Here is a 144,179-nt window from a genome sequence, read left to right as displayed (position 1 = left end):
AGGAAAAGGTGTCTGTCAAGGTTGTATATTGTCACCCTGCTTATTTAACTTATATGCAGAGCACATCATGAGGAACGCTGGGCTGGAAGAAGCACAAGCTGGAATCAAGATTGCCGGGAGAAATATCAATAACCTCAGATATGCAGATGACACCACCCTTATGGCAGAAAGTGAAGAGGAACTCAAAAGCCTCTTGATGAAAGTGAAAGAGGAGAGTGAAAAGGTTGGCTTGAAGCTCAACATTCAGAAAACAAAGATCATGGCATCTGGTCCCATCACTTCATGGGAAATAGATGGAAAAACAGTGGAAACAGTGTCAGACTTTATTTTTTGGGCTCCAAAATCACTGCAGATGCTGATTGCAGCCATGAAATTAAAAGACGCTTGCTCCTTGGAAGGAAAGTTATGACCAACCTTGATAGTATATTGAAAAGCAGAGACATTACTTTGCCAACCAAGGTCTGTCTAGTCAAGGCTATGGTTTTTCCCATGGTCATGTATGGATGTGAGAGTTGGACTGTGAAGAAAGCTGATCGCCGAAGAATGGATGCTTTTGAACTGTGATGTTGGAGAAGACTCTTGAGAGTCCCTTATACTGCAAGGAGATCCAACCAGTCCATTCTAAAGGAGATCAATCCTGGGTGTTCATTGGAAGGACTGATGCTAAAGCTGAAACTGCAATACTTTGGCCACCTCATGCGACGAGTTGACTCACTGGAAAAGACTCTGATGCTGTGAAAGGTTGGGGGCGGGAGGAGAAGGGGACGACCGAGAATGAGATGGCTGGATGGCATCACCGACTCAATGGACATGAGTTTGAGTGTACTCCAGGAGTTGGTGATGGACAGGGAGGCCTGGCGTGCTGTGATTCATGGGGTCACAGAAAGTCGGACACGACTGAGCGACTGAACTGAACTGAACTGAATCAATGAATACAGTAAAGTTGCAGGATATAAAATCAACACACAGAAATCCCTTGCATTCCTATACACTAATAATGAGAAAATAGAAAGATAAATTAAAGAAACAATTCCATTCACCATTGCAACGAAAAGAATAAAATACTCTTAGGAGTATATCTACCTAAAGAAACAAAAGCCCTATATATAGAAAACTATAAAACACTGGTGCAAGAAATCAAAAAGGACACTAATAGATGGAGAAATATACCATGTTCATGGATCAGAAGAATCAATATAGTGAAAATGAGTATACTACCCAAAGTAATCTACAGATTCAATGCAATCCCTATCCAACTACCAACAGTATTTTTCACAGAGCTAGAACAAATAATTTCATAATTTGTATGGAAATACAAAAACTCTCGAATAGCCAAAGCAATCTTGAGAAAGAAGAATGGTACTGGAGGAATCAACATGCTGGACTTCAGGCTCTACTACAAAGCCGCAGTCATCAAGACAGTATGGTACTGGCACAAAGACAGAAATGTAGATCAATATAACAAAACAGAAAGCCCAGAGATAAATCCACGCACCTATGGACACCTTATCTTTGACAAAGGAGTCAAGAATATAAAATGGAGAAAAGACAATCTCTTTAACAAGTGGTGCTGGGGAAACTGGTCAACCACTTGTAAAAGAATGAAACTAGAACACTTTCTAACACCATACACAAAAATAAACTCAAAATGGATTAAAGATCTAAATGTAAGACCAGAAACTATAAAACTCCTAGAGGACAACATAGGCAAAACACCCTCTGACATAAGTCACAGCAGGATCCTCCATGACCCACCTCCCAGAATATTGGAAATAAAAGCAAAAATCAACAAATGGGACCTAATTAAAAGCATCTGCACAACAAAGGAAACTAAGCAAGGTGTAAAGACAGCCTTCAGAATGGGAGAAAATAACAGCAAACGAAGCAACTGACCAAGAATTAATCTCAAAAATATACAAGCAACTCCTGCAGCTCAATTCCAGAAAAATAAACAACCCAATCAAAAAATGGGCCAAAGAATTAAACCGACATTTCTCCAAAGAAGACATACAGATGGCTAACAAACACATGAAAACGTGTTCAACATCACTCATTATCAGAGAAATGCAAATCAAAACCACATTGAGGTACCATTTCACACCAGTCAGAATGGCTGCTTTCCAAAAGTCTACAAGCAATAAATGCTGGAGAGGGTGTGGAGAAAAGGGAACCCTCTTACACGGTTGGTGGGAATGCAAACTAGTACAGCCACTATGGAGAACAGTGTAGAAATTCCTTAAAAAACTGGAAATAGAATGGCCATACGACCCAGGAATCCCACTTCTGGGCATACACAGTGAGTAAACCAGAATTGAAAGAGAGACACATGTACCCCAATGTTCATCGCAGCATTGTTTATAATAGCCAGGACATAGCAGCAACCTAGATGTCCATCAGTAGACAAATGGATAAGAAAGCTTTGGTACATATACACAATGGAGTATTACTCAGCCATTAAAAAGAATACATTTGAATCAGTTCTAATGAGGTAGATTAAACTGCAGCCTATTATACAGAGTGAAGTCAGTCAGAAAGAAAAACACCAATACAGTATATTCATATATATGGAATTTAGAAAGATGGTAACGATAACCCTGTATATGAAACAGCAAAAGAGACACAGATGTACAGAACAGTCTTTTGGACTCTGTGGGAGAGGGTGAGGTTGGGATGATTTGGGAGAATGGCATTGAAACATGTATATTATCATATGTGAAATGAATCACCAGTCCAGGTTCGATGCATGATACAGGGTGCTCGGGGCTGGTGCACTGGGATGACCCAGAGGGATGATATGGGGAGGGAGTTGGGAGGCTGGCTCAAGATGGGGAACACGTGTACACTCGGGGCGGATTCATGTCAATGTATGGCAAAACCAATACAATAATGTAAAGTAAAAAAAAAAAAAAAAAAAATACCCTGGTGCCTGCTTAGGGAGATAGTTCCCAGATTTGGATTTCCTACCAGCATTGGATCGGACAATGGCCCGGCTTTCGTAGCTGATTTGGTATAACAAGTAAGCAAAACTTTGAACATCAAGTGGAAATTACATATAGCATATAGACCCCAGAGTTCTGGGATAGTGGAAGGAACCAACCAGACACTTAAAGAAACACTCTCCAAGTGGATATTAGAGAATGACTATTTCTGGGTGGACTGATTTCTGACGGCTCTGCTCAGATTCAGGATGACCCCACAGTCCCATGGCTCTTCTCCTTACAAAATTGTGTATGGGAGGCTCCCTCCCATAATTAAACAGGTCAACAAATTTGCCTCAGGTAAGGGGAGATGAGATTTCACAGCAGATGGAACAACTGGGTAAGGTAATAAATCAGGTAACTAAGTTTGTACAAGAAAGGGTGCTATTCCCCCTTGGGGAACAGATTCACAAATTTGTGCTTGCGGATCAGGTGTGGTCAAGGACTGGAAACACGACTCCTTGGCCCCACACTGGAAGGGTCCATGTACTGTTGTTCTAACCAGCCCTACTGCAGTTAGAGTTGCAGGTGTCACTCCCTGGATCCTCCACATGAGTGTGAAGAGAGCATACCATGCAGACCTGGAGGACGCCAAGTGGACTACACAAAAGGACCCTACTGATCCCCGTGAAACCAAGGTGATCTCAAAGAAGAAAAAGAGATGAAGCTCTACAATCAACTGCTGCTACAAGGACTTGCTGGTATCATCTTGAGACTAACCATAGTTTCAGTACAAAGAGGGACCTGTGCTATAATTAAAGTTGAATGTTGTGTACATATTTCTGATTTATCTGGCTATATATCAGCCACCCTAGATGACATGAAAGGTCAGGTGAAAGTTATGTCTGATGATAATCTTCCCTTTTGGACTTCAGTCCTATCTTGGGTGAAGGGTGACTGGTGGAAAACTATATTTACCATTCTTAGAGCCGCCTTGATAGTTCTGCTTTGTAGACCCTTTATTTTACGATGTATTATGAACTTTGTAACCCAAAGGTTGATGCCGATCTCCCAAATCGGAGGTCGGAGAGTCAGGGTGCAATATATCCCTATGAATGATACGCATACTACGAGTTAAGAGCATCAAGAGGGGGGACAGAACAGGCTCCATTTTGAAAGCAGGACTCCATCTTGGGCCGGACTGTGGACTTTGAGCTCTATGCCCAGTATCTATGGAAAGGACATATCAACTGGAAAACCAGGTCCCCTGGATGGAAGAGCCCTAGGGCTCGTACCTAGACTCTCTGTTGCCTAAAAGAATACCTTAATTATCTGTGTAACCGAATAGAAGCATAAATTTTATTATACTTATTGGGGTATGACCACAGGCCCACTGATAATTGTTCACTGTTAACTACCTAGGCTTAAGGCATATGAATCACAGGTTAACTTTGATTATATCTTTCTTTTCCTTTGAAAAGCTTAGTTTCAGGGAATCTGGGGAGGTGGGTTTGGGCCCATACACTTAGGGTATATATGGTTTTCAGAAAAACTGGTCAGGGTCCTTGGCTAAGAGGAGACTTTGTCTTGGGCCCACCAGTGTAATAAACTGCACTCCAGTATCTGCATTGTCCTTGTCAGTTTGTTTCCCAGAACACGTGGCTAAAGAACTTCTTGATGAAAGTGAAAGAGGAGAGTGAAAAAGTTGTCTTAAAGCTCAACATTCAGAAAACTAAGATCATGGTATCTGGTCCCACCACTTCATGGCAAATAGATGAGGAAACAGTGGCTGACTTTATTTTCTGGGCTCCAAAATCACTGCAGATGGTGACTGCAGCCAGGAAATTAAAAGACACTTACTCCTTGGAAGGAAAGTTATGACCAATCCAGACAGCATATTAAAAAGCAGAGACATTCCTTTGCCAACAAAGGTCCGTCTAGTCAAGGCTATGGTTCTTCCAGTGGTCATGTATGGATGTGGGGAGAAGGCAATGGCAACCCACTCCAGTACTCTTGCCTGGAAAATCCCATGGATGGAGGAGCCTGGTAGGCTGCAGTCCATGGAGTCGCTAAGAGTCGGACACGACTGAGCGACTGCACTTTCACTTTTCACTTTCAAGCACTGGAGAAGGAAACGGCAACCCACTCCAGTGCTCTTGCCTGGAGAATCCCAGGGATGGGGGAGCCTGATGGGCTGCCGTCTGTGGGGTCGTACAGAGTCGGACATGACCTAAGCCACTTAGCAGCAGCAGCAGCATGTATGGATGTGAGAGTTGGACTATAAAGAAAGCTGAGTGCAGAAGAATTGTTGCTTTTGAACTGTGGTGTTGGAGAAAACTCTTGGGAGTCCCTTGGACTGCAAGGACCTCCAAACCAGTCCATCCTAAAGGAGATCAGTCCTGGGTGTTCATTGGAAGGACCGATGTTGATGCTGAAACTCCAATACTTTGACCACCTGATGCGAAGAGCTGACTCATTTGAACAGACCCTGATGCTGGAAAGACTGAGGGCAGGTATGACAGAGGAAAAGATAGCTGATGGCATCACTGATTCAATGGACATGGGTGTAGGTGGACTCCGGGAGTTGGTGATGGACAGGGAGGCCTGTTGTGCTTCGGTTAATGGGGTTGCAAAGAGTCGGACACGACTGAGCAACTGAACTGAACTGAATGAACATTGGGGTGCATGTATCTTTTTAGATTAGTATTTTCTCCAAATATATGTCTAGGAGTGGGGTTGTTGGATCATATGGTAACTGTGCTGTGCTGTGCTTAGTCACTCAGTCATGTCCAACTCTTTCGACCCCATGGACTGTAGCTCACCAGGCTCCTCTGTCCACAGGGATTCTCCAGGCAAGAATACTGGAGTGGGTTGCCATGCCCTCCAGGGGATCTTCCCAACCCAAGGTTTAAACCCAGGTCTGCCACATTGCAGGCAGATTCTTTACCATCTGAGCCACCAGGGAAGGCTACGGTAACTCTACTTTAATTTTATAATGAGTCTCCATTAGAGAAGGAAATAGCAACCCACTCCAGTATTCTTGTGTGGGAAATCCAATGGACAGAGGAGCTTGGCGGGCTACAGTCCATGGAGTTGCAAAAGAATGTGACACAACTTAGCAACTAAGCAACAACAATGAACCTCCATACTGTTCTCCATAGTGGCTGCACCAATTCACATTCCCATTAGCACTATAGGTGCTAATATAGGGTTCCCTGGAAAAATTAATTTTAAGAAAAGACTGATCAACTCTATTGAATGTTGCTGAGGAAAGACCGTTGGTGAGATGAGCAGAACTACCGAGGAGCACTGAAGTTGGCAGCCAGAATGAGGGTTGAAAAGCCAGTATAGGTAAGGTCAAAGTGACATCTAGTGTGCTCAATTCTTTCAAGAAGTCAGGTTGTAAAAAGGAAGAGAAAGATAGGCCTGTGACTACACAGGGGAACATGGGGCTAAAGAATAGCTTAAATACTTGCATACTTAAATATTGATAAGAAGGAGCTGGTAAAGGTGAAGATGTTGAAACTACTAGTTAAATAAAGGAGGGATGAAATTCAGGTGGAGGATATGACATTTCATCAGAGTCAAATGTTTCATCTGGTGACAGGGGAGGAGAGAAAGGAAAGGATGAACATAGATGCAGGAAGATTTGTAAACTGGGTTGAAGTTGATGGAAATCCTGTATGATGGTTTCTCTTTTTATCTGTATAATACAGGGGTTAAGTTCATACACTGATAATAAAAAGGCGGAGGAGGAAGGGTTTGAAGATTTAAGGGCAGTGAAGAAAGTTTAGAATAGCTCTTGTGGGCAATAAGGAAGCCAATTGAGTGGGAAAACGTGGCAAGATTGCTGAGCACTGTGGAGAGCCAAGTGGAATGTGTGAGCATGAATTTACAGTCGTACAATTTGAGGTTAGATGCAGGGGAGAAGAATCATGGGCTTATTTAGAGTTGGAGGCTTTCCAGGTAAATGCAGCCAATAGGCAAAGGGTCAAGGGATCAGGATACTAGCATGATAGTAATGGAAATATAGAAGCAAGGAATCTAATCTAAGCAGGATGGAGCGGGGTGTGAAAATAGCTGGAGACTGATATATCAGGACAAAGAAGAGAGGTCAATGGCCTGGAGATCAAATAAGATGGAAGAACAGTCACGGCCCAGATAGGAGGAGGTGACAGACACTGGGGTGGTCCTCAAGACGCCCACCTCTTGGTGCGCATATCTTCTAAGTGATTTTCTTCCCTTGAGTACAGGCAGGACCTGTGGCTGGCTCCCAAATAGTAGAGTACAGCAAAGATGATGGGATGTATCTGATTGCATGTACCTGATTACAATACACAAGACTGTAACGGTCATTTGGGGAGGACATTCTCTCTCCATTGCTGGCTTTGAAGAAATGGCTGCCATGTTGTGAGCTGACCTATGTCAAGGGCCATGTGATAAACAACCAAAGAGGACCTCTGGCCAGCAGTCAACAAGAAACTGAGGCTTTCACTCCAACTGCCTGTAAGAAACTTAAAGTTGCCAGCAACTATATGTGCCACAAAGTGGCTCCTTCCCCAGTTTTCCCTTAGTTGGGACTGCAGCCCTGGTCAACACACCATAGTGGTGCTGAGAGACTCTGAAGCTGAGCCTGTATTCTTAACTCATAGAAACCATAAAACACATAAGTGTGTTTTAAGCTGCCCAGTTTGTGATGATACTGTTACAAAGCATGCGTAATTAATAGAGAAGATGTGGTCAGAGAACATCAAACCAGAAGTGATGACAAGCACAGGGAGCTATTTTAGGAGGAGGTGACAAGGGTGACGTGAAGGAAGGGGTCAGTGGAAGTAAGAACAATTTAGAGAAATGGGTTGTGTTTTCTTTTCCACAAGGACACACGCGTTGAACGTCAGACTTTAGAGAAACATGATAATAGCAGATGCTGCGAAGGAAACATGATAATAGCAGATACTGCGAAGCAGATACAACTTCAGTGCTCCTCGGTAGTTCTGCTCAACTCACCAATGGTCTTTCCTCAGCAACATTCAATAGAGTTGATCAGTCTTTTCTTAAAATTAATCTTTCCAGGGAACCCTCTCTGTTGCTGTTGTTTAGTCACTAAGTCGTGTCCAGCTCTTCTGCAACCCCATGGATTGTAGCCCACCAGACTCCTTTGTCCATGGGATTGTCCGGGCGAGAATACTGGAGTGGGTTGTCATTTCCTTCTCCAGGGGATCTTCCCGATTCTTCCCGACTTGTGATCGAACCTGAGTCTGCTGCATTGGCAGGAGGATTCTTTACCACTGAGCCACCAGGAAAGCCCATTGAGAACTCTTAGCAGAGTATACACAGAAAGATTCAGTCTCAGAAGATGAGCATAGCACTCAGACATCCGTGTTTAAGATACGACAATCATCACAGCCCAGCTCTTCTGGAATCATCATGGTGAACTGAATGAGCATCATCTTTGGATACATCTGTGTTTAGACCACAGCTCTGTGGTTGATCTTCTACAAGGCCATGAGAAATTTTCTTCGCCTCACTGTGTTTTTGTTTTTTCACATGTAAAATGTATTCATTGTAGAATTGCTGGGATGATGAAATGAGATGATAGATGCAAAACACTGATTGTTGCCCCTAGCATAAAGGGCGGGCTCAAATATAGCTCTTTCCTGTGTTTCACAGAAGAAACTTCCATTTCCCAAAAATAATTGATCAAATGGATTCAAAGACTGGAGGGAAATGTCACATAGGCAATCAAAGAGAGGAAGTTCTTAGAAGAATTTATACAAAAAAATAAAAATAGCCATTCATCTATATAATAAAAGAGCACCAAAGGGACTGAGAAATCCACTATGTTCCAGCAGAGATGAAGAAAGAGGAAAATCCTAGTTTTAAAAGAAATGAGATAAGGCTGAATTACAAACTTTTAGGACGTAACACTGAATTTCAGAAATATGATCTCATCCCTCCCCCGTCCCTCCCCGAGGAGACACTAAATCAATGTCCATGCCTCACAAGATCAGTACATTTTTGAAAGTTCCTTTTCCTGACTGTGAGTGAAGGCTTTATTTTAGGACTATCATCCGGTGTCATGCTGGCCTTTGGGTTGGTCTCACCCGCCAAGCCTTTCACTTTTTCTGGAGGAAAATAAGACATTCTTTCTCAGGTGCTTGCTTATTAATCATGTTAAGTCATTCTTTAAAAGCAATAAACAATGCACATGTGGTAATTAGGACAGAATTATTTTTCAAGGGAAAATAAAGTCTGGCTTAATATGTTTTGGATTCATGTTTCCAAGAATAAACCCACAATTCTCCTCCCCTTTACCAAAAAGGAAAAAAAAAAGTCATCTGTTTTAAAGGATATGGAATCTTGACATTGGAGTTCATTTACACTGGTAACTACCCAGATATATTTCAAGAACTAGTTGATATTTGAGAATACACTTTTCAGATATTTTAAATAGAAAAATCATATTTTATTTAAGGTAAACAAACCAAAACAGCAAAACTCTTTTGGAAACTAAAGTCTTATGAAATACAAATAGATTTTAAAATTAGAAATCTCTGTCTTACATCCAACATTCTAAATTTATACATGTAAAAATATCTGTAATATCTATAAATGTCCAGGTGTTTACAACTATTAATAAATGAAAATGTTTGCAGAATTTCATGCCCTTGAGCAGGGCATAAAATTTAGATGTATTTCTAATAAAGAACCGAAGAATTTCCTTACAAGTAAGCCACCCATTTTGAAAATAAAAGGATACATGCAATTCATGGAATTTTGAATAATGAAGAATTTGTGGTCTCAAACCACACCACACAAATAATTTTTTAACTATTTCACATTCTATCAAATCAGATATATTGTTGCCTTAGATGTAATGATTTCTTTGGCCCTAAAATTTAAATGCTAAGCTTTTGTTTTAGTCTGTCAGAACATTCTTTCACAAATATCAGTCCCCTTCCAGACCATAAGACTACTGCAAATTCACATTTTAAACTTCATGATAAAAGTTTTATAATGTAGTATTTTCTCCAGGACAATTATTTATAAGATAAAGTTTCAAATGTTTATTTGAAAATGTTTAAATATTCATACATTTAGGTTTGATCTAACTAAAATCATATTGTTCTCATCTCTCACATTTTCAAAGAAATGTTTGCCAGACTGTAAAATTGCCAAAATTGTAAACAGCTTAGTATCTTTGAAGATTAATTCTGCATCTTGATTAAGGTAACCTGTTTTGAATAAATAAGTCCTTGTATTTTTACGTTACTCAAATTAAGCACATTCAGAAATAGAGCATGGTTTCATTCAATCATTAGTAACATCCATTTGCATATGTTGTTTTGGTGGCTTAGTTGCCAAACATTCCGCTAAATGATAAATAGGTACTCACTGAGGAATTAAACTTTCCTACCGGGTGGTCTTGATTTGAGGCAAAGCCAGAAAATTAATTCTTAGTTTCCAAAACACCTAACGCACACAAAAGTAATTAATTCTATAGCTGTGTGGGCTTTCAATTCTGTGAATTTATAATGTCTTCCATATTTTATTAATTGTTTACATAGTTAAGGTATTATAATTTCTCACATCATTTATGTAGGGTTGAGATACAAGCAAGTTAATTTACTTGATGTAATCATTAATTACTGAATCATCTCGGTTGTGATCGTTCTGTTTCTGAGGTAATTTCATGATGCAGACTGTTTTCCATTATTTTATAATTAAGCACCATTTCTGCACACCCTTTGGTCCCATTAGCTCACCCTTCCAATTCCATCGAAAGAAAATATATCAGCAAATTACACCATGGCAGCTGATTCAGGTATTAGAAGAGATTGACATTTACTAATGAAAAAAGACCTAGCATGAACTATAAAAATAACAGTTTAAGTCACCACCATTAAACAAGGCTATTTTTTAAGAAGAAATCTGAATTGATGAGATTCAGTTTCATGGGACAGAACCCCCAGCATCATGAGAAACGAACACGTGATTCCTGCTGCAGGCACTCTGGGGATACCCACCTCAGTTCAGCCCTCTCACTGACACAGACTCCAGTCATTATGCAGATTGCAAATCAGGGTCGGGATACTCAGAGTGCTCGAGGTGAGAGACGGGGCTGGCTGCTCAAAAGAGGCTGGGTGACCGCAGCTAGGCACAGCCCCTGCAACTGTGGCTGGCACAATGAATATTGGAGACAGAATCCATCTGATCCAGACATGATTCCATCACTCCATTTATGATTCAGATATGATTAAGGACCAGTTGCAGATATTTAGTAAAGACCAACTATCTGTATGGAAACTCATGTAAATGCCACCAGCTAAACTGATGCTGCTGCATTTAGGAAATTTCTATCTAGCAATAAAATTTGATTCAGTTGAACTGAATAAGTAAATATAAAAATGTAAAGTATAATGAATATGGTATAATTAATATTTAGTCTTTAAAAATTATTTTATAATGAATTACATTTAGCTAAATAATCATAATGAATTAATCAAATATAAATGGAAGAGAATTCCAAGTAATTACAATCATAAGAGGAATTGAAACCCCAAAAGGTTGACTGGAAAGAGGAAATCAGAACAGGAAGTATGGGTGGAAGGGCTTTGTGTTTTTATTAGCCTTTCCATATTGCTTTATTTTAAAAGTTGTATGGATATTTCTTCTCTTTAAAAAGTAAAATGTTTCACTTAAGATGCTAGTAAATTTATTATGATGAGTAAGCTTATTAAGATGTTACTATATATTTCTTGGTAGATTTTTATTAAACATGAACCTAAATAAAACATATAGATGAGAATAAAAAATTAATTATAAAATTATAATTCAATTTCATATGAGTTAATGAATTAAATCATAGCTATTTCAGTCAGTTCAGTTCAGTCGCTCAGTCGTGTCCAACTCTTTGCAACCCCATGAATCGCAGCACGCCAGGCCTCCCTGTCCATCACCAACTCCAGGAGTTCACTCAAACTCACGTCCATCGAGTCGGTGATGCCATCCAGCCATCTCATCCTCTGTCGTCACCTTCTCCTCCTGTCCCCAATCCCTCCCAGCATCAGGGTCTTTTCCAGTGAGTCAACTCTTTGCATGAGGTGGCCAAAGTATTGGAGTTTCAGCTTTAGCATCAGTCCTTCCAATGAACACCTAGGACTGATCTCCTTTAGAATGGCCTGGTTGGATCTCCTTGCAGTCCAAGGGACTCTCAAGAGTCTTCTCCAACACCACAGTTCAAAAGCATCAATCTACATATACATAATTTGAAGAAAAATATTACAGGAAGGAAGCTTGAAACAACAACACAACCAAGGCAAACAATATACTTGTTTGGCAAATTTACAAACAATGCATTTTAAAATGTAACTTTTTTCATCATACCCAAAAAAAAGGCCACAAAGAGGTAACTGTGAGGAGATGAATGTGTTAACTTTATTGTAGCAATCACTTCACAGTGCACATATATTAATATATACATGAAACTATCACATCACACCATAATACCTACAGAATTTTTGTTAATTTCTACTTCAATAAAGCTGGGGAAAAAAATGTAACTTTGCTGTCTTCTAAAGTCACTGCCCCCTTATCCTATATTCCTTCCCTGGGTTTCTCGCCGTAAAGTCAATACTCTTGGGCATGGCCTTGAGATGCCATGTTGCCATTGTTGATGTGGTCAAAGTCACAGAGATTTTTCTTTATTTATAAATAGTCTGCCAGTTTTATTGAGATATAATTGACAGAGAGCACTGTATAAGTTTAAGGTATACAGTGTAATGATTTGATTTACATGTATTGTGAAATGTTAAGATGTTCTGTTTCTTAAAAGCTTAGGTGTTATTTCTATGAAAATAATCCTGCCATCTGCCTCGACATCAGCAACTCGTCCCTCATTTTCCCATAAGTGTTAAACCAACATCTTATAACTTTGTCTACCTCAAGATGACTTCTATTTTAGAAAGTTTCAAGCATTTATAAAGTGAAAGTGAAAGTCACTCAGTCATGTCTGACTCTTTGCAACCCTATGGACTATACAGTCCATGGAATTCTCTAGGCCAGAATACTGGAGTGGGTAGCCTTTCCCTTCTCCAGGGAATCTTCCCAACTCAGGGATTGAACCCAGGTCTCCTGCATTGAAAGTGGATTCTTCACCAACTAAGCTAAAATAGAAAGTAAATAACAGTCAGGTAAAGCAGAGACCAGATGATAAAGGTTCTTGTATATCTTTGCTCTAAAATTTGGAGTGTATTCTGAATTCACTAAGAATCCACTAAAGAATTTTAAGCAGGGAAATCACATAAAATGATTTGTGGTACACAAAAATCTATTTAATGGTAGTGCATATAGAAGGGTCAAGTTAAGGGAACAAAATTCAGTTCAGTTCAGTTCAGTCGCTCAGTCGTGTCCGACTCTCCGCGACCCCATGAATCACAGCACACCAGGCCTCCTGTCCATCACCAACTCCTGGAGCTCACTCAAACCCATGTCCACAGAGTCGGTGATGCCATCCAGCCATCTCATTCTCCGTCGTCCCCTTCTTCTCCCGCCCCCAACCTTTCCCAGCATCAGAGTCTTTTCCAGTGAGTCAACTCGTCGCATGAGGTGGCCAAAGTATTGCAGTTTCAGGAACAAAATTAAAGGCGTGGAAACCTTAAGAATTTGCTGCAATAAAGCTGGTAAGAAATATAAGTCCCTAATACTGGACCTAGGCAACAACTGTCCATAGCTCACTGACTGTCAAAACCACTAGGTGAGAGGTTACAGGGATTTGTTAATGCATAATTTGTATTATAACACACTAAGCCACTGAAAAATCTTATCATTACAAAAAGAGAAACAACCATATATTGTATGCCCCCAATACGGTAACACAGGAGCCATCTGTGGATCATTCTTACAAAGATTCTAATGAAGCTTCTACATCGAAATGTGAGTTTAGGGAAGTTCTGTTTATCAAGGCAGGAGGTACAAGTGGGTGGAAGAGATACAGGAGTGAAGAAGGCAAGTTTGGTTTGGAATATACCAAGATAAAGCTGAATATCCACATGCAAATGTTCAATAGGTGTAGTAAGCAGAGAAGAAGCTCAAGGATATAATCTGGAGTATAAAACCATGTAAAGAGACACAGAGAGAAAGTGAAGACTCAGGAGTAATATCCAGATAAATAAGGGAAAAGGCAGTTGAGGCTGGAATAACTGAAACAAGAAAAGACACAGTGTCGGAAAAGGGATTGGTCAATACTGTGAATTAAAGAATTAAATGTGGACTTCTCTGGTGGTCCAGTGGTTAAGAATCTACCTGCCAATGCAGGAGACACAGGCTTGATCCCTGGTCTGGGAAGATTCCACATGCTGTCGGGCAACTAAGCCCGTGTCTGCAACTAGTGAAGCCTGCATGCTCTTGACCCCATGCTCTGGAACAAGAGAAGCCATGGCAATGAGAAGCCCACCCACTGCAACTTGAGAATTGCACCCACTCTCTGCAACTAGAGAAAATCCATATGTAGCAACAAAGACCCAGCACAGCCAACAATAAATAAATAAATAACATTAAAAAAAAAAAATCCTGCAACCAATCCTTTAGTTCTCCCAAGACAGCTATCCTCACCAAAAAAAAAAAAAAGAAGAAATATAAGTTTTAAACAAAAAATAATCTTTAGCTTTAGCACTAAACAGCAACTGGTACCAGGTAAAGATTACAAACCGAGCATATGATTTTATCTTCTCTTGTTTCTTGGATCCTATTAAAAGAAGAATATACCGATTTAAAGAAGAAGGGTAAACAGAGAGCAGTGAAAAGAACAGCAGGAAGTTTATCAATGGATGAACTCTTTCAACGCAGTTCTAGGGGGTGGAAAGTGAGAGGAGGCATGGAGCTCAATAAATGAGCTAGGAAAAGACACAGCCCAGAATAAACATGGAGGGGCTTCAGCCAAGGAGGGAACCATTCTGCCTCTCAGTGGAGGGAGGGTTATAGACCCAGGATGACAGGTATGATAGGCAGTAGGGTACAACACAGGGCTGAAAACAGGAGCACTTATTAAAAGCCTGCTGCTGACTTCCCCATCCTTACATTCAGAATACCCAGCAGCCAGGTGTTACCCTCTAGGCTAAAAAAAGTAGGAGAAAGGGTTTGCTGTGTGTTTTCTAAATAAATTTAACACACTGCTGCTGCTGCTAAGTCGCTTCAGTTGTGTCCGACTCTGTGCGACCCCATAGACGGCAGCCCACAAGGCTCCCCCGTCCCTGGGATTCTCCAGGCAAGAACACTGGAGTGGGTTGCCATTTCCTTCTCCTAGCACACTGTCTAGTGTAAACAAAAGAAGGAACTGTTGCTGTTGGAGTACAAAGAGAAAAACATTCTGAGAGTCAGCGTTCCTCAAAGTAATAGCAGTGGGGGGAAGAAGGCCTGGGTATGGCTCTTGAAACAGAAGGTCGTGGACAGAGCTGAAAGAGCTTGATATAAGAGGAAACATGAATGTAATTTATTAACATCACTACTCACAACAAAGGGCAAAGATGGAAAAAAACCCTGAAATAAACACCTGCCAGTTACTTTGTGAGGGTATAGATTACATGAAGCAGTAGGTCTAGGGAGGTGGAGCAACGTGGTCACTGGCTGACCATAAGAAACTGAAAATAAATAAAAACAGTCACCAAGTATAGGTTGTTTTAAAGAAATTGAATTGGTTATAAAAAATCTCACCAAAAAAAAAAAAAGATAAGACTTCTTCTAGATCTTCTAACTAAGATGGAGTAGGAGAGACCATTAAGAACACCTTTCCTGAAACAACTAAACAGTTAATATTATATTACTATAACAATGAGGACCAAAAAGAAATAGACAAAAATTTTCAGGCACTGCATATCAACTTACTAAGCAGGGGACACTGGTCCCTGAGAGTAGGAAAACAAATATGAGCCCCATGACAGTTCCAGCTTACTGCCCAGACAGATTTTCCAGGCTGCGGTGGAAAGGAGAATCCAAACAGAGCCAGGAGTAACCTTGAACTGAAGAAAGACACATGGAGTCTGGAGAGGCCAGGAGCTGGAGTTCAAAAAGCAAAGTCCTGGGGAGGGACAGCTGCACAGAGAAACAGCTATGGAGATCCACACGGGATACCCCCTCGAGTTTTCATATTTAGCAGCATATGCCCACGGAGAAGTTACCTGAGGAAAAGGAAAGAACCACTTAAAAGGAACTGATACTCAGAACTCAGACAGGTCCAAGAATAGTTCATGTTCCAAGCAGCCAGAGGGAAAACATCATAACTCAAGGAAAATCAGGCAGGGTATTTACAATCGTATTACCTCAGTAGTGGAAGAAATTAGCCTTAGATTAAAGGTGGTTCTGGTTTCACCTAACAAGATTTAACAGGAGGCTTGAAAAGACCAAACTGTTACCAAGTGACTTAACCAAACTTCAGAGCAAAGTTCAAGAATTTTTATAAGGATGTAGTACTAAGCATCTAACAAGGTAAAAATCACAAGGTTTGGTATTTAACGACAACAACAAAAAAATTATCAGGCTTACAAAGAAATAGGATAATATAAGCCATAAGAAAGAGAAAAAATAATGAATAAACACAGTTTCAGAATTTGCATGGATGACAGAATTGTCAGATTAGGACATTAAAAAGTTACTATGATTATATTCCTTGTTCAAGAATATAGGGGAAAGATTAAGCAAGTAAAGTGCAGATTTGAAAGATTTTTCTTAAAGACCCAAATCAAACTTTTCAAGATGAAAAAGGGGGTGATTGAACTAGAAAATACCCAAGATAAGTCAGCAGCAGATTAGATACTGCAGAATTAAAGATTAGTGAACTTGAAGATGTAGAAACTAAAATTAAATATAGAGAAAGTAGAGACCGAAAAAAAATAAATAAGACAGTGTCAGTGGGCCATGGGACACTTTCAAGATGCCTGATAAGACAAATTTTTAGAGTCCCCAGAGGAGAGGAGATACTAAAGACATAATGGCCGGAAATGTTTCACATTTGATGAAATCTGTAAACTCACAAATCCAAGAAGCTCAACAAGTCCCAAGCACAAGAAACATGAAGAAAATTATACCAAGGTGTAACAGAATTAAGAGGATTATACTCACTGATAAGGGGAAAACCAGAGCATTAAAACAGATTATATACAAAAAAACAAAATAAGAATGATAACAAGTTCTATTTGGAAAAATATAGTTAAGGCAACAGAGCAACATCTTTAAAGTACTTAGGGAAAAAACAACAACCCTGTCAACTTAAAGTTCTATACCCAGCACAAATGTCTCTCCAAAAAACAAGGGCAAAATAAAGACTTTGTCAGACCAAAGCTGAGTCACCACGTTCAGACTCTAACTATAAGAACTGTCAACACATGCTCTTCAGTCAAAATGAAAATCATAGCACAGAGAAATATGGGATGAAGAACATCAGAAATTATAAGTATGTGGGTAAATATGAAAGACTTTTATCCCTATTTTTAAATCTGAAAAAAAAAACTGTCTAAACAGCAATACACACCAAGGTTTATAACATATGTGGAGAATATGTACAAAGTCTAGGAGAGGAAAATATAAGTATACTGCTAAGGCTTTTATACTATCCATGACGTGGTATCATATTAACTAAAGATGCACTATGATAAGCTAAAAATACTCCAAACTCTAAAGTAACCATTGAAAAAAGTAAAAGGTGTAGCTAATAAGCCAATGGCAGAGAAAAATGGAATAAATCAAAATATGCAATCCAAAAGAATTTTAAAAGAACCAAAAAATAGAGGGGGCAAATAAAGAAACAAACTGGTGACAAATTTTAAACCCAACTGGATCAGTAATCACGTCAAATGAAAAGGGTCCAAACACCTCGATGAAAAGTTAAAGGTTATCACAGTGACGGAAATAAACAAAACTCAACTATACACTTCCTACCACAGATGCATTTTAAATGTAAAGACAGAAATTAACCAAAAGTAAAAGGATGAGAGGAAAGTCTGTTAACACTAATCAAAAGAAAGAGTGGCTATATTAATAACAAAGTAAATTTTGTAGCAAAGATTGTTACCAAGGATAAAAGAAGATATTTCATAATGACAAAAGGAAAAATTCATGAGAAAAACATAACTGTCCTAAATGCATATATGCTCAGTTAACAGAGTTTCAAAATGTGTGAAACAAAGACTGAAAGAACTCCAAGAAGAAACAGAAAAATACCTGATACATTCAGAGCTATTTCAGTAATGGATAGAACAAGCAACTGAAAAATCAATCAAAAACTGAAAACTGAACAACACTAATAAAACAACTTAACATTTATAGACCACTCTGACTAAAAACAGCAAAATATATATTTTCTTCCATTGTACACAGAATGTGTATCAAGTTAGACCATTTTCCCATCCATAACAAAGTCTCAAAAAGTTGTTAAAAGAATCTATTCATACAGATGATGCTCTCTGACTACAACGGAACTGAATTAGAATCAATAACACAAAGGCTTAAAAAAAAATCCCCAAGTATTTGGACACTTCTAAATAAACTACTGGTCAAGAAGAACTCAACAGGAAAATTAGAAAGTACTTCAAACTGAATGAAATTGAAAGCACATTTCAAATCTGTGGGATGTGGCTAAAATCAGTACTACGGGGAAATGTATATTGCTAATGACATAGAGTCGGACATGACTGAGCGACTAAACTGAACTGAACTGAACTGAACTGAATCACATACATTAGAAAAAGATGAAGGTCCAAAATTAATGACTTCTGGCTCCATCATAAGAAACTAGCTAAATCAGAGCAAATTAAACCCAAAGTAAGCAGAAGAAAGTAAACAATAAAGATCAAAAGGGAAACCAACTGAAAAACAAAACAGAAAAACAACTGAGAAATTTAATGAAAGCAAGAACTAGTTCTTTGATAAAAGTGATAAACCTCCAGCCACACTGATCAGGAAAAAAGACAGATGACACAGATTGTCAATATTAGGAATGAGAGAAGTGACACTACTACAGGTTCTGTAGAATAAAAAAATAACAAGGAGATATTAGGACAACTGTATGTCAACGGACAAAACGGACAAATTCCTTGAAAAACGTGGGCTACTAGAGTTCACAGCTGTCCCTTCTCCAGGGCACTGTTATGGCAGAATGGCACGTATGTACCCGGGGGCTTATGTCCCAACAGAAGGCAACCAGCAAATAATAACCAACAAAAGGGTTAAAAAAATCATCCCACCTCATCCTTGCCTCAAGTTGAAATCAATTCTGTGGTGCAATTCACGCTTTAGTAGGATCAGAACGAAGCTAGGTTCCAGTTTATATCTTTAGCTTCATCCTTACCTAGCTTTGTTCTCCTGCCTTATCCAGCTTCCCTCACTACCCTTTCCTAACAGTTTTCCTTCAGTAAATCACTTGCCATGGAACCGCATCTTGAGCTCTGTTTATTGGCAATCTGACCTAAGACAAGGCATGGGAGGGAGGCTGGAAGCAAAATGACAAGAGAAGAGACTTGCTCCTTCCTCCTTCCTTGCCGTTCCTGTCTGAATCACCCCAGTGATGACCCCTTATCTTGGGTTAAGAACTAAATTGTGCCCCCGCAAAGATGTTAAAGACCTAACCCCCAGTACCCCTGAAGTTGGCCTTAACTGAAAAGAAGGTGTTGGTAGATGCATGAGTTAAGATGAAGTAGATTTTAATCCAACACGACTGGTGTCCTTATAAAAGGGGGAACTATGGACTCAGAGACACACATGCTTGGGGGGAATACGATGTGAAGAAACAAGAAGAATGCTACCTACAAACCAAGCCAAGGTACGCCTGAGCCTGCCAGAACCAGGAGAGAGCCCCAGAACAGAAGGAACAAACTCTGCCCTCCCTCTGATTTCAGATTGTGAGCAAATCCATTTCTACATTGCTCTAAGCCACATGGATTGTGGTACTTCACTATGGCAGCCTAGAAAATGAATGTCAGTGGCAGTAAGTTCCAGTCTTGCTTTTTCCAAGAATGCCCACAATCAACTTCATGTCCCCATCCTGGAGGCACCCACCCCAGGGTTCCTTTGTCTGCTTCCAGGTTTTGGTAATTCCAACTTCTCTTGTTCCCCAATCCCTAGGGATGGGAGGGGCTTCCTGCAGTCACTATTTTACTTAAATAATCTTTCTTTTTTCAGTTTCCCAACACTCACTTAACTACTTCCTTATATTTAATTTGCTCTGTAATAGGAAATAGCTATTATTTATTTAATAATAAATTAATGTATAGAGTTTATTTCCAAGACCACAGAGAGATAACTGTTTCATTCGGAGGAAAAGCCAAAGTCTATAACACAGTTTGTAAAATCCTGTGCACTGCAGGGCTCCGGGCTGCCCCACATTGCCTGCCCTCATTTCTTCTCATTTCCTCTGTCACCCACTCTGCTCCAGCTGCACTGGTCTCTCTGCTAATCCTTAAACATACCAAGCATGCTTGCTTTATGGCCTTTGACTTGCTGTTCCCTGTACTTAGACATCCGCATGCATGTAGGCCACTCTGCTCTAATATCTATTCCCCAATCTCTGCCGGTACCTCAGGAGACAGCTTTCCTGACAACATACAGTCACCCGTGGTATCCCTAGGGAACTGGTTCTAGAACCTTCGCTATCAGAATCCACATGCTCAAGTCCCTTATACAAAATGGCATAGTATTTGCATATAATGCATACACATCCTCCCATATATATGTTATATCATCTCTAGATTACTTATTACACTCATACAATGTAAACGCTATGTAACTAGTCATGTAAGTAGTCATCAGTGCACGACTAATTCAAGTTTTGCTTTTTGGAACTTCATGGAATCTTTTTTAGTATTTTCAATGGCAGTTAATTGAACCCCCAGATGCAGAACTTGTGGATATAGAGGACTGACTGTAAACAGTAAGTCCCCTACATACGAACCTTCAAGTTGTGAAATTTCAAAGATATGAATGTGCATGCCATCAGCATCAGGTGTGAGTGAAATGGCAGCTTGCCCTTGGTCACCTACTGCTGCTGACCCTTCAGCTCTACCATCTCCCACCTCCACTCCCTCCTCCAGGAACTCTTCTTGCCTGTTCACGCGATGCCAGCCCCTGTATGATGGCCATTGTATTATACTACTGTATTTTCCATCAAAAATGTTTTCTTAAGATCAAAGACCAAAAATGTTCTCTTATCTTTTGTGCTTGTTTTTATGTATTGTTCGTGTGAAAAGTATTATACATCTATTACAGTACAGTATGACAGAGCCAACTGTGTTAGTCAGGTATACCTAGGCTCACTTTGTTGGACTTAAATTGGAATTACGAATGCAGTCTTGGAAGGGAAATCATTCATATGGAGAGTCTTACTAAATAAAATTATTATTTTTCTCAGCCCCTGTACTCTTCTCCCACGACCCCCTTCCTCTACAGCACTCAGCACGTTCTGGCACATTCTGTACCTACTTGCTATCTGCCTCCCACAATGGAACGGAGCACCATGAGGGGAGTTTTGCTCACTGCTTTGTCCCCAGTGTCCAGAGCAGGATCTGGAATGTGCCAGGTGCCAACTTTTGAAAACAACAGAATGACTATCGAAAACCCCCTACCAACAGCCCTATCAATGACTGTCATCAGTGTACTTGAACTATAATTGGTCTTTAATGTTTAAAGGATTTGTATTTATTCTTCATCCTTCCTCAGGGGACTCCCATTTTAGTGACAATGTCTCCTGAAATTCCTTGGCAAGAGTGCACTTTAAATTGTGTCTTCCCTCCTGTTTTAACCACTCAAAATATTTATAATGCAAATATTTTCTCTATGTAAAACCTTTAAAAAGCATTGAGTCAAACAAGTTTGGACAATCAGCAGCGTTTATCTAGAGGTCAGCACCCACCGTACTGTGAGCCTGTACAAGACTGTGCTGGAGGGATCAAGAAGGAAATGCAATTTCTGCCCTCATGGAATTTACAGTCACATGGATATTCAATTCCCACGTATGAAAAAAACCTCAGAGAAGTAACAGTGCGCAAAAGAAAACAAAGAAAATAAGTGCTGATTAGAGGAGAAGCAATGGCTGAAGTGCTATCAGAACTAAAATTCCTAGAAAGAAAGTGGAAAGTGAAGTCACTCAGTCGTGTCCGACTCTTTGCGACCCCATGGACTGTAACATACCAGGTTCCTCCATCCATGGGATTTTCCAGGCAAGAATACTAGAGTGGGTTGCCATTTCCTTCTCCAGGAGATCTTCCTGACCCAGGGATTGAACCCGGGTCTCCAGCATTGTAGGAATGAAACTTCACTAGTTTCCTGGAGTCTATAAACTACGCTTTGAGTTTGGCCCATAGCCTCTCCTATCTTAGCTGTCTACTTTATTTTGCTATTTATTCTGCTTTCCCTTAAATGTATCATATTCTATTCTGAATTCAAAGGTTTTCTTTTTTTTCATTGAAATATAGTTGAATTACAATGTTTGTTGTGCTAGTTTCAGGAAAGTGACTTATACATAAATATATATGTGTATATATATTTTCGTATTCTTTTCCAATAGAGGTTATTACAAGATACTGAATATAGCTCAGGGGTGGGGTGCTTCCCAGGTGGCACTATTGGTAAAGAGTTTGCCTGCAATGAGAAGACATAAGTGACACAGTTTCGATCCCTGGGTTGGGAATTTCCCTTGGAGGAGGGCATGGCAACTCATTCCAGTATTCATGCCTGGAGAATCCAATGAACAGAGAAACCTGGCGGGCTACAGTCCATAGGGTCACAAAGAGTTAGACACGACTGAAGCAACTTAGCATGCATGCCCCTTGTGCTACACAGTAGGTCTTTGTTGTTTATTTCATATATAGAAGTATCTGTTAATCCCAAATTCCTAATTTATCCTTGCCCCCTTGTCCTCTTTGGTAACCATAAATTTGTTTTCTATGTTTGTGAGTCTATTTCTGTTTTGTAAATAAGTTCATTTGTGTCATTTTTTAGATTCTACATATAAGTGATATGACATTTGTCTTTCTCTCTCTGACTTACTTCACTTAGTATGATAATCTCTAGATCCATTCAAGCTGCTGCAGATGGTAATGTTTCATTCTTTTTTCTGGACTTTAAATGGCAAGGAGGACTCACTTCACACACTCCTTCCAATTCATCCTCGGGTCCCAGCTGAAATGTCGTTTTCACAGAAAGGCTCCTTCCAGCCACTTAATCTGAAATAAATGTGCCTTGTTATTCTCCATCTTAGCATTTCTTTCATAGCCTTTACTGTAATTATTTAATCACAAGTTTATTGTGACCTTATCATTTCTCTTCCTTACTAGATTATTGGGGCTTCTGAGGTGGTGCGAGTAGAAAGGAACCCATCTGCCAATGCAGGAGACACAGACATGAGTTCAATCTCCGGATCTAGATTATTAACTACTAGAAGCAGAATGTTTGTATTATTTTTCATTACTGGATACATATTGTTTAGTATAGTGCCTGGCACTTTATATTTGTTAAAATAGAATTAAATAGCACATATTCCTGTGAAGTCCAGAAATCCGTATATAAAACCGATTCAAATACCCCAAATAGTTTTATTTTAAACATTTACCCATTTAAACTGTGCTAACTTCTGATACATAGACAATGGTATCTACTTAACAGTATATACATACATGTATAAATATATACATAATCCCTATATATGGTAATATTTTGAGCTTCACCTATGAAATTAATTTCAATTGGGGTCAAACATTTCATCTTTTGCAAGACACCTAATTTGTTCATGAAAATCTTGAATCCATCTGAGGTAAGGAATACAATCTCAGATAGGACTGGAGTATGGGATTGGGATGGTCAGACATGCCACTAGACCGTACAGGGCACACTGGTGCAAATTAGAAAAAGAAGCCACAACATTTGACCAGGCACCAATAAACCTGGCTTGGTGAATGGAGCAGGATTTCAGCTCCCAATCCCTGCCTCAGCCGGATGCGCTGTACTGGGTGCAACCTACATGTAGGTGGCAGTCCTAGAGAGACAGCTCAGTGGTGGTGCAAGCAGATGGTGATCTGGCCACACTCCCGCTCCATTCCTTGACAGACTCACTGAATTTGTCTGAAGCAGTTTGGGTGGGTAGGGGTCTTTTCTTCTCACCACTTCTGATGATTCAGCTGAAGAAAGAGATCACCCTGATGAAAAAGAAGCCCATTTCTCAGGTTCAAGTTCACAGATGATTGGGCAGCCTCCAGGAGGGCTTTCATGGTTTACTTTCAGAAAATAGCTCAATGTTGATTCTTGATTCTTAAAAAAAAAATATGCTGTAGATCTGGTTATAGAAGAGTTTGCTATTTCCCTCAGCAAAAAAATGAATCAGAAGTTAGTTCACTTGTTTGTTGACCATTTGGAAATTCTATCAGTGGCACTGAAAATAAATGCAACTAACTCATCAGTGACCCAAATTATGGATTGTCGTGTAACAGCACATGGGATCAATTCTAGCTCCCATGGATCAAGAAGGAACAACTGTGTCTCATTTCAGTAATCATTTATAAACTATCTTTAACTTAGGGTCTCAGTTTATGATATCCGCATAATTTTCTTAAAACCAAAATTAATTTACCTTTAAATGTCCTTAGTCTTTAAACACAAACCGTAAGTTAAGGCCTGTTCCAAAAATTCATCACTTGGGGTGGGAGCTCAAACCACTGAAATAGAATTTTTAAAGGATTTTTTATTTTGGAAAACCAACATAACACTGGTATTTGGGAATAAAACCTTAGATAGTGGAAAGCAACCTAGGCTGGGTCTCTGGTTTTTAAACACCTAATTAGACGAGATTGTGCAAATGACTTAATCTTGACAGGATTCCTTTCCAGATTTGTTTATTAAATAAGAGTTTAAAGTCTTAAAGTCTTTATAGCTCTATGATTTATTTTATATTAAAAAGTCTTCATTGGGGCAGGGAGAATGTCAGATAAAGTAGTCTGTGGGATCACAAAGACCATTTGGGATCACAAGTATACAGAAGTCTTGTGTATACAACAGCCCCTGGGAGAAATGTTAAGTACGTCATAGGGGCACTTACACTGAGCTCAGGACTGGATTCCACAGCCCAGCAGATTCTTCTCAGTTATTCTGTCACCTCTTTTGGGAAAAACCTAGTTCCACTAGCAAATCCAGGCCCTGGAAGAGAAAGGGGTCAGAAGCCTTATCTAGCCACTGCGACCACTTTAACAATAATTCATCAGTAATCCACACCCATTGTCACGGAACTTTCACATTAGCTTGACCAAGTCTGTGTTGGAAAAGTGAAGCAAATCCAAATATGGTGAGCGTTCCTCCATTGCCAAAATGAGAAAACTGCCTTATCTCCTCTTCAGAACCCCTGTACCAGAAAATGAGCTCTCCTTGTTAAACGCTCAAGTGGACAGAAAGCACATTTTGTGATGCAACTTCGTAGAGATGCCTTCCGACGCCGACCTGGGGGGAATCCAGTTAATGTCACGTCACCGCGCTCGATAAGGCACAGATCACTTTAGACTTTGTCTAGTTGGGGGGAGGGAAGAGGCTCGTCTATTTAGGTACACTGGAAAAGTAGCGCATCTAGCCCCTTGACGCGCGCAAATCTACTACGAATTCTTTCTCCAGGGCCTCTGTATTTACGCCCCTGCGGGAATCTCCCCAGGATTTTTTCTGTTTCTTCTTTTTTTCCATTTAAAACGAACGCTGATTCCAATGCCCGCTTCTCCTGCGCTCCTCCACCTGGGGTATTCCTCTGTTCTCCAGAAAACGCCAGCGGGGCCCAGCTACGCTCCAGGGCACAGGTGGGGCCAGGGAAAGGCGCGTCCGGGCCCAGGCCGCCCAGGACCCAGGTGGGAGCAGTTCCCCCCAAGAGGCCTCTACACCGCACCCCACGCACAGGCGCTTGTGCCACTTCAAGCGCGCGCAGGACTTAGGCAAGGAGAGGCACATCTTCTCGGCACAGTCTTCAAACCATCTGCACATTCTCAGCGGCTTGCAGCATCTGGCCTCTCGATGTGACCCCAGGAAGATTTGCACCGGCGTGAGCGTCACACTGGAAATCGCCAGGGGGTGGAGGAGTCGCGCGGCCAGGGTGGGGGGGAAAGGGGCCGAAACGCTCCCCCACCGCAACTCCAGCCCACTCGGCTCACCCTCCCTCCGGGGCAAGGGGCGGGTCGGAGCCGGGGTAGGGGAGGCCCTGGAAGGGTCCCCTCCCTTATCACTTCCCGCAGCCCGCGCTTCCTCACTTGCTCTCGGCGCCTCCGCGCGGGGTCGTGCGGGGGGCTGCGTGACCAGCGAGGAGCGGACGCAGAGCCACCGGGCCGCGCGCCCCGGTCCGGAGCGGGACGGGCGGGGGCGCCCAGAGCCGCGCACGGTCCCCGCCCCGCCGAGCCGGGCGGCCGCGCGGACGCCCGCGCCCTCGAGGCTGGCTCCGAGGGCTCGGCCGGGCGCTCCCGCTCCGCCCGCCGCCGCCGCGGCCCCTCCCCGCCGCACCCCGGAGGCCGCCGGGGCCGGGGGCCGCGCTCGCGCCGGGGCCGCCCCCTCCCCTCCCCCGGCCCGGGCGGGGGCGCGCGAGCGGCGGTGACGTCAAGGGGCGCGCGGTGGCAGCACCTCCCCGCGCGCTAGTTAAAAAGAAGAAGAAAAGAGGGAACGAAACATGAGAGGCTGTGTGAGAAGCTGCAGCCGCCGGCAGAGGAGACCTCAGCATCCTCTAGAGCCCAGCGCCGGCCCTGCCTCCGCCGGCCCCGCCGCCGCCGCCGCCGTGTCTGTTCCTGGTACTGTCTCACCTACACAGCTCCCGTTACACGGACCAGTGAACCTCGGTGGCCGTCTTCTCCTCCTCTTCTTCCTCCTCCTCCACCTCCTTCTCCTCCTCCCACTTCTCAGCCGCATCAGCAAGCCCCCCACCCGACTGACATTGGCACCACTGCAGACGGTGTCAACCGCACAACTTTATCTCGCTCCTCCGGCTCCCCTGAGGCATCGGGCCCATCGCCTTGTCTTTTATTTGTTGCAAAGTTGCATCGCTCTACACCCTCTCTCCCCCGCCACCTCTCTCTGCCTCTCGAGTGTCCTGCAGCCCCGCAGCCCCCTCCCGGAGCTGCGCCCTAGTGCCCCTGCTGGGCAGTGACCTTCCCCCCCACTCCACCTCCCGCACCAGCCCCTGCCGCGCGGCGCAGATGATGCTGAAGATGCTGTCCTTTAAGCTGCTGCTGTTGGCCGTGGCTCTGGGCTTCTTTGAAGGAGATGCTAAGTTTGGGGAAAGAAGCGAAGGGAGCGGAGTGAGGAGGAGAAGGTGCCTGAATGGGAACCCCCCGAAGCGCCTGAGAAGGAAAGATAGGCGGATGATGTCCCAGCCGGAACTGCTGAGTGGGGGAGAGATGCTGTGCAGTGGCTTCTACCCTCGACTGTCGTGCTGCTTGCGGAGTGACAGCCCCGGGCTGGGGCGCCTGGACAGCAAGGTAGGCATGCACCCGCCTCAAGCTGCGAGATTGGCATAGTGACTGAGTGGGGTTCCCTGAGGCTCCGGCGATGCTGGTGGCTGAAGAGGGGCCACACTTGTCTGGGGGAGTCCTTCTTGATAACTTTCTAAAGCGCTAGCGTGATTCGTTTGTGTGTTCCTCTGGGGTGCGCAGACACCTCTCCCGCCCCCAAGAGTCCGCGGGCGGGATGCTGTGCAAAACTGCTTGTCTCTGAAAAGAGAAGCCTCCGTGGTACCCGCATTCTGGGCTGGGTAAATATTTTAAAAGAATCGCGATGAACAGTGTGTTTTGGATCGACTCGGGCATTGGCTGCGGTGGAACTGTAAATGAAGGTGGCTGTGGTTTCCGGTTTTCCTAGGGTAAAAAGATTTGTGCAGTTTTCTCCACGTGCTCGGTTAGAGAGAGGGTTGAATCGTAAAGGATGTTGAAGCATGGTTGGTGTAAGATCCCTAGCCCGGTCAGAAGGCGGGGGAGGTGTCCTGCGTTACAACAGTTAAACAGCGAAAAGGAACTCCTGGTAGTCCAATTTCGAACCCCAGGATTGGAGAAAGATTTGGATGCAGCGTGTTTATCGCCGAAAACCGTGGCGATTCTCCTCCTGTCATGTTTTGTAACGTTATAAAGTCGGGCTTTCAGTGGTACTTGTGTAGGAACATCTTCTCTAGGAACTTGTTTTAGGGGCAGTGGCATTTACAGTTTCCCGATGTTTATAAGTTTAAACAAATATGAATATAGTGTTGGCTGGATGTAAAGACATGCTTATCTGAGTTTTGCCACATCTTTCTTGCCCTGGGTTGCAGTAATGCGTGTTCTCTACTCTACTCCAAGGAAAGACTGAGGGGTTGGGTCATTAACAATCCCTGCCCTTGAAATAAACAATCAGGTGTCTTTGCTCCCTCTCCCTTTCCCCGTTTTAGGTTTAATTAAGAATTCCTCTGTTACAACACTGCAGTTGTCAAGGTCTGAGAGACTCTTGGAAAACTTGTGCTTCAGTCTTGCTGGCCCAGGCATTAAAAAAAAAAAAAAAATACCCAGGCTGAATCTAATTTTTATGCTCAGTTCACGGTAGATTTCACTCTATTCTCATGTAAACAGCTCCTACGAATCAACATATGTGTCTGGGTGGTATCTCTCACTTTGTTTTGTAACAAAAAGCCATATTGCATCATTTAATTTGCTCAAGTCATGCAAATAGGAAAAAATCAATAGGACAAAAAGGGGTCGACTTATCCTCCTCCCCACTAAACTGCTGCCCACACACAGAGTCCTGTTGCTTATGGCGAAAGAATAACAACAACACCATTGTGTTTGTTAGTTGGTTCACTAATGGGTGAAACTAGAGAACATCATTCGCTTTCAGTCCCCAGCTCTGTCCAAATGTTCATGCCTTTTGAGGGAGCATTTGTCCAACTCCCTCTATTCCCAGCTGAGTGAGAACTGTCTTGCTGCAGGTTTTCAGCTCCAACTCTCTCTTTATTCTTACCATATGCAGCAGTAGTCTGAGATGCAGGGAACAGATATTGCAGCATTTTATTCAAAACAATGTCATTAAGCTCCTGGGTTTTAATTGAATTAAAGTACAGAAATCACTCCATTCACAGCCACTCCAGGGTTTTTACCAGGAGCTGGACAGAACCAGGAGATTCAGATAAAGATTTAGAAATATTTGCCATGAAGTCTCCCCATGTGCGATATATGTATGAGTATACCAATGATCCGCAGACCCCTGCAATACTGAACTCAGCCAGGTACAGGAGGAATGACAACTTTTTCTTGACTAAATGTAATGGGGATCTGGGGGAGGGATGGGGGGCTGGGTCTGAGTAGAGCTATAACCCTTAAGAGAAGTTATATAATTTTTTTAAAAAGAAATCATTCTTTAGGAAGCATTCTGCCATGTTAGCGATCCACATTCCTTCTGTTTTACGTGCTTCCAATCTCCAACAAACCCCTACTCATGTGGAAAATGTGTCTGAATTAAAGTTGGTACACTAGACTTTGGCTGGTTCCATTACAAGTAGCTTATAAATCAACAATACTTAAATTGTTCAAATCAGAGATGTGACATAGTTCTGCATATGCATTCTCGACCCATGTTCGTTCTCAAGTTTTAATAGTTTTTAAAACATGTTATTTTATAATAAACTTCTGTGTTTCCCTTTTTTCCCCTAAGCCTTCCTGGCTTATAATGTATGTTAGGGTCTTATTTCATAATGTGTGTACAGGAGAGATGATGGCTATTTGAAAGGGCCCTTTTTTGTTTATGAAAAAAAAAAAATTTCCCCAGAAAAGATTTCTGCAAATTTTCATGAAACTACAGGAGTAGCAGTTTCCTAAAGGAAGAAACTTCATAGACAAATAGTAGCAAATTAGGTAGAATATTGATCATGCTTAGCTGGGCAATTAAGTCCAGTTTCCAGGCTAACCTATTTTCTTTAATATGTAAGGAACTATTGAATGTAATTGAGTTCAATTCTTTAGCAGCAGTATTATTCTCATAAGTTATTTTGTATTTTCCTTTCTTTGTATATTTTAGTAGTTTTGTAAGTTGTAACGAGATGGTTAACTACTGTTACAAATAAGTACTGCCAAAATCTAGAAAGTTATGTTGTCTTAGCAATATTTTTGCAGCTTCTAAATACAAGATGCTAAAAGGATCTAATTCCCATTAGCCAAATTGAATCTGCAACCAACTGAAATACCCCCGTTTCTAAAACTTAACTTGTAGCCACAGAGGCATAGAAGCTCTCTCTACCTTGGGTGGTTTCACAGCCAAAGCTGTCAAGGAATGGGTGAAAAGTAATTGTTTTCAAGTGTGCCCTTTTACAATCATTTGTTTGCTCTGGCTCTTTCAGGGACAAAGGCTATTGTTGAACACATCCAACTAAACAAATAACTCATCCTGGGGTCCCTTTAACAGCTGCCTTAGTACAATGATCTATTTACATATTAGCCTAAAATTGAAACTGAACTCTTTAATGACATAATCCAGCACTACAGTCCAGAGACGCATGTGTTCTATCCAACAGCTGAACAACCTTGTAGGCATATGATTTTTAGAAATAACTTTTTGTGTACCAAGTGATCTTAAGGCGTCATCTTAATATACTGTCCTGTATTTTCCCCTTTTGTCCCCTCATCGAACCCATGTGCGTTCCTTTTTATCCTCTTTGTTCAGTTACTTGATAAATAAAGAGAAATACAGAAGGTCTCTGTCACCCGTTTTACTATTTGTTGATAAGCTGTAGTTGTAGGCCACGCTTCACTGTGTATTCCAGGATTTATCTTACCTTCTTTCTATGGATTTTTACTTTCACGTGGCTGAAGATTAAAGGATGACCTGCCAGATGTTATAAATTAGTCAGCAACAGCCACAGTCATTACTAGGCACACTGTAATAATGTTTCGAAGTTTTACATGATTTCCAAAGTATATTTAGTTTAAACCACTATAATTTGATGGTTTCATATATGGCTTTTAAAAATTGAAACAGGAAATTAGCTTAAATTTCTTCTTAAGATTGATGACATTGTCAGACATGAAGTTAAGGCCCTGTATGGACACAGACACATAGACAAAAGAAAAAAAAGAAGAAGAAAAAAAATACCCTACACACACCAGCACTCATCTGTCTAAAACAGCGTTGCAGCTTGGGCTGAGTCAGTTTAATTGACTTCAGTAGGACTCTTGGTTCATTGAAACCAAAGCCAGAATGATGGCTCTATCTATCTTCAAATAGGTATTTACACTGCAGACCCCACACAGAGCGAAATGTTACCATCCTGCTGGGCCGGGACAGCATGAAACTTTACAAAGAATAATATTATACTTGATTTCAGATAATTTATTGAATCCTGTTTCTGAAACTTTTGATGAGAGACCTCGTGGCCAGGACACATTCCAAAAATTGTAAAAGGCAAAATTCTGTAGGCACTAAAATCAAGCTCTTCCTGGATAGCAGCTGGGAGTGTGTATGGGGATCATTTTGTTTCAACTATGAAAAATCTAAGCTTGCATATTCTCCATAAAACCAAAGGTAATTACATTCCAGTTTGTCAGCCAGCAAAAGAGGTGGCCTCAGCATCCTGCAGTTGTTTTGTTCTTACTGGACTGCCATGTGATAAATAAACAGAACAAAGTTGAACAGTATTAATATTGAATAGATCTGGTGAGGTCTGACAGAGTATGGACAATAAAAGACATTTAAAACATTCTTGGAATGCAAATTCTAAGTGTCTGGTGTATGTTTCCTTTTAGAAACCTTTAACCATTTAAGCAATTGTCATTTAAATAAAATGATAAAAATAAAAATGTAAGCATAATTGTAATTATTAATAAAGTTTCTGAATATCATAGATAGTTACAACTCATCATATACATATATGTACACACATTTTTTTTTCTGAGACAGGGTAGCTTCTGTTGGACCTTTAATTACTACATGCTAAAATTTCAGCACGCCTTGTGTGCAGCTTTTTTTTTTCCTTCTAGTTGCTTTGCTCTTTCAGATCCAAATTATGTGATCACCTAGACTATCTTTATCCTGAAAAACAGAAGCCATATGAGTCACTCAATTTACTCAAATTAGAACCTCAACTTTCGATGAAATACTTGCTTTAAGCAGTGATCTAGAATTTAAAATGTTAATTTCAGTTCATAGTTCTAAAGAAATCAGTGTAAACACAGTTATATAAACTGGAAAAACTTGAAATTTTTGTATGAAATTCTACCTCATTATGGTGTTTTTAATGTGAAAGATTTTTCATATTATGCTTAATTTGACAGTACTATATTTCATGTATCAAATATTGTGCTGATATTCTATTTCTTAGAGGAGGTCCTGAAATCCATTTTTTAAAGTTAGTTCTAGACACTGAGACCTATTTTACCTACAAATTGTTAACCTCAATGAATCAGTATCTCTCAAATTAGTCTTATTGATATACAGACATAATAATACTGTATGCCCCATTTTCATTAAAACTCATTAAATACTATACAAAAACACTTTTACTCAAGTCTTGTGTTTATTCATACATATACCTGAGGAGCTAGTTAGAAAATTTTTCCTGGCTAAGATATAAAGAATAGTAAAAGCTGGTCTTAAACCTGTTTTACTCAGCTTCAGGTATTATTTTTGTAGAACATGAAAGGAAGATATTTCCCACACTTTAGAAAACTTTCCTTAGGCAATCTGTAGATTGAAAATTAATTCAAATGAGAATATTATTTAAATAATATCTTTGAGAATCTCATTAGGCATTCCAGGAATGAAAGATTTTTACCCAAGACACAAAAAAGCCACGTGTTAAAAAGTTGCTTTACATAAAGTTGGATAAAAATATTTGGAGTCTTCAAATTAAATGTCAGTCAGTATATACTTTAAGGCAGGGTAAGAAAAAGGGTTAAGGAGTCTAAATATAATTGTCATTTAATTTTTCACACCTGAAGGACAAACAGACTGATTTACAAGATTAAGAACCCCGTCTGCGCATCCTTACCCTTTGCCCTCCCATCCCAACCCAAGAGACTGCCTGCTAAGTCACTTGAGTTGTGTCCGACTCTTTGCAACCCTGTGGACTGTAGCCTACCAGGCTTCTCTGTCCAGGGGATTTTCCAGACAAGAATAATGGAGTGGGTTGCTATGCCTTCCTTCAGGGAATCTTCCTGACCCAGGGATCAAACCCGTTTCTCTTACCCACGTCTCTTACCTGCATTGGCAAGCAGGTTCTTTACCCCTGGAGCCACCTGGGAAGCCCAGAGACTGTGCTTGTGTCCTTACAAAGGTATTCTGTATTGTGACTTGGTGATTCTTTGCAGACTACAGCATTGACTAAATGAACTTTTCTGTTTCTATGATGACCCCCCCCAAAAAAAAACATACCCAAACTTAATTTCGTATAACTAAACAGAAGTCTTTTTCTGATTTCTGGCTTTCAGATATTTTCTGTTACCAACAACACAGAATGCAGGAAGTTACTGGAGGAAATCAAGTGCGCCCCTTGCTCTCCACATTCTCAGAGCCTGTTTTCACCTGAGAGAGAAGCCTTGGAAAGAGATCTGGTACTTCCCTCGCTCTGCAAAGACTATTGCAAAGAATTCTTTTATACTTGCCGAGGCCATGTTCCAGGTAAAAAAAAAAAAAGTGATTAAGTGAAATCAACTACTGCAGAATAGCTTTCCAAGATACTTGTTCCTAAACACTTGCTTTGTTGGTGTTGTTCAGTTCCATAGTCACGTCCAACTCTGCGACCCCTGGACTGTGGCCCACCAGGCTCCTCTGTCCATGGGGTTTCCTAGGCAAGAATACTGGAGTGGGTTGCCATCTCCTTCTCTAGGAGATCTTCCTGACCCAGGAATTGAACCCAGCTCTCAAGGTACTGGCAGGCAGATTCTTTACCACTGAGCCAGCCACCAGGGAAGCCCAAACACTTGCTTACAAGGCTGTAAAATTTATCTTGCCTTTCTATTTAAAATGTCTATTTTTACCTTGTAATTAACTGTTAAAAACTTGTAACCTCGTATTGCTGCTAAAAGGATAAGTGTCATTTCAGCCTGCAAACAGTACATTGTTTTGTTGAAGTGTTTTACATTTCTTGTTAAACTGATAATACAGTTGGTAATCTTTACACATGCTGGATTATCAACACAGATTTCTTGTTGGTGTCTTTACTCATCAGTGTCACTATCAAGACAGCCTCCCCTTCCACACAGTTGATATGGAAGCGCAGTTTGTCCACTGACTTTTAAGGTATTTCCTTAAATAAAATATAATTTGAAAGCCCCGCCTGAACGTAACACCTTAGAAAGTACTTTTACATATAATGACTGATTTGCCTCTCATAAAACTTGTGAGGGAGATAGGAAAGTTCTAGTTGTGTCCCTTTGACAGATGAGGAAAATTGAGCCTCGTGAGTGTGTGCTTAGTCATGTCCGATTCTTTGCAACCCCGTGGACTGTGGCCTGCCAGGCTCCTCTGTCCGTGGCATTTCTCAGGCAAGAATACTGGAGTAGGTTGCCATTTCCTTCTCCAGGGGATCCTCCTGACCCAAAGGTCAAACCCGAGTCTCAGGGTTCTTTACCACTGAGCTACTTGGTAGCCTCAGAAGTTAACCGCCTTAATCCAGGTTGTATACAGTAAGAAAATTACAGGCGAGATAAAGTTCACGTTCTTATGCTTATAATGTCCCAGATATACATGGTCATATTTTGGACCCTAATAAATGTATAAGTTCTTGGGCACTGATTAATTTTACCATCTGAGGCTTGTAAACCCTGGTGGTTGTTGGCTTTAGTTGGCAGAATCAACACAGAGGTAGAAAAGAATTTAATAAGACAGTCTCTGTTTACAAACAAACAAATCTACTGATGTTAACAGTTTATAAAACTCAATGTCATTGAGGTAAAAGACAAGCTTTAAGAACTGTAGGATGCACTTGAACATTTTTTTTTAACTACTATGCATATTTTACTTTTTTCTCTGACCCAGAAACGTGTAGTTTTTGTATTTTTTTTTTTGATAGAGTGCTCTTAATAGCCTAAGAAAACATTTTGACTAGGGTTGCTTGCTTCCTTTGGTATACCATAACATGTATCTAAACCCATTCAATGTGAAAATATTATTATTGACTTTATAAACTACAGCCATGTTTCTAAGGTTTGCCCTAAACCAGCTGTTTCTTCCTCTTTATCACATTCCCCAAAGCAAAGTAGAATAGGTCACGGTTGCCTAGATGGCCTGCCGAGAAGTGATAACAGATTAGGTCCCATCAAGGTTTGCTGCAAATTTCTAGTCTGGAAGGCTTGCCTTTACCACTCTAAACTGAAAATGATACTGACACTCAGCGTTTTTTTCTACTTGAGATAAATACCACTAGGCTGAATTGAGAGACTCATCTGTGGGGTGCTTCCTTTATTTGAAGTTATTTTAGCTTCCAAAACAAACAACAAAAAGTGATATCCACTGAACGAGTGAGCCCGGCAAACAGCTGAGGAGCCAAACCGTAAGCACCTTGCTCCCCAGATCAACATATGTGGTGACGAATGACAAATTTATTTTTCTCCAAAGTTTGTGTATATGTAAAACTGCTGAAGTGCATCAAGATGTCAAGTGCTTTTGGTGGCCACCCAGGCTGCCTTGAAAGATAACCAGATGAAAGCTCCACTCCAGTGGTAGGTGGAGTGACCAGGGTGATTTTCAGGGCCGGGCCAGCAGGCATTAGCAGCAAAACAGGGGATTCCTCTGCGTCCATCAAATGCTAATAATCGCTTTAAATACATGTCCCCAAAGTGAGCTGTAATAACACACTGTTTGTGTCGATCAATTTGTGAGCCAGACTGATCCTTGGCACACAGGTTACCATTTCCTAAAGTATGATAAATCAGATGACAATCCTCCCGTTGACCCTGGCCCCCTACACAGAAGGCTCTTTAGAATTCTAGAACACTCCTTTTTCAGAAATTGCTCAAAAAGCAAATTTGTAATATTTTCACCTTCTTAAGTCTATTTAATGTCATGGTTTGCTCTTCTCCAAAGTTCAACATTGTGAAAAACAGCTACTTTGTGATTCTGTTATTTTTCTTTAACCTGTCCTCATCAGCCTCATCTTTTTGCAAATCAAAAACATGAAGAGGAAGGGACCTTACGGACTGCTGAGAAGGGTTGAAAGAGAGAAAATAATTCCAGAGACATCTTAATTTCTTCCCCCAAGGCCCAACATGAAGAATTAAACACAAAAATGATCTATCCCTTTGCTTTAACCCCACAGCTTTAAGAAAGTGCCATTCACTCTGCAATACATCTATGCCCCAAAGACAGCAATTTTCTAGAAACTTTAATTCAGAAAAATTCATGGTCTGCTTATTTCCACAAAAAATAAAAAAAGTTAAAATCACTGCAGTAAAGATATGCTGGAGCTTTATTGATCATAATATTCTCCAGCTGTGAATTTAGTGAGGGAGATAAACTCTTAAAGCTTCTAAAAAATCCCCAAATTTCATAAAAAAACAAAAAACTCCATGGGAATTCCTTTCTCAATACCATGGGTCTCTTCTTCTGCCTGAATTACAATGAACAGAGGAGATGCTTTGCTGTTCACTAAATGATGACCTAATAAGTACATTCTGTGGAGAGGATACGAAAGGATACCTCTGGGGTTTTGCTTTTCCTTTACATTTACACTCATTACCATAATGATTTTTATCACTCTCAGACTGTCATCTCTCAGCTGTAGATGAGGGTAGTGTGAACTGTCTGTACACAATTAGTTCAACTGGTTTAATCCCATTGCTAAAGAGGCCAAGGTCATGGATTTGATTCCACTGAGTTTCTCAAGTCCACAGCCACTCCTGACCCCTAGTCAGATATCTTACACTTGTGTCTCATTAGTGCCCCAGAGAGCAAGCCAGAATGGATGGATTAATACACCCAAATCTACCTCCTCTGCTTGAAAATGCTTTCTAGTCCAAGCCTTACAGATGGCGGGGGTTTTCCATTTTTTTCCTCATCAATATAAACAGCATAGAGAATGAGAAAAAGTAGCTTTTCTGTAGCATACTTGCTTAGAGAAAAGCTAGAGCTTAGAAAACTGCATAGAGAATATTTATTTACATGTCCAGTATTTTACAGGGTGCTTGTGGTATAGTAAGACGGGAGAAGAGTTACAGTTCCAAACCATTTGATAAATTATCAGGAGTTATAAAACCATTACAGCTGCTGGAATCATCAGTGTACTCCCATCGCTGGTGGACCTGATCATATGATGATAATCAGGGTGAGCTGCACGCCTTCAGTAAAGTGCTCTTCAGGGTCTCCTTCCAAACAGAAGGGTACCATTTGCTAAATTGTTTCTTCCCAGGAAATAAATGTTAGCCCAGTGTCCCAAAAACAGATCCCCTTTCAGCTCTTCATAAAAAATATATCTTGTTCATCACTGTCTATAAAATCAGATCATTTAAGATAAAGTACTAATAAAAGTATTAGATGTTTCCATTCATATTATCATAATTGTCAGAAAATGCCCGTATTTTTATGTTAAAGTCTTCTAAGTTGGCTCCCTTCTCACTTAGATTGTTCAGTTTGCCTTTAATACTGTAAAAACCTCAGAATAATTCATTGGTAGCATTCTAGTTTTGTTTAATTGGCTAAGAGAGCATAATATCTCTGGAGTATCAGAGTTTATGAATCTGCACTCATTGATCTTCAGATGTTCCATTTGAAAACCATTTCTTATTTCCTCATATTTGTCCCCAGCTAATAATTCCTTACAAAATGCAATCAGCCACTGGCATTATTCATTTCCCCTTAAAATGGTATGGGTTTGCAGACTATAATGTTGAAAAACAGATTATTTTTTAAAAATGAACTCAAAATGTTCTCTGAGTTGTACTTTGAAATTTATGTGTGACCCCTGCAGGTAAAACAAATTTCAAACAAAATTTCTCCTTCATATATTCAGTTATAAATATATCCATAAATACAGTATAGCAGTCTTCCTGCATGCATCATATTGGCATAGAGAATGTCCTGCCCAAAGGTAAATATATATCTCTATCTACAGATCTATATCTATATTTATATATAAAACATCTAGCACCCAAAAACATCTGGGCCAAAACCAGAAAAAGTTTGATTTAGCATCTGTTTCCTTCTCTTCTTTTTACCTCAGACAGAATTATTTAACACCACTGTGCAGTTTTCCTCTGATGCTTAGCCATTAAAGAATGGAAGAGAAAACTTAATTTCTTGCAAACAGTAAATTGCTGAAGATGAGTAAATGCTGTTGCAGCCTTCATTCCTCTTCTCAATTTCTAATCCCTGGATTTTTCAAAGAAAGATAAGCTCCTTCCAGCTGCCTTACCCCTCCCAGGGAGCACCCTTCCCAGCTGCCATGGCTCCTTATTCTGCCCATCCCCCCCCCACACACACACACACTTTCAGGGAGCACCCTTCCTAGCTGCCATGGCACCTTATTCTGCCCATCCCCCCCCACATACACACACACACTTGCAGGGAGCACCCTACCCAGATGCCATGGCTCCTCATTCTGCCCATCCCCCACCATACACACACACACACACACACACACACACACACACACACACTTTCAGGGAGCACCCTTCCCAGCTACCATAGCTCCTTATTCTGCTCATTCCCACAACACACACACACACCCCCATGACATCTGCTCTTACTCGCCAGCTTCCCAAAGATAAGATATTTCCCAATTCTGTGCTTCGTTGCTAAGTAATGTCTGACTCTTTGCAACCCCATGGACTGCCACCTGCCAGGCTCCTCTGTCCATGGGATTCTCCCGGCAAGAATACTGGAATGGGTTACCATGCCCTCCTCCAGGGGATCTTCCCAACCTAGCGATCGAACCCAGGTCTGCTGCATTGCAGGCGGATTCTTTACCAACTGAGCTACCAGGGAAGCCCTGTCTCCCAATGGGTTAGTCAGGTGTTGGCATTGAAGAATCTGTCTCAGAAATTTAGGGATGATACACTTCACCCACAAGTTAGAGCAAAATATGTATTATGTTTTAATCCTGTGGGACCCTCAGACTCCAAGGTTGGTTAGTTATTCTTAGGTTGGAGGGGACTTGGGTGAAGCTCACAGAAAATCAACTTTTTAGTGACTTTCATTGATGGGCCTCACTTGGTTGTCCCCAAATTCCAAGTTCTTTTTCGTACAAACACTTGCAAACTTGTATCCATTATACAACTTCCAAACCTCAGCTATATTACCTGATTACCTGGGAGTACAATAGTTTGATTTGTTAGGTAAAAATCAAGGGATTGAGCATAATTGAAGGTAGGAAATGAGAAGCAGGAATTTGGGACAGCAGTAAAGCCAATTCTGATAGCAATATCATATTTTAATAACAAAACTGTCAGAATATGGAAGTGGATCTTAGCCATTATGCCCTCCCCCCCAAAAAAAAAACTGACCTTATTAACTCAAAGCGTAAAAGTAATGTCAAAATTCTTTTTTGTGGTAAGATCTTTCTTATTCAACTTTTTCTTTGATAAAAATTCTTACTAAGTAAGAAATGAAAAAATAAGTCCTTTCATTCAGATCCCTTTAAGTCTACTCTGCACTTTTGTTTTGGCTCCTATTAATTTTTTTTCAGTGAGGAGTCATATGTCAGCTCTTCTGTTTGAGAAGATTGAAAGAATATTTTAAAGATTATTTTTGCGTTACAAAATAATCTTCTGTAAGTGAGCAAGAAAAAGGCACTGACACATTTGAATATAGTGGCTCTGTTACTGGCATCAATTAATTGCTTGATCATTGCAGGGTGTCAGTCATTTACTGTGGCATATAATGTATGACCTTGGGATAGTAACTCGATTTATCATTTAATCATGTATGAGTGAAAATAGAGTAAGAATTGTAAAATGACCCAAACTGGCTCTTGATGGTCTGTCTCTTTCTTGACTACAATTTCTTCTTCTTAGGAAGTTATCAATATGGTAGGGGAAGAAGTGCTGAATAGCCATCAGATGAATGTGAAAGTGTGACACTTGGAAACTGGGAAGGTTTGAAAATAGAGTCAATGCAATTAATGCTGGGTTCATATTAGCTGTATTTCATATGAGCCTTTTAAGACATCTAATACAATATTGTTTTCACTTGTACTGCAACTTTAAATGTTTGATTTAAAAAGAAATGGAAATCCCAAACCAAAATACAGTGTTCTTTCCTTTTATTTATTTATTTTTGTCTATATATTGTCTTAGAATATTCATATAGTTCCTGAAAATTCTTGACCTATATTTTGTCTTTCGAATGTGGTGTTTTTACCATAATACTAAATATTTCTAAGGCATCTTTTTACATTTTTTAAAGGTTTACTTCAAACTACTGCTGATGAGTTTTGCTTTTACTATGCAAGAAAAGATGGTGGCCTGTGCTTTCCTGATTTTCCAAGAAAACAAATCAGAGGACCAGCCTCTAACTACTTGGACCAGATGGGAGAATATGACAAAGTGGAAGAGATCAGCAGGTTCATAAAGATAAATGTTATTTAATCTTAAAAAGAAAAACCTGACAAGCCTTGTGGTTTTAACAATGAGTCATCTGTCTATGCTAATGTCCAGCAGTTACATCCTCCAGATGTTGTTGTTTTTTTTTTCTTTTTGGTAGTTTGCTTCTCTAAAATCATATTCGCTCAAATATCTTTAATGCTGAGACTACTAATCTTCTATTATGAGCTTGGCTTCTCTATGATTCATGGGAATTTTATGAGAATAGTTTTAAACTTGAATTGTATGATTGTTGTTAGCTATGGCACTGTGGAAACATTCAGCACAATTATTATTAGATAAACAGACTTTTATAAATAGTTCTTAGAACTTTCTCTCTGAGTACCTTTCTGGAAGGTTTAATTACTGTGAGTAATGCTGATTTTAATTGGAGTCACTGAAAGATGAGATAGTGAGCTTGTGAAAAATTTAAAATACATACATGTTTGGATTCTCTCCTTTGCTCTCTGATAGAAAGTTTTGAGGGTTTTTTTTTTTTTTCCCATTGAAAAGAATTTAAAAGGATCAGATTGGGACCTTGGGTTAACAGCCCTTCGTTGATTCCTAGAGGAAATATATTTTGAAAAGGATGCCACACACATTTCTTACCTCCTTCATCTCAAGAAAAGCTTACTGGTTTTCTTTAATTTGTTTAGAAAGCACAAACACAACTGCTTCTGCATCCAGGAGGTTGTGAGTGGGCTGCGCCAGCCTGTCAGTGCCCTGCATAGTGGGGACGGCTCCCACCGCCTCTTCATTCTGGAAAAAGAAGGTTATGTGAAGATACTCACCCCCGAAGGAGAAATTCTCAAGGAGCCTTATTTGGACATTCACAAACTTGTTCAGAGTGGAATAAAGGTTGGCGTTTTAACTTTTATTTATCTTTGCTCTGGCTATGTTAATTTTATTTTTGAGTTTTCCTCACTAAAGGTGTTTCTTTGCAATAAAGGAAAGAATGTAGGAGAAAATAAGGAGACAACATAGGGGAACAATAATTATGGCCACTAAATCAGGACAATGACATTACACTTTTCATGTTATTTGGTGATAATTAAGCAGTGCAATCAGATTGGTATTTTGACTTGGTTTCTCTATGTAATTGACATACTTAAAATGATTTTTGGTTCTATAAAATATTTGTTTAAATACTATTTAACAGGCATTAGAATTGTATATCAGCATCTGCCGGCAGAAACAAAGAGGCCTTTGGGTTATTTTGGCAATTACAAATCATTCTTTGACTACATCTTTGTTTGACTCTGTGTCATAAGATATGCTATTTATACTGTGATTTCCTTGTACAATGTTTTTACAGGTAAGTCAAATATTTTTTCTATAACTAGCCACCTTTATAACATATGAGTGCATCTATTGCCTTCTTTCCTGCTTCTTCAATTTGAATTCTCATGTTCAATAATCTAATAGGTGTGTAAGCAAATACTGTCACGTTTTCTTCACAAGAGAGTTCAGTTCAGTCACTCAGTCATGTCCAACTCTTTGTGACCCCGTGGACTGCAGCACGCCAGGCTTCCCTGTCCATCACCAACTCCTGGAACTTACTTAGACTCATGTCCATTGAGTTGGTGATACCATCCAACCATCTCATCCTCTTAGTACCCTTCTCCTCATGCCTTTGATCTTTCCCAGCATCAGGGTCTTTTCCAGTGAGTCAGTCCTACGCATCAGGTGGCCAAAGTATTAGAGTTTCAGCTTTAACATCAGTCCTTCCAATGAATATTCAGGACTAATCTCCTTTAGGAGTCCAAAGGACTCTCAAGAGTCTTCTCCAAAACCACAGTTCAAAAGCATCAATTCTTTGACTCTCAGCTTTCTTTATAGTCCAACTCTCTCATCCATACATGAGTACAGGAAAAGCCATAACTTTGACTAGATGGGCCCTTGTTGGCAAGACCTTTGTTCACAAGAAAGAAAAATGATACAATATTAGTAGTACTAAGCTATAAGCAAATTGTGGCATTCTAAAATTAAGCCATTAAGCTATAAGCAAATTGTGGCATTCTAAAATTAAGACATTTAACACTTCATGAATGTCTTAGAATGAAACAAATTAAGTATGATTTGAGGAGAACCAATTATCTTTTTCATTTTAAACTGGAAAAAAATCAAAGGAGGATATATACTCTTCCACTCATATGATATAGATAAGCTCCTTCTTGTTTTGTGAAGCTCTATTCAAAGGTAAGAACAGCAAACCCAGAAAAAACCAATAAGAAAAAATAAAAATATATTTCTGATATCTATCTATTCAGTATCTACCATGTGAAATAATTAGGATGACTCAGAGTACAGAGAATGCCTATTGTTGGGACCACTCAGCCTCAAGGTCACATTGTGACAGCATCAGTTCAGTTCAGTTCAGTCACTCAGTAATGTCCACCTTTTTGCGACCCCATGGACTGCAGCACACCATGCCTCCCTGTCCATCACCAACTCCTGGAGTTTACCCAAATTCATGTCCACTGAGTCGGTAATGCCATCCAACCATCTCATCCTCTGTTGTCCCCTTCTCCTCCTACCTTCAATCTTTCCCAGCATCAGGGTCTTTTCCAATGAGTCATCAGGTAGCCAAAGTATTGGCATTTCAGCTTCAACATCAGTCCAATGAACACTCAGGACTGATCAGTACATGACTGTGCAAAAGAAGTATTTATGGTACTTCTGGTCCTTTAAGGAAAAGAGCTTTGGCACCAAGACACAGATCATTTGGAAAAGTTGTTTAAATCGGTAGTTTCAACTTCCTCCCAGTAAAATTTTTCATTACATTTCGTAACACATAATCCAAAGTGTCTTAAAATGAGCCATTACTGTTTTGCACGTCGGAGTTCAATAAATACGTTCTGAAACGCATTCTGATAACTCACTGCCGGTGATGCCTCATGAGAAGGAATAAAGGCACTGCAGCGAGTGCAGTGCTCACTATAAGTGAGGTTTGTTTTGTCCTGACCTTGAAAGTATTTTTCTGACTTTGAAAAGTTAAACATTCTCTCTATAAAATAAAGCATTGGGCAAAGTGTTCTAAAAATCATCACCTAAAATCCTATCAATTAAAGAATATCACTATTAATATTTTGATATAATTTCTTCCAGTTTTTGTATTAAATTAATTTTTCCTGATTGCAAAAGTAACACAAGTCTGTTTTAATAACTGGAAACACAGAAGAATATGTTCTCTAATAGTTGTTTCCTAGGAAACCTTAAAATAAAAATAAGCTTTTATAAAATCTTTTTAGCCTTCATTTTTTACCTAATACTATGTCATGAGAATGTTACCAGATTTGGAAACTTTTCTCAAAAACTTAGTTTTTTTTATGTCTTTTGAACATGGAAGTTCCTTATTAAGAGATATTTAGGATTACCCCAGTATTTTCTTTTTATCATTGTAAATAATGTTGTTTATCATTCCTGTATATATTATTTAACCTGATCATGGATAATTTCTTTAAAATTCACTGATAGAACATTACTGAGTTGAGGGACATACACCATGATACACATTGCCAATTCACTGTAAAATATATCTTCAGCTATTTGAGAGGATAGTTTTCAAATACCATTTTACTTAAAATGTTGGTATTAAAAGTTTATGTATGATAAAATGTAGGTGAAAGAAATGGGCTCAGAATACTGGAAAATTTTGTTGCAGGAAGGAAAACACTGATGTTCTTATTTCTACTTCAATTTAACTACCTAAAGAATGCCCTTCTTCTGATTAGAGTCACTTAAGACTCTCTGTTTTCATTCACACCCATTCACTGGGACATGACTGAAAGTTTATCTTCTCTGATATTGAGACATCTCATCATGCAATAAAATAATACAAACCAGGTGGTGACAGCGCTGTGATTCTGCAGTCCGTATGTTCTGTAGGCCTCTAGGAGTTCTGCAGAACCCTGTTGGGCATTCTTTCCTAGGAGAGCTGCAGGGTTTCTCAGGCTTAAACTTCAGAATCCATTCTTCTACCCATTATGTAGAAATATGTAGAATGCATGTGCAGAGTTACATAAAATGACTTATTTCAAAGTGCATATTTTGGATCCCTTTAGTATTTGGCACTAGAGATATCAGTGAACTAGCAGCCTATCACTTGGAAATTTGAATGTATGCTGTATAGTCAATGCTAAGACCACATCCTTGTCCTCACGTAGATCAGGCAACAGCGTGCCTTTATCTCAGTCTCCAAGGACCCCTGCCACAAGTCACAGATTGGAAGTCTTGGAAGTGACTGCTGTTGGTTTAATGGAACAGATGCCAACACTTTCATGAGTCAACTAGACTACTAGTTTTTGTGGTATGCCCCTCAGAGACTTTTGAAATGAAAACAGTATCACAATCATTTCACAGTAATTTTCAGGCTTCTGATGTGTGAAAAATTAGTGTGTTCATGGCAGTCTTCTGAGTTTGTCAATGATTATTTTGTGTTAATAATGCAAATAGGAATCTTCATAAATTATTATGCCTATCACTTCCCTATTCTTTCAGTTTTAAACATCCTAAGAGAGGGAATAAAGCTGTTTTAACAGACCAAAGTGTTGACTGAAATATTCTAATCACAGCATTAATAATTCTATATACTAAACCCAATCTTGGTAGGTTTGAATTAAATGCCGGACAAGCCACAGTGGTGATTCCCCCCATGGTATTAATTAATGACCAATATGAGTATATTAAATCAGATATAAAGATGAATTCTTGATTATAAGAGTTTCTAAAAGCTAGTGCTGGGTATAAGGGAATTTGGAATTCCTTTTCTGCTAATGGTCAATTCAGAATTGACAGGGATTTTTGTCACCTGGTTAAGGACTGGCCTTTTTGTGGCAAAGAGCTGGACTTGGTTGATGTCCTTAAATATCTACAAGCCTTGATTCTTATACCACCAACAAAGAACCCATCATTTGGGGAACTGAGAGAACACCTCCCTAAATGGGTCTTGACTAAAGCTAAAAATATGGCATCTGGTTTTTACTGGTTTGGCCAAAACATTAGTATGGATTTTTTGATAAGCCATTGTGGAAAAACACAAATGAACTTTTTGCCAACCCAGTATCTAACACCCAGATTGTGCTGCCTATATTATAGGAGGTTTCAATATCCTGAGAGCATAACTAAGTTTCACTGAGCAAAAGTTATGTGCAAAACTTCAAAGCACCAACTAAAGCATTGACTTCTTTTTGCTCTAGGAAATTGTGGAGTTGGATTAATAGAGTAAATTCTATGCCATATGAATTTAAACTGCTATTTCATTTAGGAAGAGGTGATTCTATTCACAACAGCGCAAATCCTAGAAGACTGAGCTTTGTAAAATTACCAAGAACAGGTAAAAAGTAGTTTTAAAACTAGATAGCGGTTTGCTAGATTTTTAGCATTAGTGCATTGTACAAGCTGACCTTTCATGTGAATGCCGTGAAAAATGGCTCAAATGGCCGACTGATGAGCAGACTTTAAGATCTTCATTTTGTGTGTTGAGTGTGGGAGTGGGAAGGAGCATATACCTTGTTGTTGATGTTGTTTTATCCCAAAGAGGGAAATTCCAAGATTACAGTGATTTGGAATCTTTAAATTAGCCTCATGTCTGAATCCGTAGTCAGAACTTCTGGATGTACTAGACCGAGCCTCATCTATTTGAAGTTCTTGGGGATGATAGACCGCTGGTTCTTAAGAATGGCTGCACAGTAGAGATGACTGGGAATGTTAGAACATTCTGCTGCCCAAATTAAATCAGGATATCTGGAGTTGGGACTCAGTTGGTACCCTTTTAAATATTTTCCAGGTGATTTCAACATGGGGCCAATTTGAAAAGCACTGGTCTAGACTGAGCCAAAACCCCTGGATCAGTTGAATAAGGAATGAGACACATTTTCTCTGCCCACCTATGGCCAAGTCATATTTCTGAAGTAACCACTGGGAGCAAATGGTTGGACACTAGTTGTCATTGCTGTGTGTGTGCATGTACATGCTCAGTCACTTCATTCATGTCCGACTCTTTGTGCCCCTATGGACCGAAGCCCGCCAGGCTTCTCTGCCCATGGGATTCTTCATGCAAGAATACCAGAGTGGGTTGCCAGGCCCTCCTCCAGGGTATCTTCCCTAACTATGGATCGAATCTGTGTCTCCTGCTTCTCAGGCAATTCTTTACTGCTGAGCCCTTTGGGAAGCCCCCATTGTTCTGTACCTTCTGTCAGTTATTTGACCTTCACATATTATTTGTCCACTTTGAGTGAGAAGATTCGTTAACTCTGGCAGTATGTGAGATTCTTGATAGAAAGTCTTAGAAAATGACATTAATTTTTTTCAACAATTCATTTGAGTTGGACAGTTGCTTCATCTATTACATTTTCCTGTTTTTGTTCTACTGGGAATTTGGTATTCAGCTAGTTGGCAAAAATGTTCTCCTTCCTTTTCATAAAATGTAATTTGCTATTTGTATCTGAAAACCCTTGTTAAAATAATGACAAGGACACCGGAAGTTACTCTAGTCTAATCTAAACAAACTTGCCCTGACCACCAAGGATCAGCCCTAGCTTTGTGTGTATGTGGCAGTGAAGACAAGCCCGCACCTGTTACCTACAGGGTGCCCCCAACCCTAGAAGACTAACACACACCATTCTCTGCACGGAACCGCCCCCCCGCCCAGTTCTCAGGGGCGGTCAGAGGACCAAGAGGCCTCACCCAAGCATCATGCAGCAGACAGAGCTAAAGACTTGTCGATCATTGGAACAAGTATGCCTGGGCTCCTGTCCCTCCCTGTCTACTCAGATCCTCATTTCAAAAGATGCTTTTTGAAGCAGTCCTTTTACCAAGAGAGGAAAGGACATGCGGTTGAAAGCTGCTGATTGTCTGGGTGACTGAATCCACTGACATTGGGTCTCTTGAGAGACAATGGCCTAGGTGTCTGGGAGCCACAGGAGCATTGTGGAAGAGGAGGTAGGGTGCGCCGGGGCAAGCCCTGGCCAGGCAGCCTCTGTTCTCACATGCTTGTAAGTCACACGCATGATCGTGAGCAGCGAAGGTTTAGTGAAATCCGTTGCACATCAGCCCACTGGGATGGATGTCCTACTTCTCCGAAGTTGGTCGGAGACCCTTCCTTTCACCTTTTCCTCTGTCTTCAACCGGTGATCTTATGGGAGCTCATGCAATGCTAGTGTTTTTTTTCTGAGTGAAATGAGTCAGAGCATCAGTGTTCAAAACTGGTACCAGAAACATAGAATGAACACACATGCACACTCATGCACACGCACACATATACGGTGCTGACTGGGTCCCCTATCGAATGCTTCCTCAGTAAAATTGTTAGAACTCTGCTTTTAAGCATGTTTTAGGTTGAAAGAAAGTGTGTGTTTAGTTGAAAGAAAGCAGCAAAATATATTTAATATATAAATATTACAATAGAAGAGTTGCCATTCTGGAATTTTTTGTATATGTGATATTTTTTAAGTTTTTGACCTATCAAACTACTGGATTAGGAATTACTCAATTCCATCTAAAAGAGAATTGATGTAGTGGTAGAAATAAATTCATTCTAAAAGTGGTAGAAAGTTCATTGAAGTGTTTTCCCTCAGATATAAATTTATAAATACCTTCTTTTGGGGGTAATTTAAAATTCTGGTTCCAAACCATTAAAATGTAGATCTGCAAGGAAAAATTTTTACTACCATAATTTTTTTATGTCAAGATAGTAATGATATGGTATTAAACCCAACTGTCTTTATTTTTCTGAGTGTTACTGATCCTGCATCAAAATGCCCTGCACTCTGTGATAAATGTTTTCAATTTTTAAATGTCTAATCTCATTTTAAGTCTGTTTTAAATGTCCAACAGAGAAATCATTTTTTTTAATTCACTGGTCATGTGAAATAATCTCAATGTAATTTTCTGTTTGGTTAAGTTAATTTCTGGTGTTATTTTTTATCTTGGCATTCACGATTCTATTTAAAACATTTGAATAAATATAAATGGATATAGATATGGTGTGTGCCAGTGTTAACTGGTTTAATCTATAAAGTTCTCTCATGCATGCATCATATTTTTTTACTGAAGTCGAAACTTCAGGGTACAGGGTCCCTCCAGCTAAGCAGAGACAGACCTGCCTTCTACATTTTAGGTCCCATAATTCACAGCTGAGGTGAGGAAAGCTTTTACATGAATGTCTTTATATTTATCTAAGACTTGAAGGGCAAAGGAAATAGAGCCCATCAATCTCAAAGGTCCTGTGGTAATCATTTAAAACAAGTGAGAAGCCAAGAAATCTGAACCCTCGAGAAGGTCACTGCTATCTTTGAAAAGCATCTATTTGTATGTGGCAGCCACCAGCTCTCTGTATCTGACAGAAGGAAAAAGAGGACTGTTGGTAGTATCAGTTGGCAGGACTTTCCAGTGGCTCTGTCATCTAATGAAAATGAAATCAGAAGCATCCCAAACCTTTCCCAGTATTAGAGTCTTCAAGCTGGCCATGTTTTTAGTAAGGATGTAGGATGTGTGTGCATGTGCTAAGTCGCTTCAGTCATGTCTGAGTTTTTCCAACCCTATGAACTGTAGTCTGACAAGCTCCTCTGTTCATGGGATTCTCCAGGCAAGGATACTAGAGTGGGTTGCCATGCCCTCCTCCAGGGGATATTCCTGACCCAGGGATTGAACCTGCATCTCTATGTCTCCTGCATTGGCAAGTGGGTTCTTTACCACTAACGCCACCTGGGAAGCCCACTCTAGTCTTATGTTTTACTAATCATAACCACTATTCTTTTAATCACTTACTCTGCTAAGCCGTTACATAGAGTACCTCTGTAATCCTGGTAGCCCCTTGAGGCAAGGATGATTATCCCATTTCAGAGATGATGAGATTGAGGCCCAGAAGTTAAACAAACTGCCCACGAGAGCCAGTACCAGAACCAAATTTTCCAGGCAGTTGTTGGCCGCCATGCTCTCAACCATGCTGCTCTGCTCCTCTGTGCTTTTGATCAGCAGCCACTGCATAGAGGGGAAGATTGGGGAGCACGTTTAAGAAGCAGAGATGGAGGACAGTTGGTGTCGACATGCGCAGTGCTGCTTGTCCTGGCTGCATAACGGCAGGGAGGCTGAGGACCTAGATCTGATGGCAAGCATATAGACTTGGGTGCTAGTCGCTGCGTTCATACCATATGCTAGTTGTTTGACTCTGGGCAGCTTGTTTAAGCTCTAGGCTTGGTTTCTTTATCTGTAGAATAGGGATGCTAAAAGGTTGCACCTGCCTCTTTACATGCTCAGTCTCACATGACTCTAAAGTATCAGTACTTTGTAAGCACTCACTGTTATCGGCATCTACTAATATGAAACTATTACACTATTGTATTAACTATTATACTCACATGAAAAGAAGATCAAGGAAAAGGTGCCTAGCCCTCAGAATGACTCAGAAGCTCCAATGGCCACAGTTAACTATATTCTGTGGTATTTCACAGTCCCCCTTAGTGTGGGATTGGATGGCACTTCATGGAAATTCTATGATAGTGTTAGTGTTTGCAGCAAAATTATACAGCACTCCTACGGAAAGAGCTATATTGTTGTGTGTTTTATTCCATTCAAAAAGATAAACCCAGAATGTTATTGAAATGTATAACTAGAGGAAGAAAACGTCTTCATTTTTACATCATCACCTTCTGGCATTAGGTATAAGGCCTTGCTACCTACCTCATTATGCAAAAACTCCCAGGTCTGGGGTTCCTCAGAGCACATGCCTAATGATGATTAAGCACAAAGCAGCTGAGCCCTGAGTATGGCAGCAAGCTTTCATCAGCATTTCCCTGCTTTCAGAGTAGTTTTTCTCAACCTGGATATTACAGTAATGTAGGTCTTTTTGTGTGTTTATTTTGGAACGTGGTTTGTGTCACTCTGCCATAGAGTTAATAAATTGTAGGATTTGCAAAGGAAATATACTGAGACTGAAAACTAAGAAGGCACATATTTTTGCCCACCAGATTTGGAATCTCAGGATTTGGTAGGGGAGCAGTTGGGCAAAGTTGCTCTGAAATTAACATGTAATGTCATGATACAAAGAGTATATTACTCAACAAAATATTTTTCTAAGAGAGACAGGTGGGTAAAATATGAGGTCAGTGAAGAGGAAAATTTAAAGGAAGTTTTCAAAATTGAACAACGCAACAAACATCTGTTAATTTATCACAAAATGTGCTGAAGGTCGTGTGCAGGAATATATAAATGGAATGACCACAGCTACCTCCTTGTCACATCCCAGGCTGAGGGAGGCCCTTGTCCTATCTCATCAACGCAGTATTTTATAGAAAGCTTCCTAAATCTGTAAGCATGCTTGCTCTTTGATTTGTGTCTTCCTACCTAAGACCAATTTGGGGAGTTTGTTTATGTAGCACTTGGCTTTTAACAGACTTCTTTCATCTTTACATATATATACTAAATACATAGAGAGATCTATTTATATAATATGTAATATTTATGTACAGTAAATATTTTAATCAACTACTATAATTCATTTTAATGTATTTGTTTATATTAATCACGAATTGAGATTTAGTTTAATGGTTTTTTAAAAAAAATCTGAAAATCTGCAATTATGTTGAATTGTCTTAATATCCAAGTGGCCAAAACCGAGGACATTTTGAAAACTGGGTCACTGCCTGGAAATTAAAATCATCTTTGGAGATGCTGTTTATTGAGCCCATTGTGTAATGTGTTACAATGAGAAAAACTTGAGAGAATCTTTTTCTAAATCATGTCATTTTCTACCCCAGCTTGACTTTGTGACACTAGATGACAATACATATGGTAACAGTGGCTTGTGAGAGTTACCATCCAAAAGGAGGTAAAATTTGACTCCTTTTTCTTGTGAGTTTTCATATTACTCTTTCTAGGCATGCTGTATACAACTAATTTTAAACTCTTCCATTCACTCATTTAAAAATTTTGTGTAATTCCATGGCCTAAACTACAAATCACAGAAAATCTGTAAAAGCTTATTATTTGTTTAAGACAAAAAAATATGTGCTAGCTACCCTATCATACATATACGTGGTAGCACAAGAAAAGGAGAACATCAATGAATTTGATCTAATTCCATGACTGCTTGTAGTTGAAATTATATTTAGCCTGCTTATAAAACAACCCAATAAACTGAGGCTAATATAAAAATAAAACATGATGACAAAGGATCTTGAAGGTTTACATATGGCCACAGAATTCGTGAGGAAAAATGTTCCTTACAAATAAGTCAAATATTGAATATTCTGTCTTTCTCTTTAAGAGTATCTAAATTCTCTTCTTTTTAAAAAATTCTAATAAGCTGTTCCTAAACCAGTCTCTTATCCTAAAGTACCTTTGATCCAAATGGATCACATACTTGAATAAAATGACATCTGTCCTCAGGCTATTTCCCTTAGCCAACACTTTGAAACTGTTCTGAAGAATTCCTTAAAGATAAAACTGTGTACGTGGAGTGAAGGGAAGTTGCTTAAGGTTTTAAAAAATTAGAAAAGTGCTAACCCTTAAGAGGATAAAAAGATAGCTGGATTTAATTCCCATTAAATTCTTAGCCTTTTTGTGAAAGATTTGGGAATGAGATTTTCACAGTGCAAACATCTTTGTGGGTAGATGTGAACCCACCTGTTCAGGAAAAAGGAAACAAAACTTGAACCGACTCCTTCCACACACAGGTCACCAAACATCTGTCATAAGTTATCAATTACTAGCCAAGACTGGGCTCAAGTCTGTGACCTGAGGTTGCAAAAGCTCATTCTGTCTCTTACCCAGCCTGTGGTTTTACCCTGTGCCACTCTTAAAGCTTCTGTTTAAATCTCCAGGGGTTTGGAAGATCAGGTTGACCCCATGACATTAATAATGTATTTATGCCCAGGGTTTCCACACACACCACCCTGGGGCTGATCTTCTTTAGGATTTTGTGACTTGCAGCAATGTATTAATAGCTAGCTCCAGAAAAGATTTACCCAATAGTTGGCATAGTTCCTTAATTGCTTAAGTTCCTTAATTGCAACCTAAAGACAATGTCTCCTTGTCCAAGGAAGGTTGTGTGTGTGTGTATGTATTTTACGATTTTGACTTTGATTAAATGTCAGTACATATAAAACTTCTGCATAAAAGAAACAGAACAAAGAAAAACAACCAAAAAAAGTCTTATGGGCATGACTAACTAGACAACTTCTTCCCTTATATATTAAAACTTTGGGTGACAGCATCAAATTGTCACTGTTTTTGAATCCTGCTTTGTCACTTTCCTGTAATATCCCACCTCAGCTGGGTATGCATGAGAACTGATCTCTGAATGGCTGTGACACTCTTGTCCAGAGTGTGCCAGTGGTTGTATGTGTCTCTGTGCTTAGTCCCTGAGTCGTGCCTGACTCTTTTCAACTCCATGGACTGTAACCCACCAGGCTCCTCTGTCCATGGGGATTCTCCAGGCAAGAATACTGGAGTGGCTTGCCCTTTCCTTCTCCACGGGATCTTCCCAACCCAGGGATCAAACCTGCATCTCTTCCATCTTCTTCATTGGCAGGCAGATTCTTTACCACTGAGTCACCTAGGAAGCCCCAGTGGGTATATGACTGGGAGCAATCTGCTTAACCTTCTGGCATCTCTACATCCTCATCTTTGAAATCAGAGGAGTAGGCTAAATAATACCATAGGTCTTTTCTGGCTCTGAAAGTCAGTGAAATAGAAAGCAGTGCAAGTCTCCAACACTTTGCAAAGAAAATGACAGTAAAGAAAAGTGGTCAGCATGACTTGGGCATTGGGAACTCCATCCTTGCCCAGGCTCAGAGAGCATGGGGTTTACTCTACTTTATTCTGATTTTTTCCTTTGTACTGATACAGAAACACAAGTAGTGTCTCCCAAATTGCAGAGCCCATTGGACAGCCTACCATGCTGACAAATAGGTACACTCACCTTCATAAGGTCACCATCACTCCAGTCAAATTTTAAAAAGCTGCACAACTCAGAATGAAGTGAGACTTTGGGTTTCAGTTAACGAAAGTATAATGTCTTTAATGTGCAGGGATAACAGGGGCTACGTTTGCAAACCTGGGTTCAATGGTAAAGATAAACCATGGCCTTGAAGTGGGCAGTTGATGTGCTGGGGAGGACAGAGCATGGAATTGAGTGATGGGAGAGGAGAATAATCAGATAAGATCCCAGAGCATCTGTGGTGTTGGTGGGCTGGAAGGTGTGCCTCAGATAATAAAGTCTTACATGTTCTCCTAAGGCCTTTGACATTTTCTGTGAATGAAAGGGGGCAATCACTGGAGGATCTTGAACAGGAGAGTGACAAAGTCAGACCTAAGCTTTTTTAAGCAAGAATGATAGCAGCCATGTAGAGATAGCTGGCAAGGTGGGGCAGGAGTAGAAAGAGATCACAGGGAAGAAGATTGACTCCTGGTACCAGTGCTGCTCTGAGCGCTTTGTGCCCATGGCCAGGTCATTGACCACCTGAGCCTCAAATTTTCCTTTGTAACGTGAGAGGCCGGAGAAGGCAATGGCAAGCCACTCCAGTACTCTTGCCTGAAAATCCCATGGATGGAGGAGCCTGGTAGGCTGCAGTCCGTGGGGTCGCTAAGGGTCGGACACAACTGAGCAACTTCACTTTCACTTTTCACTTTCGCACATTGGAGAAGGAAATAGCAACCCACTCTAGTGTTCTTGCCTGGAGAATCCCAGGGACGGGGGAGCCTGATGGGCTTCCGTCTATGGGGTCACACAGAGTTGGACACGACTGAAGTGATTTAGCAGCAGCAGCAACGTGAGAGGATCAATAATCACTGAGGTTCCTTTCATTTCCAACTTTCAGTGCATCAATACTGGGAAGAGTATTTAGAAATTTACCCTATTAAATGTAAGTATTTTTACACATGGTGTTTACTGAATGTATACATTCTTTCTCATAGTTTTAAAGTGTAGATTTTTAAAACCTCAGGACATTAACACCATGGGACATTTAATTGGTTCCAGTGAAAAGTTGCAAATTACAGGAAACTATCAATTGTGGCAATACGAAGAGGGCTCATTCTATACCAGTCGTAAATGATAATTCACAAAAATGGTAACCACAGCTTAGAGACTGTGTATTCACACACGTGTTCCTCCTTGGGAAAGATGCATATTTAAATAGAGTAAGGGAGTCAGGTGATTATTTTTTGAAAGGATAATTATAATTGGATTTTAGAATGTAACAGGCCAAATGAGGTCAGAAAGTGAAAGTCTGTCAGTCGTGTCCAACTCTTTGAGACCCCATGGACTATACAGTTCATGGAATTCTCTAGGCCAGAATACTGGAGTGGGAAGCCCTTTCCTTCTCCAGGGGATCTTCCCAACCCAGGCATCGAACCCAGGTCTTCCGCATTGCAGATTCTTTACCAGCTGAGCCACAAGGGAAGCCCAAGAATACTGGAATGGGTAGCCTGTCCCTTCTCCAGCAGATCTTCCTGACCCAGGAATCAAACTGGGGTCTCCTGCATTGCAGGTGGATTCTTTACCAACTGAGCTATCAGGGAAGCCCATTCTTAAGTCAGAGAAGATTAAAATAATGATGGAATACAAAACTATGGCCTTCTAATAGGGAGGATATGCCAATGTTGTAGGGAATGTCTAACTATTTAAATTGTAGAATAATGACCTACAGCATAAAATAAATGATTACCTTACTTCTAAATTACTTGTAATTCACCCTCCAAAGTAGAATATTCACGGATACCTTCAGTGAGTTTCTTCTTTGTTTTTGCCAGTGGAACCTCATTTAACTAATCAGCCTTTGTTGCTGTAAATTAGGCTGGCAAAAACAAAAACTGAAACAAAACGAAACAAAAACCTGTCTCCTTTTCTATCTGTATGTGAATCTACAAAAGTGCATTTGACAGTGCATAGAGGGCTTTCTCTGGTGGCTCAGACTAAAGAATCTGCCTGCAAGGCAGGAAACCTGAGTTTGATCCCTGGGTTGGGAAGATCCCCTTGAGAAGGACATGGCTACCCACTCCAGTATTCTTGCCTGGAGAATCCCATGGACAGAGGAGCCTGGCGGGCTACAGTCCATGGGGTCACAAAGAGTCTGAGCAGCTAGCACTTACTTAGTTCCTTAGAGCAGACTGGATGTGAAAAATTGAAAAGGGGAAGAGAGTAGGCTTGATCGTTTTACTTGCACATGTCAGGATTTCAGTGCTCTGTGTTTCCTTGAGAGAAATCCCACTGCGCCAATTAACCTAACATATTCCAAAACAATTCTCTGTTTGGAAAGAATAATTTTCATTGTGGGTGTTCCTTGAAATTGTATGCCTCATCCCCTGTTATTACTGAGATGTGTGCTGGGCGATTCAAAGTACCAGCTTCATTTCCACGCACTGTATAGATTAGAACTGTATCCCACACACAGAGTCAGATAATCTGTTTTAATTTTGTGCAAGGCACACATATTTTACCCTTTCGTAATTTTTTTTAATGTGGAAAAGCCTTCTCTACCTAATATTAAACCAAATATTTCATGTCAAAATTATCAAAAGCACTCAAAGCAGGAGATTTGTTTTAATCAGGAAATAGCTCTTTCTTGCAAAAATTTTGAAATAAGTCAGCTTTCCTGGCTTGGTTTCCACAGCATCTTCAGTTTTCTTTGAAACGATGTGAATTCATTTTTCCTCCAGTGTGAGACAAAACTGGACTGAGGGCATTGAAAAAGGATTTAACTAACCTGGTAAATGCACTCTCCATTTTATTAGGCTGTGTTGTCTATTTGGATTTCTGGAGTATTTGTTTTAAACCTCATAAATCAATTAACCGTATTCATTCTAAGATTTAATTTGGTGAATAGAATATATGTGCTTTTCATCAGGGCACACATCTTTTTTAAGTCTGAAACCACCACACACAAAGGATTTAATTCTGACAGACATTTGTTCTCAGCATAAATACTTTAGGGCCAATAGTTGTCCCCACTTAATCATGCTTCTTAAAAGTGAATTCCAGAAGACTCGAGGCCCCAAATGACCCCTGGTAAGGTGAGTTGTCAGTAAATTACTTTTATGATGTGCCCTAGGGAAGCAAGTCTGCTAGGAACTTGGTAGGGAGCTGGCCCCCGCTTGCCTGTAGGGGGATGACCTTTAACTTTATCTAACCTTTGCATTTCTAATTCTGAATTTCTGGGAGGCATTTAGTCACGTTGTTGAGTATCATAGTAAAAGAGAGACCTCTCCTGTGCCCATAAGATAGTGTTAACCACACATTTGTTGCTTAACTCCCCAATGAAGCATGCCAGTAAGCTTTTTTATGTCTGTAATTTACTTTTAAATACCAAACATTTAATGAGTTGAGATATATATGAGTTCAAAATGGATTCATAGTTAAATTATGACTGTCCTGGGTGACATTGGGGGAACACTGTAGAAAAGTTGATCCCTATAATTTTGCTAATTTGAATGTATTATGGCACTTGAAAATTTATACAAGTCATTAAATATGAATGAACATATTGCATCAGAATACATTTTTTTCACAAAATATTTAGTTATTGAAAACAAGTCTTGTCAGTTTCTGTGTTGTCTCCATTATGAAAAAGCTTTTATTGAGCTTTGAGGGGATAATTACATCAAAAATTATTGAATGTAGGAATTTAGACTCAGTTTTGGATTATATATATATATATATCCTTATTTGGCTTTGTTAAACTGAAAACATTGGAAAGTAATGCTCTTTTACAGGATATAAAATATAAAGTGATCATTAATTTCTTGCTAATGATCAAGGCATAAGTTACGTAGACCCAGAGGTCTAGGTTTTAATTCTATGAATGTCTAATTTTTCTTTTCCCATTAGTTTTAGATGACATTGAAGGGGCCAGTATTTTTAACTCTTTCCTAAAGAAAAGTAATTTTACTGCTCAATTTTATTATTTATAAGTGTATTATATATACATATAAGTATGTATGTCTATATTAATATATACACCCATATATAATAGAATCCTGTGTGGCTGAATGAAATATTGCTAAAGATAAGCTTTCCCTCCAAAACTACACACCTAATTTTTAATCAGACAATGTTTAGATATGTAAATTCAGACTAAATGTAGAATATTTCTATAATCTCTCTGATTTATATGTCAGATTGTAACATAAGCAAAGCCAAGTGGTCTAAGCTTTGCCTGTGGTATCAGCCCTTTGAGGAGTCCAGCAGTATGCAGTTGTAGAAGCAATTAGTGTAACTTCAGTAGTTTTTTTAGTGGGGAAGGAAAGAGATCAGCAAATTCTTTCCTGTAAACCAAAGGTTCTGGCTCAAGAGCATATATAAACAAGATGTAAGTTTTAAATATAGTTTAATGCCACCCAGGAGAAAAACTCAGCGGTAAAGAAGTTGTCAACAGACAGAGAGCAATCTTTAAATGCTGAAGAAAATACTAAATTGCTGACAGTACGTTAGAAACATGGAGGCAGTCGCTTCCAAAAGCTTCAGTAGCGAAAGTCATCTTCCTCCCACCCCCCCAGTGGTTTCTCTTTACATGTGGGAGGCATAGCAACAGCAAAGCACCAGTCAAGCAGGATGTGGATGTAACTTGTTGATAACCCTAAGAAGAGTTTATCAGAGAAAATGGCCATCAGAGTTACAAATTTGAAACGAATTTGGAAGCAATAGTTAGAATACAGTCACTGACACATTACGACACTAACTCGCACGATCTTAGGCTGTTTGTTTCAATCCTCCCAAAAGCATTTGTTTGTCCTCCTGTATGTTCCTACTGAGCTATGTCTAAGTGGTTTTTTCTTTGTGTGTGCGTGTGTTTGTTTTCTCCTTCTGTCAAAAATTCTGCATGCAAATATCTGGATGGTTTCAACCATAACAGCCTGCTCTGCTTTATTATTGCTATTCAATTACCATTGAACGTAGACCAGGAGACACATTCGTATGTGTTAGGTACTGAGCAGAGATGCCCATCTCTGGAGTCATTTCTGGATCCCAACCCAAAACACAGGACCGAGAGTGTGGCAGGTAGTTCCCAAAGAAAAATCAGAGTGTTCTGATCAAATCATCAGAGTGTTCTGATGGTGGGCAGGAAAAGCAACAGAGATCTGAGAAACTCAAGGAGGGAGAGGGAACAGAAAAAATGACGTAGCACATGCTACAACCTGAAGTAGGACGTGACAACCCACTCCAGTGTTCTTGCTGGAAAATTCCATGGACTGAGGAGGCACGCACGTGTATAACCAAAGTCTGGGCCAAGTCTGGGAGATCCCAGGGGAAGGAACAGGGAACTCCATCCCTCTGAGGATGATGGCCCCTCATGCGGGAAACGACTCTTAGAGGGAATGGGAAGAAAAGAGGAATGAGCCTTTTGTACAGGAAACATCATGAAAGGTTTGACATGGGGCTGGACATGTAAATTGAGGCCAGAGACAATCCCTGGACTCAGTTAGGGATTCTGAGTTTCTTCCTAGAGTAGATAGCAAAGACAGTTCCAGCCACTCCCCAGGGATCTAGCAGGCTCCCGTGTAACCAGCTGCCTCTTCTGGCTGCTGTGACTGCCATCTTTCCCCTTGTAGGGCATCTGGGAGCTTCTCCTTGTCTAGGGGGCAAGGCAGCTTAAGATCTGAATCTAGAAAGAATTGAAAAATGAATCCAAAGGGAGAAAGAAGACCCTAGGGGAAACAAATTCAATTCAAAGGGGCTTCATCCAATGGGCTTAATCAAAACGTAACAACACCCTGACTCCTCACCCCACCCCATCCACCCCTGGCTTTGCTTTCCTCCATGCTAGCTTCATTCTTCGCCAGGTTTCTGTGGCAGTTCCAGGCTCCCATCCTACCACTTGAGCAAATCCAGGGGAACAAAAGCTGCTTGCCCATCAGAGTTCCAACAGAAGTACCCTAAATGATGCTCCTGTCTCAGGCCCCACATCCACCTGGGGTCAGTCATGTGGTACCATGATTGGCCTGCCTTGGGTCGTGTCCCCTTCCCTAGACCAGGGGCAGAGATCAGCAAAGGCCAAAGCACTACCCTCTAAGTGTGGAAGAGGTGATACCCCAAAGGGAAATCAGAGTGTTGTTAGCAGAGGAGGCAGGAGTGGATTCTGGGCAGCCGAAACAACAGGTGTACACTTCTCTTTGGGCGAAGAAGCCTACTCTAAATCAAATAGTCCAGGCTCTGAATATTCAATCCTGACTGCCTTCCTTCCCATGCTTCTGATTACTGGGTTTTCCTCTGGGTCATGTGTCAGGGACATTCAGAGGTTGTAAAGCAACCCAACTGGAGCTTTCCATGTTTACAATATGCCTAATTGGGCAGTATTTTCTTATCGTTCACATAGTTCTAGATTCTTACTTATGCCTACATTTATTTTTAAGACATGGAAATCAAGATACCTTGATTTGATGTTTGATGTACCAACAAATGATGCATCAGGAAGCATTACTAAATCACTAGAAACAATGGGGTCAAAAAGACTGACTTTATAGCTTAAATTGCAGATAATGTCCTGTCTCCAAAACAAGGTAGCTGAGGCCCCGTAATAAATACATCTACACAAGCCACAGTCCTGTCCTTATTTTGAAAGGCTTTCAAGAAATTTCTATTTCAGTCTCATCTGTTAATCATATTTATTAGTGAGTCACTATAGAGTTTGCCTCCAAGAATTCCAGAAGTGTGTAGAGAACTGTCTTCAAAACACTTGAATACAGAATATGAAACATTAGAGGATAACGTTTTGTATTTTTGCAGTGTGTAGTTTTGGAATAGTTCTGCACCACATGTCTCTAAAGTTCACATTTTCTTTCTAATGATGTTGAGCTCATTTTGTGCAATTGAATTAATTTTGGTAAACAAGGATGACATGTTTTAATTTGTCTTTTTAGTCATAATGATATGACTAATGTGCTGTAGACTACTTAATGAGTAATATTGTCATTTTTTCATACTTTTTTGAATATTCTCATGACTGTTAGTATCCTAGGTATTTAATAAGCATCTTAAAATCTGTTCTTGTTTACTCACTTAAATGAAAGCAAGAGAAAGTTTGAAAAGCACAAATTCTGACTAAGAATGTGTGTACTTTTATCTCCAACATTAGGAAAACCTTCAGTTATTTGTGTTTTTATTGAAAGCCTTTATCACACTTAAACATGTTCTTCAAATTAACGCAAACTACATGCAATAAGCATTCAAAAATTAAAAGTTCATTTCTTTTTAATGAAAAAAAACTAGTTAATGTCACGTATCTGAGTTTTAAATAGGAATAGTACAATATTACATAAGTATATGACAGACTTTCTTTTTCATTCTCTCTGTCTGAAAACATGCCTGTGTGCTCACTGTCTCTCACTAAAATAGTTAACTTGTTTTCCTTAGTGTCTATTCTAGCGTTGCCTGTAAGGATCCATTTTATCCAAAAGCAGTGTTTCACTTGCTCGTGGAGAAAGTTGCAATGACTCAACCCTCTGCTTTATTTCATCACCCTGACCCCTTGTCAGACTTTTTGTTCTGCCACTTGATAATGTCAAATGATGAGAAGGTGTTTTTCTTTAAAACTGACTTTTCATCCATGGAAGCTTCAAGTAGGATCCAGCTAGAAGACTCGTAACCAAAGATGATAATAAAGCTACTTACTGTTTGATCCAGAAGGTGACCAGGCTGTGGAATTCCTCTGACCAGCTCAGAGGAATAATCTGTTTTCTGAAGTTCTCTGTGTAGGGACTTCCTGAATGTCTTCCCTGTGTTTTGTAGATCTGCAAAAATAATATGTCTCTGCTCCACACAGGGGAGATGGCCGTCTGTGTGCCATCCACCCACTCACTCACCAACTCATCCATCGAGCTAATGTGTATTGGACTTTTTCTATTTGAGCCAGAGGACATGGGGAAAGTTCAGAAGTTTTGTCTCTGTATGTTGATAGAATACAATGAATTGACTGTAAACATGCAGATAGAGATTTATAATGTTAGAAGAAGGATGCAGTTAATGACGGCCTTTGGATTTGCATTTCAGGATGACTTTGAAGCGGGTTCAAATATCTCCCCATTTACTTGTTCACTTATTTCATATGAGAATGTCTCTTTATTCCCAATATTGACCTGAAAAATACTAAAATGCTTAAAATTTTTATCTGTAACAGGAAATGAGGACTGATTAATAGAATATTTTATTGACGTATAGTTAATTTACAGTGTTATGTTAGTTTCTTAACTGAATATTTTGATTAATAATTTAAAGTTATATGGTGAAAATTACTGTGTTCAAAGAATGTACATAAACATAGCACAAAAAGCATGTAAATAATGCCAAGCACCATTTATTCTTAGATGCAAAATTTAAAATATTGTAGATTTCAGGTCATCATTAGAAATATATCAGGCTCATCATCCCTCAGCACCCTCTACATGAAACCCTTGAAACTAGATTAAGTTTCACAATTCAGAAATTTCCAGATTTATGCTAAATCAGTATTAGTCACATATTCAGTTCAGTTCAGTCGCTCAGTCGTGTCTGACTCTTTGCAACCCCATGAAGCACAGCACAGCAGGCCTCCCTGTCCATCACCAGCTCCTGGAGTTCACTCAAACTCATGTCCATCGAGTCGGTGATGCCATCCAACCATCTCATTCTCTGTCATCCCCTTCTCCTCCTGCCCTCAATCTTTCCCAGCATCAGGGTCTTTTCCAATGAGTCAGCTCTTCGCATTAGGTGACCAAAGTATTGGAGTTTCAACTTCAACGTCAGTCCTTCCAGTGAACACCCAGGACTGATCTCCCTTAGGATGTACTGGTTGTATCTCCTTGCAAGCCAAGGGACTCTCAAGAGTCTTCTCCAACACCACAGTTCAAAAGCATCAATTCTTCAGCTCTCAGCTTTCCTTATACTCCAACTCTCACATCCATACATGACCACTGGAAAAACCATAGCCTTGATTAGACAGACCTTTGTTGACAAAGTGATGTCTCTGCTTTTTAATATGCTGTCTAGGTTGGTCATAACTTTCCTTCCAAGGAGTAAGTGTCTTTTAATTTCATGGCTGCAGTCACCATCTGCAGTGATTTTGGAGCCCAGAAAAATAAAGTCAGCCACTGTTTCCACTGTTTCCCCATCTATTTGCCATGAAGTGATGGGACCGGATGCCATGATCCTAGTTTTCTGAATGTTGAGCTTCAAGCCAGCTTTTTCACTCTCCTCTTTCACTTTCATCAAAAGGCCCTTTAGTTCTTCTTCACTCTCTGCCATAAGAGTGGTGTCATCTGCATATCTGAGGTTATTGATATTTCTCCCTGCAATCTTGATTCCAGCTTGTGCTTCCTCCAACCCAGCATTTCTCATGATGTGCTCTGCATATAAGTTAAATAAGCAGGGTGACAATATACAGCCTTGATGTACTCCTTTTCCTATTTGGAACCAGTCTGTTGTTCCATGTCCAGTTCTAACTGTTGCTTCCTGACCTGCATACAGGGTTCCCAAGAGGCAGGTTTTTTCCACAGTTTATTGTGATCCACACAGTCAAAGGCTTTGGCATAGTCAATAAAGCAGAAATAGATGTTTTTCTGGAACTCTCTTGCTTTTTCGATGATCCAGCGGATGTTGGCAATTGTTCTCTGGTTCCTCTGCCTTTTCTAAAACCTATCTAACATCGTGGTGGGATCTGAGATAGCAATGGTAAAAAATACATTAACGTATATGCAGAAAAAATCTGAATATTCAAAAGAGTGGAATAAAGAGAGAGTATAAACTTCTTCCCAATAGTTCAGATCTAGTTTTACTGGCAAATAAATTTTACACTAAACTTATGAAAAAGCTCTTGCTTATCAAAGCTTTTTGGATTTCAGAATTACCTAGGAGAGAAGAAATCCCGGACCCCTTAGATCACACCACTGTTTTTAGTATCTCGTTTGTCTGGTAGTGAGTTCAACAGAGCTGGGAAAGCAAAAATAAGCAGAAATGTCTTCTAAGGTTCCAAGAAAATAGCTGTCACCATGTGCTGCAGTCATAAAATCATAAAACTTTTAGCAGTCGAAGGAAGCTTTGGATTCATTCAATCCAGTTCTTCCATTCCCCAGTTGAGGAAACAAGAGACTGGAGAAACGAAGTCATTTGTTTGAGGTTGGTTAGCCACATGGAGCTACCCTGACATTGAATTACATACAAAGTTAATTTTCATTAGTTCATAGGTCTGATGTTTTGCTGTTAGTTCCCAGAATGTTCAAGTTTCTGAGTGACAGTGAACAGTGGATTAGAAATACAGAGGGCACACAGGGCACCCTAGAGGCTGATTTACCAGGTGGAAACTGAGAGCAGGATAGGAGAGCAGCACATTTGCAGGTCAGAAAAGACTTTTGCTGCTGTTTAGCTGCTAAGTCACATCCGACTCTTGCAACCCCATGGACAAGCCTGCCAGGCTTCTCAGTGCATGGGATTTTCCAGGCAAGCATGCTGGAGTGGGTTGCCATTTCTTTCCCCAGAAATGACTTCATACACCACCTGAAGGCTGGACTTCGTGTCAGGATGACGATACCTGTGTCTCGTTCAGGTGTTCTGTTAGAGGAAACACAGTGTTTCTCTGTGAACATAAAGTGAAATTCTACATGGCACTCCTTGTTGTCAACCTATTCACCTTGGATTAGATTTATTGCTTTTGAAACATCCCTCAATATCAAAGTGTAAAAAGAGAATTGTATTCTCTTCTCAGTGATATTGGCTTCATTGGTAGTTCTGTGGTTAAGACTCCACGCTTCTACTGCAGGAGGTGCAGGTTCGATCCCTGGTCAGGGAAGTTCTGCATGCGGTTGAATTGTGGGCCAAAAAAAGAAAAAAGTCAATGATATTTGAATTAAATGGAATTTTGTAAGGGAAGAGAGACATGGAAAGGCAACATTAGTGTTGTTGATAATTAGAGTTATCTTGAGGAAAACAATCTCAATATGGAAAACAAAATATAGAGATCATTTTTTAAAGGATAATACTAAAATAATAAGAAAATGTTACAGTCATATTTCCAAAAGGATGTGGAAGGATGTGTGAAATATTTTTTTAAAGGTTATCAATCAAATTTTTAAAACTTGATTTTTGTTAGAATTCTGATATCTCTGAGGAAGCTGACTCTTATCCTTTTTAGATTTAGTGGGAACAAATTTAAGCTCTTTAAATGCACATTTTGGTAGTGAGAAACTTGAGACTATTTGGGTTCAGAGAAGAAGGAATAGATAGTTTTAGAGAGAGAAAAGGAAAGGCAGAACTTGAGACTCGAGTTTAGACACTGAAAACAAATCTCTGGTCTTGTAATATGGCCCACATTAGAGTAGTAACTTCCGGAATCAAGTGCCATTGTCAGATTGTAGGATTTTATGTTCCTGTCCAAGAATTTTGAAATAAATTGGACTATTGATATGCAATCCAATATTTCTCACTAACTTTTTAAAATAAAGAACCTCGGATCAGATGGAACAGAGATAAAGTATTTTCTCAATTTTGATCCTCACTATAAGTGATGAGAGCAAGTGCTGCTGCTGCTGCTAAGTCACTTCAGTCGTGTCCGACTCTGTGTGACCCCATAGATGGCAGCCCACCAGGCTCCCCCATCCCTGGGATTCTCCAGGCAAGAACACTGGAGTGGGTTGCCATCTCCTCCAATGCATGAAAGTGAAAAGTGAGAGTGAAGTTGCTCAGTCGTGTCCGCCTCTTAGCGACCCCATGGACTGCAGCCCACCAGGCTCCTCCATCCATGGGATTTTCCAGGCAAGAGTACTGGAGTGGGGTGCCAGTGCCTTCTCCAGAGAGCAAGTGCTATTTACCTTATTCTTCATTTTTGTAGAAGAAATAAAGAATAAATAAGTATGATATATTTACAAGGTGTTTGAGTATAAAAGTTGATACATGGTTCAAAAACAGGAGCTAATTACATCATTTTCTTCTTGTTTTATTAATGTAAAAGACCTAACAAAAGACCACTCTGGTTATAATGATTTGTTCTTGGAAATTGAATTTTAAGCTTATGGGGATTTCTCTGGCAACCCAGAGGTTAAGACTCCACCTTCCTGTGCAGAGGGCATAGGTTCAGTCCCTGGTGGGGAAGGTCGCACATGCCTCTGGTGCAGCCAAAAATTAAAAATAAAAAAGATTATACCTAAATAATTGAATTTAAAGCATGTAAAAAAATTATACAAACTGCTTTTGCATATTTGGATATTATATAGGTGGTGAGCCAGAATAAAGTATTCTTAAGACACACTATGTGGTAATAGCTTAAATTAGAGGTTGGCAAACTACAGACCAAATCTGGCCCGCTGCCTGTTTTTATAAATAAAGTTTTATGGGACCATAGCCAAACCATTTCTTTACATATTATCCATGGGTACCTTTGTGCTACAACAACAGATGAATAATTGCCATAAAGAGACTATATAGCCCTCAAAGGTTTAAATATTTACTATCTGACCATTAAGAAAAAGTTGGCTGACCCCAGATTTTGGTGGTTAATTAATTATTCTCAATATACTCCTCTGTTAGAAGTCCAGTTGCTTTTAATCTTTGAAGGCACTAAACTCATTTACACAGTGATGTTTTAACAAAACGAGGGATATCTGGAAAAAGTTAGCATGTTCCTCTAAATGCACTGTTTTTGTTTTTTAATTTGACCATGCCTGTGGGAGTTCCCCAACCAGGGATCAAACCTGTGGCCCCTGTATTGGAAGCACAGAGTCTTGACCCTGGGCCACCAAGGAAGTCCCTCTAAATGCACATTTTAGTCTTATCTCAAATTTTAATTTTTGAGATTTTTTTTTTCTGATTTTAATTTAAAATTAATTTATAGTCAAATTTTATATACTATAACATATGTACAAATTTATGTAACTGGCACCAGAATCATGATACAGAGCAGTTCCATCAACGCCCAAAAAACCTTCCTCATTCTATCTCCCTGAATGCACATACTCCTCTCCCCTGCCCACCACCGCCCCTAGATCCTGCCACTCACTGATCCCTTAACAGTGTGACTTTCCTTTTTTGAAACGTTATAACATCCAATACATAACTTGTTGAGATTTCTTCTTTGATTCATCCAAGTTGTTCCAAAATTCAATACTCATAGAACCCTAATTTTTTTTTTTTTGTAGTCTATATTTCCAGGATTTTGAATTTTTTTTTTTAGACATCATTACAACAAGCTATTTTTGACAGTTCTGTATTTTAGAACTACTTGGGGGGAAAGTAGTATGGGTGCTTTTGATTGCTTTCTGTAACTTTTCTACTCGAAATGACTTAGGTAGGACTTCTATTAGTACACCTCGGTCTGGTGTATATACCTCAAACCCCCACCCATGGTCTTGACTCCTGGGATATACTGCTTTCTGCCATTAACAGTGTAACCTTCCTATACCCACACTCCTCATTTTATGCGCCTCACTTTATTGCGCTTCACAGACACTGTGTGTTTTACATATTGAAGGTTTGTGGCACCCCTGCTTGGAACAGGTCTCTCAGCCCCATTTTCCCAACAGATTTGCTCACTTCCTCTTCTGTCACATTTGGTAATTCTCAAAATATTTCCCACTTTTTCATTGTGATTATATCTGTCATAGTGATCTGTGATCGATGACCTTTGATGTGACTACTACTGCTTGCTGAAGGTTCAGATGATGGTTAGCATTTTTGAGCAATAAAATATTCTAACATTAAGGTATGTACTTTCTTTTTTTAGACAGAATGCTATTGCATATTTAATAGACTCCATTGGTTTAGATGGTAAAGAATCTGCCTCCAATGCAGGAGACCCGGGTTCAATCCCTGGGTCAGGAAGATCTCCTGGAGAAAGGGAATGGCTACCCATTCCAGTATCCATGCCTGGAGAATTTCATGGACAGAGGAGTCTGATGGGTTACAGTCCACGGGGTCACAAAGAGTCAGACACAACTGAGTGACTAACACTTTCACTTTTTTCATAGTGTAAACATACCTTTTATATGCACTGGGAAACCAAAAAATTTGTGTAACTGGCTTTCTTGCAATTTTTGCTTTATTGTGGTGGTCTGGAGTCAAATCCGCAATTGCTCCAAGGTGTGCCTGGATATAACTGCAGCCTTCTGCGCTGTGCAGAATAGACCGAGAACGCTTTTCATGAGTTACATCCTTTACTGCAGCGGTAACCACATTACACTGACTTACTCTCTCCTGAGGGACACGGACTATACTACCGTCATTTTCCTACATGCCAGACTTAAGCACCATTTGCGGTACAAAGCTGGTATTTTCCTCTAAAAGTATACTTTCAAAATTGTCCTCCTCTGCACATGCTCCATATTTGAAGTATGTGTTAAATTAAGCATGACCATTTAACGTATCATTCAAGCTGGGATACCTTTGTTGAGTGAAAGGAGAGTTTTATTAGAACATAGACCAGAACTATGTCCAGGCTATATGGTTGCCCTAAGTTTTATACATTTTAAAACTACCAGATCTCCTTAGTTATACTATGTCTTATCATTAGCTGACTCATTATCATAAAATAGACATTAAAATGACCTTGATGATGACAAAAAAATAACTAAAAAAATTTTTTTTAATTGAAGGAATTTCAGTTAACTTGAACTTGATATTTTGTGCCTGATATAAGCAACACGACTTGATATAAGCCTTCTTCCTTTTCACTCCTGATTTCTTAGTAACTTCTCTTCCTTTCAATCATCGAGAAAAGCAGATAACTGTTACTCTAGACAATGGCCAACAAAAGAAGAGAGAAAAAGAAGTAATCCATGGAGAAACAGACACAGAGAATAAACTTACGGACATGGGGAGAGGGGAGGAGAGGGTGAGATGTCTGGAGAAAGTAACATGGAAACTTACATCACCATATGTAAAATAGATAGGCAATGAGAACTTGCTGTAAGTCTCAGGAAACTCAAACAGGGGCTCTCTATCAACCTCGAGGGGTGGGATGGAGAGGGAGATGCGAGGCAGGTTCAAAAGAGAGGGGATGTATGTATATTTATGGCTGATTCATGTTGAGGTTTGACAGAAAACAACTAAATTCTGTAAAGCAATTATCCTTCAATTAAAAAACAAAAATATTAAAAACAAATCCAGGAGTAAGAAGGGGGCTGATGAATGATTGTGTCCCAGGATTTGGAAGCAATATCTTGCACAAGCCATTTTGATTCATTTTTATTCCTTTTTAATCACTTTTTTTTAAAGAGTGTAACGGAGCATGCTTTGATCTTACAATAAGCTTTACTTATACAGTAACATTTGCGCGCATGGTAAATTATGCAGTTCACTATATTAAGCCAGGACTTTCCAGTCCACCCAAGTTTCCAGTAAAGTTCTGTCTGACCTCTGTATAAAAGACCACCTTTACTAGGTAACTTATTTTTGCTGCCCTCCTGGGTGGTCGAATGAGGCAGATTTCCCTGTCGAGCAACATACAACCTTCTCTTTTGCCAGCTGAACATTACACTGGGATGTGGCTTGGAGGAACAGTTTCTCAATACTATAAACAACGGTTTTCTTGGAACAGCTTGTTGCTGAAGCATAAAGAGAGGTTACTCTTGGTTTCGCCTTCGGTAGCATATGAATTGGTTAAGGAATAAGTGTGGCTAAGCCACCAAATTACAGCGGCCATAATATAATTAAGTTCGGTATCCTCCCTGGAGGCTCTGAGAAGTACTATTATGACACTGAGCTTAAAGAAAAGGAATTTTTCCAGAGCCAGGAAATGAGTCTTTGGGGAAATGCTGTGAAGTCAAAAAGAAAAGAATCAGTAGAAACACCATAAAACTTATTCAAGGAAAAGGGCTGATTAAGATACAGTATTTTGTTATCTTATGAATCTGAGTATATTAAGTCATTATCTTTCAAAAGAGCAGTGTTTGGGGGGATTAAAGAGGCTATTGGAGTTAGGACGGGGGAAGAAATGGAGGATTAAAGATGTGCTGGAAATATTGAAAACAAAGAGAAAATAGAAAATGTTCCTAAAAGTAATTATTGGGAAGACTTTTGCTCTCTGCTTATCCATCTTAAATTGTATTCAGAAATAAATTTTTAAATAATAACTTGAACTATTAAGGTAATGACTTTGTATAGACTATTAAAAGGTTATTAAAAACATGAATGACTTTCTGAGTGGAAAGAAGGGGACAAAGAAGTGGGAGTTGAAGCTATTTGGCTATTTACTGGCTCACCCTAAGGCCATGGCACTCAGCAAAGCAGCATGCATTAGTTGTCAGAACTTCCCAGGAAGACCTTAGTCTGGCCTCAACACAAGGCACAAGGACAAAAAGTTTCTCAGAAAATGTATGAAAGCATAAACACTGAAGAGAAAGATACTTAGCCTGGATTTCTTTCCAAATCATTCTTGTTCATAGCGTCACTCTTTATCTCGTAGACTCCATGACCGATTGGCTTAAGAGATGTGACCACATCTTCAGGATAAGGGTGCCTTATTCTTTGGTAATATACCACAGCTTTGTCACTCTATGGATTGTTATATCCAGCCAGTCCTCTTATCATTCATTGGTTTTGACTGAATAATGTAGCAGGCAAGCTTGGGTCTATCTTGTCTAGCATCAGCCATTCATGCAGTAAGTCCTTGGATATCCTAATAATATTCTCTTCACGTGTCCTGCCCAGGAAAGCTATGTTTCAATAAAGATAGCTTTCATCCAAGTAGAGTGCTTTGGGGTGGAGGAGAAGGGCTGCCACTCACCTTAAAGTATGACCCCACAAGTCCCCACTTCAGTCATGTCTGACTCTGTGAAACCCTATGGATGGACTATAGTGTGCCAGATTTCTGTCCGTAGAATTCTCCAAGGGATCTATCCAGCCCAGGGATTGAACCCACATCTCTTACATCTCTGGTATTGGCAGGCGGATTCTTTACCACTAGTTCCACCTGGAAAGCACTGGTCAAACAAATCAAGGCACTGAATGTGTTACCTGGAAAATCTATTTCTTATGCAACCCGTTTTCTGCTTTGCTTTGGTTTAGAGTGAATTTCCTTTGTGACTCAGCTGGTAAAGAATCTGCCTGCAATGCAGGAGACCTGGGTTCAATCCCTGGGTTGGGAAGATCCCCTGAAGAAGGGAAAGGCTACCCACTCCAGTATTCTGGCCATGGGATCGCAGAGTCAGACATAACTGGAAAACTTTCACTTTCACTTGGTTTAGACATTAATGTATTGACTATAAACTAGTATAAACTTAATGTGTAATTTCTACCAATCTCAAGGAGGATATTTCAGTCTCCTTCAAGTAAGAAATGTGTTAAATATGCTTAAGAATCAATGAGCTATACATGGGTAAAGGGAAGCCACCATCTTCCAATTCTTTGGTTCCAAATGTGCAATAGCCCTAGATTAAACTGATGCTTTGAGGTCTTCCCTCTTCACACAATGCACTACCACCCCTCCATAGTACTATAAAAATCATTTGATCTAGTGAGTGCTTTTGGTGTTCCAGAAGTGCCTAATAACTTTTTGGAATCTTTTTGCTATTGGCCTATAGTCCACTTCAGCATTATCAAAGTTAAATTTGATACCTTACACTCTGTTGACATACACCTTTTAATTTAACAGAGAAAGGGATATACCATTTTGAAGTTTCATTGTATTTCAGAGACTTTTTAAGATATACCCACTTTAATTCTGGCATTATTAATAGTCCTACGATTTGGATATTTTTATTCCTATTTTATTGATAAATTATTTTATGGATAAAAAACTCATGTTCAGAAAAGTTAAGTAATGTTAAGTAATGATATACAGTTATTTATATTAACTGGAAGAACTGAGATTTAAATTCCTGTCTGTCTGACTCTAGTAGTTGTACATTGAAAGTGAAGTCACTTAGTCGTCTCCAACTCTTTGCAACCCCATGGACAGTAGCCTGCCAGGCTCCTCCATCCATGGGATTTTCCAGGCAAGTGTACTGGAGTGGACTGCCTTTTCCTTCTCCAGGGGATCTTCCCAACCCAGGGAACTGTACAATAACCATCCAAAACCAACCAGTGAATATTTGAAGACATTTTACTCCAGAATCAGCACTGATTTCCAACTCTGCTCTCTCTAATGAGCATTCCATAATAAACTAACCCAAAGCTAAACTCAGATCATGTTCCTGCTTCCCCCAACCTCTGTTCCCAAGTATGGGATGACCTTGGAACAGCTTGTTGAAGCAGAAAAAGAAGCTAAGCTTGATTTCACCTGGAACACTATGATTATGAAGGAAGTTAAGTGTGGCTTGCTAAAAGAGCCCCGGTTTGATATTGGTTGACAGAATGTCCTTCTGTAGAATTCATTGGAGGTTTTTTTTTTTTTTTTTAAGTCCCATGTAGCCAGCAGATGAAAATGCATTATTCATGCAAATCTTGGGGAAAAGACACACCTGTGGTGAGATAAGGCTTTCCTTATCTTAGATGAATAGAAGGTTTGATTTTTCTGCCAAAACAAACTGGGGAGTCTAAATACTAGAACTTGTGGAGCAGGGTTATGCCCCTCTGACATATTTCAAGAAACCTGAGGATCCTTTGTTCTTTTGTTTCTCCAAGTCCTTTTCACACTCTGAAGGACGCATGTCATGGAGAGTATGTTCAATGTCAAAGAGACTGTGTCAGGCACGGAGATATGAATTGACTCTGCCAAATGAAACAGTTTGCAGAGTGGGAGAAATGAGGAAATGCATCGTCTAAGAAGTTATATGCACGAATGGAAGAATTGAGAATTCTTTCTTGTATACCCAAAACTTCTCAATTCTCCTGTGTCTCCTATTCTGTGTAAGTCATCGTGACTTGAAAATTGGATGTGGTTAAAGGCCATAGACATTTTATGGGTTTAAAGTAAAGGCACCAAAACTACAGATGTCGCTGGCGCACTTATTTCTCCAAGTTTGGTGGGTTACAAATGTCATCTAGGGCCCATGCCATACCAGTAGGCAGATATCATTTGGGAGCTGCTTTTAGATATTTAAACCATTTCAATGACAGATAAATATCTCCCAAAGAGTTAGGGTCACAAAAATTTCTTTTTAAAAATGTTTGTATAACTTGGACTAGATTATACAGTTGGCTCAGTCCCTAGCATTTAAGCTATTCCTGCACACGTGCAATTCACAAAGACAGTTTGACTTTAAAGGGCTTTTATTAATGTATTTTATTTCATCTAGAAGGTGTTCTTTATAACAAACAGGAAACCTCACTAAATATAACTCAAAGTTTAAGCAATGGAAAGGCACATAGATGATGTCGTACATTATAAATATTTTTTGTACTTGCTGGTTTATTTCTAAGGAAATTATAAGAATGACATCATAATGATGACTGACTTTTATTAGTGTTTTTGCTCTGAAGTTCTAAAGCTCTAGACCAGTAGTTATAAAGAAAAACAAATTGTCTAGTGTTATCCCTTAATACTTTACCTGATGTTTTCTAGTGACATTAATCCTAGGAAGTAATTCTAGGACCACTATATTATCATCAATCCTCTTTTACACATTCATCATGAAAAACAACATGATAGGAAAGCACACAATTTCTTAAACTCTTAATTGGAAATAATTTCCTTGTATTTTTGTCTGAACTAGTGCTTTGATTAGTCTACAAGTCTAAGAACAATTTTAGAGTAATATTTTATAGGCCATTACTTGTTGCAATCAGAAGAAGGCTTTTCATAACCATCCAATGTAAATTTTAGCAATATGCTCCATTCTTTTACTAATACCAAGTGGAAGTTGTTAACTTTCTACTTTTCCTGAGGCTTTACTCTAGTACTTTTCCTACATAAATCCTTTTAAATGCCTTATTTGATAAATTGAGCCTTAGAAGAGCATGGGGCAAAGATATATATAATATGTGAGATCGACCTAAAAGCCTTTTACTCATGCCACCAACTATGTGAATGCATGTTGGGTGTCAGCCCGTTGGACTTTGTGCTGGGATACAGGCAGAAATAATCAGACTTGATTTCTATTCAAGATTCTTCTTGATGGGTAGGGAAAGTGGTGAAAAGAGAAAGTGTTAGTCACTCAGTCGTGTCTGACTCTGACTCCATGGACTGTAACCTGCCAGGCTCCTCTGTCCATGGGATTCTCCAGGCAAGAATACTGGAGTGGATTGCCATTCCCTTCTCCAGAGATCTTCCCAACCCGGGGATCAAACTTGGTTCTTACACACTGCAGGCAGATTCTTAAACATCTGAGCCAGACAGAGCTGTAGGTACAATCAATACAACATAATAGCATAGTGATATGGTGTCACAGCAATTTGTAGAAAGTGCTAGGAAAAAGAGACAGGCATTCTCTGGAATCAGAGAAGACTGCAGAAGAGCTGGAGCTGGGTCTTAAAAGATCAGTAAGTTCTTTCCCAGCAACTAGATGGGGATGGTCTTACAAGCAGAGGCAATGGCCAAGTGCAAAGTCACCAGGATGTGAAAACATAGGGAGCATCCAGATACATGGCAGAAGCTGAAGCTGGAAAAGAGAGGCTAGGGCTATCTGTTGAAGGGTCTTGTATTAGCTGTCAAATCCCTTGAACTTACTTTTTAGGTAATGACAGAAAGTTTTGTTTTGTTATTGTCGCAAGGAAGCAAAGTTAAATGATCATGTGAGTTTTTGACGAACTTGTGTGTAGGAAGCAGAGTTGTTGTTTAGTCACTAAGTGGTGTCTAACCCTCTTGCCACCCCATAGACTGTAGCCTGCCAGGCTTCTCATTCCATGGAATTTCCCAGGCAAGATTGGGTTGCCATTTCCTTCTCCAGGGTATCTTCCTGACCCAGGAATCGAACCCAAGTCTCCTGTATTGGCAGGCGGGTTCTTCACCACTGTGCTACCCAGGAAGCCCAGGAAGTGGAGGAAGACTCTTCTTATCATTAGACACAGTCAACAGAAACAAAAATCTCTCATAGCCAAAGAGGAAAAACAAGGTGTCCTTTATGCTGTCCATGGTTTTCTTACCCCTGTTTAGATTTATATCAGGAAATTAATTGATTCAAAGGAAATTTAGCTTGATCTGTGTTTTCTCCAGCTCAACAGCAAGGGGTGGATGCCAAAGTCATGCTAGCATTAGTAAGGGCAGTTCTGTCTTAGACTGGGCCCATCTTCTACACTTCTTCTAGGATCATGTGAGCATTAAACAAAATAATGCTCCTTGTATATCTGAGAGTTCTCCAGACAATCTCCCGTGTATCTGCAATAGTTTTCTGTTTATCACACAATGAAAAGGTTACCAGCTTGAAAAAAAGAAATGACTTCCCTTATCATTTTTATAGTGTTAAAATGTAGGTTTTGGATACCTGGATTTCTGATATTCACATCAACGTGGCCTTACATCTTGGCTATATGTGTCAGGGAAAAAAAATCCTTAGAAGTTTTTATATTATGCATATTAATTTTGATTGTTATTTTCACATTTCCTGTTTCCCACCACCTAGACTTATAGGTATAATATAAAAGGCAGTTATGTTTTGTGTCTGGAAGTATTTAAGAAAGAGAACAAGGCAGTTTATGGATGTTGCTGATATTTATGTTCATAATTCATCTGATAAACTGCTGCTTCTGGATATTTGTTTTCTTAACATATGATGATTCTTGCAGTATCTGTAGTTTTTGCTAATGTGTTTGTGTTTATATTTTTATACTCACACTTTATATATAAATACAAAAATAAGTATGTATATTTCGATTTCCCATTTAAGATGATCTTTTAAAATTGATTCCTTTATTTGATTTCACATAATAACAAACATACAGTAAAACAAGCAGATTTACTGTAAATGCCACACACAAGAAAACCAAATGCCATCAGCATTGGCCTTTCTGGGTCCTCACTCTGAAAGTCACTTTGTCACGCATGCCATCAAATGAGAAATAAACATTTTATCCAACTATAGTTTTTCACTTGAAACCATCAAGACAGAAAAGGTATATCAAAATGTAAAACAAATTATAAGTGCTTGGGAAGAGTAATTGAATTATCATTTAAGATAATCTTAAACATTTCAGAGTGGCATTTTGGTTTAAGGTTGTAGTTCTGTCCGAATAATTGATGAATGGATAAATGATTATTCATCCCAGGATATAATCCTGAATGCTCAATCCTTTCTTACACTTACATAGACATCCTTGTCTGCTGTCGGGTACATGAACTACTACAAGCCCATCCCTCTGCTCTCCACCATGAGGAAGAAAAGAAAGCTGATTAGTGAGCAGCTAATATGGATCAGTTGTGTGTTAGTAACTTAAAATTTTTTCCTGTATTTTTCATTAAAGAAACCTAATGAAGTAAAAGTTATGTCATTTTTAAAAAAACCTTGATGTTCAAGTGTGTTAAATTACTTCTGCAAAGTCAAATAGCCTGTGAGTCACTAAGCCAGGATTCAAACCCAGCTCTCATGTTAAAGACCCACAATTATTTCTCTCTATCCATTTATGCCCTCAAATCCCTCAAACTCTGGAATCAGAGAGCAAGAATGGGAGAGTGTGTGTACTTTTGTGCTTTTTCCTTATATTTCTCTTTTCCCAAAGAATAATACCCAATATTAATAAAGTGTCTCTCTGGGAGATGCAATTCTTTCTTTCTTTCTTTGGAATTTTCTTCCCCTTCGTTGTCTGGCTCCTAGAGTCTCAGCTTGAATGTTTGTCTTCAGGGAGGCCTTCCCTGATACCCTAGTCTAAATTGGATTCTCCAAGATATGCATTCCCATAACACCCTATTCTTTTCTTTTTAGTCCCCTCTAGTATTTGATTATGCATTTGTTTGTATGCTTACTTGTCTAAGTCTCTTTCCCCAGCTAGAATACAATAGCCCTGCCCTGCGTAGTAACAATGGCTCACTTCTGTTGAGCTTCAGCCCTGGGTCAGGGTCCACTCTATGCTTTTTTCCTTATCTACCTCCCAACAACCTTTGAGATAGGAAAGGTTCCTGTTTGAGAGGTGATTCAACAGAGACAAGAGAAGCTAAGTCACTTTCTCCTGTCAAAAATCTAACAAGTTGCAAATCTAGACTGTCTAAAGCTCTGAGCCCGTCCTCTTGACACCAGTGAACAGGAATTTGATGCCTAATGACCTGGCAGCAACTGGCTCACCATATTTGCCCCCACAATGACTGAATGGAGTGCCGGAATCAGAGCAGAGCTGTGCAGTAAGTAAGGATGAATGGGGACCGTGTTGTGAATGATGAGGAGGCTGGTTGGGAAGTGCGGCCTTTATAAACTCTTCTTTGCCCCGTGGTTGAGAATCGGGAACTTGTCTCTGCATGGTGACTCTATGAGTGAAAATGGGATGGTGAATGTGCCATCAGTTCTGTCCCCATTGCTGCAAATGTTGAATTATAAACATACTAGAAAACTGTGTTCCTGTCCTTCTCTCAGTTCACTAAGAACACAATCTTGGGCGATATGAGTGTCAGAAGTTTCCTCAAATTCTGCCTTTTGGTCCAAAAGGAATAGTTTCTTTTACACTGAAAACTGTCCTACTGGTAAAACTTACATGGAAAAGGTGAGGAGCCAAACACTGTCCTCCTTAAAATAAATTTTCATGTATTTGTAGCAAGTTATGTGCATTCAGATTGTTCTCTTTTTTGAACTTAAGAAATCCAAGCCCTCCATTTAGTCTTTCTTCATAAATCCTATTCTGATTTTATAATTACTTACATATCTTTAATCTGGACTTCATATTTTCAGATACCTATAATACACAGTCCCCACATTTATTCTGTCTTAATGCCATAGTATCATACTTTCCTAATTATAGAAAACATGGAGTGGTAAATTTTGCATTTTAAATTGTTATATAATTTAATATTCAAGATGTATTTTTCCAGAAATAATGTATATTAATTACTATCATTCAGAATTAGTATAGGCATGTAATATGTTAAATTTCAAAAACTGTTGCTTAATTTGGATATCTGAGGCATAGGTAATGTTTGTTTACTAAATGTTGATTTGTAACTAATGGTATTTTGGAGTAAGAATGATTTTTTTGATGTAAAAATGAAGATTTGGATTGATCGGGTTTTAGTGTTGCTGTATTGTTAGAATCTTACATTTGATCATTTTGTAAAATAGTGATTAATGAAAATAGAATTTCATTTTGCTATCTTGGCAAATTTCAAGTTTAATTGACATCTAAATCTTATAAATACAAACTCTTCTCAGAAAATAATTTCAAAAGTACCATAACTTTTAAATGACCTTGAAGTTGAAGCACTCTGTTGCATAACTTTTCAAGAGAAGTCACATAGAGAAAACTTCATATTTTCTTAAATTTATTAGTGTTCCTTGGTGGTCTGAACTGTTGGGGTTTTTTTTTCAAGATTTCTTTTCAAAGCAGTAATCTTACTTAATTGTTTAATATTTGTTCTCATGTAAGTCAATTTGAGTTCTTCTTTAGAGTACCAATAGGAAATATATAATGGCAAAGAACAGTGAAACATGACTAGGAAACTCAAGTATCCTGGTGTTGTATTTCTATATAATGATGTGAAGATAATGCTTTTAGCTGCATGACCACCATATTAGCCATACGTCATAAAAAACAAACTTCATAAAAGCAAGAGGTCAAATTCACTTAATATTTTATACCCTTAGCTGGAGTGAAGCATTAATACTTAATATTGTGATTTTTTTTTTTTTCTTTCATTGGAAAGACCCTGAATCTTCCGTTTTCTGACAGGAAGAAAAAGATTTTTCAGATAAAAAGGTATAAGGCAGAGGAAAATATCAAGGAAACTTTATATCCTTGGATTTAATGTCTAAAATAAAATGGTCAGATTTTGTGCCACAAAAATATTAGCTTTAAAGATGGTAAATGAAATCATATGAGTCTTTTATTTCTTTAGCTTTCAATATAAAAATTTAATATTTCTAATAATGTCATTAAAATTTTTACTTTTATTATAAAAGTTAATAATCCTTAATTCTGTTAGACCTTTATTAATAAATTGTGAAAAATTACTTTTCTTTATGACAGACCAAGACATTCTAAGAAAGAGATTTCCAAGCTACCAAACAATGGAACAGCACTTCTTGCCCATTAAATAAAATACAGTCTTGTGGTTTGAAAGCGTTAAGGTATTTTCTAAATCATCTTCCAAAGGAATTATTTGCTTTTCTAACAGGGTTTGCTGAATATTTATCAATTTATTAATTAAAAAAAAAATTTACATTTTAAGAATGACCCTAAAGAAAAAGAAAAGAATGACCCTAAAAAGGAAATATTTGAGAGAGTAAGGGAAGTAAAAGTTGAAACTTCCCATCATAAACAAATATTTCCTTTATTCCATAGCATCATCTAATCTTTGGGGAGTTGTACATTTAATGGATGTACATACTCTCACACACTGAATAATTTAAAATTCTTTCTTAATTCATAACTGGATATTCAAATTTGAATCTAAATTTCAGTGTCTTTTAAAAATTTATTTAAATATCTGTTATGTCAGTCAATACTGCTCTGAGGTACTTTTCCCAGCTGTTTGCCAATACCGAGAATGCAGATTTTTCTATCATAAATCTGGGAAGTGCATTTTTACATAGAGTTTGTTTTTAGAGGGGAGAAAATATGTGACTTGCCGTGTATATTTTCAGTAAGCACAAATGTTGGGGTTAATTTGTTTCTCCCAGTCTTCTTTGTTTACTACAGAAATCACTTTAACTTCAGAGAATACTATAAAAAAAAAAAAATATATATATATATAGTGTTTGTATATGTATATATTTAACTGAAAAAAAATAAAATTCCTACAATAGCAGTAGCCAGGTGTATATGTTTCAATGCTAGGATAAAAATTCAGAGTACCTCAAGTTTTGCAAATCATTCATTAATAAGCCGCTGTTAATACATGCCATCTACATCTTCTGAAGAAATACAGACAGATCTTTATCAAAAGTGTGTGGTAAGCCTGGTGCTAAATATAAGTATCAATGTGCCTTTTCATGCCTGCAATTTTCTGAAGTCCAAAAGTTCTTCGGATGGTAGCCGGCAAGATAATACTTCCGCTACATAATTTAAATACATTCCTCATCTGATTCAAATGTAGGGCTACACAGTCTCTGCTTCAAAATCATATTCCCTTCCAAAATCTTAGTGTTTTGTGGATTGATTGAGTTTGAGGATGGTTCTTACTTCACTGTCCATTGTAATAGCTATATCTTCCATTCAAATTGCACTCTGGAATTTATAAAAATGATTTTTTCATTTACTGTCTTCTTTGATTATCTGAGCAACTTTATGAGAAGGAGGAGAGATCTTTGCCAAGGAGTTTTAATTTGCCTTTCTTGCCCATTAAATAACCAAATAAACTCCTTGAAAGGATTGTTGAGCTTTCGACTCTGTTTTTTCGCTGTAGACTAGTTTTCTTGGTTTTACTTTGTTTTTTGGCTGCACCAGGCTGTGTGTTGAATCTTAGTTCCTCAGGCAAAGATTAAACCCTTGGTCCCTGCATTGGAAGCAAGGAATCTTAGCCACTGGACCAGACTAGTTTTTATGTATTGTTTCATCTGAAAATATCATCTTTAATTAATGTTTCACTTAGTATTTTGAACCCCTGTTCAGTTTACAAAATGATTTGGGTACTTCTCTCTGAAAGGAACAAGTTTGATAAAACTGTAAAGCCGGGGATGAACGATAAGAGCGCAGTACTAGTGGAGAGAAAGAATGTTAATAACTGAGTCTTGACGAATAGAAATAGTCTACAGTGGTGGTCCTGGGTTTGCCAGAGCCAACTGTGCTCAGCTCTTCATACACCACAGTCAGAGCCATCAAGTTACCAGTTTAAAATGGGCCATGGTGAGGGTATTTACACCACAGACATATACACAAAGTTGGGATTTTTTTTTTTTTCCAGATAGTCAGTTTATCAGTGCATTGCCCTAAAGCCTAAGTTAACCTTTGTTTTCAAATAACTGATGTATAAGCTTCATTTCTTTCTCCTGCCGAGCTTTGTAAACAAACGTAAGTGAGACTGTTTCAATACTGCCTCAGTCCGTGAAAAGTGGATGCTGATGAAGGAATACAATCTATTTTGTGTTTGTTCCTGTCTTCATTTAGGGAACATTTGGTAAGGTGGTGGAACATAACAATTTACATTATCTCTTCTCCAGACAGGTAATCTCTCTTTTGCTTCTTGTAGTTGTACATTTGGGCCAAGTTATTCGAATCCTGCACATCTCTGTGTCTCTATCCATAAAGTTAAGATAATAATAAAATAGTATTAAACTTTAGAGTTTTTATAAAGTTTTAACAAGATCACACTTACAAATTACTTGGCATGGTCTCTGGCGCACAGTAAATGCTCAGTGCATGCTACCGTTTATGACAAGGCTTCCACTGTAAGACTCTAGAAATACCAAGATCAGGCCCCTCCCTTTAAGAATCTTACAGTCTAGTGGAGAATTGGTCTAGCTCCTAATTTACATATCTGATATTTTGCTATGTCCAAAAATGTAGCTGCCCAGTATTTCACTCATTTTCAATTCAATCTAGGAATGTGTCTTTTTAATTTTTATTTATTTGAAGTGTAGTTGATACACAATATAATGTTAGTTTCACATATATAGCAAAGTGATTGTTATATATTAATACTTGTATTACATATTTGAATATCCTATGTTATACAGGAAATGTGTACTTTTAAAAATCTAAAGCCCAACAAGTATTAAACCTGTAGGTTATAATAGAAGAGTTCAATGTAGTTACAGTCTTTTCTGATGATCATTTTTATTCATTTTGTTTGTTTTTGGTTTTGTTCTGGCCACACCTCTCTGCTTGTGGGATCTTAGTTCTCTACCAGGTATGAACCTGGGGCCCCTGCAGTGAAAGTGCAGAGTTCTAACCGCTGGACAATTATGGAATTCCCTATTCATTTTTAATTCCGTGAATGTCCTTGTAGTTTTTGTCAAAACTTTTGTTAATTTATTTTTGGGTACCCTAAATATAACATAAGAGCTTTCTCTGAAAGTATTGCCAACATCTCTATATGCTTCCTTCTTCAGAAAAGTGTTTAATGCTAGGATTCTTTTTTTAAAAAGAGTTTATACTTTTTGTAGCTTTAGTATTTTGTCATTATTTCAAATAGATGTTCCACACAATTTAGTTTTATTGAAGCATTCTTTTTTCTTTTAGAGAAGATGTTTTGGAGAACTGAACTCTGGAGTATGACAGATATTATTATTATATAGTACTTGACACATATTGAGTCAAATAGTCCTTAATGTCCAGGCCATTCCCTGATACCATATTGGATTCCTTGGGCAGCATATATTAAAGATTCTACAGCAAGTAACTGCTGCCTGCATAGCATAAAAGGAACAAGTCAATCCACTCTAATGTGCCATCCTGTATCAGATATCACAGTTCAGATGGAAAGTTGGTTCCATTCACAATTTAAAGTTTCAAATAAACTTATAAAGTTTAAAATAAAGTCTAAAATAAATCATGTACACCCGGATGTAAGTTATTGTGATCATAACAGTTTTTACCTATATAACTGAATATGTATATACTTTCTTCCCCATAGGCATAAGATGTCAAAAGAATATTAGTACATGGAATAAGAAGCAGCTGGAAAGCTGTAAATTCTAGAAAATAACCACTTCTGGTATCTTGCCTCCATGCAGGTCATTACTTAAACCCAGTGTGACTGATTTATTTTGTTTATGCTTGAAAAGAGTGGGGAAGAGAATCGTTGAAGAGGGTGCTGTGACTTTGAGGTAGCTAGTCTCCATCTCGAATATCTTTTATCCTCTCCTTTGTGCTTTTCTCATCTGTTTTTGCATTTGCTACCATCAGAAGATAAAATGTACAACCCTAAATGTACATTTGACGTGGCCCAATTGCTCCATGCCAGAAATTATATACCCCATAAAACACTTCCTAAAAGCTCTGACTTACTGGGGTATCTCCTAGCAGTTCTCCAACTTCATATGAAGCAGGACAGACCTCTTTGTCAGAGTGTGGTCTAGGCGATCATGGGTCCTGCCAGCATTTGAAAACTGTAAATACTTTTTTAAAGCACTGGAGCAGAGGGTAAATACAATTAAGCATAGCAGAGGCCTTAAGGAGACAAGACAGTGCTGTGAAGAGCATTCATTATCAGGAAACTCAGAGGGAGTAAGTTACAGACAGACTTATTTAAAAGAAAAGCCAGATCTGGAAAAACAGGGGCAGTTTTCAAGAAAAGGGGAGAATTAATACTATAAGTGATAGGTTCCCAGTATAGTGTGGTTTCAGGCTCAGAGAACAGTGAAAGAAAGAAAAGCCAGAAGAGTGAGTCATACAATGGCACAAGATATTTTATAAAAAGGTCCATTTCCAAAATAAAATTTGTACAACAGGAAGACTACCAAATCATTCCAAGTATAACTTAAACTTCTTCGATAGAGTTGACCATGAACTCCTTCCTAGAAAGAGGATGAGTGGTATAGAGCAGCGGTCCCCAACCTTCTGGGTACCCAGGACTGGTTTCATGGAAGACAGTTTTTCCATGGACAGGGTGGGTGGATGGTTTCTGAATAATTCAAGTCCATTACATTTATTGTGCACTTTATTTCTATTTCTATTATATCAGCTCCATTTCAGGTCATCAGGCATTAGATCCCAGAGCTAAAGAACCTCTCAGGTTTTTTTTGGAATGTTTTCTGACACCAAATGACAGAGGGCTTTTTTTTTTTTTTGGTTTGGGTTTTTTTTTTTCTCACATCAATCAATTCTCCAGCACTCACTGGGTGTTCAACAATTCAGTTCATTTCTGACACTAACTATCCAGAGTTCACCCAGACCCCACAGATTAAGGGTTCAATCCTACAAGACTGCCTCCCCCACAGATACCAGCTATAAATGGGTCCCCACACTACCCACATTTCTGCCCAGCTGACTACATATTTGGGGGTTCCCATGAGCGCCCCCCTCCCCAGGCTCAATAACTCATAGAGCAACACACAGAACTCAGGAAATTGCTTTACTTACTATTACAGGTTTGTTGGACTTCCCTGGTGGCTCAGATGGTAATCTGCCTGCAGTGTGGGAGGGCTGAGTTTGATCCCTGGGTTGGGAAGATCCCCTGGAGAAGGAAATGGCTCCCCACTCCAGTATTCTAGCCTGGAGAATTCCATGAAGAGAGGAGCCTGGCAGGCTATAAGACCCACGGAGTCGAAAACAGTCAGACACAACTGAGTGACTAATACTTTCACTTTTCACCACAGGTTTGTTATAAAAGCTGTAACTCAGGAGCAGTTAGTTACAAGGGAGCGTAGGACAAGGTATAGAAGTTAGGGGGGCATAGAGCTCCCAAGCCTTCTGCAGGGGTGCCACCCTCTTGTACCTCAATATGTTGACCCACCTGGGAGCTCTCCAGATTCCTCCACCACTTAAGATTTTATGGAGGCTTCATTGATTGATGAAGTCATGACCGTTGGTGATTGAACTCAACCTCCAGTCCCTCTCCCCTCCCTGGAGGTTGGTGGGTGGGACTGAAACTTCTAATCCCCCAATTACACCTTTTGGCTCCTCTGGCTACCAATCTCCATCCTGAAGCTATCCTTTGTCATGATTGTTGTTTAGTTGTTCAGTTGTGTCTGACTCTTTGCAACCCTATGGACTGTAGTCTGCCCGGCTCCTCTGTCCATGAGATTTCCCAGGCAAGAATAATGGAATGGGCTACCATTTCCTTCTCCAGGGGATTTTCCTGACCCAGGGATCAAACCTGCATCTCCTGCATTACAGGTGGATGGTGGATTCTTTACTACTGAGCCACCAGGGAAGCCCCGAACCTATGGGGGTTCAGTTCAGTTCAGTTCAGTTCAGTCGCTCAGTCGTGTCCGACTCTCCGCGACCCCATGAATCACAGCACGCCAGGCCTCCCTGTCCATCACCAACTCCCGGAGTACACCCAAACTCATGTCCACAGAGTCGGTGATGCCATCCAGCCATCTCATTCTCCGTCGTCCCCTTCTCCTCCCGCCCTCAACCTTCCCCAGCATCAGAGTCTTTTCCAGTGAGTCAACTCGTCTCATGAGGTGGCCAAAGTATTGGAGTTTCAGCTTTAGCATCAGTCCCTCCAATGAACATCCAGGATTGATCTCCTTTAGAATGGACTGGTTGGATCTCCTTGCAGTATAAGGGACTCTCAAGAGTCTTCTCCAACACCACAGTTCAAAAGCATCGATTCTTCGGCGATCAGCTTTCTTCACAGTCCAACTCTCACATCCATACATGACCACGGGAAAAACCATTGCCTTGACTAGACGGACCTTGGTCGGCAAAGTAATGTCTCTGCTTTTTAATATACTATCAAGGTTGGTCATAACTTTCCTTCCAAGGAGCAAGCGTCTTTTAATTTCATGGCTGCAATCAGCATCTGCAGTGATTTTGGAGCCCAAAAAAACAAAGTCTGATACTGTTTCCACTGTTTTTCCATCTATTTCCCATGAAGTGATGGGACCAGATGCCATGATCTTTGTTTTCTGAATGTTGAGCTTCAAGCCAACCTTTTCACTCTCCTCTTTCACTTTCATCAAGAGGCTTTTGAGTTCCTCTTCACTTTCTGCCATAAGGGTAGTGTCATCTGCATATCTGAGGTTATTGATATTTCTCCCAGCAATCTTGATTCCAGCTTGTGCTTCTTCCAGCCCAGCGTTCCTCATGATGTACTCTGCATATAAGTTAAATAAGCAAGGTGACAATATACAACCTTGACGCACTCCTTTTCCTATTTGGAACCAGTCTGTTGTTCCATGACTGGTTCTAACTGTTGCTAGGGGAAATACCAAAAGTCACTTTGTTAGCATAAACTCAGGTAAGGCTAATGAAGAACAAAAGATGCTCCTATCACTCAGGAAATTCCAATGGTTTTAAGAGCTCTGTGCCAAGAAACAAGGCCAAAAAATCAAGTATATTTCTCATATACAACAGCCCACATCATGCTGTGCTATAACATCATGCAGTCCCTCCCATAAACCTTCTGGGTTCTTCAGGAGATTGACTCCTCTTCTGAGACCAAATTAGACTTTGGGACCTATTGAAAAGCAATGCTTCTCACCTTTTCCAGAAGTTGTGGAGAAATGAATACAGTGCTTTTCAAAACTTACAAATAAGCTGAAATAAAGTTTTAGTGAGATTGAGGTCGTCTAGTGCTTGGAAATGGTTTGCCTGCATTGATTTTACCTTCTTTGCATCCTGTGGTTAACACAGGAGTTCTGCTCTTGACTGAGTTCATCTGTGCCCACATATATAGATGGTCTCCACTTTCTCCTCCTCCATCCTGAAAAGTGCTTTCACTTCACTTTGAAGGGTGTTGGTTGTTTTTGTGATACTGACAGCTCAGAGAGAGTGCTTGCTGTGAAAGTGCGCTCCTTAGGTTGTTGCTGCTGTTTTTGGTCAGTCCCTAAGTCGTGTCTTAACTTTTGTGAACCTGTGAACTGCAGTCTCTTGCTATCTCCCGGAGATTGCCCAAGTTCATGTCCGTTGAATTGGTGTGCTATCTAGCCGTCTCATCCTCTGTCATCCCTTTGTCCTCCTGCCTTCAATCTTTCCCTGCATCAGGGTCTTTCCCAATGAGCTGGGTCTTCACATCAGGTGGCTAAAGTATTGGAGTTTCAGTTTCAGCATCAGTCCTTCCAATGAGTATTCAGGGTTGACTTCCTTTATGATCCACTGGTTTGATCTCCTTGTTGTCCAAGGGACTCTCAAGAGTCTTCTCCAACACCAGGCATCTTCTCCTTAGATATCTCCTTGTGAATGTATTGGTGAGCTTCATTAGTCCTATCTTTCAGGGCATGGCCAAGATGGCTCAAGTCATCAATGCTTTGGATCCTTTTTAAAAAACAGATTAAAATAGCCATGTATTAGGCAGAAAATGCCCTTCCCCAACAGATGTTAGTGAGTGAAAGTCGCTCAGTTATGTCTGACTCTTAACAACCCCATGGACTATAGCCCGCCAGGTTCCTCTGTCCTTGGAATTCTCCAGGCAAGAATACTGGAGTGGGTAGCCATTCCCTTCTCCAGGAGATCCTCCCAAACCAGGAATCAAACCTGGGTCTCCTGCAGGCCATTTCTTTATCATCTGAGCCACCGGGGAAGCTCCCCCCAAAGATTTCCTCATCCTAGTTGGCAAAGGGGAATTGAGGTTGCAATGGAATTAAGATTATACTGAATTATCTGGGTAGGTTCAGTGTCAATACAATTCTTTAAAGTAGAGAGGGCAGCAGAGGAGGTCAGAGTGATGAGATATGAGAATTCAACCCTGCTATTATTGACTTTAAAGATGGAAGGAAGGCAGCAGCATCCAAGGAATGCCAAGGGGCTTCTTGAAGTTGGAACAGGAAATGACTTCTCTAAGAGTTTCTAGAAAGGACCATGGTTCTGAAAGCACAATTCTTTAGCCAGATGAGACCCGTGTTGGATTCTAACTTACTAATTTTAAGATAATACATTTGTATTGTTTGGAGCCACTAAGTTTATGCTGATTTTTTACAGCAGTAATAGAAACCTGGTATTGTATTTGAATGAACAGTTCTCAAATAAACCTGTTTGTCATTTCTGAATAACAAAAGGTTCTAATCTAAGAAGCACAGGCTTGCACAGGGAGGGGCTCACATTGGTCTTGTTCCTTTATAATGTGCCATTAAAACAGACATTAATGCCAATTAATAAAGGAAATGTGTGACTTGCCTTTTAATAAAAGTATATATTTTATAGAGAATTTTAAGTGCCACCAGTCTGTTCTTATGTTAATTCCTAGAAACTCCTTCATTACTAAGAGAACAAAATTTCTACCAGAGGTCTTCATTCATACATGTTTTTCTGGGTAACAGATGTAAGATAAATTTAGAAGATGGTTTTACTATTTGCAGACACTCTGCCTAATCTTCATGTAATTTATCTGTCATAAAACCAAGGTTTTTTCTCTTTTTTTTACCACATTTTAGAGTGGAGAAAGCTCATTGAAAATATGCTAATTAAACTTCATGTCAGAATTTACCCAGAATAGGTATTTACTCTCTTAATGCTTGGTTTGGGGCCATGCATATTTCTAATAGTGTAGCATTAACTGCCCTGCATCTCAAATTAGCATCATAAAGAAGTTATAGGGGAAATAGCAACTGAAAACTTTGTTACCTGCTCCCTTGGATAAGCAACTGGAAGACAGGAATTGGTTCTTGTTGATTATCTTACCCCTTGTGCCAAGTTTAATGCCTAACACACAGTAGATATTCAATAAATATTTGCTGAATGAGTGTTAAATGCACTTTTGTTTGACAAGACATTAACAGGGAGTGCATTCTTTACTTTACATTTCCTTGCTTTCTCTATACAATAGGGCTGTTCTATACATCACTGAACTTGAAGCCAGTCACTTGCCAAAGGGTCACTAAGCAAACTATGCAAAAATGAGAAATGATGCTTCCAGCTCAGTGCAGCCCAGCCCTGTTTCCTAAACTACACAAGTCAATTGGCAAATAGAAAATATTATGGCCAATTTTAAAGTAGGCATAAATCAGAAAAAAAATTAACTGTAGCCACATTGAAATATGAAAACATTGGAATGTTTTCTTTAAAATATCATAATGAAAGGCCATGCCCCACAATTTCTATTAAAAAAGTAAAACATACTTCCTGTTTGAATCATCTCATGATTCCCTGTCTTTTTCAACAGCTGCTTCATTTTCTTCAAAGAGGAATATTTGTAGTCGTTTGGTTAGAACTTTGATGTGTTCACCAGGGAAGAGTTTATCTCAAAGCTGTAGGACTAGATCTCATCTTGTACTTACATGAAAGTCATCAGTACCCTTTGCTTGTGGGTTTTGTCTCTTTTCTGCTGACCCTGTGAGCTGGACGATAATTATAATGGTAGTTAACTACTTAACAAAAGTTCCGAAAGAGGGTTTTATGATGCACCCTGAAACATGGGTTAATCTCAAGGTAAGTGTATGAAGTGAAGTGAAGTCGCTCAGTCGTGTCCGACTCTTTGTGACCCCATGGACTGTAGACCACCAGGCTCCTCTGTGCGTGGGATTCTCCAGGCAAGAAGACTGCAGTGACTTGCCATTTCCTTCTCCAGGGGATCTTCCCAACCCAGGGATCGATCCCAGGTCTCCCACACTGCAGGCAGAAAGCTTTACCATCTGAGCCACCAGGGAAGCCCCCTAAAAAGTGTATAGGGACATTATTTTCAAATCATGCAAGTACCTGATTTTGAGGGGCCCTTGGTGCTTGGTGAGAGGCTGTCCAGAAGTTGATGTGATATTGAGAGGCTGGAGCACAGGAAGGAAAGGGGCTCATGGTAGCCTATAATGATATTCTGTTGAAGCTTCAGTTAGTGAACTTGGAAAAAAAAAAAAGCATTATCCAAATAGAGGAAATTCTTAAGTGTTGTTATAAACTACTTTTTGCCTGTTTGGTTCAGGCAGCGATGGTCAGTCCCAGCAAGAGACACACACACAAAGCATTTGGTATTAGTAATAAAGTACCAAGTATAATGTGAATATTTGGACACATTACTCTTTCTCACATCACTCAGGGTAAACATTATGGACATGGACATTAGGTTAACAGTTTTCACAATTATGATGTTAGAAGTCAGTGTCATTTGGAAAGGTATGGCTCCCTGCACCGCGGAGCTTCCGTTTGCCGTCTAGGACTGTGTTTGTCTCCCTTTTAAGGCAACTTGGTTGAACTAATTAATGACTAGAGGTTCATTCGCCCTAGATGCTCAGCAGAAACATAATAATTTCATCAAAATAATTTGATATTTCTGGGAGGAGTGCTTGGTTTTCATTCCATAAAACTACACATAATTAAGGGAAAGAGTAAGAAGACGGTAACATTGACATAACGGCTTTTTGATGAGCCTGTGAGAGCTGGGCCATTTTTTCGATCCTGGCGCCAGGGGCCAACACTCAGGCTCTCAGGCGGCAGTGCGCTGATGAAGACTGGTGGAAGCAACCACGGAAGGTCTGAAAGCCTCAAAAATCTGATGGTGGTTCTGGCATTATAGCCTCTGACCCTGGTCCAAAGTTAAAACTTCAGTGCCCAATAGACATACTTCTCCATTCTTATGATTTGTAACATACTTTAAATGGACAGCATACCTCTGCGGACTGCTGCTACTGCTGCTAAGTCACTTCAGTCATGTCCGACTCTGTGTGACCCCATAGATGGAAGACCACCAGGCTCCCCCATCCCTGGGATTCTCCAGGCAAGAACACTGGAGTGGGTTGCCATTTCCTTCTCCAATGTGTGAAAGTGAAAAGTGAAAGTGAAGTCGCTCAGTCGTGTCCGACTCTTAGCGACCCCACGGACTGCCGCCTACCAGGCTGCTCCATCAATGGGATTTTCTAGGCAAGAGTACTGGAGTGGTGTGCCATTGTAAATGTGGGCCTACCAATACTTTAAAATCCCAACAGGAGTCAAATATCCTTCCTTCCCAATCTCTGAATTGTGTTATATAATTTTAAAAGCTAGTTTTGAGAGACACCCTAGGATGTTTACATAGTATATTAGATTTTTTCATCACTATAATTATGAAAGTGGGTATTTCTCTGAAATGATTGCGTCATTAGTCCTGTTTCTAAACCACCCAGAACACTACTTTGCACCTAGAAATTGACTTTAGAAAAGTGAAATCATGTGTAATTATTGTGTGCGTGCTAAGTCGCTTCAGTCTTGTCAGACTCTGTGTGACCCTATGGATGGTAGCCCGCCAGGCTCCTCTGCCCATGGCATTATCCAGGCAAGAATACTGGAGTGGGTTGCCATGCCCTCGTCCAGGGATCTTCCTGACCCAGGGATCAAACCTGCGTGTCTTGTGTTTCTTGTATTGGCGGGAGAGTTCTTTACCACTGCTGCTGCTGCTGCTGCTAAGTCACTTCAGTTGTGTCCAACTCTGTGTGACTCCATAGACAGCTTCCTACCAGGCTCCCCGTCCCAGGGATTCTCCAGGCAAGAACACTGGAGTGGGTTGCCATTTCCTTCTCCAATGCAGGAAAGTGAAAAGTGAAAGTGAAGTCGCTCAGTCATGTTTGACTCTTAACGACCTAGCACCACCTAAACAAATGTAAATCCCCATGACTCACTGGAAAAGAGTCCGATGCTGGGAGGGACTGGGGGCGGGAGGAGATGGGGACGACAGAGAATGAGATGGCTGGATGGCATCACCGACTGGATGGACATGAGTTTGAGTGAACTCCGGGAGCTGGTGATGGACAGGGAGGCCTGGCGTGCTGTGATTCATGGGGTCGCAAAGAGTCGGACACGACTGAGCGACTGAACTGATAACCTGAAAAATTCAGGACATTTTCGAAATGACTTTCTTGATTTATTTACTTGTCATTCAGATGTCTCATTCTGTTTCCATATTTGGCCCTTTAATAAAAGTCAGTGATGCGCCCCCAACTCCAAATTCATTTGTGAGATACGTCAATCTCTAAGGTAAAGAACTCTTTTCTATCACTTGTGGATTTATTTAAATCTCTTTTTCCATCTGCCTCTCCACAGTGCATGAATTCTACACCTAATTGCCAAAAAGCAACCAGCACAGTTTTAAACCGTGTTGCTAGCCAGTTCAAATTGTCTTTTAGATGATTTGATGAAAGACTACAAAAGAACTACTTTCAACAAAACCTTCTTCGAGTGGAACACAAACATTTGTGAAGTGGGCATGCAGTACTTAACCTGCATTCACAGCTTTAGAGGGGGATGTATCCAGACCAGGAATTAATTACAAACTGAATCCCACCCCTAGACCTCCTTCTATAGCCATCAGGGAGGTTTAGCTGTGCAGTGGTTTCTCTATAATCAAATACTAGTTACATATCCCTGTTTTCAATGTCTCATAAGAAAGGCAAGAGCTATCTGTTTAATTAAGGTGTAAGAAGAAAGATGAGTCAATATTAAAATCATCATAATAAGATAATCCGAAAAAAACAGGCTCATTCATAAAGTCATAAAGACTTACCCTTTAGTGAGATAGTTCTCGTTGTTAAAATTAATCATATTGTGATATGCAAATGAAGAGGCTGGCTTTTTGGACATTTAAATAATAACTTGGTAGTTCTGGGATATTTGCACCCACTTTATTACTTCAGTTCAGTCGCTCAGTCGTGTCTGACTCTTTGTGACGCGCTTAAAGTTTGGATGTTTCCGGTTTGGATGGCATACATATGAAAGCAGTTTTTATCTAATCCAGGAAATAAGCAGTGTTTATTAAAAGTAAACTTTTATGCCTAGAACTTGAAATTCACAAATCCATGTAGCATACAATCTACAAACAGTATCATACATTTCTAGTAACACAAGCTACTGGGGAACAAAGGCAGGAGAATGATGGAGTATTACCCAGTGAAGAAATTGCAGTATTAGAGATTTGTTTGGCTCCTCTGACAGTCTAAGGAGTAACTTACAGCATTTCACCCTAAGAGATGTGCTGTTTAATGAAATTGTATGGATAAGGTGATGTCCTAAGGGCAGTTTCGGTCACATTTTTCGCCATTGTACATAACTCAGCAGACTATAGACAAAGTGCTCTCTGGCTTACCAGGATGTGAACTTGAAGTATCTGATCTCGATAATTTTAGATACTTTGATTTCATTATAGAAATTCCTAGACTACTTGTGGGATAAAACAAATGCTAAGACCATATTGAATTTCATCAAGCTGAATTAGCAGAAAATAAAGATAAAATGCCTTTCTATTTAAGCACACGATTATGTTTTAATTGTTACAGCATTTGGCATGCCTAATGTATACAATTCTTGACATACATATAATAACAAAAGAAAGTTGTTTGGGATTTTTCTTTTATTTCCTAGTGTCCCCTTTCCTCTCTAGGATTTTTCCCACCCCCACCCCAGCCCTGGCTTTTAGCTCTCCTCTCATTTCTCCATCTTTCTATAAAGAAAAAACTCGAGGCAGCGAAAGGATCTATGTAAAAATACCTCATTTCTAGGCCAAGGCTGCTTATTACCTAGCTATGACGAACAGACCACCATGGTTGTGACAACTGATGTAGATGCCTCCAGGGTAAAACAAAGGTTTACATATTACACAAGCAATTTAACTGTTTTCTAAATAGATTGCCAAGACAGTGGGAGTTGGCAGCCCGCACTGTGTTTTAGGTTTGGGAGACTTGGATTAGAAGTGACTGCTGATTATGAACCTTTTTATTTGTCTTCTGTGAACTACAAGCAACCTAGTAACCCAGCAAAGAATTCTTCACAGCACTTAAACTTGTCTTCCTAGCTTCCCCAGATTACATACACAAATCACTTGACAAAAGTGGTATAAGGGTCTTGTGTGTAGATAACCACACAAGACAATTGTCTTGTTTCTAACCCTTAAAGAGTTCTGCAAAGTGAAATGTTTTATAATCTTTTTTTGTGTGTGCAGTAGGCAAGGAAGGAAAGAAAAGAGTTTGGACAAAGATGATCCAGGAAGAAGAAAGGGACTCTTTTGGGGGTTCCAGTTGAAACACAATAAAGAACATAATTAACTTCACAATTCTCTGTGTTTTTCATTTGACTGCAGGGAGGAGATGAAAGAGGACTGCTAAGCCTTGCATTCCATCCCAATTACAAGAAAAATGGGAAGCTATATGTGTCTTACACCACCAACCAAGAACGGTGGGCTATGGGGCCTCATGATCATATTCTCAGAGTTGTGGAATACACAGTATCCAGGTATCATTAGAAGATGGTTGATATTGTTTTTCTCACTGTGCGTTTGTAATTTTTTGTTTAGAAGTTACAAATAATTTACCATCAGGTGGCAATAATTAAACCTCAGTCTCCATCTGGCTGAACATCCCGATTGTGTCTTTAAGGAAAATTGTGAAAAATGGTAGCTTTGGCATTTTCCACAATTCTCTTTCCTCTTAAATGCTACTTGGGAAGCCTAGAAACTCACGTAATTTTTCAGTAATTTTTATTAGCTTCCCCGTCAGTATGTTTGCTTATTTACATGCTATGTGTGTGCTTCCCTATTTGTATCCTATTTACTTTCTGTGGGTTCACCTGACAAATTTCACAATCATGATTTGTTTCATCCCCACCACATAGGAAAAACCCCCATCAAGTTGATCTACGAACAGCCAGAGTATTTCTCGAAGTCGCCGAACTCCACAGAAAGCACCTGGGAGGACAGCTGCTCTTCGGTCCTGACGGCTTTCTGTACATCATCCTCGGTGATGGGATGATCACACTGGATGATATGGAAGAAATGGATGGATTAAGGTAAAAAACAAAACAGAAAAACAGGTGCCCCTTGATGGAAAAGTGTTTTAAGTGAATTAAAAACTGAATTAGATCACCTTGGTTAAATTATTTAACTGTTGGTATCTGCATTTATAACATGAAGAGGAATTCAGTAAATCTGCTGATGTAGTGGTTTGGAAAGTCGCTCTTCTGAGATGTCCTAACACCAGTTCCTCCCATGGGGGTTGTTCAGCGGCTACCTTCCACACTGCGTAATGGACTGGTGTTGTTCAGTGGAACTTCTCAGGGGACGTTAAACACGTGGATTGGAAAAAAATTATTTTAGCGGACGGATGCCAAACGCAGTACCGCACCGATGCCACAGCCTTCCGTCCCCGTCGAGCTGTGTGTGTCGGTGCTGGTCTGAAACAAAACCGTCTCTGGTTTCATTTCCCACAATGTGGAATTTGGAACGTGAATAATTTTTTCTCAAATGAGGGCAGGTGGTTTTTATTTTATTTTTTTAGCCATAGAGCAACCTCCCTGCATTTAGTGTAGGTGAAATGCGTCACTAGAACGGAAAGCCCTTACGCCGTCCTCTGATTCCTCAGCGACTTCACAGGTTCCGTGCTCCGGCTGGACGTGGACACTGACATGTGCCACGTGCCTTACTCCATACCCAGGAGCAACCCGCACTTCAACAGCACCAACCAGCCCCCGGAAGTGTTTGCCCACGGCCTCCACGATCCAGGCAGGTGAGAACACACGCTTCTTCTCTCTCCCGCCTTAGGAAGTGGGGAAAAGGGAGTTTGCGGGCACAGAGCAGAGTCTCACCCAACACGGTGCCGCTAAAATCACACTGGTTCACAGTCACCCAGTATTTTGTTGTCTTTCTTCTAGTAATGTGTGAAGCAGATTGAGAAGGCAGATTAGACAAGACAAAGGACAAATTCACAGAGAAAAATCACCTTAACGTTTTGGAGGGTTTTTATTAGATAAACACTGGTAGGCTAGTGTCATGATTAAGACTTCAAACTGAACACTTCAAATAATAAACCTTTGTCTCTGTTGTTGTTCAGTAGCTAAGTTGCGACCCCATAGACTGTAGCCCGCCAGGCTCCCCTGTCCTTCAGTATCTCCCAGAGTTTGCTCACCTTCATGTCCCTTGAGTCAGTGATGCTATCTAACCATCTCATCCTCTGCTGTCCTTGGGTGCGTGCTTAGTTGTTCAGTCATGTTAGACTCTTTGCAACCCCATGGACTGCAGCCCACCAGGCTCCTCTGTCCATGGGGATTCTCCAGGCAAGAATACTGGAGTGGGTTGCCATGCCCTCCTCCAGGGAATCTTCCCAACCCAGGGATTGAACCCAGGTCTTAAACACTTCTAAATGTTAATTTCCTTATACAGTAAATAAGGATGGTAATATCCACCTTGCAAGGATGCTGTGCTGATTAAATATAAGTCTTTAAGGGAAGCACTAGAGTGTCTGACACACCTAATAGATTTTAAATGAATTATGGTTCTTATTATCGTAGCTTCACTTAATATAAGATGACTCAGTGGCATTTGGAAGAAGTTGAGCTAAATGTTAACTTTTTTATTTGAAAAAAATTGTAAATATTAAAGGAATTCAGATTGGTTGTTTGCTACAGTGAATCATAAAGTCAGTCTATGACTGACTGACCCTGTCAGTCCAGTGGTTAGGACCCCGTACTTGCAGTGCAGGGGATGTGGGTTCAATCCCTGCTTGGGGAACTGAGATCCCATATGCCACTCGGTGCCAGCCAAAAAAAAAAAAAAAAGTGTGTAGAGTGAGAAATTTGGGATACACTTGAAAAATGCAGGGAAGTATAATACTGTATAGCCTTTCTTTGATGAAGGCTTCATTCATTCTGTGGTCTGTTACTCATACTAAGGGATATCGGGCCACATTTATTCATTTACTAGTTATTATTGCTATTTAATGTTTATTGAGTGTTCATTATGTGCAAGGTGAGTATTTCTTGAACTTTTTCTTTTTATAATCCCTTCTGCCCTTCATCTCCCCTCCATCAAAGTGCAAGTCTACAGTTCATTTCCTTTTTGGCATCTCAGCGATCTTAAAATCTGGGCGACAGGGAATACTTAAGGTGGGTTCAGGATGTGGAGGAAACTGTCACATTCCATTCCTAGAGCTCAGAATGCACAGATACCACCACAAAGCAGCACTCTGAAGTCAGAGCAGCCTGAGTCACCACAATCCCACTGGACCCTGCATGCAACCCTCCCGGGGAGTCCCGAGCCTCAGTGTAAAAACACAGGGCGGAGTGCTTTACAGACCTTACATGTGGCAGGGTGCCTGTGCTGTGGAGTCTTACATCCTCCGGCGGTAGAGGGCTGAACAATCTGCCTCCCTCCAAAAGTATTTCAAGCAGAGGAGGATTTAATAAAGCAGAAAGGAAACTAAAATCCAAAATTATTGGCTACAGAGCAAAGCTGACTTTTATTAAGCACCTTGGTGCAGAGCAGCAGGCCAAAAATCTTGTGCTTATCCTCTTACTGATAACTGTCAGCCAGCACTTTCAGGTAGCTGGCATCAGGTGCCTCCTCTCCTCTTTTTAAAAGACATTTTAATTTTTAGGTTAGTTTGAAGTTCACAGCAAAATTCAACAGAAAGCACAGAGATTTTCCCATACAACCCCTACACAAGCATTGCCTCCCCCCACTATCAACATGCCCCACCCAAGTGGTCATTTGTTACAATTGAGAAACCTACACTGACACATCATTACCACCCAAAGACCATAGTTTACATTAGGGTAAAGCATCTGTCTGCAATGCAGGAGGCCCAGATTCAGTCCCTGGGTCAGGAAGATCCCCTGGAAATGGGAATGGCAACCCACTCCAGTATTCTTACCTGAAGAATTCCATGGACAGAGGAGCCTGGTGGGCTAGAGTCCATAGAATCACAAAGAACTGGACACAACTTAGCAACTAAACAACAACAATAGTATCATATAGAGAAGTTTCACTGTCTGGGCTCCTTTTATATAAGAAACTAAAAAAGATTGGAGAAGATTCTTGAGCGTCCCTTGGACTGCAAGGAGATCCAACCAGTCCATCCTAAAGGAAATCAGTCCTGAATATTTATTGAAAGGACTGATGCTGAAGCTGAAACTCCGATGCTTTGGCCACCTGATGTGAAGAACTGACTCATTTGAAAAGACCCTTATGCTGGGAAAGATTGAGGGCAGGAGGAGAAGGGGACGACAGAGGATGAGACGGTTGGATGGCATCACCAACATGATGGACATGAATTTGAGTTACCTCCCAGAGTTGGTGATGAACAGGGAGGCCTGTCATGCTGCAGTCCATGGGGTTGTAAAGAGTGGACACGACTGAGGGACTGAACTGAACTGAAAAAAAGATTAAAAGGGCCAAGTGGACCTTAGTGAATTTGGTACTCAGCCAGAGCTAGAACTCATGGCCTCCAGAGACTCCACCTTTGGGAGACCTCACCTTTTCCTCCAGATTTCCTCTTTCTTGTTAGAAATGGGTCAAACTATTTTCTTGGTCAGAGTTTCTCCATCTTCAAAAAAAAAACAATACAGGGAAAATTTGTCACCCTATATGGACTTATTTCCACCTTAAGTCACAGCAGGTCTGTGTCATGATCCCCGCCAAACATTGTATTCTGGGAATCATTGAATTAATGAGGACAAGAAAGGGATTATGGCTACAGAACAGCTACCCACCTTTGGCAGATCAGGCTTCAGTTCAATTCAGTCACTCAGTCGTGTCTGAGTCTTTGCGACCCCACGAATTGCAACACACCAGGCCTCCCTGTCCATCACCAACTGCCAGAGTCTACCCAAATCCATGTCCATTGAGTCGGTGATGTCATCCAACCATCTCATCCTCTGTCGTCCCCGTCTCCTCCTGCTCTCAGTCTTTCCCAGCATCAGGGTCTTTTCAAATGAGTCAGCTCTTCATATCAGGTGGCCAAAGTATTGGAGTTTCATCTTCAACACAAGTCCTTCCAATGAACACCCAGGACTGATCTCCTTTAGGATGGACTGATTGGATCTCCTTGCAGTCCAAGGTTGTAGACAAAGTAATATCTCTACTTTTTAATATGCTGTCTAGGTTGTTCATAACTTTCCTTCCAAGGAGTAAGCATCTTAATTTCATGGCTGCAGTCACCGTCTGCAGTGATTTTGGAGCCCCAAAAAATAAAGTCAGCCACTGTTTTCACTGTCAGGCTTATAGTTTCTCTAATATGAATGAGATCATCTGGTCCCAACAGGTTTTATTTCATTGTTGTTGTTTAAATAATTGCTGCATATGAATCTTATGTCACTCATGTCCCAGACCCTACTCTCAAATTAAAAAAAAAATTTTTTTTAAATTAATTTTAAAATTCCCATTGATTTTGTCTCTGTCACTGCCTAAAGCAGTGATCCCAATGGAATGATTTTGCCATCAGTGGACTTTTGGCAGTGTCTAGAAGCATTTTTGGTTTCCGCAAATTAGAAGGAGTGTAGCAGCAGATCGTGAGAAGGCAATGGCAAGCCACTCCAGTACTCTTGCCTGGAAAATCCCATGGATGGAGGAGCCTGGTAGGCTGCAGTCCGTGGGGTCGCTGGGGGTCGGACATGACTGAGCCACTTCACTTTCACTTTCCACTTTCACACATTGGAGAAGGAAATGGCAACCCACTCCAGTGTTCTTGCCTAGAGAATCCCAGGACAGGGGAGCCTGGTGGGCTTCCGTCTGTGGGGTCACACAGAGTCAGACACGACTGAAGTGACTTAGCAGCAGCAGCAGCAGATCATGCTACTGACACATAGTGGGTGGAGGCCAGAGATGCTCCTAAATATCCTACAATGCTCAGAACAGCCCCCTTTTCCTCTCAGAAAAAGAGACATATCTGGTACCAAATGTCAGTGATGCCAAGCTTAAGAAATTGAAAACAGTGCAGCACTGTTTTGCAAATTTTTGAAAATTTCAGAAATATTATTCAATTTCATTCTTCCCTCAACCCACACGCCCCATACCTAGTCACTCATTGGCTGAAACATTCAACAAATATTGAGCCCTCCTTATATTCCTGGATTTGAACTAAGGAACAGAAATAACAGTGATAAAGAGATTGAAAATAGTTCCTTTACTCATAGAGTTTACAGTCAGTGGCTTAAGTCACAGAAATATTCTGGTCACAAATTTGGGGTGAACATGAAATCGGAGTCCACGTGAAGGACTTTAGTGGTTGTGGAGACCAGTTTTATTTTATTCCTTAAACTGGAGTGCATGCTCCCCTTTGTTAGGGCAGCCCACACTTTAGAATGTACTGATTCTATCTAAGAAACATAAGGGATTTCTCTTGTGGTCCAGTGGTTAAGACTGCCTTTCAATGCAATGGGTGCAAGTTCAATCCCTGGTCAGGGAGCTAAGATTCCCAAATGCCTCATAGCTTAAAAACAAGAAAATAAAACAGAAGCAGTATTATAACAAATTCAATAAAGACATTTAAAAAATGGTCCACATTAAAAAAAATCTTTAAAAAAAGAAACACAAAATTAATACTATAACTAATACACACCTTCCTTGTCTTACAGTGGGGTTAAGTCCCAGTGAAACCATTGTAAGTTGAAAATACCGTAAGTGGAAAAGGCACTTAATGGTCCTCACCTACCAAACATCATAGCTTAGTCTAGTCCACTTTAAACATGCTCACAATACTTATGTTAGTGTTCAGTTCAGTCGCTCAGTCGTGTCCGACTCTCTGCGACCCCATGAATCACAGCACGCCAGGCCTCCCTGTCCATCACCAACTCCCGGAGTTCACTCAAACTCATGTCCACAGAGGCGGTGATGCCATCCAGCCATCTCATTCTCTGTCGTCCCCTTCTCCTCCCGCCCCCAACCTTTCCCAGCATCAGAGTCTTTTCCAGTGAGTCAACTCGTCGCATGAGGTGGCCAAAGTATTGCAGTTTCAGCTTTAGCATCAGTCCTTCCAATGAACACCCAGGATCGATCTCCCTTAGAATGGACTGGTTGGATCTCCTTGCAGTACAAGGGACTCTCAAGAGTCTTCTCCAACACCACAGTTCAAAAGCATCAATTCTTCAGCGATCAGCTTTCTTCACAGTCCAACTCTCACATCCATACATGACCACGGGAAAGACCATAGCCTTGACTAGACAGACCTTTGTTGGCAAAGTGATGTCTCTGCTTTTTAATATATTATCAAGGTTGGTCATAACTTTCCTTCCGAGGAGTAAGTGTCTTTTAATTTCATGGCTGCAATCAGCATCTGCAGTGATTTTGGAGCCCAAAAAAATAAAGTCTGACACTGTTTCCACTGTTTTTCCATCTATTTCCCATGAAGTGATGGAACCAGATGCCATGATCTTTGTTTTCTGAATGTTGAGCTTCAAGCCAACCTTTTCACTCTCCTCTTTCACTTTCTTCAAGAGGCTTTTGAGTTCCTCTTCACTTTCTGCCATAAAGGTAGTGTCATCTGCATATCTGAGATTATTGATATTTTTCCCAGCAATCTTGATTCCAGCTTGTGCTTCTTCCAGCCCAGCGTTCCTCATGATGTACTCTGCATATAAGTTAAATAAGCAAGGTGACAATATACAACCTTGACGTACACCTTTTCCTATTTGGAACCAGTCTGTTGTTCCACGTGCAGTTCTAACTGTTGCTTCCTGACCTGCATACAGGTTTCTCAAGAGGCAGGTCAGGTGGTCTGGTATTCCCATCTCTTTCAGAATGTTCCACAGTTTATTGTGATCCACACAGTCAAAGGCTTTTGCATAGTCAATGAAGCAGAAATAGATGTTTTTCTGGAACTCTCTTGCTTTCTCCATGATCCAGCGGATGTTGGCAATTTGATCTCTGGTGCCTCTGCCTTTTCTAAAACCTGCTTGAACATCTGGGAGTTCACGGTTCACATATTGCTGAAGCCTGGCTTGGAGAATTTTGAGCATGACTTTACTAGCGTGTGAGATGAGTGCAGTTGGGCAAAATCTATTAACACGAAGCCTGTTTAATTGAATATGTGTCTGTGTTAGTCGCTCAGTAGTATCTGACTCTTTGCGACCCTACAGACTGTAGCCTGCCAGGCACCTCTGTCCATGGGATTCTCCAGGCAAGAATACTGGAGTGGCTTGCCATTCCCTCCTCCAGGGGATCTTCCCGACCCTGGGATCGAACCTGGGTCTCCTTCATTGTAGGCCAATTCTTTCCCATCTGAGCCACCAGGGAGGCCATTTAATTGAATGTCTCATGTTTTCATGAGATATTTATCAAATATCAAATTTTTCAATATTTATCAAATGTTAAAGCAGAATGGTTGTAGGGATACAGAGTGGTTGTCTGTGCATCGTTGATTCCTCTAGTGATGGTGTGGGTTGCTGGGAACTGTAGTTGCCTCTGCCCAGCATCACAGGAGAGTATTGTACCACATGTCTTTAGTCTGGGAGAAGATCAAAACTCAAAGTACAGTTTCTACTGACCAGGTAATACCTCCACAGCATCATAATGCTGGCTCATCATAACTCAGGGACCACGTATCCTGTAGCGTGTGTTGTGGGTGTGAGTTGATGGTACTGCTGTCCTTACTCTTATATGTTACCCAGGTATCATATCCGTGCTTTCCCTTAACAACAGACTAACACATGTTTTAAGGCAGCGCGCATGTTCATAATGGAGGGAGGTACCAATAGAAATTAAGAAATGCACTCCAGAGCTCATTAAATTTCAACAGAGTAAACAAACAGGATGTTTCCTTCGGCGGTTTCTAGAGATTCCTAACTAAATCCTCCCTAGGATCCTTGCCAGCCCACAAAGGGTTCCTGTGTCAGGAATCTCTGAGTTTGGAAGATACCCTGGTAGGAATTCATGAGTGTCCCCACTTTTGTCGCAGATGCGCTGTGGATCGACACCCCACTGATATAAACATCAATTTAACAATACTTTGTTCAGACTCCAATGGAAAGAACAGCTCATCAGCCAGAATCCTACAGATCATAAAGGGGAAAGATTATGGTAAGTAGAGCATAATTTGTTGATTTGGGCTTTCATTCGGGCTTTGTTTTATTTTAGTGTATTAATTGAAGAGAAAAGGATTTCTGCAAAATGAGCATTTAGGAAAGCATCAGAACACTGGCCTAACAGTGGTAACAGAATCAGTTGCTGGCTTCTTAAAGGTCCAATGATTCTTACAAGCCCTAGGGGCTCCATTTGGGTAATTACCCTCCCCGTGGATTGAATGCTGCTCTGTAGGTCCAAAAAATTTAATGGACCTTCAAAAGTTAGCAGTTTATATTTTGCTCATCTGAGAATCAAGATGAATACCTTCTATTTATTTAATATATAAGAGAGAACTTGTCTTAACATCTTATATACAGAGGAAAAAAAGAAGTGTTAAGGGTAAGAAATTTCTCAATACCCAACATACTAGTCTCAGCAATTAGGAAAATTATGTGTTTCAAATAAGAATGTATTTTTTAAAGGTGTTTATTTTAGAGAAAACAAAATAATAGACTTATAAAAACATGTTATTTACCCAAGTCATGAAGATGGAATGTTTAGATCTTATTTTTAATGGCATGATTATTAGAGTGTTTGAGATACATATTAAAAATAAAGTTAATATTTTTCCACATTTTTGTATTTACTCATTTTGGAGGCAACAGTGTATCAAATATTATTATGATTCAGGGAACATAATAGATGAAGATTATTGAATTGATTGCTTCTTCTATTCATTCAATACAGATATTTATTTAGTACCAGGAATGAAGCAGCTATGCTGGTTCATGTAGTTTTCAGTTATTTTACTTTTTTTTTTTTTCAGGTATTCATGTATGTGTGTGTGCATCTTATAAAAGCCAAACTAAAGAATAATGTGGTTAGAAAAAAAAAATCTAATGAGTCACTAGCCTGTGGGAATTTTAGCTATATTTGTAGATTAAACTAAATTCTATAATCACATTAATTTGGGTTCAGCTGAAACTGATTACAGTATGGATGGCCCTACATTTATATATTAAAAACACAGCTGCAGAATTCTTTTACTATTTATATATATCAAATTTTATTTGTCAATTATACCTCAATAAATCGGGGGAAAAAAAAAAAACAAATAACCACATCCACAGCATTTACTACATGCCAGGGCCTGTAATAAGTATTTTTAAAACTTCACTCATTTCATTTACAGAGAAATCCTAGAAGTACTCTTACTGTTCATATTGTACAGATGAGAAAACTGAAACACAGAAAGATTGCTTGTCACACCACGTAAGGTGACAGGATCCGGATTTGAACCCAGGTAGCCTGATTCCGGGGAAGGCAATGGCAAGCCACTCCAGTACTCTTGCCTAGAAAATCCCATGGATGGAGGAACCTGGTAGGCTGCAGTCCATGGGGTCGCTAAGAGTCGGACACGACTGAGCGACTTCACTTTCACACATTGGAGAAGGAAATGGCAACCCACTCCAGTGTTCTTGCCTGGAGAATCCCAGGGACGGGGGAGCCTGGTGGGCTGCCGTCTCTGGGGTCACACAGAGTCGGACACGACTGAAGTGACTTAGCAGCAGCAGCAGCCTGATTCCAGAGTTCATGACTTCAGACATTCAATTATGTGGCCTCTCAGTACTCTGGGAGAGGATTAAATTAAATTCATTTAAAACTTCATTGTTCTACTTTTTATAAGATCATATGCACCATCATCAGGCCCCCTCGATGGCTCAGTGGTCAAGAATCCGTCTGCAGTGCAGGAGATGCAAGAGACTTGGGATCGACCCCTGGGTCAGGAAGATCCCCTAAGAAGGAATTGGCAACCCACTCCAGTATGCTTGCCGGGAAAATCCCATGGACAGAGGAGCCTGGAGGGCTACAGTCTATGGAGTTGCAAAGAGCTGGACATGACTGTGTGACTGAGTACACATTCACCTATTCACCATAATCACGTGGGAAGAACTTTAGAATTTTTGTCTTTCCACAAAAGCTTTTGCCTAAAAGACTTCCTGTTGATAGTGACTTATTTAAGTATGTGATAAGTAATTTTCAGATTAATTTCCAGCTGGCTTTGTATCTTTTTCATTGTAATTGGCATCTTTATATTTGAGAACATAATGACATGCATGAAAAGACTGAGATACATGACTATTCACATGTAATTCTGAAGGAATGACTGAAATAGACTTTGTTAACCACATGATCCTATAAACAAAACTCTTAAAACATTTTAAATGAAGATATTACTTGACTAAGTGACAGTATTTTAAAATATGCAACAAATGTGGTTTTGAAAACCTTTTATGTACCATGCCTTTATTTTCATTAAAGTGTAAACTTTTAAACGTTTTATAGAATTTGACAGAAGTTTGACTCAGTTTAGGAGGTATATGCAGAAGTATTTCTACAAAAAATTCAATATTAAAAAGATTAAGTATTATTTGTTTAAGTATTTTAGTTCTAAAGTCCATGATTTCCAAAATGTTCAGAGATATTGTCATTGAAAATTCGGTATGTCTTGGAAGTTATAATAACAATAAGCATTTGCAGAGCATTTTTGTTTCATTCTGCTATGCATGGAAGCCCTGTACATTTTATAATATTTAAGCAAAAGGGTTAATTATTTTCACTAAAGATCTATAGCAATAATCCATCTCATGCATCACGGAACACATTTCAGAGTTAAAGTAAATTACCGTAGTAATTGTGGCATGGCCTACATTGTGTGTGCATACGTGCAAAGTGGCTTCGGTCGTGTCTGACTCTTTGTGACCCCATAAACTGTATGTAGCCGACCAGGCTCCTCTGTCCATGGGATTCTCCAGGCAAGAATACTGGAGTGGGTTGCCATGCTCTCCACCAAGGGATCTTCCTAACCCAGGGATTGAACCCGCATCTCTTATGTCTCCTGTATTAGCAGGGTTGTTACCACTAGCGCCACCTGGGAAGCCCCATGGCCTACATTAGTTTTCCTTTATAAAAATATATTTCATTTGATCTAATGGTATGTCTATTTATTTCCAGAAAGTGAGCCATCACTTTTAGAATTCAAGCCATTCAGTAATGGTCCTTTGGTTGGTGGATTTGTTTACCGAGGCTGCCAGTCAGAAAGACTCTATGGAAGCTACGTGTTTGGAGATCGTAATGGGTAGGCTTCCTCACAGCACAGTTTGATAGATCGAATGACATATCCATTGATTATTGGGCATATTCAAATGCATGTCACCCTTTGGAGGTCAGGTGTGGGACACATAAAAACTATTGTTTATTAATATTTATTTTTTTTCCATTCTACTAGTTAGTCTTTCTTTTCTTTTTTTCCTTCTGGCTGTGTTAGGTCTTCCTTGCCGCACGAGGACTTTCTCTAGTTGCTGTGAATTGCGGCTACTCTCTTGTTACCATGCCCAGCCTTCTCATTGTGGTAGCTTCTCATTGTTGCAGCTCAAGGGCTCTAGAGCGTGAACTTCAGTAGTTGCAGCTCACAGACTTTGTTGCTCTGCACCGTGTGGAATCTCCCTGGAACAGGGATTGAACCCATGTCCTCTGCATTGGCAGGCAGATTCTTAACCACTGGACCACGAAGGAAGTCCTATTTACTTTTAGTTCCACCATGTATGGTGGGGAAATTAAAGAATTTCCTAAAAGATGTTTTGAAACAGACTTGATCAAATTTATAAAATAATTTTTAAGAGCAGAAAAGTCTTCAGATGGACATTTCATATTATTTAGGCTCTTCCCCTCATCCTTAACATAAATTTACTGTGATCACGAGTAAATTGAAGAAATGTAGTTTTACATGAGTTACATAAATATTTTAAAAATTATTGAAAGGCTAAGAATTGTTTTTTTTGGTCAGACTTTCAGGACTTTTGGCAACAGACCTTAATTTCTCTCTATTGATAGGAATACTGCAAAATTAAATTTTAACCTAAAGCTTAGAGGTCACATTGTCCATAATTATAAGAAACTCTGTAATGAAGCCCAAAATAAGGATCTTGCTTCCCAAGTCACTGTCATTCAGGCATATGGCAGAGCTGATATGCTTGGTCACTAAAAGGAAATAGAAAAGTGAACTGACCCTGTGCTCTTCCCCTGTCCCTCTTTCTGATTAATAGCACAGCACGATATCTAGTCCTGGACAGGAAGTATCATTCTCCAGATGAAGGGGAGGGTATTTCTCATACTCGGGTACTTTTAGTACCTACCCTCTCCAAACAAAATGTCATCTTTAAGTACTTTTTCCTCACATGGGAATTTCAGAGTATTCACACACATTTTGGGCTATATTATTTTTCCCTTTAGAAGCTAGGTCCATGGCACAAGAATTATTTATTACAAGCTTTATTTTAAACATGTCATTGTGTCTTTTAGACAAAAGCACATTTTCATCATAGGTTTCTGGTATGTTTTTCTCGTAGGAATTTCTTAACCCTCCAGCAAAGTCCTGTGAGCAAGCAATGGCAAGAAAAACCACTCTGTCTTGGCAACGGTGGTTCCTGTAGAGGTTACTTTTCAGGTCACATTTTGGGATTCGGAGAAGACGAATTAGGTACCGTACAAACTCTGTTAAGTTCCATTGTCAATCTTTGCCCAAGAGGCTCTGTTCTACTCTGAAAAGCAAGTAAAATCATCTCAACCTCCATTTGTTGGAAATGTAACCTCCAGCAAAGATGACCAGTTCAGTACTCTCTTAGAATAAACTTTCTCTGGGGGTCTTTAAATCTTATTTCTACTCCAGAAACATGAAAGAAACAAAGCAGGAAGATGGGAGTTGGAAACAAAAGAGAATTTTTGAATCTTAGAAAATTTCAAATGGCTACTGATATTTTTGAAGCAGTTAAGTCATTTGTTTATATTCTCTATCTGAAAACCTTTCCACTTATCCATGTCTCTTGGAATAAATTTAAAATATGTTGCAATCTGCACCTCACTTCATTTCCTAACTTTTTATTTTTTTGCCCATGAGGGCATGAAATTTGTTGGAAATAATCTGAGTTTATATCTGCTTTCCAACAGAATGAAAATTATCTTCTCCTTGATAATCTCCAGGATAACATACAATTTATTTGTTGATATATTATCAAAATGTATGCAGTTTAAAAAGCAAAAAGAGGTTGATAATTGGAATGTTACCAAAGAGTGAAATGCTTCCAGTTTTAAATTTCAGAGATAAATGTAGCTATCATAATGATTCCCTTTAAAGAGCGATATCCAAACAAACTATGGCTACCATGCTCCTTTAGCCTGGGACATGAATTTCTAGGTATTAAGAAAGAAAAGTTGTGTTTTCATATAAATCATAATTATTTACTCTAAATGTTCAGATTTGGTTTTCCTCCACCAAATAGAGAATTCATCAGAAACAGCTCCATGCCATTCACTAAGGTTGCCAAGGAACTCAAACTAGATTCCTGCAACACAAAACGCAGATTTCAGAGCTGCAGGAATATAGGGATTCAAAGAAGAGTAGTCCAATCTGTCTTTTTCCTGTTTTAGCATTTCAAGCATCTTGCATTTAAGTTTGCCTTGAAATTCTTCTACCCCATTCAAATGAACCAGAAATATAGCCTTTCTCACTTCCATCTTCTATAATGTAATTTAAACCTCATTGGCAAACTCTGATTTTAAAGTATAAATTAGGATCAAATTGTTTGTTTCAGAATTAGAGATAAGTATTTAGAATCATTTTGATGAATCATTTTGGTTTCCCCAGCCCATACTGCCAATAACTCACCATCATTTACCCTACTACCGTCACCCCACCGTGGTTAAAGTGTCCAAATATCCGTCCATACCGAATACAATGCTGGGAGGAGAGCCAAAAATGAAGCACACACAGTTCTTACTGTCCAAATCCAAAAATATCATGTATATTTCATAATTTAGAGTAAATATACTTTCACTCTTCTCTGGTTTTTAATTAAGAGCCATATAATAAATTGAGTTAGATTTTTTAAATGAGTTTTTTCTGGATGTGTGTGTGTGTGTGTATGTTTTTAATGGGTTTGTTTTAAGGATTAAATGTGGTAGACTACATAAAGTAGTTGATGAAACAAATATGAATTTTTTTTTACTTACATTCCTTAGTTTTTTGATGCCATTTTTTCTGCTGTGTCATGTTTTTATTATAAGTCCCATAATATCCTTTCCAGAAGTGAGAAAGCAGCAGGGTGTGCTTAATATACAATAACAGAGTAAAATAGAGAAATATAGGCTAAATCAAAGACTATTTCATGAAAGAGAACCAAACATAAATTTTAAAGCCTCATAAACATATAATCATAAAAACAACTTCTAATTCCCTATTCATATGATCAGTTCTATGTATTGAATTAAATGGAAGGAATGGTCATAAATGAGAGTGGTTCTCTCCTAAGAGGAGAGAGTTGGCACAAAGTCTACTAGGAGCTGGGACAAGTGTACTTTTAAATAACACAATAAGGGGACTTCCTGAGTGGTCCAGTGGTTAAGACTTCGCCTTCTAGTGCAGGGGGTCCCATCCCCGGTCAGGGAGCCAAGATCCCACATGTCTCAAAGCCCAAAAAGCCAAAACATAAAACAGAAGCAATATTGTAACAAATTTAATAAAGACTTTTAAAATGGTCCAAATCAAAAAGATCTATTAAAATAAATAAACAGTACAGTCAAGAAGGATGACATAAGCACAGACCAAAGGGGGAAAATGCACCTAGTGGTGATCTACTGATAGGCAGGGCCTGGGACAGATGCTAAGACAGGAGGAGCCCAGGACAGCAGGGGCCTGAAACAGGATGCTGGGCCAGGAGCTTGTCTCTCGTTTCCAAAGTCAGGAGGCCAGAGAGGCTAGAAGCGTTGCAGATGGCATCCGAGCAATTAAGGGGGCACATCGTCATAGACCACTGTCAGGACTTAGCCTTGGCTTGGAGAGAGAGTAGAAGCCGTTGGAGGGAAATTAGAAGTCATTAGAGGGTGTGGATATAGAAGAGTGTAATCCAATTTATACACTCTCGCTTGCCTTTTAAGGAATCTCTGTAGCTGATATACTGAGAGTAAACCTAGAAGAATAAGAGTAAGAGCAGGGAGATCAGCTAGGAGGCTGTGGCCATCATCAAGGTGAGAGATTATGCTCTGCTCCTGCCAGAGCTACGGGGAGACGTGGGAAGAAGTGACCGGAGTCGAGATGCACTGAGGGTGGACTTAGGAAGCTCTTATAATCTTCCGGCCAGTGATCTTCTGAGGATGTATGACTATATAATAGATGTATGTACTGTGTGTTCTTAGTTACTTCAGTCATGTCTGACTCTTTTGTCACCCCATGGACTGTAGCCTTCCAGGCTCCTCTGTCTGTGGGGTTCTCCAGGCAAGAATACTGGAGTGGGTTGCCATGCCCTCCTCCAGGGGATCTTTCCAACCCAGGGATTGAACCCACATCTCCTGTGTCTCTTGCATTGGCAGGTGGATTCTTTACCACTGGCACCACCTGGGAAGCCCAGTATACATATAGACATATACATAGGGCTTCCCAGGTGGTAAAGAATCCGTGAATAAAAAAAAAAATCCACCCCCCACTGCAGAAGACATAGGAGACTTGAGTTTGATCCCTGGGTCAGGAAGATCCCCTGGAGGAGGAAATCACAACCTGCTCTAGTATTCTTGCTGAGATAATCCCATTGTCAGAGGAGTCTAGTGGGCTACAGTCCACGGGGTCGCAAAGAGTCTCAGACATGATTTTAGCAACTGAGCATACACATGCAGTCAATAGAAGGTAAAGCCTTACAATACTATGAACTAACTTACTGTATTTCTCTTTCCATAGGTGAAGTTTACATCCTATCAAGTAGTAAAAGTATGACCCAGACTCACAATGGAAAACTCTACAAAATTATTGACCCCAAAAGGTGAGTTTTTTTTTTTTAATATTCTGTTAAGTCAAGTAATATTCTCCAAGATATTCCAGTGCATTCAAATTAGTGATGGAATTGCAATTAGCACTCAAAGATGAACATTTCTGCCCTGTCCATCTGCTGAGTGCTCTCCTGAGAGACCCTCAGCTCCAGTCTCTAAAACTTAGACTTCAATTCCCTGACCTTCAAAAGCATTATTTTGATCATGTACGTAGCCACAGCATCCTTATCATCAGCAGAGAGCCGCTGACTACAGGGTCAGCTGGCTACAGTCCATGGGGTCACAAAGAGTTGGACACAACTGAGCATGCTCACACGCAAGGAAAGTGTTTTTTTGGCAATTCAACATCGAAGCCTCGTTTCACAGCTATCTGGAAGCTCACAGCTTCTATGACCAAACAAATGAAAACTACGGATATTTTGTTATTGACTCCAGCAAAAGGAAGATGTGACTGTTTTCATCCTTTAGAGAATATAATTATCCCTCCCCGGCTGCCCTCTGCCCACCTAACCCAACTTCAACACACACTCAACTTTCAAATTATCTTGGGTCATCACAAGTCAGTTGTTAATTTCATGGATAAAATCAGAACTCTCAGAAGCCACTAAAATTACATGCTGTCAAATAGATCTTAGGTGTAAGTTTAGAAACAATTATTGCAGGACTTCAGTATACTCACATATATGACCACTGTGGAGCCAGTCGTGGTCAGACTCTAGCTTCACAGTGCTATGAATCTTTAATCCTTTATTTTTAAACTTTTTACTGAAGCATGTATTCAGAAAAGGCCCCACATCATAAGCACACAGTATGACAGTTTTTCATAAGTGACACACAATATAACTAGCACCCAGCAGAAGGGGTGGAAGGATACAAGTGGCCTGAAGACCCCGCGTTTCTATTTCCAGTTGCCTCCCTTGCCAAGAGTAATCATCCTCTGACCGCTAACAGCATAGATTAGCTTCTCCCGTGTTTGAACTTCCCAGGTGGCACAATGGTAAGGAATCCACCTGCCAATACAGGTGACTCAGGTTCGATCTCACATGGGTGGGCATGATCCCCTGGAGGAGGAAATGGCAACCCACTCCAGTAATCTTGCCTAAGAGATCCTGTGGACAGAGGAACCTGGTCGGCTGCAGTCCATGGCATCTCACAGAGTTGGATACGACTAACTAACTAAGCACGTTTTTGTACTTTGTGTAAGTGGAATCGTATAAGATGTACTCAATTGTTTCTGGTTTCTTTTGCCCAACATTATCTGTGAGATTGTCTATATTATTCTCAAGGATGCTTAAAACGCCACTATGTGAGTGAATTTCTAATTCTTTCTATACTAAGTTAACCTCATGAGCCCACGTACAAATTGAAATCCCCAAATTTCAAGTCTCTTTTAGGAGAAAAACATTCCAATAATCCACAAAGTTTACTAAAAGCATTCATTTAATTCCCCTTTAAAAATATTTGTAGGTTATAAATTGTGTATGTTTTTCTGAAAAAAAAAATCACTGACTAACAAATGGAGATTCTTGCCCTTTTTCCATCCCAGAAAACATCCTTTGCCTTTCCCGAGAAAAATATAGGTTGACATCGGTGTTGCAGAACAAAAATGCTAAATGGTCTGTGATAGAGGACATCGTATATACCCATCTGTCACACAGCGATGATGATAGCTTTCCTTCTCTATTTAACAGGCTTTCACAATAAGAGAAGTACCCATCTACACGCTGTAAGGGTTCTTTCCCTCCTTGAGGGTCCTTCATGAGAAGCAAACTAACGAATGAAAAAAAAAATCAGAAATCAGACACCTTGGTGATTATTGAAGTTGACAATATTAAGAGCAAAAATCAAACCAATATTAATTCATAAACTAGCAGCCTTCTAATGATTCAGAATGCGGTCTAGGGTTTCACTCAGATCTAATGCCATTAGTTTTGAAATAGCCATTGTTATTCCATTACATTTGTCAAAGTTGATACGCTTTTGCAAGCTTTCTGCTGTATTATTCATTCTTGCTCCTCACAGAAAGGTTTCTCTCTTCCTCTGGATTGTTTAGTCTGTTGGTGGTGAGTTGAGGTGAATTTTACACCTTCAGTCCATTATTAGTGTCTAATTACCAGGGTTGCCGTGAGGGGCCTTGGCTCTGCGATCTCGGGGCCTCCTCTAGTAGGGTGGTCTCAGAGTGACATACCTCAAAGGCCTGACTTTTCACTGTGGTGCCTGTTTCTGGTGAGTCCTGTCACGTGTGGGGCCAGGGTTAAGAGGTGTGTTTGGTTTTGAGGAGGTGGGGGGGATTAACAGAGGCCCAGAGACACCGTCCTTGTACACGGGCCTAGGCATACATTTCAAAATTAAACTGACTGTAAGAAAACAAATGTTTTCATAAACATTTGTTGGGAGCCACATGCTGTTTCGATTTGGATGCCAGCGTTTATTATTATAGTAGTTCTTCCGACACGAGTGGAAGTTCTGTATAAGCAGACACTTTAGTATATGTGAATGGGGCTATTTTGGAAACATGAGCAAATTACTACCCTCACAATGCTAATAGGATGTCTGCTTCGGGGCACAACTGCTTTTCTAAAACACGTAAGGGAGAATTTGAAGAAAGAGCCTCATCAACCAAAATAATAATAATAATCCACAGACATTTCTTGTTACAACAAATATCTCATTCCAGTTAAAATCTTAGATTAACCGTATTCTTATGGAGGAACCCCAGACTTGTTCGAATAATGTTTTCAGAATAAGTTTCAATATCAGTTGACTCATGGCTCTAAAAGAAGAGAACTATAAATCATAGAAATCTTATATTCTGTATTGTGTCATGGAAGTTCCATTCTCACGCACCATAAGATGTATGTTTTCTCTCTTTTTTCCTGCACACGTGCACACACACACACACACACACACCCCAAAATGAACCTTGTAGACACAGCAGGGGAAGGTGAGGAGAGGGTGGGATGAACTGAGAGAGTGGCATCGACATATATGCACTACCGTGTGTGAAACAGAGCTAGTGGGAAGCTGCTGCACAGCACAGGGAGCTCAGCTCCGTGTTCCGACATGATCTAGAAGGGTCGGAGGGGAGGGAGGCTCACCAGGGAGGGGATAAGTGAATACATATAGCTTTTCATGTGTGTTGTACTGCAGAAGCCGATACAACATTGTAAAGCAATTTTCCTCCAATTAAACATAATTTTTAGAAAAGATGAGGGAATGTATAAATCATATGCCATATTCTTGGGTCATTTTGACAAGACCAGATGAGGTCCCAGCATTACCACCTCCATCTGTAAGGACAATCTGGTCTCATGTGTTGTTTGAGGGCTCAGTCGCTCAGCTGTGTTTGACTCTCTGTGACCCCATGGACTGTAGCCCAGCAGGCTTCTCTGTCCATGGGATTCTCCAGGCAAGAATACTGGAGTGGGTTGCCATTATCTCCTCCAGGGGATCTTCTTGGCCCAGGGATCAAACCTGGGTCTTCCACGTCTCCTAAATTGCAGGCAGATTTTTTTACCCACTGAGTGACCTGGAAAGCCCCCAGCCTATATGTTAATTAATTATTGACATAAATGTAAAATCTTTTACAGTGGGCATCCTTCTCAGAAAGGATGGTTTGATAACCTATTATAAAAAACACAAATGCAATTGTAATCAAAGGAAACTTCCATGAGAATACAACCAGCTTTCTCTACAGCTTAACTAGGACATAGGAGATTGTAAGGGAAAAGCAGAAAAGGGATGAGCGTTGCCTCCATCTTAGCATGGGGATACCTACAGAGGTAGAAAAGTCAAGTCTCATGGCAGAGTGGAGTTAGGATTGAATCAATGCCAATCTCCCAGTTTACTGGCCCACCTCACTAGGTCCCCTGACGCCTCGAGTATTGGGTTCTGTGTGCCCTGGTCTGGGACTCCTTCAGCCAGCATGTCAGTGCATTGAGCACAGGAACTGGGCTGTCATTTTAGTTTCATTTAGTAGTGCCACCTGAGGCTGGTTAAGATGAGGAAGTTGATCCTGACAGGCCCAATAGTCAGATGGGCTTGTCTCTGAATCTGGGAATGTGGATGCCCCCACACTGTGCTCCTCGGCCTGTCTATCAAGTGCTGGTGAGCATTCTGCTCTGCCTCATTTCTGCAGAGCGCTGTGAAGATAATATAATGGATTTAAAGCCTATGCTATTCTTTAGTACCGTTGGTGTTCATTCCATGCACTCAAGAATTATTTCAGGTAATTGATCTCACAACTTTTGAGGTTGCTTTAGTGCCAAAATTAGGGTCAAGATGTCCATGGAGTTTTAAAGAACTCTATAGTAGTTGCTGCTGAGTCACTTCAGTCGTGTCCGACTCTGTGTGACCCCATAGACGGAAGCCCACCAGGCTCCCCCATCCCTGGGATTCTCCAGGCAAGAACACTGGAGTGTGTTGCCATTTCCTTCTCCAATAGTAGTAGTAAGGTTAGTTGCTCAGTCGTAGCCAACTCTTTGCAACCCCATGGACCTTAGCCCACCAGGATCCTCTGTCCATGGAATTCTCTAGGCAAGCATACTGGAGTGGGTTGCCATTCCCTTCCCCAGGGGATTTTCCTGACACAGGTATCCTGCATGATAGGCGTGTTCTTTACTGTCTGAGTCATCAGGGAAAGAACTTTGAGTCTAGTTTTCAGTTGTTCAAGTCATGTCTTAGAGGCTTGTTCTTTGTTAAATCTTGTCAGAATCACACAAGTGCTCCTGAGGAGTGGAAATGAAAGAATTCTAAAGGAGTTATGAATTTACCAAGCTTCATTTTTATAGAATGCAGATCTTTTCACACTATTGAAAAAGATTCTTTAATTTTTGTTTCAAATGAACTGAAGCTAAAGGCCTTTTTTTGACCTGGAAATATTTCCAGGGTTATTTCTCCAGGAATTTGTAAAACAAAATCATTCTTAAGCATAGAGTTAATTACCATGTACCCAGTCTTTCTCTATTTTAACACGTCGCTTATCTGTTATTCCCGCTCAAATCACACAGCCCATTCCCTTAAGAGGTCTATAAATTAACAATGCAAATTCCCAGCTTCAGAGGTTATTTTACAGAAACATCCTATCTCCAGACTCCTGTATGACCAATATCAAAAACTGCCTAAACCAGGGTGTCTATGTATTTATGGTTTTACTGTTCATACACCAGCTGCTAAAAGAAAAACTGTGACTTTTAATCTTACCTTGACCCTTTCTGTTTAAGGACTGTTGGTGCTAGTAACAACAATTTGCAATGTTCTTCTGTTCTTCTGTTTAGGTATGTGTTATTTGGAAGTCTGGAAACTAATAAATATGATGGTATTAATATTTTCTTAAAAAACTGCTCTTCTGTCTCCTCCCCACTATGCCCCTACTCACTGTTCTTTATTTTTTTCTTAATATCTTCATCCTACTCCTTAGCATGCTGGATGCTGAAGAGTGCTTTTTTTTTTTCCACAAAAAAAAAATCACTTCATGAGAGGAAATTGGTTCTGTTTATCCTTCGCATATGTCTCAGGGAGCTGGCAGGCAGCTCTGCCATCCTAAAGAAAGCCATGCATAATGGAGAGGGTTTAGCCCAATAAGCCAGTCTAGTCCCAATTCATCAGTCAGAGTTTTATGCAAGTGGCCTCCCTAGGTTGATAAATCCCCACAGTGCCTGTTGACCCAGCTGCCAAGTCCTCTTGCTGCAGGCGGTGTTTTCATGGCCACCCTGACAGTAATACAAACTGTTTAGCAGCTCCATTGACCTTTCAGCTATTAACAGGGACACAGGCTCAACGAGGGACTAGTTTTCAAACATGACAGAATTTCTTAACATTAGAGGTCATGAACAAGTATATGCCTTATAAAAATCCATTCAGCGTGGTGGATTTGAAGTCAAAAAGACAAGGGAAGCATGGCCTACATTTTTGCTATGGTTTTTCCACATTTCCAATCACCAAAAATGGCATGCACTTCTGTGCCTGCTTACATTTTATTCTTAATATGCTGTAGCTTATGCTGTGGTGCACAGTATTTTTAGCTAACAAATCCTTCCTAAGTTGCCAGAAACATATGAAAATTTAAAGATATATTACAAAAGAATAGGATAAGGTAAACTTTTAATGAATGGATGAGAATGCATACATAATATATGGTAATGGTCTAAGGATAACTGGAATTTTATTCATTATTTACCAAGACTTGTATGTGTATATATGTACACAGATATACTTAAAGACTCAAATAGTCCATACAAGTCTATGTAGCGCCATCACCTATTTCAAGATACATGCAAAATATTATATCATAATTTTATTGAAATGATCCTATTATTTTAAAAGCCTATACTATAAGACTTCTTATATTTAGATCCTATTTTCTGAAGATGTCACATGTGGCCACAGTATTCAAGGGAGTTTTTTGCTTTATATTAATTATAGTCTTCCTTAAATTATCAATTTTGAATGTTGGTATATCAGTTCCTAGAGTAATTGTACAGATTGCTATGAAAACTTGATTGAATTGCCACTTACAAGTGGCATTTGTTAAAAAGGCAGAAAATGGAGAATATGAATAGCTAAAAATATATTTTTCAAAAAGAGGCTCATTCGTTGAGTCAAAAACTTTTAAAAGCATTTCTTTTTTTTTTCTTCTTTGAATAATTTATTTTTTATTGAAGGATAATTAAAAGCATTTCTTTTCAATATCCATGTTTCTTCCCTGCCTGGGACAATGGTGGAAATCCACTATGACCAGACCGTCTGAATATCATACTTTTATCATAAGACAGTATATCATCAGATACTGCAGTTCCTGAGATAAAGACAGATTTAATCTTGCATGGAACAGCCACATAAATTTGTAAAAAATGCTTTCTAAAGGAAGATGCACTTTCTGAAGAGACATATTGTACCCTAGCATCATTTTTTTTAACTAATTCACTTTACTTGATTAAAAAAAAGTGTTGCTTAAATGCCACATTTTTATCAATATTGACAAGTGAATCGAAAGGTGTAACATCAAAATTTGAAAATTTGTCATCCTGATAGTCTTCAAAGAGAATTTAAGCTGACATTTTTGTGCTATTTTAAAGGATAGAAACTTGTTTCAAATCTTACTTCCCATTTAAAACATTGGTCACCAATGCTTCTTATTTAGTGTCTAACATTTTTATCACTTATGGCTCGTAAGTTAAGTTTTTAAGTTAAAAAAATTTATTTTGGACATAAAATTCTGAATAGAATTTGGTTCCTTCTTTATATTAGGATGCGATTGCATTGACTTTTTCTTGAACCCTAATTTTTCAGTTTTGATTTTCTATCCTATCAGAGTAAGTCTAGTTATACAAGATTAAATCATGAGATTTAATCAGTCTGCAGGTATCTTTGGCTTGTCTCCTGTGTGCAAGGTATTGTATTATGTATTATGGAAGTGAAGTGAAAGTGAAAGTTGCTAAGTCGTGTGCGACTCTTTGTGACCCCATGATCTATGCAGTCCATGGAATTCTCCAGCCCAGAATACTAGAGTGGGAAGCCTTTCCCTTCTCCAGGGGATCTTCCCAACCCAGGGATCAAACCCAGGTCTCCTGCATTGCAGGCAGATTCTTGACCAGCTGAGCCACCAGGGAAGCCCAAGAATATACTGGAGTGGGTAGCCTCCATTATGCGTTATGGAGGGAGAATATACATGAAAATTTAGTCCTTTTCTCTAAGGAGCTTATTTTTATCTTAAATCAAGAGATTGCACACATTGTCTAAAACATTAGCAATGTTCTCAGAGATAAATACTACCACTCTGGAACAACAAAATTATGTCAAAACATGGTATACTATAAATTGCCAAATTAATGGTCCAGAAGGCTATATATACCAAGGTGGGTAAAACTCACCATAATTTGGCTTCCTGGTCCAGTCTGTTCTGCTATGCTGTGATTTTCTTTCAGACTAATTAATTCACCTTTAAAAGAAAAGGATGGTTGCACAACATGGAAATTATGTAGCTTTCCAAGCAACTAAAGTCAGAATGACAAGAGGAACAAGTCCACAGCCTGACTTGTACAGGCAGAAGGAGCCTTCCCAGTTGAGTTAAAACAAGCAAGAAGTATGGCACTGGGTTCCCCCATCTAACCCCAGGAGCCATTGCATGGCTCTTCACAGGTTTCACTTCCTCCTGAGATCAAAGCCTCACTTCTGTGGTTTTTGGTTTTGTGTGTGTGTATTGTTTTAATTAATTCTTATTGGAGTATGCTGCTGCTTCAGTCATGTCCGACTCTGTGTGACCCAAGGACTTCAGCCTGCCAAGCTCCTCTGTCCATGGGATCCTCTAGGCAAAAGTACTAGAGTGGGTTGCCATGCCCTCCTCCAGATCTTCCCAACCCAGGGATCAAACCCGGGTCTCCTGCATTGCAGACAGATTCTTTACCACTGAGTCACCAGGAGAGCAGTTGCTTTATAATGTGTTACTTTCTGACATACATCAAAGTGAGTGAGCTGTACATATGTATCCCCTTTGGACTTCCTTCCCACACAGGTCACCACAGTGCATTAAGTAGAATTCCTGTGATATACATTAGGTTCTCATTAGTTATTTTATACTTGCATGCTCAGTCACTCAATCATATCTGACTCTCTGTGACACCATGGACAGTGGCCCACCAGGCTCCTCTGTCCGTGGGATTTTTCAGGCAAGGATATTGAACAGTGTGGGTTGCCATTTCCTCCTCCAGAGGATCTTCCCAACCCAGGGATTGAACCCATGTCTCCTGAGTCTCCTGCATTGGCAAGTGGATTCTTTGCCACTGAACCACCTGGGAAACCCCTATCTATTTTATGCATAGTATCAATTATGTGTGTGTGTGTGTCAATCCCAGTCTCCCAGTTCCTCCCAACCCTCTCCTTTCCCCTTTGGTTTCCATATATTTGTTCTCTACATCTGTGTCTCTATTTATGCTTTGCAAATAATATCATGTACACCATTTTCTAGATTCCACATTTGTGCATTAGTATACAATATTGTGTGTGCTTCTGATGTCCCCTGAGTGGATCTCTCCTCCACCCACAAGTGATCTCTGGTATCCCTGGGAAACCCTCTCCACGGCACCACATTTTACTTTTGTTAGTGCTTTAAGTACAGAGTTGCACAGATCTTGAAGAGTCTGCCCCAGCTCTATTTTTCCTATAAACCTCATTTTTATTTATACAATATAAGATTTTTCAGGAACAAGTCCACTGAGTTAAAGTGAAATGCCTATTTTTCTAATAATTACAGTAGACCAGTTTCTGAATTAAGGACATAACAAAAATAGTACAAGAAACACCTAAGGCAATTTAATAAAATTGGACTTCGTTTCTCCCTAAAAGCAAGCAACCATATCTAGTTTCATTAGTCATTTCTCCTAGGTTTTCCTTTCAAGGAAATATATACCTTTTCATTTCCTAATTTTCCTCTGGAAATAAATGCATTGAGTTAAGCTGATAAAGTTGAATGAAGACAATTCACACACCCTTTTAGATACTTGTGTGTCTTGGTGGTGGTATTTGGATAGGGAGGTTAATAAAGGGCCTGAAAAACAGTGCCTAACTCCCTTTGTTCCTGAAGAGGACCAGTTGAGTGAAAATCTATGCTAGAAAAGAATTCCAGATTATCTTGAATTAGGCTGTATGAGAGTTATTTCATATTTTCATCCATGTTCTAATCTTCTAAACTTGGGAGTAACAAGGTCAGCCCTATCTCATGAGGATAAACTTGAATATGAAATTACTAGAAGGTGTAAGTCTTCTAGTAACTTCAGATACCAAAGTAAGGCTTTGGTATCTGCTTTTATTCAGGTTGATCTTTAACCATTGAACAAAACTGAGCAAGTATTGTGAACTTTCTAATAATCTCATTAACACTACTGCACAAATGCACTCTTCACGTGCTAGCAAAGTAATGCTCAAAATCCTTCAAGCTAGGCTTCAACAGTGTGTGAACTTGAGAACTTCCAGATGTACAAGCTGGATTTAGAAAAGGCAGAGAAACTAGAGATCAAATTGCCAACATCTGTTGGATCATAGAAAAAGCTAGAGAATTCCAGAAAAACATCTACTTCTGCTTCAGCGACTATGCTAAAGCCTTTGACAGTGTAGATCACAACAAACTGTGGAAAATTCTTAAAGAGATGGAAATACCAGACCACCTCACCTGCCTCCTGCAAAACCTGCATGCAGGTCAAGAAGCCACAGTTAGAACTGGACATGGAACAACAGATTGGTTCAGAATTGGGAAAGGAGTACGTCAAGGCTGTATATTGTCACTCTGCTTATTTAACTTCTATGCAGAGTACATCATGAGAAATGCTGGGCTGGAGGAAGCACAAGCTGGAATCAAGATTGCAGGGAGAAATATCAATAACCTCAGATATGCAGATGACACCACCCTTATGGCAGAGAGTGAAGAAGGACTAAAGAGCCTCTTGATGAAAGTGAAAGAGGAGAGTGAAAAAGTTGGCTTAAAACTCAACATTCAGAAAACTAAGATCGTGGCATCCGGTCCCACCACTTCATGGCAAATAGATGGGGAAACAATACAAACAGTGAGAGACTTTATTTTCAGTTCAGTTCAGTTCAGTTCAGTCGCTCAGTCGTGTCCGACTCTCCGCGACCCCATGAATCACAGAACACCAGGCCTCCCTGTCCATCACCAACTCCCGGAGTACACTCAAACTCATGTCCACAGAGTCGGTGATGCCATCCAGCCATCTCATTCTCCGTCGTCCCCTTCTCCTCCCACCCCCAACCTTTCCCAGCATCAGAGTCTTTTCCAGTGAGTCAACTTGTCGCATGAGGTGGCCAAAGTATTGCAGTTTCAGCTTTAGCATCAGTCCCTCCAATGAACATCCAGGATTGATCTCCTTTAGAATTGGGGGCTCCAAAATCACTGCAGCCAGGAAATTAAAAGATGTTTGCTCCTTGGAGGAAAAGCTATGACCAACCTAGACAGCATATCAAAAAGCAGAGACATTACTTTGCCAACAAAGGTCCATCTAGTCAAAGCTATGATTTTTCCAGTGGTCATGTATGGATGTGAGAGTTGGACTATAAAGAAAACTGAAGAATTGGTGCTTTTGAACTGTGTTTTTGGAGAAGACTCTTGACAGTCCCTTGGACTGCAAGGAGATCCAGCCAGTCCATCCTAGAGGAAATCAGTCCTGAATATTCATTGGAAGGACTGATGATGAAGCTAAAACTCCAATACTTTGGCCAGCCGATGCAAAGAACTGACTCATTGGAAAAGACCCTGATGCTGGGAAAGATTGAAGGCAGGAGGAGCAGGGGATGACAGAGGATGAGATGGTTGGATGGCATCACTTTGGACATGAGTTTGAGTAAGCTCTGGGAGTTGGTGATGGACAGGATAGCCTGGCGTGCTATAATCCATGGGGTCGCAAAGAGCTAGAGACACTGAGTGACTGCACTGAACTGATGTATGGATGTGAGAGCTGGACAATAAAAAAGGCTGAGCGCTGAAGAATTGATGCCTTTGAACTGTGGTGTTGGAGAAGACTACTGAGAGACCCTTGGACTGCAAGGAGATCCAACCAGTCAATCCTAAAGAGAATCAACCCTGAATATTCATTGGAAGGACTGACGTTGAAGCTCTAGTACTTTGGCCATCTGATGCGAAGATCCAAGTCATTGGAAAAGATCCTGATGCTGGGAAAGACTGAAGGCAGGAGGAGAAGGGGATGACAGAGGATGAGATGGTTGGATGGCATCACTGATTCAATAGACATGAGTTGGAGCAAAGGTGAAGACAGGGAGATGGTGAAGGACAGGGAAGACTGGGGTGCTGCAGTCTGTGGGGTTGCAAAGGGTCAGACACAACTGAGTAACTGAACAACAGTAGCACTAGGCAGTCCAACAGATATTGTTATATTAATGCATATATGTGGAATCTAGAAAAATGGTATAGATGATCTTATCTGCCCAGCAGAAATAGCGACACAGACATACACACCAAACGTGTGGACACTATAGGGGAACAAATATATGGACACACTGGACACACCTATGTCTGAGTACTCATGTGCTTAGCATTTAAGTCACAGACCTTAAAACAAAGTCAAGCTTGGACCCAGAGAAAAGAGCCCAAGCCTAGCCCCACTGTCCAGTGCCTTTCAGAACAGAAAAATGCAATGGTTTGAGAAATCAGGTAGAGCACTGGTTTTCCCATTCTAAATTTGAATTATAGAAATAGACAGTACAAATTAATAATGTTTCATATGATCAATAATGTATATAGCTTCAGAAGTATTCTTGTTTTGTTTTCTTTTCCTTCATTCCAATATCAGGGTTACTGAGGATATACATAAAAAGATTTTTCTAAGAGACCTACATGTGATATATATCAAAGAAGGCATTCCTTAAGAAGGAAATGAAAGCAAGTAGCTCTTAAAACATTCAATTTTTTGATAGATCTCAAATGGTACTTGAAAAATATTGTTAGGAAATGTGTATTGCCATCGATAGAGCCATGAAGTCCTGTGAAACCAGTTTTGCATGATTACACAGAAACAGACTCCATAGTCCCTGTTCTCTGACCCAGAATAGGATTGTACTATGAATATATAAGATTCCTCACAGCCAAAATGAATTTGTATGGTGTATTATCATTTTAACAGGTGCTGCAAAATGGTTATATGTAGTCGGAACCCAAACTTCTACTCCTCATGGGTAAATTGACACTGAAAGGAGAAACGTCAACATGAATAAGAATTTAGTGACCACCCAAACTAAAAAAAGCTATCCAGACTGAAAATAAACAAAAATTCCTTTGCATGTTGACCTTGGAGAAAGCCCCTAAAATGAGTATTTAAAAAATGACACAGTACTAATATACTAGTGCTCATTCCTATGCCTCAAGCTATGCAAATGGGAAAATAGTAAAAATCTCACCCATCATGAGAAATTTTCCATTTTCTTAATTTTTTGAGGCAAAAGTGCTGAGTCATGATTTTAGAACCAATGTGTGTTTATGGGTTATCACCTACGTATCCAAATGCTTCTGGAGTGAGGAGATCCATTAAGCCATCAAATCTGGTGGTGCAGGAAGGCTGCCTCCTTGTGCAGAGGTCATATTCCATCTAGTCATAAGATTCCAGAATATTTCATCCTGGAAGCTCCTGGCCACATTTATTCATGGCCCCATTAATCACCATTGGCTGGGAATGGCCCTAAATTAGCAAAGTCCCTCTGTAACTTGACTATGCATGCGAATCTCTTGACAAACAGTGAAGTGCAGGGAAGGGGCCTGAGATTCTGCCTTTCTGACAAATTCCTAGGTGGTGTTGGGGCTGCTGTTCTGTGTCACACTGAGTAATGAGGATTTAGACTTAACAGTTTTTCCTACCTCATGAGAATTGGAAAAAAACATGAAAGGAAAAGAGTTTTGCAAAAAAAAAAAGGGCGGGGGGGAGCTGCCATTAACTGAAATAGAGAAGCTCCTCCCTCCTTGTAGGAAGATCAGGATTGTGTGCATGCCAAGTCACTTCAGTCATGTCCAACTCTTTGCAACCCTATCAACTGTAGCCTTCTAGGCTCCTCTGTCCATGGGATTCTCCAGGCAAGAATACTGGAGTGGGTTGCCATGCCCTCCTCCAGGGGATCTTTCTGACCCAGGAATTGAACCTGAATTTCTTATGTCACTGCTTTGGCAGGTGGGTTCTTTACCACCAGCACCACCTGGGAAGTCTGAGGGTCAAGACTGAGTTGTGGATAGCAGAAGCTCAGTTTGGACTGTGTAACTAATGCTGAAGTCACATATACCACAATTCTCCCATTGCAAATAGTAGACTAGAAATATTTTCTCTATTCCTCCTTAGAATTTCCGTTAGGATCCTTTTATTATTCCCCATTTTATAATTTTTTGGTTCAGTGGTAAAGAACCCTCCTACCAATTCAGAAGATAACAGGTTTGATCCCTAGATCAGGAAGATCCCTGGAGAAGGAATGGCAACCTACTTCAATATTCTTGCCTGGGAAATCCCGTGGACAAAGGAGCCTGGCAGGCTACAGTCCATGGAGTCACAAAGAGTCAGGGACAACTGAGCGACTAAACATCAACAATTCTATAATTTAATTTTCTACTTTCTATTATAAAGATGACTAGTTGTCAAAAAAAAAAAAAAAAAGGAAAATAGTTTTGGAAAGGTTTTAGTTGTAAGGGATCACTTTTCCATGTGTCCCAACATGACTGTGGATACAGGAATAAGGGAATTCCCTGGTGGTCTAGTGGTTAGGACTCTGGTCTCTCACTGTTGAGGGCCTGAGTTTGATCCCTGGTCAGGGAAATAAGATTCCACAAGAAAAAAAAAAAGGGTAAGACAGTTCTTATATCACCTCCTAAATCACCTCAAGCAGAACATTGTCTAAGAGAAGCTGAAGAATGAGCACATCTTCTGAAACTTTCATTGATTCAGAATCTTATAAAAGAGTATTACTCATGATCAGTGTACCTTGTTTTACAATAACATGAATTTAAAATCTGAACTCCTTAAAAAAATTTCAGAATGAACACTACTTTTTATAAAAGACACAATAGATCAGTCTCTGCAGCACTCACTCTGAAGATCAGGCCTGCTAAGACAGAATTTATCCCTGTGCATCCATACAGATGGATAGAGACTTCCCATTGATTGAGTCAGTCACTTATAAAATTAAAGACCCTAAAATTAAAATCATTCTTTAACCCACTACACAGAGACAGTCACCATTGGCCTTAGCTATTCACAAAAAGTCATCATGGTATGATGTGTGTTATAAATTACTCAGGTTCAATTTTCTCCTTTATTTCAAGAAAATATCTAAAGCTTTGTACTACTACACAAAATGAATCAAAGTAGATTTCTAAGAAAATGTCTTACATTTTTTAAAACAATGCTTTATACATTAGGAAATGTTGGGTAGTTTTCTGCACTAACCCTTTAGTGTTTCATTATTTGTCATGTATAACTGCTGCTAAGTCACTTCAGTCGTGTCCGACTCTGTGCGACCCCATACACGGCAGTTCACCAGGCTCTGCCATCCCTAGGATTCTCCAGGCAAGAACACTGGAGTGGGTTGCCATTTAACGGGATTAGGAAATGTGTTTTTCTAATTAGGAAATTTAAATTAAATTTCTGAGAATTACAGAGAATAACTGTCAACAAATGGACACCACATATTCTTTATTAATAACCTAAATATCCTCTTAGGTAAGTTTTCTATTTTGAAAGCTATCTCAGACTTCATTCAGTAGACGTAAGGGTCTAAAAGTTTAAAAAATAATTGTTTAAGAGGAGAATACTATTAAGCAATTCTTATTAGGCATATATTAAAATGCACAAATTCCTGGTGCAATAAAAATTAGAATGAAAAATGAGTTTTCTGTCACAGGTATATACCTCGATTTGTGTTTAGATCCCATCTAGGTGTATATATATCAGAGAAGACAATGGCAAGCCACTCCAGTACTCTTGCCTAGAAAATCCCATGGATGGAGGAGCCTGGTAGGCTGCAGTCCATGGGGTCGCTACGAGTCAGACATGACTGAGCGATTTCACTTTCACTTTTCACTTTCACGCATTGGAGAGGGAAATGGCAACCCACTCCAGTGTTCTTGTCTGGAGAATCCTAGGGACGGGGGAGCCTGGTAGGCTGCCGTCTATGGGGTCACACAGAGTCGGATACGACTGAAGTGACTTAGCAGCAGCAGCAGGTGTATATATGTAATAATTTTGAAATACAAGATGGTCTATTTCAAGATGTCAATAATACTAAAGTTCACATTTACTTCTTCTGTTCCCTTTTCTTAATTCTTATTTATTCCATGTAAAGGAAACTTACTTTTTCCAATGGAAGGAAGAAATGTCCCTAGAACACAGTGTGTGTGGAGAAAAGAAGTGGTTGAGCTCTCCCACAATCTTTGTCAGGCTTTATCAAATATATTACTAGGAAAATGAATTTTGATGTGTTGACTTAATTCCAAATTGGAGGAGAAAATAATCTTATCTCTTTAGGTCTTGCTTACTTCTTAGCCTGTTGTTTATTTATTACAATTATAATTAGTGTAAAAATGCTTTATTTAAAGTGAATTTAATTGTGCCTTGGAAGAATTTTCTAAGACTTGAGTTAATTTAGGCAACAGAAATAAATACAGTGAATTTAGTTTTATGCTTATGATATAAAAGTGTAGTGATTCAATTTTAATCATATCCCTCCCCTAAATTGCCTGTTCCTAAATTACACTCATTTCATTCATTCAGCAGATTTTTAATAAGCGTCTTGAATGTGCTGTGCACTCTTCTGGGTCCTGAAAGGACACAAGAGAAGAGAGGGAATTATTTGTCTTCATGGAATTTATATTCCAGATTTGAAAAAGTTTCTACTGTATGCATTTAGTTCAATAAACATATTGAAATTCCATGGTATTTTCCCACCTCTTAGGACTATAAGTAGTTGAGGAGATAAAATACTTTGGTAGCTTAAATATAATCTTTCTATAATATCCCTCAATCCTAAATTGCACCCTCGTCTGTATTCCTGATAACTTCAAATGCCCCTCCATCATAACAAAGATCCTACTGCCTTATACTTTTGTGTTTGCCTGTCTGTCTTCCCCTCAGCGGTCTCCATGAGGATCAGGATACTGTTTTGTTTTTGTCTTCTCCCCACGAAGAATATAGTGCCTGGCAGTCAATGGCTAGACTTGAAGAGGCTTGAATATACAGATTTTGCCCTCAGAAAACTTTTATTTCAATGAGGAAGAAATAGAACTCCTCATTCCTTAAGGAAAGTGAGGTCCAATAAGTGATGGGCTATGCTTGATGTACATTTTCATGTTCAAGGGTTCCCAATAGAATAATAAAGTGGGGGGGGCGGATTTTAACATGCTAAGTGAGGAATGTTGTCAACTTCATAAAAGAATAAAGTTATTTTTGTAGGTAATTAAATAAAAATTTAAGGGAATCATGTTTATATATGACAACCACATAGTCTTATATAAAATAAACAAGCCTAAGCATGAAGCAATCGCATCTACAGATAGATAAGCATTTGCTCTATCTTAGGCAAAATTAAAAAAAAAAAATTAGAATTCCTTCCATAATCTGAGTTTACACACATTTGAATGTTTGGTGAAAATCAATCAAGTTGTCTAATTGGAGGATCAGCTGGGAAACAAGGATCAGATATCCTGCCCTGAAAAACCATACTTGCCAATCCCTGCCATATCTGTTCCCAGTGCACGTGACTCAATGGCCCTATACTTTGCTTCAAACAGGCAACATCTTCTGGTTGTAGTTGTTTGATCGGAGTCACCTACATTCTTGAGCACATGGTGTCTTCTCTTTAGATTCACCTGCTCAGGTGTAGACCATATATATAATCAAGTAGCATGTGAGCTATGTGACTGTACATTTTCCGTTGCATGTAACATATTCCTGACACACTCTACTTCTGGGTCTCTTTTCTTGAATAAATTGGAAACAGCATGAACAAGTTAGTAACAAATAAAGTGAAAACGAAAATATTTTTTACTCAGTCATGTTTGACTCTTTGCAACCCTATGGACTATACAGTCCATGGAATTCTCTAGGCCAAAATAGTGGAGTCGGTAGCGTTTCCCTTCTCCAGGGCATCTTCCCAACCCAGGGATCGAACCCAAGTCTCACACAGGTGGGTTCTTTACCAGCTGAGCCACCAGGGAAGCCCAAGAATACTGGAGTGTGTAGCCTAAATAGAATCTCAGTTACCAGGAAAATGTGAACAATACCTGTTTACTGAATATCATTCAGTAAATGTGGTGATCTGTAATTCCAAAGAACATCATGACTTCTGAGAAACTGCTCTTCTGATGGTCAAAATGCCACCATAGTATCTCAAACAAAATAAGAATTTTATGTGAGGGAAAAATTGAGGAGACGGGCTATTCCAAATAAGAAGGCAAAGATTTTTCCCTCACTTTCCTTGGCCATTTAATGTTTTCTCCACCATATCACCCTCTGCCCTTACTCAAGGGAAATATTTGCTAGTGTGTTCGGAGTGAAAATGTAGAATGTCTCAAGTACTTTCACATAAACTGGACCATTTCTAGTTTTAAATAAGAGGTTGAGTCAATTTAAGGGAGTTTTCTGAATTGTCACAATAGTTGGCAAAAATCAGTAATTTATTTAAAAATTTTTTTATTTTATATTGGAGTATGGTTGCTCCTTGGAAGGAAAGTTATGACCAACCTTGATAGTATATTAAAAAGCAGAGACATTACTTTGCCAACCAAGGTCCGTCTAGTCAAGGCAATGGTTTTTCCCGTGGTCATGTATGGATGTGAGAGTTGGACTGTGAAGAAGGCTGACCGCCGAAGAATCGATGCTTTTGAACTGTGGTGTTGGAGAAGACTCTTGAGAGTCCCTTATACTGCAAGGAGATCCAACCAGTCCATTTTAGAGGAGATCAATCCTGGATGTTCATTGGAGGGACTGATGATAAAGCTGAAGCTGCAATACTTTGGCCACCTCATGCGACGAGTTGACTCACTGGAAAAGACTCTGATGCTGGGAAAGGTTGGGGGCGGGAGGAGAAGGGGACGACAGAGAATGAGATGGCTGGATGGCATCACCGACTCTGTGGACATGAGTTTGAGTGAGCTCCGGGAGTTGGTGATGGACAGGGAGGCCTGGCGTGCTGTGATTCATGGGGTCGCGGAGAGTCGGACACGACTGAGCGACTGATCTGATCTGATCTGATCTGATGGTTGATCAACAATGTTGTGTTAGTTTCAGGTATACAGCAAAGGGACTCAGTTGTACATATATATGTATCTATCCGCTTTCAAATTCTTTTCTCATTTAGAATTGCAGAATATTGAGCAGAATTCCCTGTGCTATCCATTAGCTTCGTATTAGTTATGTTTTATATATAACAGTGCGTACATGTTCATCCCAAACAATACTTTGAACAGAGAATGGGTTTTAATTGGAGAGAGGAGCTAAAGAAGTCACTGGATATTTTAAATATGATTTTGAGTCATTGAAGAAACAGTCTAGATCAGACCTCAAATTATTATCACAGTTCACGTTGCCCCAGGGCATAACAAGATAACCTGTCTCAAAAAAACTGAGGCTGCGGGGCCTAATTATTTGCTTCTCTCAGAAAGCTGTATCATTTACCTCTGTGGTGGTCCTGACCCACAATTATCACCTTCTTTGTTATGGTACTTAAGGACTCCAACTGACTTGGCCTTCTTCACGGTGGTGATTTGACTGGTGATGAAGCGTTTGTTTACATTCCTTCCCTGAAAAGAGCTTTCTCACCACGCAGAGGCGCAGGTAGCGGTGACTGAGAGCAAAGGGCCATTGCAAATTTTTTCTCAAAGATGAGGTAATGAGCAGTCGGGATCATGCTTCTAGCCTGAACCACCTTGAAAGATAACCTCTCACTCAAAAACATGAAGACTTATGACAATTTTCTGAAGGCAGCTTGGTCCTTCTTTAAATGATGGCAGTTGTCAAGCAGTTTAAACAAAGTCTGTGACTTTTTAAGTGACAGATAAGATACTTTTGTTTGCTCCTGTTAGCATTCTTTTTCTTTATAGCAGGATAAAATAAAATTATAAAAATATGTATGTACACATATACACATACATATGTAAAAATCTCTCTCTATAGATCATTTATTGCATAGAGAGTTTAAACTTTGAGTTCAGAAACACACATGTATTATGTATGTCCTTTCAAGACCAGTCATTCTGGGGAAAAGTATCTCAAACATGAAAATGAAATAAAAAGCAATTTCAAAGCTTTTTAGGCTATAAGCACTCATTTTAATGACTGCCTTCAGCCCCCTCATTTTGCCAAATATGCCTATTTTTTCTATTCCTAAAAACTTTTGGAGTCCTGGAGAAAAAAAAAGAAGCTTTAAAATATCCATACGTCTTCATTTTTTAAATTGTAATTGCTAGGAATTCTTAGATGCCAAAAAATTGTGTGTGTGCTTAGTCACTTCAGTCATGTCCTGCTCTTTGTGACCCCATGCACTGTAGCCCACCAGGCTCCTCTGTCCATGGAATTCTCCAGGCAAGAATACCAGAGTGAGTTGTCATTTCCTTCTCCAGGGGATCTTCCCCACCCAGGGATCAATCCCATGTCTCTCACGTCTCTTGCAGTGCAGGCGGATTCTCTACTGCTGAGCCACCAGGGAAGCCCCGCCAAAATATTGGTGTAATGTAATTACATTTTTAATCAATGAATCTTGTTCGTGATAAAGCTTCTTAACCATGTTTAATGTGTTCCCTTTGGTTCAAAACTGGTTATTTTGTTTTCTCACGGGTGTATGTTTTCTTAGAAAGTTGACAACCTTTCTGTCTGAGTGACTTAAAAGAAAAATTTCCATAGAAAGGAAGAGACATGCTTTGTAAGCTACAAAATCACTCAATTTTATCCCAGTGCTGATTTTTCAACCAAAATGCACTTTTGATTTTGTCTTTTGATGCAGACCTCTGATGCCTGAGGAATGCAGGGCCGTGGTCCAGCCTGCCCAGACCCTAACGTCCGAGTGCTCCCGGCTCTGTCGGAATGGCTACTGCACCCCTACAGGAACCTGCTGCTGCAGTCCCGGCTGGGAAGGGGACTTCTGCAGAATCGGTTAGTATTTCTGTTGTCTCTGGGAAAGAGAGGGCATGGGACAGTCTCTAGGAACTCAAGACCTTAACGTTAGTCATTTTTTCTAGAATGATCTAATGTTCAAAGCTGTAGCCATTTACTGAAAAATAGAGCGACCATATGATCCAATATGCCACGTCTAAGTATTTATCCAAAGTAAGTGAAAAAAGGACTTCAAAAAGATATTAATATTTGCACACCCATGTTTATAGCAACATTATTCACAGTAGCCAAAATATGGAAACAATGTAAGTGACTGTCAATGGATAAAAAATACATTATACACACACACACACGTGACTATTATTCAGCCGTGTAGGAAATCTTGCCATTTTTGACAACATGGATAGACTTTGAGTACAGTAACTTAAGTGAAAAAGCCAGACAGTAGATAAATACTACATGATATCACTTATATGTGGAATTTGTTTTTTTAAAAGTCAAACTCATAAAAACAGAAAAGTGGTTGCCAGGGGCTAGGAGTGGGGGAAATAGGGAGAGGCTGATAAAAAGGTATGAACTTTTCAGCTATAACATGAAAAGGGGAAATTCCCCAGAGGTCCAGTGCTTAGGACTCCAAGCTTCCTGGCTGCCCAGGTTTGATCCCCGCTCCAGGAACTAAGATCCCCCAAACCGAGAGGTACAGTCCCCCCACAGAAAAAGATGGATAAGCTAAACTTGTAGCCATTTACAATAATAGTAATGCTTAGCTTGTTTCTGAATTTATACATGAAGACTTTGCATTTTCCTAATGTAAATAATTCATTTATATAAGTTAGTTATAAAGATAATTGACTTCTTTTACAAAATCAAAGTGAAAACGGCCCAGCTAGATAGATCATCCTTGTGGGCTTTCAGTCCCGGATTTGAGATTTCAAACCTGCAGACTCACTGGAAAAGACCCTGATGCTGGGAAAGACTGAAGACAGGAGGATAAGAGGGTGACAGAGGATGAGATGGTTGGATGGCATCATCGACTCCATGGACATGAGTCTGAGCAAACTCCTGGAGATTAGTGAAAGACCAGGAAGCCTTGTGTGCTGCAGTCCATGGGGTCGCAAAGACTCAGACACATCTGAGTGACCGAGCAACAGCAATGAGCTGGTGTGTGCAGAGTCACTTTCTGAGTGCCAGAATTTTTCAGACACTCCATATAGGCCCTCCCTCCATTTGTTGCTTGCTTTTTTGCTGCAGTGCACTAAAATAGGGGTTTTCAGTTGGTGTTTTTATAGAAAAGGGGAAATGCAGTTATCTAGAGTCATTTTATGAGATTTTCTTCATTCTTTTTGCCACTCCCTTATTGACCATCAGCTAGGTGTGCAGCCGCTTAGAGAGCAAAGGAGTTTCATTCCAGGGTTATTCTATCCTTTAACTTGTGGCTTCCACAAATACACACAGTTGTGTTTAAATTCTACCTGTTGTGAAGACAGTTAGATTAATTTAGATACCTAGAGTTTAAGATGAGTATGTTGAAAGAACTTTTTCAACAGCCAGCATATACATGTTATTTACAAAAGATTTCAAACATTAAAGTCTCTCTTGCTGTAAAATTCTAAGTCCCATGTTAATATTTAAAAGTATCAATCATTCATAAAGGCCATCTCTCTTTATTCTAAACATGTATTTGTTTCAAAATACTATAGCCATACATTGCTTACTTTATATATTGTCAAAATAAAGTAGACAGTATTTAAAGTCACATAGACTATATCCATTTTAAGCTTAAATTACTTCAGCACTAATAATATTATGTGACTGATTGATACCATGGTTACATATCTAGGAAAAAGGTATCATAATTGAAACAACATGAATAAAATAATTACATTATTTAAAACAAATATTCATATTCTATATTTTTTCATTAGTGGGCAAAAAAATGAGGATCAGTGTTTAAATGCAATAATATTCTAATTCCTGATGCTGTCTCTTCCCCCTGCTTCCTCTGATGCTTGATAATATATTTTCTCTCGACTTCTTTTACCTAGTGTCCATTCTGTCTTATCCCTTACTTATATTTTGCTTATATTTGACTCTTAGGTCACCTCAAGTCATTGGATAAGAAAAATTTTTGAGTGCCTGCTAGTAACAGTATGTTAAGCTGAAGGACTGATGCTAAAGCTGAAACTCCAATACTTTGGCCACCTCATGCGAAGAGTTGACTCACTGGAAAAGACTCTGATGCTGGGAGGGATTGGGGGCAGGAGGAGAAGGGGACGACAGAGAATGAGATGGCCGGATGGCATCACCGACTCGATGGACATGAGTTTGAATGAACTCCGGGAGTTGGTGATGGACAGGGAGGCCTGGTGTGCTGTGATTCATGGGGTCACAAGGAGTCGGACACAACTGAGCGACTGAACTGAACTGAACTGAAATATAATTTTGAATATAGGTGGCTTCATATATACCATATATGACAATAATATATGATATAAATGAAATGATATATGATATATGATAATATATGATATAAATTAAAATTTATATTTTCATAAAGTATTTTTTCATTTTTTCTTTAAATCAATTTAAATACTTTGAATATATAAGATTAAATCAGAATCATTTTATTAAAGTAATATAATTTTTTTGGTATTTTTGACCCAACCAAGAACTTTATTCATATACTCACATAGTTTGCTCATCTCCCACAAATTTAAAAGACTATTGCAGTCTGTTTTCTGTCATTTCTTTCCCATATACCAGCCACAGACCCCTGGATTTTTATTAATGCAATGGAAAAGGTTAAAAGAACTGTCCCTGAGAAATATAAGGATATGTATTCAAGGAATTTGATTCTATCTACAGTGGCTGCACACCCCAGATTCATCCTATCAGTAAGAGGCTAAGTTATAGGCTCAATTTTATATCTCCGCCTCATTTTAACAGTAAATCTTTACATTCCCTACCTATACTGTAGTGGTAAACATTCTTTTCTGAGGCAGTCCTGTGCTGTAGAGTACCCTGAAAAGGACTGCTCAGAACATCTTTCACTGCCCAACCTTACTACCCCCAAGAAAGGGCTTCAAGGTTTGTAATCAGAAATGAGACATACCGTGCACCCCCTGGGAACAAGGAAAGGGAAGAATCCGAAGGAATCCACATAATGGATCCTCCCTCCAACCAAAATAAAATATTAACCATTTCTTGCTGTTACACTGTTGATGTTCCAGCCTCTGGCTCTTTCTCTCAGGCCATGCCCTTCCCACTGTGAGGTCCTAGCCAGGAGGAACGGAAACCAGAGGTACTTGGAAGACTTTCTGTGGAGATGCCCTAGGGAAGCAGAAGTTTTAAAGAACTGAAATTCTTGTTTCGATGTTGTTGTTCTGTCACTAAGTCATGTCCAACTCTTTGTGACCTACATGGACTTCTTCGCACCAGGCTTCCCTGTCCTTTACTGTCTCTCAGAGCTTGCTCAAACTCATGTCCACTGAGTCGATGGTGCCGACCAACCATCTCGTCCTCTGTTGTCCCCTTCTCCTCCCACCTTCAATCTTTCCCAGCATCAGGGTCCTTGTTTTACATAAAGTCAACTCTATAATAGGTTGAAATTGTTTCCCATGATCTGGGTGATCTGCTTCTCTAGAAATATCTCCCACTGTCTGCTGCATTCTGGCCCCCAAATAATTGGAAGTCCAAAATCTTCTTTCTTTGTATTTATTAGCTTTGGGGTCATTTTGGGACTGCTCTTCTCCTCTTTCCCTCCCTTCCCTTACTCATCAAATGTTTATTGGCCTCATATTCAGTGCCATTTCTGACCTACAGAACGGAACGTGATTGTGTTGCTCTTTTTTTCTTCCAGCGAAATGTGAGCCAGCATGTTGCCACGGCGGCGTCTGTGTTAGACCCAACAAGTGCCTCTGTAAAAAAGGATATCTTGGTGCTCAGTGTGAACAAGTGGACAGAAACCTCCGCAGAGTGACCAGGGCAGGTATTCTTGATCAGATCATTGACATGACATCTTATTTGCTGGATCTAACAAGTTACATTGTATAGTGTCTGGGACTGTTTGACTATTCCTTTCCAGTGGGCATTTATTTTTTTATCCTGTCATTAAAAAGAACAACTGTTATCTTGCTACACACTCCTGTGATTTCATTTTCTTTGATTAATTTAAAAGTCATTTCCAGAAATGTGCAGGTCTTGTGTGTGTATATTGGCATGTTTGTTCACATATGCGCATATATACACACTCAAAATCCCTATGCGTGTAGGGGTACCCATAACAGATGGGTTTTAAAAATATGTATTTCCTTGCGTGGAGTAATTTCCCCGGAAATTCCATTGTAAATTGGTAACGGCATTTTTATGTCACCAGAAGAGATTACTTGACTTCCCAGGAATTTTCTGTCTGTAATCACTGAAGTCTACTTCAATGGAGTTTTAAAACATTACTGTGCAATCTGATGGATTGAATTTTAAAAGGCCATATTTTTATATTAATATTAAAGGACTATAATATGAGAGAATGTTTCAGCCCTGATTAATTTCTAAGTGGGCAATGGTATAAAATTGTAATCTGCATTTTTATCAATGTATCCAATTATAGAATGTTAACGCACTTACCTTTTTATTGGCAGAGAAATCTGGTTACTCTAGCTTAATTTCAAGATAGTTTTCAAGTGTTTTCTAATTAAATCATAACAGCATATTCTAAAACCAATCTTCTAAAAGGTCTGCTTTTATTGTATAGTTTATTTAACAATAGGCACTGGGTTTGTGTTACATATTTATATTTTTTATTTTATTTTTATAATATAGACATCACCTAGATGAAACACCTTTACCCTGTCTTGTAAAATACTAAAGTTACATTTTTCACCAACTTAATTGGAAAGAAGGGGAGTGAGAAAGCAAACAGTCTTTAATGTGCTGTGGATCTAATCTAGCAATGTATCCTTGTGCCAACATGTAATCATTAACGACGGATGAAAAAGCAAGAAAACAGCCACTCATTATAAAATTCCAGCATTAAACATTCGTAAAATGCTTTTCACCATAGCAAGCCTGTCAGAGTATATGTGATTAGAATGTTGTGGGTTTCACACTGAGTTGAACCTCACTGGAAAAAGAGTTCACTCGTTTTGAACAAATCTTGCCTATGTAAGCTGTCACTTGTACGAATTTTTAATATCCTCATTCTTGCCAAATATGACTTTTAATGTGTACATTCCTTCAGAACTCAATGAAAATCCTCTCTGGTTCATGTATGAATAAATATCCTATAAATGTTCTTTTGGGTTTTTCAAGAAATGCCATATTCTAACTTAAACTGCAGAAACTCAGGTAGACGCTTCTCTTCGTGGTTTTTGAAGTCAGCCTGCCATGTTTGGATTATAAAGAATTATCAGGGCATTTTGCACCCCTGAGGAAACATCGACTCATGACACATGGGCTCCCACTTTTGGTTGCCCTTCTTTAATATCTGTTCCTCCAGAGTCTAAATTATAGAGCAGGGCAGACTATACAACACAGATTGACTTCCCAAAGCTACTCCTTACCTTTTAAGAACAGGAGCGTCAATTTAAAAAACAAACAAAACCTTGCAACTCACATTTGTTTATTATTGGAAAGCGCAAGATTTGCAATGAAAGCACAGTGAGAAACCACCAAGTAGAAAGTTTGGTTAAGTACCCTGTTCTTGTCTGCCATATATGATTGCTTAAGTTTCAAGTGACCTCATGCCCAATGGAAATGGGTTGACAAGTCTTGGTTCAGTGCTTAGTGAACAATAGCCTGCATTAAAAAGTGCATGCATAATTTTGCACAATTTAGATTTCAATGGACAGTCTATTCAAAGAAGTCTCAGGATTAAATGAGCATGGAGACCAAATTGCCCTCTTACCCCAGAAAAGGGGTGGTCCCTTCTAGTCACACGAACACTTCATTGGCCCAACAGTGTGACAAATCTTGCAGTGAACCCTGCCATGGCCCGCATCTGTAGGTTAATAGCAGTCTTTTGTCCCTGTGGCTTTCTCTTCATAGCCCTTTTACTGAATTCCATCACAGAAAGTTTTACAATTAAAAAAAAAATGTCCTGACAACCATTTTTGTAAATGGACCCTACCATCTCCTCATCTCTTATTCAACGTGGGTGATATTCACAAAATGTGAGCTTCTTGTGAGGGAGCCAGCTGTCTAAATCTGTCAAATCGTGCAGTTTTATTACACATTCTCCTGTTCATAGTTTCACTGAAAACAATAAGGATACTGCTGTATATTCAGCCAAATTAAAAACAAAAAACAGCATTTTTTCTGACATCTTGAATCTTTCCATCTTTTCCAAAAAGAATCTTTATAAAAGAAAAGATGTTCTATTGCCATTAGTTCCCCTATTTAAAAATATCTAGATTAAATTGACCAGACCCAGCTTTTTCCTAGATAGTCCTTTCCCAAGTGAAAGAGTTTCAGATGACTTAGAAAAACATATGTACCCCAGGTACATATTCTATGGGGAGTCATTATAATAAAAGATCAAAACTGTCTGAAAAGAAAACAGATCCACTGACATTAAACCCCAGCAGACAGTCATTGGAATCATTTCTTTCTGTTCCTAGGAAAGAAGTAAATAGCAAAGGCAGATTAATACCTACATATTTTAAAATAAGTGATCATTTCAAAAAAAACTTTTGACCTTTCCTTTCAAGTAGATTTTAAATATATATGTGACTGAGAATGATCTTAAATAATTCATGATGAGAGGCAAGTAGAAATTGGTTAAAAAGTATGAGCTAGGGAAAAATAATTGTTTCATCACATGAATGGCAATATCTACTCAGTAAAAAAAGCACATAATCAAAATGAAAGAAAATGTCCTCTGTATGAATATAGATGTGGGAGATAAAGATACAATAAACATAAAAATGTAAATTATTATTCCTTTTTTCCATTCTAGAGCTTAAGCTTTGGGGATCAATTTAATGTAAAATGTTATGATGGTAGTTATAAAGAGTTGGGGCAAAATATTTTCTGCCACTGTTTCTAACAAACTCTTGTTCTGGTTGATAGAACTTTGTTTTCTTGCTAGTTATTTGAGGTAATAAGAAGACAAATGAATTGACACATCATTAAAGTGCAAAGAATGGAAGATTTAAGAAACTTGAATAATGATAAAAAGGGCTTCCATCTATAGCTTTCTTTTTGGAATTTCCCTTCAATATGACTATTATAAAATATACCTTTTATCACAAAGAATACTCAGAAGTTTTCTCAGATTAATGGACTATATCATAAAGAACAGCAAGGAAACCCACACATACAACTTAAATAGAAAGCCATTCTCCTTTTCATTTATATATTTAAGAGTAAGCACTTCTCTATTTCTTAGGTTAGATGTTGCATCTAGGGTCTTTCAAAGTACACATTAATTTAAGCTGTATTAGTTTCTTTTAGTTTTGAAACATAAAAACTAAGACTAAATTTTTAAGAGGAAAAATAAGGTATTTTATAGGTATTTATATTTGGGAGCTCAATAAATTAAAGTTTCTGAGCATCTCTATAGAATGTTACCTATGATATCTTTCTACCGTTTTTCTTCCCCCACCCCATACATCCCTTTTCTTAACCTCTCTCTTCTCTGTTTCTATTGGTTTTGACTAAACAGACCTGTCCTCAGGACACTAATGAAGATATCCTACAGTAGGTTGCTATTAATTTTGCCTGAAAAATTCCTGAAAAACTTTCCTGAAAAATTCCTCTCCTAGTACCACATTTGTTCAAACTCTAAATCATAAAGAACAGTAGACAATTATGAACAGACTAGACTGACCTATTGCAATCACTGAAAGAAGTGACAAAAAGTGTACATGATTCCCAGCTTAGATGTCCCAGCTCAGCTGGGGTTCCATCTTGGATGCTAGAAAGAATGTCCCCAGTCCAATAGTGTGAGTTAACAATAAGGAAAGGTAGCAGCTATTTCCTTTTCAAACAACAACCATCTCTATGGATGGTTGGAATAATCTTAGTAAGACTATCCCAAATCTACGAGGAAAAAATTAAATAGTCCCTCATTGGAGACTTCAGAATCTTTTTACCCCACCCTTGGGAAGAAACATGAACTTGCAAAGAACTCAGACCAAAGTTCCATGCCTTGAACTTTGCAAGTTCATGTTTGAAAAGGAAGTAGCTGCTACCTTTCCTTATTGTTACTGTGACTATAGGCAATACCTCTAGAAAGTTTCTCATTAGAATATCCTAAAGAAATATATTCTATCATACCTTCTTTCTCTTTATCACACAAACACAAATTAGTCATACTTCTTATAATTAATATGATGCAGAGAAGGTGAGAAACCTAATAGTAGAAGCATTTTGATATTAAAAATATTAAAAACATGACCATAAAACCTGCCTGACGTTAATCCTAACTAGTTGCAACACTTCTTCCTCTGAATAGCCACTCATAAGTTTTGAAAATTGTCTTAAAATAACTGTTTTGGGGAGCACAGTGTACTCAGGAGAACGTGAGAAAGTGTTGTGCTATTTTCTTCTCAATCATAGCGATTAATTCCCTAGTGACTATGAAGAGTTTTACTTATTTATCAGATGAGCTCTTTTGATTCTTCATTAAATGTGAGCCCAAGATATACCCAAAAGAAAGATACATTCCTTCTTTTGTGTAGGTCATCTACAAGTTGATTGAAAGCAATAAAAAATAATGATCCCTTGTGTTAACATAAAGCCTAAGCTTAAAACTTGTCATTGCTTTTAACAACAACAAAAAAAAATGATGCCAACTCAATATGAGTTCTCAGGTACATCTCATGTATATCACAAAGTCAGATATCACATTTTGGTCAGGGTATTTTTTTGCATGTGTAGATTTTATATTACTTATACACAAGCAAATTAATATAAATGTTTGGTCAGTTATTTCAATTGACTATAATCTTTCAAGTTAAAAATTTTTTAACTTAAAAAAGTTTTAACGCAAGATTAAAAAAACCAGAACGTTAACAGGGATGGGAAATTCATAAAGGCTAAATAGAAATAAGCTTTGTCTTCACAGTTAAAAACTAATTCTTGTATGTTTCCCTTTGCACTAAAAAATAACTAGCCAAGAGTTTCCATTCACATGAACAGTGTGTGATCAGATTTGGTATAGTCTATGCCCAAAAGTGTATTGGGTATTTCTTCACCTTATATTCTTAAAATCAGAAACATGATTTTCATAGAATAAATTAGGAGTTTATGTATAGTAGAACCTAATGCTATTAACACATTAATATATTCTATTCATAACACTATTATTGAGAAATCAAACTGACAACCTTATGTCAGGTATTTCCCACATCTCATTCAACTCATAGGACATTTTTGGACTTGCATTTCACCATGAACTATAGAGTAACAAGATAAAGGATACTGAGGTTCTATGAGACTTTTGGAGTTCATCCCCTAGGACATGCTAAAGAAGTCTATTTAAAAGAAACCCATCTAATTAAAATAAAAAAATTTATCAAATCATTATAATTAATAATCATAAAAGAAACTGGTAAAGAAACCATGTCTTTCCTAGCTTTATCTGTGATTAATTTTGTCCAGTTTTAAAGAATGGTTAAACTTTAGAATGGCTAAAGTGTTCTAAGTTTTGGTTTTCCTAGATGTTCATTTTCCTGTAGATTTTTGACAATGAGGGCAATTTGTCCATAACCTTACTCACAGAAGATACTTTGCTTGGATTTCTGTTAATAAGAGGGAGAAGACTGTGGGAACAAGTAACAAAAGCAGGTACACATTTAAGAAAGCAAGTTAATATATGTACTAGTTGTCTTCTATAAATGTTCTTTGGAAAAGTAACACGCAAAGTCATCAGCTTAGATAATCCTTCTATATTTGCATTAATTTGACTTACTTTACCAAGTTATTATAACGTTAGTTCTTTTTGGTTGATCTTCTATTATTCAGCCATCCATCCATTCATTAATTTAACAAAGATTTATTGAAGTGCCCAGCACAATTTGTGTACTATAGAAAAGGCAAGGATGTTTATAACGGGAGATTGTGAGCCCAATGGGTGCATTTGAAGCAGAAGACAGTAACCGCACCCAACTGCTCTAATTCAGTTCAACATCAAAATCCAGCAAGAATAGTACAGATGGCCTAAAATACATCTGTGTGTGTCTGTACGTGTGCACACATCCGTGTATATATTTATCTATCTGTACAAACACTACATGTGTATACACACTATCTATGTAATATATAATATATGTATAATGCATATAAATTCTAACAAGTGTATTTGTGTTATCTTTAAAATACAACAATTGTATCTTGAAGTGATAAATGCAGAGAATTGGTTTTTATTGTTGATCTGTGGATTTAATGATTTTTAGGTGAAAAGGATGTTTAAGTGTATAATTTCTTTTCTTAATTTAATATATTTATGTAAATGCATGCCTGAAATTTGGTTAGATTGGCTGTGTTTTTTGTCCTTTAACATGATCAAATGTATTAAACTTTATCTTATGATCTAATGTACATGTGCGATTTTAAAATTATTTTTTATTTTAGAATTTTTAAAGCTTTTCTTAAGTATCCATATTGACTCTATAAATACTAATTTTTAAATATTCCATACTCAAACTACTTGTTCAAACTATTCTTGCCTTTTTTCACTTTGCATGTTTCAAAATGTTACTCCCCAAAATATATGGCAATGTTAAGGGTCAGTTTCACTGGGTACAAATATTGACTTAAATTCATAAGTTGTAAATGACTTAGATCTGATCCTTTCAAAAAAGTAAAAAATTAATAAGTGAAGAATGCAAAAGAGCAGTCAAGAGTCCTGAGAGAAAGAAGCACGTAGAAGAGGAGAGACATGGAAAAAAGGTGATTGCAGATACCGTAAAACCTTGTTGACCTAGCCATTTGGTTTCCAGTCAATTGCATCAAGTGTATTTGTACAAGGTCAGCTATGGTATTTTGAACATGAATTAAAAATCTGCCAATATTCTTTAGAAGAGCAAAACGCTTTCATCTCGATCTCCTTTCTTCCCGAACAAATATGTCCCTGACTGGCAGGTAAAGCTGTTTCCCTAGAAGAGAAGATTGTTCTGAGAAGAAAATGTGTTACAGGTGCTTATTCACAGATAGAGTCCTCGAACTCAGGTTACTCTCCAGAAGTGTTAAGTTAGGCAAAGAAACTCCATGAAAAGCATCCCTTAGCTCATTCCTCAGTGGCCCATGCGTGCTAAGTCACTTTGATTGTGTCCAACTCTTTGTGACCCCATGGACTGTAGCCTACCAGGTTGCTCTGCCCATGGGATTCTCCAGGCAAGAACACTGGAGTGGGTTGCCATGCCCTCCTCCAGGGGATCGTCCCAACCCAGGGTTTGCACCTCCATCTCTGTGTCTCCTGCATTGACAGGCTGTTCTTTACCACTAACTCCACCCGGGAAGCCCCCTCAATGGCCCAGGAAGCACAGAAGTTCTCTTTCCCTCAGCCACTGCCCTTCCAGTTTTGACTCTGTCCCTGAGGTTTAGCCTTTAATCACAATCTGTTTTCTACATGTGCCTGGTCTCTCCAACCAGATTATAAATGTCCCAAGGATATATCTTCTACTTAGAATCCCTGACAGACCTAGAGCTGCTCCTTCCTACTTGCATGAGGAAAATAATAACGATAGGTATATAACAGCCTAAAGACGGAAGTGGTTCTTTTCCTGATGCTAACCATCTCTCTGGGTTTCTTCATGTCCCTTGATTACCTTCTCCTCTGCTGTCTACAGTGTCATCAGTTCCCTGCATTAAATTCCCTCTGTCATAAATGCTGGAAGCAGTTTCTGTTTTCCTTTTGTAGACCCTGATCCAGTGCTGAAGACTTCGTGCTACCAATGCAGGGGACCCAGGTTTGATCCCTGGACAGGGAACTAAGGTCCCACATGTGCAACGTGGCCAAAGATGGAAAATAAATACGTAAATGGTACATACGTTCATAGGAGTGACTTAGACACAGATGAGAAAAGAGATTACAGGCGGCATTACAAAGGAACACGATGAGATCTCCTTTAGGAGAATAATTAAGAAACCATTGACTAGAGTCCCAACATGATCATAGCAACAGAGAGGCAGAGGGATCCTACCTTCAAAGTAAGGGATCCTTACTTCCTGCATAAGTAGTTGCAGGTCACTAAGAGATCTCATAGCTCACCATTGTACTATTAAGCCTATCAGCTTCCAATGTGTCCAGGAGTTGGACAGCTAATATGAGAGAGAGTTCTCTGAACTTGCTTCTTTACATTCATGGTTTTTTTCTTTTTTGAATTTCATTTTAGACTAATATATTAATTCCAATGGAAGTACAGCTTAAAATAGCAACTACACAATTTCATCAAAAAAAAACATACATTTTATTCCCCCTATTTGAAGGTCTGAAAGGGTTTCTCTGGAGATTAAATTCTACCAGCATTTAAAGAAATGAAAAGATCAAAGGAAGAAAAATAATTTAGATACAATATTTCTTCAAAATTTTCATAATTTGATTTATGCTTGATTTCTCAATGATAGTTTCTATGATTAAAACAAACAGTTTAAAAGGGAGAAAGTAGGGGGCTGGGAGAGGGGGAGAGAAGCCTGAGTAGCACTTGACTATAAAACTCATTCTTGGGATCATGCCAACATCAGAAACTGCTTGAGCTCACTTTTGTAATTTAATAAGACGTCATCAGATCCCTTTGACATATTTATAGTCTTATAATTAAAACTACTTGATGCAAAATCCATGTGCTTCATGTAAAGCAATTTAGATTATCATAGACACTCTGTTCTGTGATCTATAGCTTCCAAAAGTTGTGTATGCCAGGTGTGCTGGCAGGAATTCTCGGCTTCAGCTGTGAGATGGAGTTCCCAGGTTTGTATTTCCGACTAATCAGCCGAGTGATACTGGGTAAGTCACTCACTGCACTAGGACTCAGTTTCCTTATGTGTAAAATGAGAGACAAGTTCCTATCAGCTCTACAGGTATTATTATTCAGTTCAGTTCAGTCGCTCAGTCGTGTCCGACTCTGTGATCCCATGAATCACAGCACGCCAGGCCTCCCTGTCCATCACTAACTCCCGGACTTCACTCAAACTCATGTCCATCAAGTCAGTGATGCCATCCAGCCATCTCATTCTCTGTCATCCCCTTCTCCTCCTGCCCCCAATCCCTCCCAGCATCAGAGTCTTTTCCAGTGAGTCAGCTCGTCCCATGAGGTGGTCAAAGTATTGGAGTTTCAGCTTTAGCATCGGTCCTTCCAATGAACACCCAGGATTGATCTCCTTGAGAATGGACTGGTTGGATCTCCTTGCAGTACGAGGGACTCTCAAGAGTCTTCTCCAACACCACAGTTCAAAAGCATCAATTCTTAGGCAATCAGTTTTCTTCACAGTCCAACTCACATCCATACATGACCACTGGAAAAACCATAGCCTTGACTAGACGGACCTTGGTTGGCAAAGTAATGTCTCTGCTTTTTAATATGCTATCTAGGTTGGTCATAACTTTCCTTCCAAGGAGTAAGTGTCTTTTAATTTCATGGCTGCAGTCAGCATCTGCAGTGATTTTGGAGCCCAAAAAAAATAAAGTCTGACACTGTTTCCACTGTTTCCCCATCTATTTCCCATGAAGTGATGGGACCAGATGCCATGATCTTAGTTTTCTGAATGTTGAGCTTCAAGCCAACTTTTTCACTCTCCTCTTTCACTTTCATCAAGAGGTTTTTTAGTTCCTCTTCACTTTCTGCCATAAGGGTGGTGTCATCTGCATATCTGAGGTTATTGATATTTCTCCCGGCAATCTTGATTCCAGCTTGTGCTTCTTCCAGCCCAGCGTTCCTCATGATGTACTCTGCATATAAGTTAAATAAGCAGGGTGACAATATACAACCTTGACGTACTCCTTTTCCTATTTGGAACCAGTCTGTTGTTCCATGTCCAGTTCTAACTGTTGCTTCCTGACCTGCATACAGGTTTCTCAAGAGGCAGGACATTCCTAATCCCAGGGTCCATGTGAATTGCAGATTACAAATTGCGTATCTTAGATAGTTTATTAAC

At 39.5% G+C, this 144,179-nt stretch overlaps 1 protein-coding gene across 3 annotated transcripts; it reads left to right on the top strand.

The window, feature by feature from the left end:
- Nucleotides 1–26,610: 26,610 nt before the first annotated feature.
- On the top strand, nucleotides 26,611–136,140 carry HHIP (hedgehog interacting protein). 3 transcript variants are annotated; one of them, XM_055405217.2, is made up of 14 exons: nucleotides 26,611–27,388; nucleotides 33,350–33,539; nucleotides 40,260–40,416; nucleotides 41,092–41,293; nucleotides 92,923–93,074; nucleotides 93,453–93,626; nucleotides 94,199–94,342; nucleotides 101,504–101,625; nucleotides 104,626–104,749; nucleotides 106,020–106,150; nucleotides 109,397–109,478; nucleotides 129,976–130,124; nucleotides 133,945–134,073; nucleotides 134,904–136,140. In XM_055405217.2, the coding sequence occupies exons 1-14, from the start codon at nucleotides 27,107–27,109 to the stop codon at nucleotides 134,912–134,914; spliced, it is 2,049 nt and encodes a 682-aa protein (XP_055261192.2). In that variant the 5' UTR covers nucleotides 26,611–27,106; the 3' UTR covers nucleotides 134,915–136,140. The 3 variants fall into 3 exon arrangements, with proteins under 3 accessions (XP_055261192.2, XP_055261191.2, XP_055261193.2); XM_055405216.2 differs by having other exon boundaries at nucleotides 133,945–136,140; XM_055405218.2 differs by lacking the exons at nucleotides 133,945–134,073; nucleotides 134,904–136,140 and adding an exon at nucleotides 132,183–132,532 and having other exon boundaries at nucleotides 26,612–27,388.
- The last annotated feature ends 8,039 nt before the right edge of the window (nucleotides 136,141–144,179 follow it).

The sequence above is a fragment of the Moschus berezovskii genome, chromosome 19, assembly GCF_049115385.1.
Source record: "Moschus berezovskii isolate FMDL1 chromosome 19, NW_MosBer_1.0, whole genome shotgun sequence".
Lineage (NCBI taxonomy): Eukaryota > Metazoa > Chordata > Mammalia > Artiodactyla > Moschidae > Moschus > Moschus berezovskii.
Note: the sequence above shows the minus strand (reverse complement) of the source record. Positions and strands in the feature narration are given on the sequence as shown.

Bases quoted from the DNA above. Each gene is read 5' to 3' on its own strand.
- HHIP (XM_055405216.2), top strand. From the start codon at position 27,107: ATGATGCTGAAGATGCTGTCCTTTAAGCTGCTGCTGTTGGCCGTGGCT. The intron at 27,389-33,349 runs GTAGGCATGCAC...TCTGGCTTTCAG, and splicing joins TGGGGCGCCTGGACAGCAAG to ATATTTTCTGTTACCAACAA. The intron at 93,075-93,452 runs GTATCATTAGAA...CCCACCACATAG, and splicing joins GTGGAATACACAGTATCCAG to GAAAAACCCCCATCAAGTTG.